General features: G+C 43.6%; 3 protein-coding genes across 7 annotated transcripts; all 3 read right to left on the bottom strand.

Annotated features, from left to right (window-relative positions):
• Positions 1–1,321: 1,321 nt before the first annotated feature.
• LOC129702076 (ras-related protein Rab-39B) lies at positions 1,322–16,449 on the bottom strand. Its single transcript, XM_055643620.1, has 2 exons — positions 14,783–16,449; positions 1,322–3,330 (listed from the first exon to the last, which is right to left on the bottom strand). Exons 1-2 carry the CDS (start codon positions 14,995–14,997, stop codon positions 2,904–2,906), a joined length of 642 nt encoding a protein of 213 aa, XP_055499595.1. The 5' UTR covers positions 14,998–16,449; the 3' UTR covers positions 1,322–2,903.
• An 8,608-nt stretch (positions 16,450–25,057) lies between these two features.
• LOC129702075 (synaptotagmin-like protein 2) lies at positions 25,058–54,305 on the bottom strand. Its single transcript, XM_055643619.1, has 10 exons — positions 54,157–54,305; positions 51,091–51,200; positions 49,856–49,957; positions 46,570–46,739; positions 44,615–44,717; positions 43,015–43,176; positions 39,362–39,440; positions 30,014–30,113; positions 28,220–28,425; positions 25,058–25,260 (listed from the first exon to the last, which is right to left on the bottom strand). Exons 2-10 carry the CDS (start codon positions 51,160–51,162, stop codon positions 25,115–25,117), a joined length of 1,140 nt encoding a protein of 379 aa, XP_055499594.1. The 5' UTR covers positions 51,163–51,200; positions 54,157–54,305; the 3' UTR covers positions 25,058–25,114.
• A 3,620-nt stretch (positions 54,306–57,925) lies between these two features.
• Positions 57,926–108,667, bottom strand: LOC129702074 (nucleolar protein dao-5-like). 5 transcript variants are annotated; one of them, XM_055643616.1, is made up of 11 exons: positions 108,359–108,667; positions 105,179–105,260; positions 88,046–88,502; positions 84,835–84,986; positions 74,477–74,564; positions 70,490–70,592; positions 68,762–68,843; positions 65,727–66,005; positions 64,213–64,431; positions 61,819–62,064; positions 57,926–59,818 (listed from the first exon to the last, which is right to left on the bottom strand). In XM_055643616.1, exons 3-11 carry the CDS (start codon positions 88,165–88,167, stop codon positions 58,146–58,148), a joined length of 2,964 nt encoding a protein of 987 aa, XP_055499591.1. In that variant the 5' UTR covers positions 88,168–88,502; positions 105,179–105,260; positions 108,359–108,667; the 3' UTR covers positions 57,926–58,145. The 5 variants fall into 5 exon arrangements, with proteins under 5 accessions (XP_055499591.1, XP_055499588.1, XP_055499589.1 ...); XM_055643613.1 differs by lacking the exon at positions 105,179–105,260; XM_055643614.1 differs by lacking the exon at positions 105,179–105,260 and having other exon boundaries at positions 108,371–108,667.
• Positions 108,668–109,188: the final 521 nt, after the last annotated feature.

Here is a 109,188-nt window from a genome sequence, read left to right as displayed (position 1 = left end):
CCAGCACACCAAAAGCTTTATTTACCACCCTATCTACATGAGATTCCACCTTCAGGGAACTATGCAGTTATTCCTAGACCCCTCTGTTCAACTGCATTCCTCACTTCGCTACCATTTACCATGTACGTCCTATTTTGATTTGTCCTGCCAATATGTAGAACCAAACACTTATCAGCATTAAACTTCATCTGCCATCTTTCAGCCCACTCTTCCACTCATAGCCCACTCATAGTTTACTGTACTACCATCTACACTTAGTGATGTGCACATTAATATAAACCTGTCACCATCCACAAGTAGTTATCATATGCCATATCACAAGCCAGCCCTGGCCTTGAAGCTTTAGGACAAAAGATTGGTGGGTATATGGAATGAACTGCCAGAGGATGTAGTTGAGACTGGTATTATAGCAATATTTAAATGACATTTGGATAGGAAAGGTTAATAGGGATATGGACAAACGTGGGTAGGTGGGACTAATATAGATGGAGCATTCAACCTTTTAGCTTCATCCTTCTGCCTTTCACTAAGTATTGAAGCTTGTAATTGGCAATTTTATTTCCCTGCATGTCAGAGGCTATGCTTCTAAATAACAGATTGATTGTTAAGTGTTTTGGTAGGTGTAGGAAGAAACTGCTGACGCTGGTTTACACCGTAAATAGATACAAAATGCTGGAGTAACTCAGCAGGGTCAGGCAGCATCTCTGGAGAGAAGGAATGGGTGACGTTTCAGGTCAAGTCCCTTCTTCAAACTGAGCTTCGGCTCACAGACTCCAAAATAGTGTTTTGGTATGTTCTGATATCCGACGAGGTGCTTTGTGAAATCAATTTGTTCTTTGAATAGATAAGGGAGACCTTTCTTTGTGTATATTTTGTGTTACTGATCCATCTAATGCATTTGGTGCAGTAAAACTAGGGCTGATTTTGATTTCTGGCACTTGTGTAAAATAAGCAACAGAAAGTCAAAAGTGCTGGAGCAATTCAGTGGGTCAGGCAGCATCTCTGAGGAAAGGGAACAGGCGATGTTTCGGGTCGGAACCCTTCTTCAGACCCAGGCATGAGTCTGCAGAAGTGATCTGACCCAAAATGAGACTGGTTCCTTTTCTCCAGAGAAACTGCCTGATCCACTGAGTTGCTACAGCACTGTGTCTATCTCCGGTATAAAACAACATCTGCAGTTCCTGAAAATCAAACATGCAAGAAACAGGAAACATATATTGTTAGGATCTCTGATTCAGTAAATTCAGAAACGTCTGTGGCAATAAATTATATTAAAACCGGCAATAGATTGAAAATAATCCAAAATCGTGGGAAATGTGATTTTCTCAGTGATATTTATATCAATTCCTAGAAGCATTACAGTCCAAGCACTTGCTGTGAAATTGCATTAAAGCCCTTGTTTGCCCAATGGATGAAGAATCGACATCTGAATCGTGCAGTTTGGGTAGAACTGCATTACATTTTTCTCATCCAGAATTATGCATACTTGCCTTGTTCAGCAATTACCCATTGGGTAGAATTCCTGTTTATTGACAAACCTAAAGGTTTTTGCAGCACCACTGTATAAAGCTCCTAGCTACTTTCCTAACATCAGAATGTACTTTCTAGTTCACCCCATTTCTTAGCCTGGGATCATCCTACAATGCAACTGTAATGATCCAAGATCAATTCACTCGGATGAAGGTTATTTTTTTTAGTTGTACTTGTGTGTTGCTTCTTAATGCACAACGGGATATGTCACTAACTAACTATTGAGTTCCTTTATTCATTAAGCTCACTTTTTGGTTATTTCAACGTAGGTCTGGTTTATTCACCAGAGTAATGACCAGATGGGTTAACCATTTATTCAGCAAGGTAATGAATCATTCAATAGCACTGATCTATCATATACAGCATATAGTCAACTTACTGATTTACAAATACCTCTTTATCTGTTTGTACACTCACTACACATAGGCTAGGAAAGGCCTTGTTAATTTTGCAGATCCAAAATGTTCACTATTCACTCACAGATGTTATTGATCTTAATTTTTTTTCCCCTTTGATGTTCTCTCTACCACTATTATAGAGAACTATTTGACGAAATTATAAGTAATGCTTCATGAGCCATATTGACCATGGAGGATTACCATTCTGTGTAAGATCAATGGCATTTAAGATAATTAAAGAGCGTTTGAGGTTTTAGTGTCTCCTGCCTATTCAGGAGAAAATGGCAGGGGTCCCCGTTCATCATTTACTGCCCAATGAATCTTGTTGGAGGAGCCCCTGGTAGAATTGGGGTCAATGGTGATGTCCAGACCCAAAGAACAAGTTCATGAAGCTGCAATCTAAGAACAACATTTTTCTACACATGACATAATCTCAATTTTAAATAGCTCTTGGGCAAAATAAATTCCTAAATTTTGTGACTTTACTACTGGGATCTTCTGTAATTAAGTCATGGGTAACTGATTGGGAACAGGTAGGTTACATAGAAGATCTTCACCTGCACCAGGAATATGCACAGGTTGATCAAATCAATGTAGTGATGCAGCTTCTTCAACTGCCTTCCTTTCCTCTTTTAGAGTAAGGTGTAGATATTGGTCTGATCCATACACAGGCACTTTATTGCAATTTTCAAACTTAAAATGGGGAACCCCATCCCAGTGGTACAAAGGGTCAGGGTTAGGTTGTCAGTTTGCGGGCAGGGGGATAATCATCCCTCTTGGAAATTCTTCATCATCATTTGCAGAAATAGGATAACTGACTGCTCAGGGCTGCCCCATAATTTATAGATCAAGATGGCCACCGTGTGGAAATAGTGAATTTTTTGCAATACAAACTTAAAAAGGCCAACAGTATTTATTTGGTACAGTCTCTACGTGCGAAGGAACTTATCCAATTTAAACGCTTCCACTCTTTAATTAGCAGAGGCATCTCCTGCCTGATTTGACAGCTTCCTCTGATGAGTGGACCACATTTGGAACAAAACCACTCTTCACTCCTTCCCAACCCTCTTGCATCACAATGTCGCCCCTCCTCACAAGTTCATAAATATCCCTCGTCAGGTCAGTGAAGGCCTGTTCAACGTTGATGGAATCTCTTGCGGATGTCTCAATGTATTTCATCCGGTAAGCGGCAGCGAGCTTTTCTGCCTCTTCCTTGGAGACTTGCCGCTGAGATGCTAGGTCACATTTATGCCCGACTAGCACAAAGACGATCTGGAATGGCTGGACGTGAACTTTGGCCTCTTCCAACCACTCGTGGACGTTTTGGAATGATCTACGGTTGGTAATATCAAATAACAGAAGTCCTCCCACTGAATTCCTGTAGTATGCACGAGTAATGGACCTGAAATGTTGGAGAGAAAACGTTTGAAAAGCTTAATCATCTCAAAATTCATGACATTTATTTAAAAATTCAATTTTATCTTACATTTTGAAAACCTTGTTGATTTTGCTTTTGGTGACAAAAGTCAAGAGAAAAGATTTTTTTTTATTCAAACAAAAATTAAAAATGAGAAAAAGCAATGTTTCTTAAACATTTTGTCCACTCCACTGCGAATCATCAAGATATGTCTACTTTGAGGAAGTTCTCCTCCTCTCTCCGACGAGAGATTAGCAACATCCTCTCTCACTGCTTCCCCTCTGTGATTCCTCCTGCTCTCTGTACAACCACGTCGTAACCCAGACCCGTTACCACAGCCACCTTTGGTTTCTCAGGACTTGCCTGCTCCTCCATCTTTCACCTCGTGGATTCCAGTTCCAGAGACAATTCCTTCTCTCCTTAGATGCTGCCTCACCCGCTGAGTTACTCCAACATTTTGTGTCTACCTCTGTTTAAAAAGACCTTATGTAATTTTCTTTCTTGTGAACTCTACTTCCTTATTTAGTCCCCAGTGAGAAAATCAGTGGCTAATTATTAGAACACATGATCAGAGTGATCTCCTCAAGTAATTCAATCATATTATCACACATGATCTTCCTTTAGCAAAACCATGGTAAGTCCCTGCTATTTCCAAGATACCTTCATGTCAATATCACTATTCCTGAATTGCTGTTAACAGTACGAGTACTAGAATTCTCTGCTAACAGTACTGTCGAAGTACTTCATCATAATTCTGTGGTGGTTCTAGAAGACAGCTTGTGACAAACATCTCAATGACAATTAAAGATGCACAATCCGTACTAACCTTGCCAGTGATACCCACACACCATAAATCAATGAAATAATCAGCTGTGGCCAGGCTTTCTGCAACTGATGGAACATTTGATGAACATTTACTGATCATGCAGGCCATGGAGAGAGTTGGCTTTGTGTTGTAAGGTGGCAGCAGTTGCCCATGTTACAACTGGCAGAGTCCTGGAGTATCGCAACGGGCCAGGCAGCATTTCTGGAGAAACGGAATAGCTGAAGTTTCGGGCCAAGGCCCATGTAAGTCTGAAGAAGGGTCTCAACCTGAAATGTCACCTATTCCTTTTTTCCAGCAATGCTGCCGGGCCCGCTGATTAACTACAGCATCTTGTATCTATCCAGCTATTTATGATTTACGGGGTAGTGCCGATAAACCAAGATGTTAACGTGCATCCTGGTACTTGCTGATCAGTTTTTATTCTTGGTTGAGGAAAATACAAGGACATTTTTTAGATACGTTAAAACTAATCTTAAATGTAGTAAAAATTAGAATCCTCGAATAAAACGCTGTTGAAAAACATTTCAAACTTTGATAATAAGTATGCGAAGTCTGACGAGTAACCATTTGGAGACAACTCTGGAAACCCCACTCTTGGAGATCTGAACACAACTTTCATCTTTCTGGGAAGTCAAAGCCCTGCTGTGCTTTGATTTTATAATGTAGCAAACAAGTGGCAATCAAATGGAACACTTACAGATTTCAAAATATTGTTAACACGCATTCACTTTATAACCTTGTATTATTATGCAAACAGAACTATAATGTAAGCTTAATATAGAAGTATTACTCTCGTTTTACCATTTTATCACTTACCAAAAGGCCACCATGTTCATGACATCGGTAACACCTCAAAAAAAAATTCCAGGCACACAGTTCTAACATTTCATGATAAAGGATCTACTAAATCACAACAAAGAACTTCAGGCAGACAACATCAGTCTGTAAGGGTTTAATATAGAAATATTAGGAGTAAGCTATTCGGCCCTTTGCACCGCCATTCAATATGATCACTGATCATCCAACTCAGTATCCCGTACCCATGTTCCATACCCCCTGATCCCTTTAGCCACAACACCTCAAAACTCCTCGTAAATATAGCCCAGGCACAACTACCAGCTGTGGCAGAGAATTCCAGAGATTTCACTCTGATGAAAAATGTTTCTCTCATCTCAACAAAGAACTTCATCCTTAAACAACTCTCAGTTCTGGAAGACATTGGGTCTTCCTGAAACATAGAAAATCCAGGTAAGAAGGAGTAAGTTTCTATAAGATCCCCCCTCAATCTTCTAAATTCCGAGTACAAGCCGAGTCTATCCAGTCTTTCTTCATATGAAAGTCCTGACATCCCAGGAATCAGTCTGGTGTACCTTCCCTGTACACCCTATATGGCAAGAATGTCTTTCCTCAGATTAGGAGACCAAAACTATACGCAATACTCCAGGTGTGGTCTCACCAAGACCCTGTACAACTGCAGTAGAACCTCCCTGCTCCTATACTCAAATCCTTTTGCTATGAATGCTAACATACCATTCGCTTTCTTCACTGCCTGCTGCACCTGCATGCCTACTTTCAATGACTGGTGTACCATGACACCCAGGTCTCATTGCATCTCCCCTTTTCCTAGTCGGCCACCATTCAGATAATAGTCTACTTTCCTGTTTTTGTCACCAAAGTGGATAACCTCACATTTATCCACATTATACTACATCTGCCATGCATTTGCCCACTCACCCAGCCTATACAAGTCACCTTGAAGCCTCCTAGCATCCTCCTCACAGCTAACACTGCCCCCAGCTTCGTGTCATCCGCAAACCTGTAGATGTTGCATTCAATTCCCTCGTCCTAATCATTAATATTTCATTTCGGCCCGAAACGTTGCCCATTTCCTTCGCTCCATAGATGTTGCCTCACCCGTTGAGTTTCTCCAGCACCTTTGTCTACCTTTGATTTTCCAGCATCTGCAGTTCCTTCTTAAACAAAGAACTTCAGGCAGTCTGCAGCGCCTGCAGATACTGAGGAAGAAAAGATACCAGAGACGGAAGGAGAAAATAATGAAACTCAGAAATTCATGTTGCAGCTTTGTAAGAATTTATTTTGGCCACATTTGGAGTACTTGTGCAGTTCTGGTCACCTCATTACAGGCAGGATGCGGAAGATTTGAGAGGTTGCAGAATAGGTTTAACAGAAAGTTGCCTGGAATAGAGGGTATTAGCAAAGAGGAGAGGTTGGATTGCTTTCACTGGAGAATCGGAGGCTGAGGGGAGACCTGAATGAAATACATAACATTATGAGAGGCACAGACAGGGTGGACAGTTTCCCAGGGTGGAAATGCCAAAGATTAAAAGAGCATGGCTTAAAGGTGAGAGGGGCAAAGTTAATTTTTTTTTAATAAACAGAACCGATGGTGCCTGGAATGCATTGTCAGGAATAGTGGTGGAGGCAGATATATAGTGGCATGTAAGAGGCTTCTAGGTAGGCACATGGAAATGCAGAGAATGGAAGGATATAGATCATATGCAGGCAGAGGAAATTTGTTCATGATCATGTTGGGCACATACGTTGTGGGCCAAAAGGCTTGTTCCTGAGCTGTACTCTTCTAGGACAAGTTTGAAAGGGTTCAGAAAAGATTTATGAGGATGTTGCCAGGACGAGAGGGTGTGAGCTATAGGGAGTGATTGAGTAGGTTGGGTCTCTATTCATGGAGCGCAGGAGGGTGATGGGAGATCTTATAGAGGTAAACAAAATCATTAGAGGAATAGATCAGGTAGATGCACAGTGTCTTGCCCAGAGAAGGGGAATCGAGGACCAGAGGACATAGGTTCAAGGTGAAGGGGAAAAGATTCCCCTTCACCTAGGAATCTGAGGGGTAACTTTTTCACACAAAGGGTATGGGTGTATGGAACAAGCTGCCAGAGGTGGTAGTTGAGGCTGGGATTATCCCACCGTTTAAGAAACAGTTAGCCAGATATATGGATAGGACAGGTTTGGAGGGATATGGACCAAGCACAGGCAAATGGGACTAGTGTAGCTGGGACATTGTTGGCCAGTGTGGGCAAGTTGTGCCGAAGGGCCTGTTTCCACACTGTATCACTCTATGACAGATAAATCCGCAGTAGAGTCATAGAATCATACAGCAAGGAAAACAGGCCCTTCGGCCCAACTCATTCAGACTGACCAAGATGTCCCATCTAAGCTATTCCCCTTTGCCTGCATTTGGACCACATCACTCTAAACCTTTCCCATCCTTGTACCTTTCCAAGTGACTTTTTACGTTCTACCTCAGAGATTAGAAGAAATAGATAGGAAAAGTACTTAGATGCTGGTCTAACATTCCAACTCAGTTTTTTATAATTATAGCATTGATGTAGAAATGTTCGAAAGTCAGTACATTTTTTGAGACGGGTGGGAGAGAAAAATCCGATAAGCTTTGGCCTGTCTGCTGTGGTAAAGCTACCAGAATGTGTTGTTTGAGGTGGCCTGACTGAGTACGTGAGCAAACATGAGCTGATCAGGAGAGCCAGTCCCACTTTGTATAGAATAAGTCATGTAGGACTAATCTGGCTAAATTCTGTTAGGCGGTTACTAATAGTGTCATGTCTATGGGCTTTACGTACAAGGTCTTCCAAAAGGCATCATGCAAGAGATTATTAGTAAAAATAACAACATGCAGAACTCTTTACATTTTAATATGGGAATTCATTTAGATTTAGGAGATAAAAGAGAGGGTTAAAAAGTACACACTCTGACTGGCAAAATCCCCAGAGATCTTATCTGGGGCTTCAGCTTCTCTCTTTTATTTATGACCAGGGGTGAGAGAATCAAGAGTAGTATATTCACATTTGGGGCATGTACTCCACCAGACTTCCTGAAGTCAATAACTATCTCCATTGAATTCTCCAATTTCTGGTAGCCCTTGCTGTCTCCTCCCCTTCTCAGCTCTCCCTCAGACCCTCGGGCTCCTCCTCTTCCTTTTTCCTTTCTTCTCCCCACCCCCACCCACCCTCCATCAGTCTGAAGAAGGGTTTCTGCCCGAAACATTGCCTATTTCCTTCGCTCCATAGATGCTGCTGTACCCGCTGAGTTTCCCCCAGCACTTTTGTCTAACTATCTCCTTCATCTTGTTGACACTGAGGGGGAGGTTGTTCTCCTGACACCAGTTTACTAAATTTGGTGTTTCCTTCCTGTACTCCATGTCATCTAAGACCCAAACCACCCTGGCCATGCTCTCATCATGCTACTACCATCAGAAGGCAGGTACAGGGACCCGAGACCCATTATGTCTGGGTTAGTGGACAACTTCTTTCCATCAGTCTCTTGAAACACTTTGCACTGAATCTGAAGAAGGGTCTCAATCTGAAACGTCACCCATTCCTTCCATCCAGAGATGCTGCCTGTCCCGCTGAGTCACTCCAGCATTTAGTATCTACCTTCGGTATAAACCAGCATCTGTAGTTTCTTCCGCCATTAGCCACAACCACAGTGGGTGCAGCTTGTAGAGTTGCTGCTTCACAGTGGTCTTGGTGGGCTGAGGGATATTTTTCCATGTTGTATCGTCCAATCCAAATAACCCAACCTCAGCACCAAATCACTAAAGGCTTAGTATTACCAAGTTTACACTATGTACTTTGACTTGCACTGTTATGATCTAATTTGCTTAATGCAACTGATCATTTACTGTTTATTATATATTTATTTTAAAATTTTAATCCATTAATGAGCCTATAAAGCGACATTGTTTCTGGTCCAGCTCCATATGACAATTAAATCCCCTCAACTTGATTCATTGAGTAATTTGGGAGATTATTGTGTACAAGGCCCAAGGCGTTGCATACATCCATATTTCTTCTGAGATGGAGAGTGGAGATGATTGAGCGGTGGTTTGTTCGGGGCGGCACAGTGGTGCAGCGGTAGAGTTGCTGCCTCACAGCACCAGAGACCCGGGTTCAATCCTGACTACGGGTGCTGTCTGTACGGAGTTTGTACATTCTCCCCGTGACCGCGTGGGTTATTTCCGGGTGCTCTGGTTTCCTCCCACACGCCAAAGATGTACATGTAGATTAATTAATTTTGGTACAAAAAAAATTGTAAGTTGTCCCTAGTGTGTAGGATAGTGCTAGTATTCGGTGTGATCGTTGGTCGGCTATGACCCGGTGGGCCGAAGGGCCTGTTACTGCACTGTATCTCTAAAGTCTAAAGACTGTTGGGTTACATTGGGGGGGGGGGGGGGGGGGGGGGGAGAGAGGTGAGGAGTGAGACCAGGATTGCTTAACCTCAACCTTTTCTCCCTTGAAATTTTCTTGTAGAAAAAAAAGCACCTACGTGAACATAAATACTCTCTGATTGTAACCCAACACCGAAGGCTGAATCCTCTAGTTAAGACCTTGTACATGCAGCATTTGTATGCTGTTTGCATCAGCAGTCAAATTGCGTGGAAGTGATTGCAAACAAAACTGTATGCTGTATGCTGTTTGACGTCATTTTTCATGCCTAACTGCCTCAATGGACGTGCGTCATGCATATAAAATCGCTGAGATTTGTCCAAGGTCCTGTGCTCTGACCTAGCACAAGCTTTCCTATACAAACATGAGGCATATCTCATTTTGACAATTATAGGGGGAATTCATCAGCGTTGGATTGGATAAACATGGCTTGTAAACCCCATATTTATACGCACTCTCTCCACTTTTGTTCCCGTAAGATTCGCTGCTGTATACAGTGGCCATTCCCTCCCTAACCTACTCCAGCCGGTGTGGGATGCTGACTATATTATTGATGCCCTGTGGGTAAATCTTTGTGTTATTTCCGTGAAAGAAGATGGAAAGAGTAGGTGCCGAGGTTTTAGTTCCACAGCCGGGAGAATGAAGAACAACAAAGACTAATTACAGCTGCACTATAGGGGAGGAAAAGCAGGTGGCACGTAGGCACATAAAGGATAGCAAGAATCAAAAGGAATACAAACGGTCAGGGTACCAAAGGGTACGTGCAGATCACCCTTGGTCTAATTGAAACTCGATTACCCCAAAGATATCTTTCCTGTATTTCATCAGCAAGTATCCTCTGGGAGGCAAAATCCAGAAAAACACAACTGGTTCTCCAGAGATGCTGATCTGACTTATTTCCCATCATGTCTCTTACCTCCTCAGCAAGGCATCACTGGAGCATGGCAACTCTTTGCATGATCTTCCCACAGAAGTATCTACTATCATCAGAAACAGTCGCTCTACTCTTTTAAATCTAGACTGTACTCGAGTTTGACGATTGTGATCATGTATGGCATATCTGATCTGTTTGGACAGCATGCATCTCAGTACACATGACGATAAGAACCCTAAACCCTCACCTGGGCTTCCAACTCGCCCCATATCCTGTTCAATATCTAGTTTTGAAAGAGCAAATATTTCTTCCTGTAAAACTTTCAGAAGACCACGGCCATCGTCTTTCACATGCGACATAAGGTCTATTCTCCATCCATTTGGTCCTTTCTCATCTCCAGCGAAGTCAACAAACTGGACCAGAATGTTTGCAAACATGGCCTCCTACCTCTCTGAACCCAGGTCCCTTCCCCGTAACCCTTCCATCACCAGAACTTCCCTTGCACCTGTCGCATGAGGGAGGACCTCATTGAAACGTACAGAATAGTGAAAGGCTTGGATAGTGGCTGTGGAGAGGATAGTTCCACTAGTGGGAGAGTCTTGGACTAGAGGTCATATCTTCAGAATTAAAGGAAGTTTTTGTAGGAAGGAGATGAGGAATTAATTAGATGGTGGTGAATCTGTGGAATTCTTTGGCACTGAAGGCTGTGGAGGCAAAATAAGTGGGTATATTTAAGGCAGAGATAGATTCTTGATTAGTACATGGGTCAGAGGTTATGGGGAGAAGGCAGGAGAATGGGGTTAGGAGGGAGATAGATCAGTCCTGATTGAATGGCAAAGCAGACTTGATGGGCCAAATGGCCTAATTCTGCTCCTATCACTTATGATCTTATGATATCATTGTCTTCACTAATGCTGCAGACCCTTTGTTGCTGACCTCTATCATGCCCTTGCTCTCTGTTTGATTATTCAAACACTCTCCCACTTAACCTCTCCTCTCTCACCTTTCACATCCTTTAGTTTACCCAAATCCTTGCTGCCTGTATAGTAAATTGTAGCAAGGTCTACTCACCATCAATCCCAGTTCCTAGTACATCAACAAGTTAGATTTCATAGAAACATAGAAAATAGCTGCAGGAGTAGGCCATTCGGACCTTCGAGCCTGCAGCGCCATTCAATATGATCATGGCTGATCATCCAACTCAGTGTCCTGTACCTGCCTTCTCTCCATACCCCCTGATCCCTTTAGCCACAAGGACCACATCTAACTCCCTCTTAAATATAGCCAATGAACTGGCCTCAACTACCTTCTGTGGCAGAGAATTCCAGAGATTCACCGCTCTCTGTGTGAAAAATGTTTTCTCGGTCCTAAAAGATTTCCCCCTTATCCTTAAACTGTGACCCCTTGTTCTGGACTTCCCCAACATCGGGAACAATCTTCATGCATCTAGCCTGTCCAACCCCTTAAGAATTTTGTACATTTCTATAAGATCCCCCCTTCAATCTTCTAAATTCTAGCGAGTACAAGCCGAGTCTATCCAGTCTTTCTTCATATGAAAGTCCTGACATCCCAGGAATCAGTCTGGTGAACCTTCTCTGTACTCCCTCGATGGCAAGAATTCCTTACGTTAAATCCCTCCACACGGTGATTGGGATCATCTAACAACATGCCCAGCAATTATTACCATGACAGCCAACAGCTTGAGAAACATATTTATTCAAACCTCCATGAGACATCAGGATATGAAAAAAAAAATTGTATTCAATTTAATACCAGAGTAACATTGCCTGCATTAAGATTTATGCAGTAGATCGCAAAATGGTCATAAATAGTGTAGAACTCTACGAGGAGATTTTTGTTCCTGCATTCTTTAGTAAGGAATTCAGATGTCAGCTTTGTCTTTCAGATTGAGAAATGGGTTTTTGGAGGTTGTGACTTTAACATGGGCATCTCCAGCATAAACAAGGCTGGAACAAGTCTCCCATGCATTTTGCCAAGAAGACCATGGCACCAAAGGGAGGATCGCTGGCCTCAATCCACAGTTAAGTGGGGTTGATAAGGCTGGTCCAAGTGACAGGCTTTAATGCCAGCAAATAGCAGGCCAACATCTCTGCAACTTGCAATTCTCTGAGTTTACTGCACTCTTCCAATTCAGACCTCTTGTGCATAAAGAATTTCCTTTCCCCCTTCATCAACAACCACGTCCAGGCTGTAGAATTCTACTCACAAGTCCCTCCGATTCACGACTCTCTTCTCCTTTAGGGTGCTCCTTCAGATCACCTTTACTAACCAAGACTTGCATTACAATCCAAAAATCTCCTCATGAGGTTCAGTTTGGCATGTTACCTGATCACTCTGGGACATTTTGCTTCATGCAGTCAATATGCTATGGTGTCCTTATCTCATCATATTCCATTCGATGATACCAGGTCTTTATGTAGAATTTAATCCATCATTTTAGAAACATAGAAAAAACTGGAACAAGTTTATGTGGATCTTCGAGTCTACTCTGCCATTCTATATATTCCTTTCTCAATCTCATACCCCATGATGTCTTTTTAGTTGAGAAATCTATCTATTAATTCATCTTCTTCTTATACTTTTCCTGTATTTTGAACTCTGTGGTAGAGAATTCCATAGGCTCACCTCTCTGAAATTTTTCCTCAACCTTGTTCAAAATGTCTTATCCCATGAGACCAGAACTGTGATTCCCTGTTTGTTGTCTCCAGAGCTCGGGAAAATATTATTTTAGCATCCAGCCTGATGCAAGGAGAATCAGGTTGGATGCAAGGAGATTATCTTGCATCCAGCCCTGTCAAAATGCCATGCATTTCATCTGGAACTCCCCTCATTCCTCAACACTCTGGTGCATACAGGCTGGTTGACCCAAACTCTCCTCATCTGACAGGTAGACCATCCAAAGAATAACTGTGTCAAACTTTCCTTTAGAGTCATATACAGTGTAGAAACAAGTCCTTCAGCCCAACCTGTCCATACCTACCAACCCTTCCCAGCTTGACAACATCTTTCCTATAACATGGTTCTCTGAACTAAACACAATATTCTAAATGCAGCCGCACCAACATCTTATATAACTGCAACTTGACTCCCAACCTCTACTCAATACTATGACTTATGAAGGCCAATGTGCCAAAAGCCTTTTTGGCACCCTATCTACCTGTGATGCCACTTTCAACGATCGATGTACCTGCACTCTTAGTTCCCTCTGCTCTACAACACTCCCCAGATCCTTCCCATTCACTCTGTAAAAGATTCTTGGGTACAAAGACCAAAATTGTTCAGAATACTCCAGGTGCAGTCTCACTAAGGTCCGGTACAAGTGTCATAAGGTCATAAGGAATAGGAGTAGAATTAGGCCATTCGGCCCATCAAGTCTACTCTGCCATTCAATGATGGCAGATCTAACTCTCCCTCCTAACCCCATTCTCCTGCCTTCTCTCCATAACCTCTGACACCTGTACTTATCAAGAATCTATCTCTGCCTTAAAATGTTGAACTTCATCTGTGCTCCTGTGCTCAAAACCTCTGACGGTGAAGTCGAGGGTGATTCTGTGAGTTTCAGGTTACCAGCAGGCCATTCACCTGCCATTGTATTCCACACGCTGCTTAATTATCTGCTTAGCCACAACCCATCAGCATTGTTTGTAATCCTTTAAAAAGGCACCCATTAAAACAGCTTTCTGTGTACATTTATTATAAAGCCTCAGTCACCTGCTTTTATATTCAGAGACAGCCAACAGCAGACATTTTGTGTGGAGTTCTCCCTTATGTAGGCTCCAGCAATACAAATGGTGGAGTGTAGATCCTACTTAACACCCACTGAAAAATATAACTTAGAATATCTAACACAGTTCACATAGTTTAAAAAAAATTGAATCCTTGAATCTTATGATCTCTGCAAGTTCACAGGTTCATCTTATCTGGTAAAGATATATCACAAGAGCATGAAAGCAAGAATTTTTATATTCTTTCCTTAACACTTTTGTTTGGGTTAAATTATTTCTGTCACTACATGCTAATATTGTCTTCTGCTATGTTAACAACAATTGCTTTTTGATAGCGTAGACGGAAGGCTGCAAATGTTGGCAATGAGATAACATTTGTAGAAGGTGCAGGGGATTCTAGGAACGTCTCCATGTTTGTACAAGGGGTGTTGCTATTTGCAGAGATGTGCTGATGTGTCAATATCTGCTGGGATCCGTCAAGAGAAAAAAGTTTGAAGCCCGCTGAAGTGTGACTTCAGTGAGCTGTGAATGGAAACTTTAATCTGCAGAGAGCTTTCTCCATTCATAGCATCATGGGAATGGAAACCATGATATCACACCAAAGAGACTTCTGAACCAAGTGTTTACTGACAGCAGTCCTTCAGCATAAAACAATGAAGCAAGGCACAACAATGACGTCTTTGCCAACCATTTTGATTCACTCAACACAGTATTACGGCCAAAGGTAGTGTGGACATTGTCAAGGTTTACTGCTGATGCTCAGACTTACCTGAATCTCTCCTGACCAGCCGTGTCCCAAATCTGGAGCTTAATCCGCTTCCCTGGCTCGATCTCCACCAATCTCGAGAAGAAATCTACCCCGACTGTGGGGTCGGAGACTTGGGCAAAGCGCCCCTCTGTGAAGCGGCGGATCAGGCACGACTTCCCCACCGTCGAGTCCCCAATGACTATCAGTCTGAACTGATACACCCAAATAGCCTCCATCTTCACTGATCTGAGGGTTTCTTTCCACTGGTCAAATTGGATAAATAATTCAAGTCAAGAAGATGCAAGCCTGTATGTAGACTCTAACCACAGGGAACCCACAAGTCACTGAAGTTGACCACACATCAACTACACAACTGTCAAACAACAACAAAAATCAGAGGTCTTCTGGCCTTGTGGTGAGGCTGCAGTGGTCGCAAGAATTCGGGCCAATTTATCTTCTTTACAAGCGGTTCATCGTGAGTAATGCAAAAAAAAAAAAACAGTACTTGCAAACACAAAAGGACGTTTCAGTCCAAGATTCAGTCCGTTCCTCCCTCTGAATGCCTCCTCACATCGCCTGATGAATATCCTTGATTGTTCCAGCGCTTTGGTCGAGCTCAGAACAGGATCGGCTGAGATGGATGTTGTTTGTTGGTGCGATGTATCGCTGCCCTCCCTCCCTCCCTCCTCTCTCTCGCTCTCTGTATCACACCAGTGGTGTTACTCCATCTTTAAACCTGGAGAAAGGCATTCAGGCAATGGCGAGCTGTCAGAACCATGCAGGTAGGTGGATGGGTGAAGAAGGGACGAGGTTGAGACAAAATAGGGGGCGGCTGGCACTGTGTGTAGCCCGGGGCGGCTGGCGTGACAGCGGGGGTTGGGGTGGGGGGGACGTGGGGCCGCTCACACCCGCCGGCTCCACTTAAACCCCGGACAAACTCACAGGATCCAGGTAATGGCTCCTTGCGCCGTCCAAGGTCGCTGCCATCGCTCCGGCACACACGGGGAAGGGAGGAGGGGGGGAGGACGCAGAGAGAGACACAGAGACAGAGACGCCTGCCGCAGGCGGCGAGGGTTTGTTGCAATCAACACTTTGCTCGATACACAGACGTCCCGGGCAATTCAACAAAAATAATCCCCAAAACAGATTGCAACACGAGTTCCCCTACAGAAAAAATAAAAATAATAATAACAATATCGCGTGTAAATGGGAAGAACACAATGAGATGCAGCGAAGAGCTTACTCCGGGTGTAGCGTCCTCACTACAGAAGGGAAGTCACAAGGTGCTGGGGGAGAGAAGCACAGACACAGAGATGCAATGGCGATGGCGACCGGGGACAAGCAGCTGTGTCCCCGCCGCTCCTCCCGCTCACACTCGCTGCCGCAGCGGCCCCTGAGCAGCTTTGGCTTGCAGCTCCGGGCGAAGGAAGGCTGATGAAATCACTGCAACATCAGCACCATGTACAAGGCAGGCAGCCTCATCATCATCATCATCATCATCATCTCACCCATGGCAAGCGGCACCTGCAGGACACTGCGCATGTTTGCGTTCACTTAGCCGCAGGCTCCCTTGCGAAGCTGCCTGCAAAACAAGCACAGTCTGGTCTGGCCAGCAGAACAAACGCGCCCCTTGTCATCGTTATCTTTTAATATGGGGTGAAAGAGCAAAAACAATGTGAGCTTTCAAAACCACCAGAGAATGGCACAGGTCTCAGTGTCTCTGTCCAAGGCGTGGGTTGAAAATATTTTTAAAAGAGTGAGGGTAATATTTCAGGTGAAACCAAATATGGGAAGTGTCTAATGAAAGACCATACCCACAAAGGTGGAGGCCAAGTCAATGGATATTTGAAAGGCAGAGATCGATAGATTCTTGGTTAGTATGGATGTTATGGGGGGAAGGCATGAGAATGGGGTTGAGAGGGAAAGATAGATCAGCCACGATTGAATAGCAGAGCAGATTTAGATAGATAGATACTTTATTGACATTTGTACCATGAAGGTGCGGTGAAATTATTTGTTTTTGCATACACAGTACACAAAGAGTCGCCACAAGACGCAGACAAAGTTGCAAAGTCCCCCGTCTCCCCGCCCCCCGCCATGCTGAGTCCCCTTTATTCTTCATGACCTCGGCCAATATTGTTAATGCTGTGGCTACAGGTATAAGCCTAAGGCTGGGATTCTGCAGAGAGCAACTTTCAGAACACCAAGACAATTGTGTGAAGGGATACACTTGCCGAGATAAATGTATCCTATTCCTTGCTGTATCTCTAAAGTCTACTGTCTAGTGGTGGGTGAATGAAAGAAGTACTGCAGAATTCTGGGGGTGGCTTGGAATATAAAGATATAAAACACTTTTTACAACGTGGTAAAGTTCTTGTCATCAGGCGTCTCAGATAACGTGACCAAAGGACAATATCCATAATATTCCAAAATACAACGGAACTAGAAAATATCTTGGATAAGACGGCATATTTTAAACATATTCAAAAATATTTCATGTATCAAGCACACAGCTGACAACCTGGTAAACTCACGTCACGTCAATAACATGAACATTAATAGAAACTATAAAGGATAATACTTGTGGGTTAATATTTATAAGGACAAATTGTAAGTTAATCCTCAAATTCCATGCCATTTATGTGATTTTGTCCTCTTAGAATAATCTGTTGTAAAACATTATAACCATCACCGTAAAGGATAGAAACAGTAGAAATTTGTAACCAATTCTCAAATTATTTTTTAGCACATCTGATGGCAATCTTAGTACTGGTGATTTTTCAAGCAGTGCGGGTTCTTCTTCTTCTTCTTGCATATGGCGTGCACAGCCTAAAGTTGTAGGACAACTTGTTCGATTTGATCTTACTTGATTTTGCACGCCGGGTTGATTGCATTCATTGAAACGGGGAGGTTGCAATCTTCCACCCCGCAGTGTGGGTTAAAGTATTGAGAGAATACAACTTATTTTTTGGGAAGTATTAAATAGAACCATTAAACCCTAAAATGAAGGTCATCCCCTCTACCCCGTACCTCCTGCTCCCACCCCCCCCCCAGGCTCCCCCCCCCCCAGCCCCATACAGCACTCATAAAGAACAAAACTTTAAACACAGTGTTACAGATGAGGGAAAAAAATAATTGGTTAAGCAGTTATACATAGAACATCGGGCAAATTAAACATGTTACAGTAATCCTGTTGAAGGTATTAGATGGGTTAAGGCATTTGGCCAGTTTTCAGGAAAATAATATCAGCCGCATTTGAAACGAACAATTAGGGTGATATCAAAACAAGGAAATAAAGTTAAAAATGCCACACTCTAACCTCTGGAGCAGAGATGGTTGTGGTTGAAATTTTGAATGGGTTTGAAAGGTTAAGAACTATCTTCATGGTTAATGTGAATTTGTTGCAGATTGTCACCGATCTAGGATTAATAGCACATAATAGAAGTTTACAAGAACTGTTCTCACCCACAAGGACATTAGAATTTGGAATGCAAATCTATTTTGCTAATCTATAGCCAGCAACGGAGAGAAAAAACAACTTTTTTTTTAGCTGAAATTTATGCCCAAGGAGAAGTAGTTTATGCAACTGAAATAGGCAACTGCAGATAACATGGGAATGTTGTATTCTGGGGAGGAACAGCAAACATATCTAAATTGCTTGCACTTTTAGAGAGGTCTTTGTTTCTTACTCTAATTTAAGTATTCTCAGCTGCAATAATTATCAGGATTCTTTAAACTTGTGTATTTTCTCTTCTGTAGTCTTCATTCATTTTACAGTTGTCTTAGTAAGAGAATTGGCTTAAGATTTCTCCTCTGACCTCCACCCGTAAAATTGTACAGCTTAAACTGTCACAGCATTTAAGTCCAGCACCAAACCATTTTGACACTGGTAAAGCCGGCCAAACTGTTTTGCAAAAACGTTTCCGTTATTTAAACAATCAGCATTTCCCTTGATATTCTGCTCAATAAGCATCTTGATGCTGACAAGGCCAAGAACTGAAGGCTCGTTGACGTGGTAGGGGTTTGCAGAGAGGAAATGAGTTTCAATTAACACTGACCCAAAACAAGGAGGTGATGTGCAGCTTTAAATGGCAACTAATCCTGCTACTGTTTGATTCACCCTCGCAGATGCAGATTCAGGCATGGATATGAATTTATCATTCCACACTTGTAGCCAGGAGAATTGGTAACCCAATCCATGACATCCAATCACTTGACGAGAAAACAGCCTTGGAAAACTATTTTCCATATGATAATCCCTAAATCTCTTCCTTACAGTCCCCGAGTCAAATCTCCAAGTTTAAGAAACATTTAGGCAGGTACATGGTTAGGACATGTTTAGAGGGATAAGGGCCAATCGCGCAGCGGGACTAATGTAGTGGGACTAATGTAGAAGGGACTTTGGTTGGTGTGGGCAAATTGGGCCGAAGGGCCTGTGTCCATACTGTATGACTCTATGACTCAATCGTTTTGGGGTATCGTGGAGGGAGAGGGGAGGCAAGGTCATTCATTTTGCTGTTTTATCGTAAACAGGTTAAATTTAGACAGCAAAGGAAATATTTTCTTTACGTTGTGACTGCAAAGACACAGAGAGATTTTCCCCATTGAAATGTATCCTGATATGCACTGTTGGGTAGAATTTGTACAACAATGAGGGTATTGGAAGTCACTGAGACCTCAGTTTGATGTGGGTTTTGAGCGAGCTCGGGAAGTGGAAAGGAATTATAGTCATAGAGTCTTACATCGTGCAAGCAGGCCCTTCGGCCCAACTTGTCTACACTGGCCAACATGTCCCATCTACACTAGTCCCATCCGCCTGCAGTTGGCCCATATCCCTCTAAACCCGTCCTATCTGTAACTGTCTGTGTTTCTTAAACATTGCAATAGTACCTCCCTCAACTACCTCCTCTGGAATTAGAGAGCAGAGGGCCAAGATACTTAAAGCCCAACAAACATTGGCATAACCAGAGGTAGAATCTGGGCTTTAAATCTGGAGAGATGGCTACTATAGTAGAATTCAACAATGGAGATGAGAACATTTAAAGCTAAGGCACTAGCTCAGTCACACACAAGTTGTGGATGATTGGATATATTAGTTACAGTGAGCTGAAGACTATAAAAGGGCAGGAGGGCACAGGAAAACTCTGACGCTGCAAGTACCATGTAAAACATTTTAGGCAGCAGATTAGCTGTTGCAGGGGGTGTGGTGAGAGAGTGAAATTATTTAGCTCTAGTGGATAGGACACGAGGATGATAGATCAGCTCTAAATAGACTTTAGACTTTTGAGATAAAGCACGGAAACAGGCCCTTTGGCCCACCAACTCCGCACTAACCAGGGATCACCCCGTACTAGCACTGTCCTACAAACTAGGGACAATTAACAATTTTACCAAAGCCAATTAACCTACAGACATGTACATCTTTGGTGTATGGATGGAAACTGGAGCACCCGGAGAAAACTCACAGTCACAGGGAGAACATACAAACTTTGTACAGTCCTAACTCGTGGTCAGGATCGAACCCAGGTCTCTGGCGCTGTCGAGCAGCCACTGTACCGCTGTGCAGCCAAGGATTGAGAGATTGTAAATGTTGCTTGGGTCAACTCAGCACATAACCCACATTTGAACTACTTTGGCCAATGTCAGTAAGTTTTTCTGAATATTTCGTTTAATTGGAAAAAGGGCAGTTCATTCAGGATTGAACACAGGCCAAGTGCCTGAGAAAAAAAACTGGCAGCAGAGGAACAGGAACTGGTACAGCATAGGAGCGGGCCTCTCAGCCCACAGTGTGTGTGGTGAGTATGTCACGTTAGACTGATATCATCTGCCTGTACATGATCCATATTTAGAAGATTGAGAGGGGATCTTATAGAAACTTACAACATTCTTAAGGGGTTGGACAGGCTAGATGCAGGAAGATTGTTCCCGATGTTGGGGGAGTCCAGAACAAGGGGTCGCAGTTTAAGGATAAGGGGGAAATCTTTTAGTAACGAGATGAGAAAAACATTTTTCACACAGTGGTGAATCTCTGGAATTCTCTGCCACAGAAGGTAGTTGAGGCCAGTTCATTGGCTATATTTAAGACGGAGTTAGATGTGGCCCTTGTGGCTAAAGGGATCAGGGGGTATGGAGAGAAGGCAGGTACAGGATACTGAGTTGGATGATCAACCATGATCATATTGAATGGCGGTGCAAGCTTGAAGGGCCGAATGGCCCACTCCTGCATCTAATTTCTATGTTTCTATCCCTCTATGCCTGCACTGCCATGCGCCAATCTACAAGCCTTGTAAATGCCACTATTGTGTCTGCCCCTATCATCAGTGGAAAGTTAAACAATAGAGCTTGATAGGAACAAATATGTACCTTGAAATTTATCCCAATGTCTATGGATGATGTCTTCAAGGAACCTCTGGGTGGGAGAGGCCAGGAGGTGCTGGCTGGCGATGACTAGTTAGATCTACTTACGAAATGCAAGAATTATACAAGAGACACAGCAATGTGGTCACAGCTGTAAGTCCAGCAACACTGTTGATCCGGTGAATGGGGCCAACAATCACCTGAAGACATCACCAAGACATTTCTAGCAATTTTGGAGCAGGGAAGGAGAGTATCTGAAGAACAGGATGATAACTCATGAACAGAGTGCAAGAAGACCAGTAATTCCTCCCACCCTGCCTAGTACCCATTTCTGCCACCATCTCTATCACACTGCCCCTTCCCCTACCTCTCCCTTTCATAAATTCATTAGTTTTAGAAGCAGAAATAGGCCATTCTGCCCATCAAGTCTACTCCACCATTCAATCATGGTTAATCTATCATATCCCACCCTCCGGTTTTATAAATCACTCCTCCTTTCCTCTCCTTATCTGACATCCTTTTGCCTCTTTCACCCCTAGCCTTACACTATATATCTGCCAATCCCCCACTCGCCTCTATCCATCTATCACTGGGCAGCTTGCCAGGCTTTGCCCCAACCCCCCACCCCTCTCCTCCAACTGTCTCTCCCCTACTCCGTCAGTCTGAAGAATAGTTCTAAACTGAAACACTGTTGGTCCATTTCCCTCCACAGATGCTGCCTGACCCACTTAGTTCCTCCAGCATTTTGTGTTTGAGGATCAGTAATGAGTCTGATATATGCTAGGACAATAGCTTCTAACCTTGGGGGATCACAAAGGGGAAGAAAATGGACTCATAAAGGCACTTGACACATTTTGATGCATATTTGTGGACAGGTTAGAGTAACATAAAAATTCCGGTGTTCAAATAGCGTCATGCTAAGGAAAAGGTTAGAAACTGCTGCACGAGACTCTTTTACGAATGTTTATTTATCCGGCATCAGCAAAAAATGTTGGTAGCACACTGTGGAATGTGGATGGTGGTCTAAAATAAAATAACAGAACTAATACCAAATGAGGCCAGGAATTATAACAAGGATGGCAACTAGAAGCAAGTTTGATTTATTATATCAGTGATAAATCCACATTTTATAATACAGGTACTTACATTACATGGAAATGTTTGATTTTATAGTTGCAAAATTTAGTTTGAAACAACTTTCAGAAAGTCAGCACACACAAAAACCGTGCCATTTAGTTCTTTCTTTGCATCCATACTGAAATAATATTGTAATCCAAAATTTCATTTTGCATGTTTTTAATTCGAAAGCAGCGCTATTCACGACAGCTGAGTTGCCTACTCGACTCTATTGATATGAAGTGATTTTGCATAATAAAGTTACCCTCAACCTAGGTCAGAGCCAATTAAACCGTCTTTTCCTTTCATGTCAGTAATAGCTAATAATTAAGTACCAGCTACCAGTCATAGAATATATTACAATATGTAAACATTTAAATGCAAACTATGCCAGAAAATAGCAGCAACAAAACCAAGTTGAACAGAATGTTTCAATGTTATTAATGAGGTGATGGTATAAAGTCTCAACTTATCTCTCCAGGGTCTCTCTACTTAGAATTTTTTTCTCTCCCCCCCCCCCCCCCCCCCCCCCTCCACCCACCCCAGGGGAGGGACAGATGTTTTTTTTCACCAGGAACATGTGGTCCATTTATAAATAGAACGATAAATAACTACTCGATCCATCAACCAGCATGTCATAGAGAACATTGTGACACAGGAGCTCGCTCCTATGATCACTTGTGGGTTGGTAATTCCTTGACCAAAGGTCCATATATAACAACTATTAGCAAGTTTGGGAGGTAGCGGGAGGAGTAAGGGGAGGAATTCATAAATATTGTCCTTGTGGGCAGTGCATGTTGCTTTGGCATTTCTCCCATTTCAGTTCGGATTTATAGTTTAAAGCCATTCCACGAGACGTTCCAACCACAGTGTTAAATTAGCCAAATTATACATAACAATTAGCCAGTATCAGTACATTTAAAGCGGTTTGTGGTTCTTAAAAAAGGAAGCATTTCATATTTAAATTCCTGTACTTGGCCAAAGGGTTGTCGCCAAAATGGAACAGAGAGAAAAAAATAATTAAATCCTGAATTGAACAATAATACAAGGCATACAGCAATACAGGGATAGTTTGGCAGCTACATTCCTCTCATAAGTGACAGCCTTGCCTGCCCCAAGGTGCAGCCAAATCTTTCTAACCCACTTTAGTCAGATGCATGTTATGACTTGAGAACTACCTGCACTGTGATCCTTTCCCATGGCAGTCTTTCACAAAGCACTTATTTTCTTCTAAACTACAAGTACAAGCGCGTCTCAAGAGGAAATAAGAAGAATGTTTGGACTTTGTGCAAAAGCCGATTTACTGAGAGTGCACCTCTGTTATTTACAAATCCCCTCACTTAAAAAGGAAGAATCAGCTCGTCTTCAGAAGCTGATTAAAAAAACCCATGTACAAATGGTAGAATCTTTTAGAACAAAGTAGATATAAACATTATCCTTAACTATACTAATGATTTACCTGGGTCAGCAAAACTGTATCCAGTCCAGTATCTACCTGCAGATCATCATTTTTCTATTTATTAACTCTGCTTAACATTTCATTAGTCTGTTCATAGCCCATTTAACTGCTTACTGTTGCCCGAGCTGTGATTTAGTGTTTCCGCTCTGGATTTGTGGTCTGGTCAGAAAATATTTTATCAAAAGGAAATAATGACTAAGTGCTTCATTGAGTTATTTGCTCTCCACTCTTATATTCTGGGTGACATATTTGAGACCAGGCACTCAGTGTGATGGGAGATTCTAGGCAAAGACACACGTTGATCATTCTTTGCTCCATAATGTTAGTGTTTACCTGAGAGTGCCCTTCAATAAGATAGAAGAAACAATGAACTGCAGATCCTGATTAATACACAAAAGGACACAAAGTACTAAAGTAACTCAGCTACTCAGGCAACATCTCTGGAGAACATGGATAGGTGATATGTATGAAGGAACTGCAGATGCTGGTTTAAACCGAAGATAGACACAAAAAGCTGGAGTTACTCAGCGGGACAGGCAGCATCTCTGGAGAGGAGGAATGGTAACATTTCGGGTCGAGACCCTTCTTCAGATGGATAGGTGATGTTTATTTTGGACTTTAGATACGGCACAGAAACAGGCTCTTCAGCCCACCGAGTCCGTACCGACCGGCGATCGACCCGTATACTATACATGGGGGACAATTTACAATTACAGAAGCCAAATTAATCTAAAAAACCTGCATGTCCTTGGAGTGTGTGATGAAACCGGAGCACCTGGAGAAAACCCATGTAGTCACAGGGAGAACGTACAAACTCCGTACAGACAGCAGCTGTAGTCAGGATTGAACCGGGATCTCTGTCGCTGTAAGGCAGCAACTCTACCGCTGCGCCACTGTGCTGCTGTGTATTCTGAAGAAGGTTCTCCACATGAAACGTCACCTATCCATGTTCCCCTGAGATGCTGCCTGACCTGCTGAGTTACTCCAGCACATTATGGCCTTCAGTAAGATTGCACGGGGAATCACAGAGAAATGTTTTAGGACAGCAGTAACTCAAACCAACAGCCTACATGCTACGATGCTTCCAGTGTGATTGTGAGATGGCTTTTCAGCAGAGAGAGGCCCAACTGGTGAAATGCATTAAATAATGAGTAAGGAGAAAGTTCCTGAGAAAATACCTATTGAAATATTGCAATAACAGGGAGAATGAAACGGAGCATTTTAATGGGTTTCCGTAAATAGAATTTAAGGTTCAAGTATAAACGGGGAATATATTCAGTCATATCAGAAGGAAAATATATTGCAAATTTCTCATGATTCATGTTATTGAACCCACTAAGTGCAACATCAGTATTTAATATGTGTTTTGTTTTGGCAATTAAGACCCTAAAATGTCTTTTTTTTTTGCACAAAGTGCTCTTTCATTTAAGCTTCTTGCCACCGAGTCGAGACCGAAGTGCCAACGAGCCTGGGATCCACTCGTTTGGGTTGGACATCATTTCTTGCCAGAGAGCCGCCTCTTCTTCGGTAGAGTCCATCCATTCCACTGGGATCCCATAACTATATCCTGCAAAACAGGAGCACGTGGTGAAGGTCTGCTCACCTCACTGGCCAGATACGTCCACTAAAACATCAACTTTTACAATGAATGCTTGTCCCATCACCAGGATCATATCAAGCAAGCTCACACACAGCACCATTCTTCATTTGATTAGTACGGGTGTCAGGGGTTATGGGGCAAAGACAGGAGAATGGGGTTGAGAGGGAAAAATAGGTAAGCCATGATTGAATGGCGAAGTACACATGATGGGGCGAATGGCCTAATTCTGCTCCTATCACTTATGAACTCCATTTGAGGTCACAATCTCATGACTAATGCGAGTAGTGAAAGTAGGGCCCACTTACAACTCTAAGCTGTGCTCTGAAGAATATCCCGAGAACATTTTTACCCAGGGTAGGGGAATCAAAAACTAGAGGGTAAAGGTTTAAGGTGAGAGGGGCAAGATTTAATAGGAACCCGAGGGGCAACTTTTTCACTCAGAGGGGGGGAGGTGTATGGAACGAGTTGCCAGAGGAGTAATTGAGGCAGGTACTATTGTAACATTTAAGAAACATTTAGACAGGTGCATGATAGGATATGTTGAGAGGCATATGGGCCAAATGCAGGCAGGTAGGACTACTGTAGTCAGGGCATGTTGGTATTGGTTGATGGCCAATAGTCCATCCATTATTGTCACCTATACTTCCCCTCTACTAAGCCTGCTCTTATTTCAAGAATGGCAAGTCTAGTTATCCAGGAGTAGCAAAAAAAAAAATGTTAGTTTAGTTTAGTGTAGAGATACAGCACAGAAACAAGCCCTTTGGCCCACAGAGTCTGCACCGACCAGTCATCCCCACACACTAATACTATCCTACATACACTAGCCACAATTTACAATTTTGTTTACAGCCAATTAGCCTACAAACCTGAACGTCTTTGGAGTGTGGGAGGAGACCTGAGCACCTGGAGAAAACCCACACAGGTCACGGGGAGAACGTACAAACTCCGTACAGAGAGCACCCATAGTCAGGATCGAACCCGGGTCTCTGCTGCTGTGAGGCAGCAACTCTACCGCTGCGCCACCGTGCCAACTGAATATAATTTAATATAATATAATTTTATAGATAATGGCTCAGGAGAGTCTTTTTGAAATGAATTGTTATTTGTGGAATGATCGACAAAATGGTAATGGTTTTTTCGAACAATATGGGATGGCAATGTGGAATTATTCTGGATTTCTGCAGTTCTGGCAAATCAGCATTCTGTGCATACCACCCACTGATGAAAGGAATCTGCAGCGGTCATGCTGCGATCCATCAATAGATGGCAGTGTAGTCACTAGATGGCATTAACACAGCGCAATAAATCTCGACTCCATTAGACAATTAAAATACAAAGGAGCTGCAGGACAAACATGAATACTTTTGTATAAAATGTGCATGTACAAGCCAAGAAATTATAAATGCACTTTTCTTGGGAAACATTGACATTAAAATTTGAAGGTTTACTATCATCAACCGCACATGATGAATTAGCAATACATGTTCAGAAATTCTAACAACAGGGCCATGCACATTTTCAAGATAGCAAACATGCCATCTGAATCTCTGTTCTATGGAAAGGCTTGTTGCCACCGTCATACTAGACCTGGACTGTGTCTGGGCTTGGGTGGGAAGATCCATCTGCCTATCAAACCCAACCCCTCTCCCCCGCCCCCCCCACCCCCCCGTGTTCACCTATTACCTGCCTTGCTTGGTCCTGCCCCTCCTCTCGGCTAAGTTTCTTCCCCACACCCCTCACTTCCCCAACAATCAGCCTGAAGAAGGGTCCCAAACAAAAACGTGACCTATCCACGTTCTCCAGAGATGCTGCCTGTCCCGCTGAGAGTCTTGCCATAGAGGGAGTACAGAGAAGGTTCACCAGACTGATTCCTGGGATGGCAGGACTTTCATATGAAGAAAGACTGGATAGACTCGGCTTGTACTCGCTAGAATTTAGAAGATTGAGGCGGGATCTTATAGAAACTTACAAAATTCTTACGGGGTTGGACAGGCTAGATGCAGGAAGATTATTTCCGATGTTGGGGAAATCCAGAACAAGGGGTCACAGTTTAAGGATAAGCGGGAAGTATTTTAGGACCGAGATGAGAAAATCATTTTTTACACAGAGAGTGGTGACTCTGTGGATTTCTCTGCCACAGAAGGCAGTTGAGGCCAGTTCATTGGCTATATTTAAGAGGGAGTTAAATGTGGCCCTTGTGGCTAAAGGGATCATGGGGTATGGAGCGAAGGCAGGTATGGGATACTGAGTTGGATGATCATCCATGATCATATTGAATGGCGGTGCAGGCTCGAAGGGCCGAATGGCCTACTCCTGCACCTATTTTCTATGTTTCTATGTTACTGCAGCATTTTGTCTTTTTTTTTTAAAACACTGAAGTGGGGTCCTGACCCAAAGTGTCACCTGTCAATTCTGTCAACAGATACTGCCTGACTGGTTGAGTTACTCCAACACTTCAACTTTTTTGACACTGTGGAAGGGTCCCGATCCGAAGTATCACCTGCCATTCCCTCCACAGATGCTGCCTGACCCGCTGAATTACTCTAGCACTTTGTGTCCTTGTTTTTGGTGGGAAGAGATGCTTTAAAGCCTGGCTTGGTACAAATGAGATGGTGGGACAGGTATAAAACTCAACACTGGTCCTTGTGAATGAATGCTGGAGAGTGGTGGCTGTGTGGAATGAGCTTCCACTGAAGGTGGTGGAGGCAGGTTCGTTTTTATCATTTAAAAATAAATTGGATAGTTATATGGACGGGAAAGGAATGGAGGGTTATGGTCTGAGCGCAGGTATATGGGACTAGGGGAGAATACGTGTTCGGCACGGACTAGAAAGGTCGAGATGGCCTGTTTCCGTGCTGTAATTGTTATATGGTTATATGCTGAGAGATAGGGATAGTGAATGGATGGTGGTGAAATCAATATTTACCTGTACCAAGACCCAGCCGGAGTCCACCGAGAAATTGATTGCTCAGTTTCTCATGGTCCCAGACGGTCAGCTCCACACAAGCTTCCTTGAGATCCTCCGTTCTGAAGCCATCGTATACAATGGTGTGGTTGTAAGTTGGATTGATGTCCTTCTTCACTATCCGGGTCTTCTGGTAGCTCTTCTTACTTGTGTCAGGCAGCACGTAACTAGGAGAGAGGCAATTGAATAACATTAACCAAATACCACCAGGCAGCATCGTGGGGCAGCGGTAGAGTTGCTGCCTTAAGGCATAGATAGACAGATTCTTGATTAGAACGAGTGTCAAGGGTTATGGGGAGAAGGCAGGAAAATGGGATTATGAGGCAGAGATCAGCCGTGATTGAATGGCAGAGTAGACTTGATGGGCCTAATTCTACTCCCATAACTTGTGAACTTGTGAACATACAGCACCAGAGACCCGGGTTTGTTTCTGACGATGGGGACTGCCTATATGGAGTTTGTACAGGTATAAACATGCATGCAGGTACAGCAGGCAGTGAAAAAAGCGAATATAACACGAGGAATCAAATATAGGTGCAAAGAGGTCCTTCTGCAGCTGTACTGAGCCCTAGTGAGACCACACCTGGAGTATTGTGTGCAGTTTTGGTCCCCTAATTTGAGGAAGGACATTCTTGCTATTGAGGGAGTGCAACGTAGGATTTACAAGGTTAATTCCCGGGATGGCGGGACTGTCGTATGTTGAGAGAATGGAGCAGCTGGGCTTGTACACTTTGGAGTTTAAAAGGATGAGAGGGTATCTCATTGAAACATATAAGATTGTAAAGGGCTTGGACATGCTAGAGGCAGGAAACATGTTCCCGATGTTGGGGGAGTCCAGAACCAGGGGCCACAGTTAAAAAATAAGGAGTAAGCCATTTAGAACAGAGACGAGGAAACACTTTTTCCTCACAGAGAGTGGTGAGTCTGTGGAATTCTCTGCCTCAGAGGGCGGTGGAGGCAGGTTCTCTGGATGCTTTCAAGAGAGAGCTAGATAGGGCTCTTAAAAATAGCGGAGTCAGGGGATAAGGGGAGAAGGCAGGAACGGGGTACTGATCGGGAATGATCAGCCATGATCACATTGAATGGCGGCGCTGGCTCGAAGGGCCGAATGACCTACTCCTGCACCTATTGTCTATTGTATGTTCACCCTGTGACCACTTGGGTTTTCTCCGGGTGCTCCGGTTTCCTCCCACATTCCAAAGACGTGCAGGTTTACACGTTAATTGGCTTCTGTAATTTGGCCCTAGTGTGTAGGATAGAACCAGTGTCCGGAGATCGCTGGTTGGCATGGTCTGTGGGCTGAAGGGCCTGTTTCCACGCTATATCTCTAAACTAACACACACAAATCACTCTGGAATTTGAAGACAGAACCTCACACTCTTTCCAATTGAACAAAGAATCAAAGGATAGCAGGGTACATTGAGTATATGTTACATGGATTAAAGCTTAAAATAGGTTAAAAAATTCCAACTAATCTATATTTGTAGGCATTTAAGTAGCAGCAACACAAGCAGCAAAATACAAAGTGCTAGAGTAACTCAACAGGTCAGGCAGCATCTGTGGAGGGCATGGACAGGCACGTTTATGTCGGGACCCTTCCTCGTTCAGGTCGTTTGAAGAAGGGTCCCAACCCTTCCATTCATGACCTGTCACTTATCCAATCCCTCCACAGATGCTGCCTGACCTGCTGAGTTGCTCCAGCACTTTGTCTTTCAAGTAGCACTGCGATGATAGTGGACATAACCGTTGAAATACCATTTCACAAATGAGTCCACTCCGGATGATCGCAGCTGCAACAGGTCCCTGGCATTTTTCATCCAGATATGAACCTCCCCAGTAGGTGGGTCACCAGTGCCTTAATAAACAACAACAAAAAAACTAAAACCAATCTCTTCAATGCAAATTCTAATTTGTTAAACATCCTGAAAATTAAAGCTACACGAGGAGGAAGTGAAAATGCATGCCAACGTATCCCTAGCCTTCTACCTTGATCAGTCCAAATTCCTCATCGATCAACCAGAACAGGATTCTGGACAAAATGTATGTTTTCCTAGATCACGGGTCACACCTTAACTGGAGGGGACCAACATTCTGGCAGGCAGGTTTGTCAGTGCTACACGTGTGGGATTAAACTAAATAGCAGGGGGAGCGGTTGACAAATTGGGAGTATAAGGATGGAGTTAACGGGGAAGTGAATACAGGAAAAGTTACAAAAGACACCCAAATTAGTGGGAAGAAAAGTTCGAAAAGGGATAAGGGAGTAAGGCCAAGGGCAATAGTGAGAGGGGAGGTGAATACCAAAGCTAAAGTGTTGTATATGAATGTGCGAAGTATAAGAAATAAAGTGGACGAGCTTGAGGCTCAGTTGGAGATTGGCAAGTATGATGTTGTGGGAATTACAGAGGCATGGCTGCAAGAGGACCAGGGCTGGGAACTGAATATTCAGGGATATATTCAGGGATATTCAGGGATCGAAAAGACAGACAGGTGGGCAGAAGGGTTGGGGTAGCTCCGTTAGTAAGGAATGAAATTCAGTCTCATGCAAGGGGTGACATTGAAACGGGAGATGTAGAGTCAGTATGGATAGATCTGAGGAATTGTAAGGGTAAAAAAAGACCATAATGGGGGTTATCTACAAGCCACCAAACGACAGCCTGGATATAGGGTGCAAGTTGAATCAAGAGTTAAAATTGTTATTTAATAAAGGTAATGCTACGGTGGTTATGGGAAATTTCAGCAGACTGGGAAAGGGAGTTTGTGGAGTGCCTCCGTGATGGATTGTTAGAGCAGCTTGTGCTGGAGTCTACCAGGGAGAAGGCAATTCTGGATTTAGTGCTGTGTAATGAACTGGATTTGATAAAGGGAACTCAAGGTAAAGGAACCATTAGGAGGTAGTGACCATAATATTATAAGATTTAATATACAATTAAAGAGGGAGAAGGGAAAATCGGAAGTGTCAGTATTACAGTTGAGCAAAGGGGACTATGGAGCTAAGGAGCTGGCCATAGTTGACTCGAAAGAGACTCTAGTAGGAATGGCAGTGGAACAACAATGGGGGGGATTTCTGGGAACAATACAGAAGGTACAGTATCAGTTCATTCCAAAGAGGAAGAAAGATTCTAAGGGGAGTAAGAGGTGACTGTGGCTGACAAGGGAAGTCAAGGACAGTATAAAAATAAAAGAGAAAAAGTATAACATAACAATAATGAGCAGGAAGCCAGAGGATTCATCGAGGGGATTTATCACAGTCGCTGCCTCAAAAAGGCTGGCAGTATCATCAAAGACCCACACCATCCTGGCCACACACTCATCTCCCTGCTACCTTCAGGTAGAAGGTACAGGAGCCTGAAGAGGCAACAACCAGGTTCAAGATAGCTACTTCCCCACAGCCATCAGGCTATTAAACCTGGCTCAGACAAAACTCTGATTATTAATAACCCTTTATCTGTTATTTGCACTTTATCATTTTTTTTATTCATGTGTGTATATATTTATATAATGGTATATGGACTACACTGATCTGTTTTGTAGTAAATGCCTATGTTATGTGTGCTGAAGCAAAGCAAGAATCTCATTGTCCTCTCAGGGACACATGACAATAAACTCACTTGAACTTGAGGATTGGGAAACTTTTAAAGAACAACAGAAGATAACTAAAAAGGCAATAGGGGAGGAAACAAAAGGTGCAAAGGTAAGTTAGCCAAGAATATAAAGGAGGATAGTAAAAGCTTATTTAGGTATGTGAAGAGGAAAAAAATAGTTAAGCCAAATGTGGGTTCCTCGAAGACAGAAACAGGTGAATTTATTATGGGGAACAAGGAAATGGCAGATGAGTTGAACAGGTACTTCGGATCTGTCTTCACTAAGGAGACACAAACAAACTCCCAGATGTACTAGTGGCCAGAGGACCTAGGGTGATGAAGGAACTGAAGGAAATTGACATTATGCAGGAAATGGTGTTGGGTAGACTGATAGGGCTGAAGGCTGATAAATCCCCAGGGCCTGGTGGTCTGCATTGCAGGGTAATTAAGGAGGTGGTTTTTGAAATCGTGGATGCATTGGTGATCATTTTCCAATGTTCTATAGATTCAGGATCAGTTCCTGTGGATTGGAGGGTAGCTAATGTTATCCTACTTTTTAAGAAAGGATGGAGAGAAAACGGAATTATGGACCAGTTAGCCTGACATCGGTGGTGGGGAAGATGCTGGAGTCATTTATAAAAGATGAAATGGGCTTGGAGACACTGGAATTCAGAAAACATTTGGATCGGTCCGAGTCAGCATGGATTTATCAAGGGGAAATCATGCTTGACTAATCTTCTGGAATTTTATTAGGATGTAACTAGGAAAATGGACAAGGGAGAGCCAGTGGATGCAGTGTACCTGGACTTTCAGCAAGCATTTGATAAGGTCCCACATAGGAGATTAGTGGGCAAAATTAGAACACATGGTATAGGGGGTAGAGTACTGGGATGGAGAGAAAATGGCCAGGAAACAAAGAGTAGGGATTAACGAGTCCCTTTCAGAATGGCAGGCAGTGACTAGTAGAGTACCACAAAGCTGGGTGGCAGTGTGAACTGTGAGGAGGATGCTATGAGGATGCAGGGTAACTTGGACAGGTTGGATGAGTGAGCAGATGCATTGCAGATGCAGTTTAATGTGGATAAATGTGAGGTTATCCAATTTGGTGGCAAGAACAGGAAGGCAGATTATTATCTGAATGGTGTCAAATTAGGAAAATGGGAAGTACGAGATCTGGGTGTCCTTGTACATCAGTCACTAAAAGTCAGCATGCAGGTACAGCGGCAGTGAAGAAAGCTAGTGGCATGTTGGTCTTCATAACAAGAGGAGTTGAGTATAGGAGCAAAGAGGTCCTTCTGCAGTTGTACATGGCCCTGGTGAGACCACACCTGGAGTATTGTGTGCAGTTTTGTCTCCAGATTTGAGGAAGGACATTCTTACTATTGAGGGAGTGCAGCGTAGGTTCACGAGGTTAATTCCAGGGATGGTTGGACTGTCATATGTTGAAAGAAAGGAGTGGCTGGGCTTGTATACACTGGAATTTAGAAGGATGAGTGGGATCTTATTGAAACATATAAGATTATTAAGGGATTGGACATGCTAGAGGAAGGAAACATGTTCCCGATGTTGGGGGAGTGCAGAACCAGTGGCCACAGTTTAAGTATAAGGGGTAGGACATTTAGAACGGAGATGAGGAAATACTTTTTCACCCCGAGAGTTGTGAATCTGTGGAATTCTCTGCCTCAGAAGGCAGTGGAGGCCGGTTCTCTGGATGCTTTCAAGGGAGAGTTAGTTAGAGCTCTTAAAGATAGCGGAGTCAAGGAATATGGTGAGAAGGAATATGGTGAGGGGGGGGGGGGGGGGGGGGGGGGGGGGGGGGGGGTACTGATTGTGGATGATCAGCCATGATCAAAGTGAATGGCGGTGCTGGCTCGAAGGGCCGAATGGCCTACTCCTGCACCTGTTGTCTATTAACACTGATACTGATACAATACAAAAAGTGCTGGAAGAATTCAGCAGGTCAGACACCATCAGTGGAGGAGAATGGACAGGTGACGGTTCGGGTTGGGACCCTTATTCACACTGATTGTAGCAGGGGTGGGAATAAAGCTGGAAAAGAGAAGTGGGGGCAGCACAACAGATAAGTGATAAATGGATGCATGTGAAGAGGATTGGATTGACAAATGGGTGGAATAAGTATCAAAGGCTAGAGGTGGAAAGGAGACAAAAGTCCTAACAAGTCTGTGCAGGTTCATGGAGCAATCCATTACACTACAGAGCTGCCAACTCTCACGCATTTCGCCCAATTCTCACGCTCTCACGCTGATCACAAATTTCTCACACTCTATCAAGTGCTTGTGTGTGCGTCTGTTGACAACACTGCAGCACTCTTATTCTCTGTTATTCTCACTTGACCTCTCACCTACAAACCATGTCCCCATGCAAATTCACATTGACAAACACAGCCCGGGCAGTGAATGAGTGTCACCCAGCACAGCAAGTAAGGCCATGTCTTGCTCCCGGCAGCAGTTGGAATTTAAGGATTTGTGGGAAGCAGCTGACATGAGCGGGGCCGGCGAGCGGCAGGAGAGGTACATGGGCCACGGAACCAGGGGGGCTGGGGTGGCTGCAGCACCCCCACTTTTTTGGTTAGACATGTTTCAATATATCCGGCTTTGGACGAGGCGCTGCTGTGTTCTGAGCAACCTGGTCGTGGGTGTGGAGAGCCGGGGCGGAGGGAGGGATGGAAGAAAAAGCAGCGGCATGGGCAGATGCGGACGGGGAGCGGGGCTGGCGAGTGTTTGCCGGGCTGGCGAGTCGCTCGCTGCAGCTCCGGCCATGGAGCAGCCTCAGTGCAAGAGTCCCAGGCTGTCAGAGGCGTCGGAAGCATTGCGCTGCTGCCGTGAGAGTCTCTGCGCTAAATTCGCCCTGGTGACCGGCGTGGACCAGGCTGCGGCTCGGTGCACCTTGGAGGACAACCAGTGGCTGCTGAAAGTAGGCACCAAGCGCTGGGTAGAAGCGGTGGGAGATAGTGGCCTTCAAATGGGGGTGGTTGGAGAAAGCATCCTGCTTGCCTGCTAGATTTTCACTTACTGTAACTGAAGGAAAATGTTCCCGATGTTGGGGGAGTTCAGAATCAGGGCTCACAGTTTAAGAATAAGGGGTAGGCCATTTCGGACTGAGATGAGGACAAATTTTCTTCATCCAGAGAGTTGTGAATCTGTGGAATTCTCTGCCACAGAAGGCAGTGGAGGCCAATTCACGATGTTTTCAAGAGAGAGTTACATTTTGCTCTTGGGGCTAGCGAAATCAGGGGAGATGTCTGGATCCCAATGCTCAGCTTTTCATTTCGGAGTTGGCTAATGTTATTGATTTGTAATTAGCCTGATTTGTAATTAGTTGACAAAACCTTAATTTATTAATCCAGTATATCCAGGGGAATGGGATAAGTGTAATATTAAAATGGCATGCAAGGTGCCAGGCTGCCTAGCACGTCACACAGCCCCGATAACCCATTATTTCCTTCAGTTAAATATTGGGAAGGTAGCACTATTGTCATTTGCCACTCAACTATTATGTTTGGTTACCTCACTGACTATTTCTAACCCCCTCAACCCCCAAATTCCTTTGACAGGTTGAATAGAAATGTCCCCAATCTCATTGTATTAATAATTGAACACGTAGATGAACATCCTCAAGGAGTGAAATCAGATGGAAACTGATTCAGATGTGATGTTTAAGAGCTTGTTCAAAGAAGGGGCATATTTTAAAGGAGTTACAGAGATACTTGCAGGGGAATGTGTGAGGAGGCTATTATTTGTCTTTAGTTTTAGCTTGAACCAGGACATCTGAAGATTCAAAGTTTAATATAGTAATTGTGCTAATACTGACTCCAACCAACCACATAATGAATATCATCCATTCCGGAGGTTTTATTTTTCTGATGCCATTTAAACTTCACATGGATTTCAAGCACTTCCATGTAAAACTAATTGGGAATGGGGAGCATTGGAACAAACATTTGTTCTCGGTACATATTAACTGTAATATAATAATGTATGCATGTTGGTAGGTGCAATCAAAACAAAGACATGTTTATCATTGATGGGTTATGAATACCACAGAAAATATTATGTATTGTCAAGATCACATTAAATAGAATATTATTGCGTAAATATATATTGATATTTGACTTTGCATTTCGGAAAAGTCCCAACTGAGAGGAAGACAGCAAAATACTGAAAATATTGGTGGTGAAAATGACTTCAGGACAGTTTGTTGAGAAAATGAAGGAAATGGTAACAGAATACATACAGCTGAGCAAGTATAATTTTATGGATGAGAAATTGTATTCAACCAATTGTTGACTTCTTTGACAAAGTAACTAGCATGTTAGATAACAAGGAACCTAATGGATGTAGCAAATTTTGTCTGTGAAGTGCCCCACAAAAGATTCCCGCATTAGATAAGTACCTGTGTACTTGAATGTAACAGGTTAAGTCCAGGGGGTCAGATATGGGGCTTTATGTGTGGGCCAGATATATTGTCAGTGGAGAGGGGCTAGGAGCAAGGCCAAGTGTGCATCCAGAGTCAAGGTCTGGAATAGTACTAGATGTGCAGTCAAAGCTGGGACAATGGGAGCGTCCAGCACAGGAAACCTAAGCAGGTAAGCAGCTATGATCAGGGTAGAATAGGGGGCCAGGTGCATGGCTGGACTCAGGATCAGGAATGAGAGAAGGTATGCAACTGGAGTCAGGGTCAGGACTAGTACCAGGTGCGCAGTGGGACCCAGGTTGGTCAACAAGGGCCAAGTGCTTGATTATAATCTGATTTCCATACATGAATACACTAAGATCATTCATGTGCTGCACCTGTTGATCAGAGCCTGGGCTCAACTGTGGAATGTAATTAGGAATGTAAATTAGCCAAACTTTATTCATAGCTAATCCAATTTAAAGCATAAATATTGCATTCAAATGTAAATTAAAAGACTCGCACCAAAAGTATGCACCAGATTGCACAATTTCAAGCTGAAAAATGCAAAAGCTCCGTACCATGGGAAGGCCATGGGAGGGGGGACAACATTAAATAGAATATTATTGCTTAAATATATATATTGATTGGTCTCTCGTAATTTCTCACTCCCAACTCTCACCCAATGTTGGCAGCCCTGACACTCAGGGCTCTCACTTAATTTTTTTCCCCTGTTGCCAGCCGGGCAACCTAGGCAGCTTTTTAGATTGCCAAATGACAGTTTAGGTGGTCATTTAAGACGGTTTGCATGACGCGTGCAATAATGTGCTCGGACGAAGTGCGTAGTTACCAGCCGGAATTATGCTCAATGAAGCATTCACATATTATTTTTGCTTCAAATAAAGTGACAAAATAAACATATTCACCAATCAAGACATGATTATATACCACAATGACATGCAGCAAAATTATAATACAGTATCTCAACTCTTTTTACACATTGTAATTAATACAATTTCTATTAGTTCTTTCCACTTCCAAACAAAAACGTGGTTGGATTATTCAGCGTATGATCAACCTGTGTCAATAAATCCTGGACCATGGTAACATATATGCTTAACCATGCACACTACAGATTGATGCAAGCAGGTTTCTGTGAAGGACTGAAAATTACCAAGACATGGCCATAGCATGGGTCGTTATTGCTATTGGCACAGAAACACTCTCGCTTACCACATAATTTATCCACAACAAAATATACAGGTTGCAAGGAAATTTCTAAAGGCATTTTATGATAATAGCTGTCGAGACAGACTATACCCATCTGACAGGTTAAACATTACACTAACTGACAAGAGATGGCCAAAGGACATAAATGCAGCAAATGTTCTTTTGGTAATATGTTTAAAGGTGTCAAAATGCCACATTACCGGACATTCAGATTCGATGTACGTGTTGTGAACAGCAATACGATACCCAGTTTGTACGCACCACATTTAAAAATAATTATTGATAAACGCTGTTTCCATCATTTCCACTTCAGAATTAACGTTATCGAGACCCTTCTTCAGACTGTTCCCCCCATTCTTTTTTAATGGGGGATCAGTACAGGATAGATGGGGGGGGTGGAGGGATCAGTACAGGATGAATGGGCAGGGGAGGGTCAGTACAGTGTGGATCGGAGGGTCTGTGCAGGATGAATGGGGGGTTCAGTACAGGGTGAATGGGAGGGATCAGTAAAAGATGAATGGGATATCAGTAAAAGACGAATGGGGGATCAGTAAAAGATGAAAGGGGGATCAGTATAGGATGAATGGGAGAATCAGTATAGGATGAATGGGGGAATCAGTATAGGATGAATGGGGGGTTCAGTATAGGATGATTGGGGGAATCAGTATAGGATGAATGGGGGGATCAGTATAGGATGAATGGGAAAAAAATCAGTATAGGATGAATGGGGGAATCAGTATAGGATGAATGGGGGAATCAGTATAGGATGAATGGAGGAATCAGTATAGGATGAATGGGGGAATCAGTATAGGATGAATGAGGGGATCAGTACATGATGGATGGTGAGGATCGGTGCAGGGTAAATGGAGGGTGGGTCAGTATGGGATGAATGGGCGGATCCGTGCAGGATGAATGGAGATGAAGTACAGGATGGATAGGAAGGGGGGTAAGTACAGGATGTGTAGAAGTTTTATGCAAGAACCAAGTTTTATGTTTCTATGAACCACATTTCTAATTCTAACTGGAACACGAGGGGTGAATTTCCCACGGGAAATTCTCGTACTAAGAGACTGGGAAAAGGGTGCAAAACTTGGGCAACCTAATCCGCGAGTTCTGGCGAGTTTTCCCTCGACTCACACTCGCAGCATGGTCGACACAAGGTCGTAGGAGGTCTTCGTAACTCTCCTTCATGCTTGATAGTGGTCCCCGTGTCGCTAGGTCGCGGCGTATTTTTCAACATGTTGAAAAATGCCCGCAAGTAAAAAAGGTGGCCATGGAAAAAATTGATACTTTTTTTACTCGTAGGTTTAGTTGTAGTAGGTAGGCATGTTAGTCGTAGGTAATCGAGGGTAGTCGAAGGTAGTCGTGGATAGTCTTCATCATGGTCAAAGGGAGGTCGAAGGAGGTCTCTTCACTCTCCACTATTCGGTGTCCGATTTTCCCGGAGTTAGTCGTAGCTAGTCGAAGCTAGTCTTCAACATAGTCGAAGGAGGTCAAAGGAGGTCTTCTACGTAGTTGATGGAGGTCTTCAGCATAACATTTTTTCAAACTCTCCTAAACTCTTCTAAACTTGCCAACTAGGTCACCCAAGTGGGACAGCCCCTTTAGCCTATGTTTAGCTACACTGTGCTGTTCTTTTCTGCATCTGCACACCTGGCCTGCAAGTCAAGAACAATCATTGGGTGTGAGTCATGTTTGCAGAAAAGGTGGGAAAGCTTCTTGTGGGCAATAGGAAGCCAGAACAGAGAGATTTCTTGGTAAAACGGGGATGAAAGATTACAGGTGGAAAATATGATAACAAAAGACAATAGTGAGTCAGCTGGATAATGTGGAATTGACGCGGTTGAGTAAAAGAAAATTCATTCAGGTTTATGTTTACCGAGGGTGCCAACTGGGATGTACTTGATAGCGAGGTTTATTTCTCCCCTGTGGTCCACTCCGTCTCCCACTGCCGGAATCTGCAAAAGACAGTTTGAAAAAATGGTCAATAATTAGCTCAGTCAAGTCGTTCCTCACTTGGGAAATGGAGGTAATATCCAAAAGTTAGAACACAATTAATTTTCATTTCATGTAACACAAGACATTATGGTATCTGTTGACAAAATCCCCAACCTCATCAACATTTTATTTAGTCTGCATAAGACCGTGCCACTGCCCGCAAATTCTCTCTTTTCATTTCCCCTTTCAATGCTACTATTGAGTCTTGCTTTACTACTCTGTTAGCAGTACATTCCAGAGCCTAGTCACTTGCTGTGCAAAAGTTTATCCTTATGTTGTTTTTTCTCTTGCCAATCACCTTTATTCTATGGTTAAGAAGGAACTGCAGATGCTGGAAAAATCGAAGGTAGAAAAAAATGCTGGAGGAACTCGGAGGGTGAGGCAGCATCTATGGAGCGAAGGAATGGTCTGAATGAGGGTCTCGACCCGAAACATCACCTATTCCTTCGCTCCATAGATGCTGTCTCACCCGCTGAGTTTCTCCAGCATTTTTGTCTCCCTTTTATTCTATGGTTCAAGTCAAGTCAAGTCAAGTTTATATGTCACATACACATACGAGATGTGTAGTGAAATGAAAGTGGCAATGCTCGCGGACTTTTGTGCAAAAGACAAACAACCAAACAAACTATAAACACAAACATAACACATATATTCTTTCACATAATAAATAATGGAAGGAAAAACGTTCAGTAGAGTTAGTCCCTGGTGAGATAGGCGTTTACAGTCCGAATGGCCTCTGGGAAGAAACTGCTTCTCAACCTCTCCGTTCTCACTGCATGGCATTTGCCTGACCGTAGCAGCTGGAACAGTCCATTGCAGGGGTGGACGGGGTCTCTCATGATATCGTTGGCTCTGGAGTTGCACCTCCTGATGTATAGTTCCTGCAGGGGGGCAAGTGAAGTTCCCATAGTGCGTTCGGCCGAACGCACTACTCTCTGCAGAGCCTTCTTGTCCTTGGCAGAGCAATTCCCAAACCAGATGGTAATGTTCCCGGACAAGATGCTTTCCACCGCCGCTGCGTAGAAGCACTGGAGGATCCTCGGAGACACTCTGAATTTCCTCAATTGCCTGAGGTGGTAAAGGCGCTGCCTTGCCTTACTCACGAGTGCTGAGGCGTGTGATGCCCATGTCATATCCTCGGAGATGTGGACTCCCAGATATTTTAAAACAGTTCACCCTATCCACGGGATCCCCATTTATCCTCAATGGAGTGTACGTCCTCTGATGATGTGCCCTCCTAAAGTCCATGATCAGCTCCTTCGTTTTTTGATGTTCAAGAGGAGGCTGTTATCCTGGCACCAGAGTGCTAGATCAGCCACCTCCTCCCGGTAGGCCTTCTCGTTGTTGTCTGAGATCAGGCCCACCACCACAGTGTCATCAGCAAACTTAATTATTGAGTTGGAGCTGAACCTAGCCACACAGTCATGTGTGTACAGGGAGTACAATAGGGGGCTGAGGACGCAACCCTGGGGCGATCCTGTGCTCAGGGTGAGGGAATTCGATGTATTCCCTCCCATCTTGACTACCTGGGGCCTGGCGGTGAGAAAGTCCAGGACCCAGGCACACAGGGAGGTGTTGAGCCCCAATTCCAGTAGCTTCCCGGCCAGTCTGGTGGGGACCATCGTGTTGAAGGCTGAACTGTAGTCTGTGAACAGCATCCTCACGTAACCCCCTTCTGGCTGTCCAGATGGGAGAGAGTGGTGTGCAAGACCTGGGAGACCGCATCGTCCGTGGACCTGTTCGGACGGTATGCGAACTGCAATGGGTCCATGTTCCGAGGGAGGAAGACGCAGATGTGTTTCTTCACCAGCCTCTCAAAGCATTTCATGACTACCGAGGTAAGGGCCACCGGACGGTAGTCATTCAGACAGGCTGGGGAGGCATTTTATGGTACCGGTACAATGATGGGTTTTTTGAAGCAGGCAGGGACCACGGACTTGTCCAGGGAGAGGTTGAATAATGTAGTGAGCACTGGAGCTAGCTGCGTAGCACAAGACTTGAGTACAGGACTTGAGTTTCACACAATAGGACACAGATAGTCTGTATCGTTGCTCACATGATTTTAAATATTTTATTGGATCCCGTCTCAAATTAAGTGCCAGAACAACTCAGCTGGTCAGGCAGGATCTCTGGAGGCCATGCATAAGCAATGTCTCATAAGTTCATAAGTTCTAGGAGCAGAATGAGGCCATTCGGCCCATCAAGTCTACTCTGCCGTTTGATCATGGCCGATCTATCTTCCCCTCTCAACCCCATTCTCCTGCCTTCAGCCCATAACCCCCGACACCCTTACTGATCAAGAATCTGTCAATCTCCGCATTAAAACTATCCATTGACTTGGCCTCCACAGCCGTCTGTGGCAATGAATTCCACTGATTTGCCAACCTGAGTTTCAGGTCTAGACATATTCTGAGACTCTGAAGAAGTGTCCAAGCCCAATGTGCCACCTATCCCATGTCCTCCAGAAATGCTGCCCAACTGGCTGAGTTACTCCAACACTTGTGTTTCACTCAAGATTCCAACATCTGCTGTTCCTTGTGTCTCATGTCTCACCTTACTTTGTTTCAGAATCAGAACCCCAGGTTCCCCAGTCTGTCCTCATAGCTAATGCCCCTCATCGTTCAAGTTCACCCCTTGCACAATCTCTTCAACGCCTTAGCATTTCTCTGATGTGGTAAGAATTTACAGTAAATCCAAGAGCTTTTATTGTCATTTGCACTGGGAAAAGAACATTTATATTCTTATTTGGTGCAGCATTACATGCACATTTAATGAAAACATTAAAGATTAAGTTTAGAAAAAGCTTTGCGGCTTTTATTCGTTGCTGCAATTATGCAATACATGGCAACTTCTCAGAAGTTCATATATTATAGGACAGAATTAGGCCATTCGGCCCATCAAGTCTACACCACCATTCAATCGTGGCTGATCTATATTTCCCTCTCAACCCCATTCTCTTGCCTTCTCCCCATAACCACTGACACCCCTACTAATCAATTTGGATTTACTAAATTTTATATGTAATCTATATTTTTGTGTGTTTGATAAGTCTATGTTGCTGTCAGGAACAGTTTCTTCCCAGGTGTTATCTGGCAACTAAACCATCTATCACTACCTAGTGAGTGGTCCTGAACTATCATCTACCTCATTGGAGACCCTCGGACTATCTTTAATCGGACTTTACCTTGCTCTAAAGTGACTCAACGTTATTCCCTTTATCCTGTACCTGTACATGGTGGATGGCTCATTTGTAATCATGTGTTGTTTTTCCGCTGACTGGATACGCAACAAAAAAGCTTTTCACTGTACCTCGGTACACGTGGCAAAAATATTAATTAAACCAAACAGCATCGTTGTGCATCGGCAACAAACTCAACTTGCCTTTGTTTGACTTAATCTCTATAATCTTTAAGCACATGGACCATATTGCTCTCACCATCGTTGTTGCTTGCACCCCCATTTTGACTAAACTGCAGCCGCACGCAGATGGACCATGAATTTACAGGTAGAATTGCAATATTTTATGTTACTTACCCTCGATTTTAGAAGATACCAGTTTAGATCCCGATTACTCCAGTCCCAGCTGGCTAAATCCAGATCCACCTCTCCCAGAAAACTATTCCGGCCCAATGTGTCGTTATGCCAGATGGACAAATTAAGTGTTTGGATCAGGAGAACGCTCTTCTCGATTTTATACTGTTGGGAAATAAATAAATTGTATAAAAACTTAATTATTCACCTAGTTGGTTACTATTGTGGTAAATTAAAGCATTTCCTCTTCATCTGTGAATTGGCCATTAGACGTCCCTTAAGTAGATAAGACCAGGCACCAAATTAACTAGATAGTAAGACAGGCACAAAAAGCTGGAGTTAAAGCCCTGTCCCATGGTACGAGTTCATTCCAAGAGCTCTCCCGAGTTAAAAAAAAATCAAACTCGTGGTAAGCACGGAGAATGAATGTAGCCGGTACGTCAGAGCTCGGGGACGTCTCTTAGCGCTAATGGCAGGTACTTGGGAAGACTCGCTAACGGCAGGTAAGCACGGGAAGACTCGTGAAGATTTTTCAACATGATGAAAAATGTCCACGAGAGTCCCGAGTATCGACGAGTGGCCATTACCGTAAATCTCCGAGTTCGAATCAGGGCAAACTCGGGAGAACTCTTGGAATGAAATCGTACCGTGGGACAGGGCTATAACTCAGGCCAGGCAGCATCTCTGGAGAGAAGGAATGGGTGATGTTTTGGGTAGAGACCCTTCTTCAGACAGATATTAATTCCAATGCTCTATGTAGAATCTGGAAGACAACACTTGCCTACAAACAGGGACCAGATATGAAAAGTGATTAATTGTGGAAACACTGGAACAACCCAAAGATGTGAAAAAAGACACAAACTGCTGGAGTAATTCAAAGGGACAGGCAGCATCTTTGAAAGACATGGATAGGCGATGATTCAAGTTGGGACCTTTCATCAGATTTATTGTAGTAGGGGGGAAGAAAGCTGAGAAAAGAGGTTGGTGCGGGATGTGGCATAGAAACATAGAAATGACTGTAGGTCCAGGAGTAGGCCATTCAGCCCTTTAAGCCAGTACCACCATTCAATATGATCATGGCTGATTATCCAGAATCCCTGTTCCCAGTACCCTGTTCCTGCTTTTTCCCCATATCCCTTGTTTTCTTTAGCCCTAAGAGCTATATCTAACTCTCTCATGAATACATCCAGTGAATTGGCCTCTACTGCCTTCTGTGGCAGATAATTCCACATATTCACAACTCTCTGGGTGAAAAAGATTTTCCCTCATCTCAGTCCTAAATGGCCTACCCCTCATTCTTAAAGTGTGACCCCTGGTTCTGGACTCCCCCAACATCGGGAACATTTTTCCTACATCTAGCCTGTCCAATCCCTTAAGAATCTTTTGCCTGGCAAGTGCAATCTGAAGGAGGCTCGAGACCTGAAACGTCACCTATCAATGTTCTCCAGGGATGCTGCCAGACCCGCTGGGTTACTCCAGCATTTTGTGTCCTCTCTTGGTAAACCAGTCCCCGCAATTGCTTGCTGGTACATTCTGCACTTCCAATACAAGGTTTCTAGCAAGTTGCTGTCTCAGTGTGGATAGAAATATCCCATCATTATACCTTCAATATTTCATTGTAGAAAGGACTAGTGTTTCTCTTCTTGACAGAAGTCTTCCTCTTGCCCATGCGTGCCTTATCTGGAAGCAAGTAGGTCTTTACATACCTGTAATTAGCCAAAAACAACATCCTTCAGTTGCAAAATCAATAATAAAGTCTAGCATTTCAAACAATTCGAATGCTATCACTTATCTTGCTATTTCCTCTACATCCTCTCAACATTAGTGGGAGTTTTTTTGTTTGCTTTAGAGATATAGCACTTCGGCCCACCGAGTCCACGCCAACCAGCGGTCCACCCACACCAACACTATCCTACACACACTGGGGACAATTTACAATTGTACCAAGCCAATTAGTCTCCAAACCTGTACGTCTTTGGAGTATGTCTTACTCGATAGCACAAACAAGCTGGAATGTTAACGTTCAATCTCAGTTTTGCAAGTAAAGTGGTCTTAGTCAGTAATAAGGAATGTTTGAGTGGCTAGAAGAGGGAATAGAGTCATAGAGTTATACAGCATGGAAACAGGCCCTTCAGCCCAACTTGTCCATGCCATCCACGAAACCCTATCTAAGCTGTATCTCTCTAAACCTTTCTTATCTATGTACCCGTCCAAATGTCTTTTAAATGCTGTTATAGTACTTGCCGCAACTATCTCCTCTGGCAACTCATTCCTTACACCCACCACCCCCTGAGTGAGAGTTGCCCCTCAAGTTCCTTTCACCTCTCATCTTAAACCCATGTCCTCTGGTTCTCGATTCCCCTACTCTGGGTAAAAGACACTGTGCATTCACCCTATCTATTCCCCACACAAGGTTAAATAATGCCTTAAGGAGCTCCAAATATCGATTCATATTCAGTGATTCTCGCATTTGTACAAGTTTTAACAAGGGTTCTGAAACATTATTTAGGCATTAAAAACTGCAATAGAGCTTTAAAATGAATCACAGATTCACTAGCACCTGTTTTGCATTACCAATCAGAGCAAGAATATAATTCCACATGAATAATAAGCAATCAGGTGCCTTTTATTGTACATTTTATCGTCACTATGTTGATACACGTGATTTTAGCTTCGGAAAGTAACCCCTCGTTGAAGAGAGGTGGTCAAACATCAAGAGGCACTGAACTGACACAGGATGCTTGCCTTGTCTCGCATAAGTTAAAGAACTAATGTGAATAATGTCAGTGAGGGAGGAACAGCAAGTGTAAATCTGGCGTAAGCACAAGTGTAAACTACAGACTATAGAGCCACTATATCCCCCACACAAAGAGGTAATGTTCAATCAGATATATTTATACCCCAATAATCAGCAATTCAGCAATACTTTTTCTTACAGCATTGTACAGCCTCTTGCCTGTTAGGATTGACAGATTCTTCCGAGAAAGGAAAGGTTAGCCCATATATGGTTATGCTGAAGAAGCTGTTTCTCTGCAGATCAAGCACTTGTTTTTTTTTACTTTGTTGACTCACATTATAATCTTATACAGTAAAGAGGCGTATCTGGTAGAGGTACCAGGGGCCAGAGTTCGATCCTGGTACCTCAGGTGCTGTCTGCGCGCAGTTTGAATTTTCTCAGTGGCCGCGTGGGTTTTCTTGGGGTTCTCCAGTTTCCTCCCTCATCCCAAAGACACACAAATTTGTAGGTTAATTGGCGTCTGTAAATTAACCCTAATGTGTAGGGAGTGGAAAAGTGGGATAACATAGGACTACTGTGAATGGGTGGTCGGTGTGGACTCGGTGGGCTTGTTTGCACACTGTATCTCTAAAACTAAACAAAATAATGCAATAATCCAGCATACATGCTGGACGGGTGCGTTAAATACAACACAGAGAGCAGGGAAGTTGAGCCATCAGAGATGGGATTGTTTCTCTATCGGTGTCACCTCTGCCACGATGCGGGCAGGAGAGTTTAAAAAAAGAAGAGGAGGAACAATGGAAAAGACAAAGTCTACTTACGCATCTGTCCGACCCTTCTTCTCATCCACCACGGCAAGATCCTTACACTGACTCACATAGATTTGGAACACTTTATTCTTCTCGTTGTAATCCAGAGCAAACCGAACAGAGCCCTGAGCATCAATGCTCCCAAAATCAGCACTGTAAACGCTCATGATGCTTCCACTCACCTGAAAATGACATTAAATGTACTGTTATATCTACAAACCCATCATATCACTGTACGGACCGGGCCATGTAAGGTTACAAGAGCTCGTTAATACAGGGAATTTGTACACAGAAATATCACATTGTTATATTCTAACTGTAGTTGACCCACGAAAAAGTGAAACTCCTCAAATAATCTACCATCGGGAAGCAAACTGCAAACTTAAATAACTTTATTTTTATCCAGAAATATTTAGACTGGTGCATGGGATTCCTGGGATGTCAGGACTTTCATATGAAGAAAGACTGGATAGACTCGGCTTGTACTCGCTAGAATTTAGGAAGATTGAGGGGGGATCTTATAGAAACTTACAAAATTCTTAGGGGGTTGGACAGGCTAGATGCAGGAAGATTGTTCCCGATGTTGGGGAAGTTCAGAACAAGGGATCACAGTTTAAGGATAAAGGGGAAATCCTTTAGGACCGAGATGAGGAAAACATTTTTCACACAGAGAGTGGTGAATCTCTGGAACTCTCTGCCACAGAAGGTAGTTGAGGCCAGTTCATTGGCTATATTTAAGAGGGAGTTAGATGTGGCCCTTGTGGCTAAAGGGATCAGGGGGTATGGAGAGGTGGCAGGTACAGGATACTGAGTTGGATGATCAGCCAAGATCATATTGAATGGCGGTGCAGGCTCAAAGGGCTGAATGGCCTACTCCTGCACCTATTTCCTATGTTTCTATGTTTCTATGGATAGGGCAGGTTTAGAGGGATATGAGCCTAAAGCAGCCAGGTTGGACTAGTGTAGATGGGGCATGTTGCTCAGCGTGGGCAAGTTGGCTGAGAGACTTGTTTCCACGTTGTATGACTGCATGATTCTATTATCTGGAAACAAAAATAATATTCTTTAGTAACTAACAGAATCTTTAACGAATAATCTAATTGTTTTTTCCAACAAAATAAAAGAGATACTGCTAATGTTTTTGAAATTATGACGACATTTTCTATCCATGTCAGCATTCTACACCCAATATCATTTACCTTAATTTCGCCCACTAATCTCGTATGTGGGACCTTATCAAATGCCTTCTGAAAGTCTAGGTACACTACATCCACTGGCTCTCCCTTGTCCATTTTCCTAGTTACATCCTCAAAAAATTCCAGAACTGACCATATTATGGTCACTACCTCCTAATGGTTCCTTAACCTCAAGTTATTTTATCAAATCCGGTTCATTACATAACATTAAATCCAGAATTGCCTTCTCCCTGGTAGGCTCCAAATACAAGCTGCTCTAAGAATCCATCATGGAGGCACTCCACAAACTCCATTTCTTGGGGTCCAGTACCAACTTGATTTTCCCAGTCTACCTGCATATTGAAATCTCCCATAACAACCGTAGCATTACCTTTACGGTATGCCAATGTTAACTCCTGATTCAACATGCACCCTATACCTAGGCTGGTGTTTGGGGGCCTGTAGATAACTCCCATTAGGGTCTTTTTACTCTTACAATTCCTTAGTTCTACACATGCTGACTCCACATCTCCTGTTTCAATGTTACCCCTTGCAAGGGACTGAATTTCATTCCTCACCAACAGAGCTATCCCACCCCCTTTGCCTACATGTCTGTCTTTTCGATAGGAGGTATGCCCTTGAATATTCAGTTCCCAGCCCTGACTCTCTTGCAGCCATGTCTGTCTAATTCCCACAACATCATACTTGCCAATTTCTAACTGAGCCTCAAGCTCGTCCACTTTATTTCTTATACTTCGCGCATTCATATACAACACTTTGTCCTCTGTATTCACCTCCCCTCTCGCACCGCTCGCAATTGGCCCTGACCTTACTCTCTTATCCCTTCTCGAACTTTCCTTCCCATTAAATCTACTCCAGCTTTTGATGTCGATCTCCATGTCTCTGTCGATGTGTGGTAGCAGCCCAAACGGCTGCGCCACTGTGCTGCCTAAATGAGGCATTACAATTGCACATTGCGGAGTAACAGACAAAACACAATTGGCGAGCTAAAGCTCTCCAACAGTCAACTAGAAGCTGATGGAAATACTTCACTTGGTTTACCATTCCATCTACACTTACAGCAGCCTCTGGCAGCACATTTTCTAACTCTTGCTCTTCATGGGGCTCGTGACTTTCAAAACAACAAGGTCTTTTACTAGAGTGCACATGGTCTCTTTATCCTTAAATTGAATTCACAGGTTGGAATTTGAAGCCTGGTTTGTACCTTTACTGTGCTAGTGCCATTCTGTGGCAGTTCAGGTAACCGAGGACTCTGGTTCAAATAAATCTGCTTACAAATAACTATTCTTCAGCCTGCGGTAACAACTGATACCAAGGTCTTTTCAAAACACTGTGTACTCACCTGTGAACGCATTCCAACACCAAAATCTGTAGCAAACCATATACGTCATAGACAGCTGAGAGGACAAACAGTAGGCCAGGCAGCCTCTGTGATGGAATGGACAGGTGACATTTCAGGTCAAGATGCTTCTTCAGATCGCAGAAGGATCCTGACCCAAAATGCTGCAAGTCCATTCCTCCACAGATGTGACCTGGCCTGCTTAGATCTTCCAGCACTTTTTGTTTTGCTCAAGTTTCCAGCACCTGCAGTTCCTTTAGACTTTAGAGATACCGCGTGGAAATCAGCCTTTCAGCTCACAGAGTCCGCGCCGAGCAGCGACCAATCACCCTGTATACTAACCTACACAAACTAGGGACAATTTTACAACTTACCAAAGCCAATTAACCTACAAATCTGGACGTCTTTGAATTGGGGGAGGAAACTGGAGCAACTAGAGATAGCCCACGTGGTCACAAGAAGAACGTGCAAACTCCGTACAGACAGCACCCATAGTCAGGATCGAACCCGGGTCTCTGGCACTGTAAGGGAGCAACTATATTGCGCCACTGCGCCACCCCTCTTCTTTGCGTCTCTATTTTACTGAAGATCATAGTCAGTAGAGTTAGCAGAATCATCAACAGGATACTCAACATGACAAAATAATTTGAATGTTTGTAGTACAGGGGAGCACATACAGCTTATGCTAGAATAATTAAAGCAGTTTCCAGCCAACAAATTTTCTTGCTAAGATTTTGTATGCTACTTGTGAATAAATTCATACCGAAGATACAGATGCCATATCTGAAGAGTGGCTGGCATCACTCGGAGTCTTCCTGTGCCATCCAACGTTGAAGCTGATCTCTGAAGCTGAATCAGATTCGCTCTGACAAAAAAAGACAAGCAAGTTGAATAAAGCTACTCAAAATCATTTCGAATAGAAATCGCACAGAATCCACAGATTTAGCTTGGTTTAGAGATACAGCGCGGAAACAGGCCCTTCGGCCCACCAATTCCGTGCCAGCCAGCAATCACCCCGTACACTTGTTCTATCCTACACTTTAAATTTTTACCACAGCCAATTAACCTACAAACCCAGTGCATCTTTGGAGTGTGGAAGGAAACCAGGGCTCCCGGAGAAAACCCACAGAGGTCACGGGGAGAATGTACAAACTCCATACAGACACCATCCGTAATCAGGATCAAACCCGGATCTCTGGCACTGTAATGACAGCAACTTTACTGCTGCAAAACAGTGCCGCCACAAGACCCTTTGTCATAATTGAGGTAGAGCAACATTTCAAACTTCGATTATTCATTTGTTTGTGCTATCAAGTAATTTAAAAGCAGTTATAAAATTCTTGGTCCTTGCACAGAACAGGAGATTTATGTTGGTTTTGCTGACTCCAGCTCATGATGGATCAGCCTGAATATAGTGGACTCACCAGGGATAGCCACAAAGTGGGTAATTCCAGGAGCTTGCCTTTCCCAGCTACACAAGGCTCACACTGGGAAAATACTCTGCCCCGCTGCTCCCCATGGTATAAAGGCTGCTCAAGGTTAGTTTATCAAAGAGAACATATTGTTCTCGAAATTGCCTCGGAAATGCAATTGTTTTATTCTCTTAAGAAATACAGCAGCAATCACTCAACACCAGCCATTTCCCACAAAATGCTCACAGGAGGAATTATCCTGTAATTGTTTGCAGTTGGTTATTTATTTGAATGCGGAATAATAGCCAGTGCATCAATGAAAACCCCACTGAATTAACAAGATGCGTTTGACATCCAAACAATCGTCTTAACACATAACTGGACACCTTGTTATATTGTGTCATGAGCAAATCAGTGTTGATTGAAAATGAGATCTGAAGCAGAATTGCTTCACAGCGGAAATAACATATGAATGTTGGGTTTAAAATAGTTCTCAAAATTAAAAATGTCCTTAATTCCATTCATTCAGTTATGCCCCAGCACGTACTTCAACTCATGTTATTCTATTCACGTTGATGTTTCATACCTCAGATATCAGCATTGGGACAGACTTGCTCAGTTCCTTCACTCTGAGGTTCTCCAATCCTGGAGACCTCATTACAGATGACTTATCATCAGCCGATGACTGGTCACTGCCTGGGGAAAAGAATTAATATTGGCATTAAAATACTAAATCTGTTTAGACATCAACCAAGGACACTTAGCATAATGATATGCTTTGCCTACATCTTGCACAAAACATTATAACGACAAAGAACCGGTTTGGACAAGGCCAAGACTTGGCTTAATACCCAATATTACCCACGCCTAGCAAATATTACCTGTAAGAATCACAATGCCAAGATTAAGAGAGCAGGGGGAGGGTTCAACTAACTTTCTGAGATCATAAATAATGGTGTAAGGGAGCTGAATCAAACAGGTCAGTCACTGTGTCGAAACGAGGAACTGCCGATGCTAGTTTAGAAACTAAAGTTTACAAAGTGTTGGAGTGACGCAACAGGTCAGGCAGCATCTCTGGAGAATGTGGATAGTTTAGTTTAGAGATACAGTGCGGAAACAGGCCCTTCAGGCCCACCACGCCCACCAGCGATCCCCGCACATTAACACCATCCTACACCCACTAGGGACAATGTTTACATTTATCAAGCCAATTAACCTACAACCCTGTACATCTTTGGAGTGTGGGATGAAACTGAAGATCTCGGAGAAAACCCACGCAGGTCACGGGGAGAACGTACAAACTCCGTACAGACAGAACCCGTGGTCGGGATCGAACCCGGGTCTCCAGCACTGCATTCGCTGTAAGGCAGCGACTCTACCGCTGCGCCACCGTGGCCGCCCGGTGTCGTTTCAGGACAGGACCTTTCTTCAGGGTCCCGACTCGAAACGTCACCTATCCATGTTCTCCAGGTCAGGTCATTGCCCATGTCACTGACCACCTACACTGATGCTAAATGCTTCTCTACTCTGAAGGCACAATAAAAACACCTAATTCTACAATCCATTTCCACTGCCAGATTCAGTGGTTTTCTTTGGACAATTGCCGAACTGGACATCACCAGCTAATATAAAACAATTTAAGCATTTAAAATGTGTTTGATAATTCGGCATCATTGCAAGTTAATTAATAAAGACTATTATGTACTTTAACTACATTCATACTGACTCCAAACATTGGAATATAGCAAAATGCAATAGGTAATACAGTATGCCGAAACTCACTCTGAATTTCTGAAGTAGACCTTCCAGCCCAGATGTAATATCAAATGTTCATTTCTCTCCACAGATGCTCTCTGACCCGCTGAGTTTAGTTTTAGTTTAGAGATGCAGCATGGAAACAGGCCCTTTGGCCCACCGAGTCCGTGCCGACCAACAATCCCTGCACAATAACACTATCCTACACACTATTGGGACAATTTACAATTTTACTGAAGCCAATTAATCTCCAAACCCACACGTCTTTGGAGTGTGGGAGGAAACCCGGAGAAAACCCGCGCAGTAGCCAAGAATGTACAAACTCCATAGACAGCACCCATAGTCAGGATCGAACCCGGGTCTCTGGCGCTGTATGGCTGCAAATCTACCTGCTGTGTCACCGTGTTCTTCCAGCTGTTCTCCATCCATGCTTTGCATAAAGTTAATGTTTCTTCAAAATGTTTAGCATCATAGAGTCAAGCAGCATGGAAACAGTTCCTACTGCCCAATCTGTCCAGGTCGACCAACATGCCCACACCGACCAACTTGCCCACACCGACCAACATGCCCCATCTATACTATTCCCACCTGTCCATGCTTGACCCATATATATCCTTCTAAACCTATCCTATCCATATAATAGCAATTAGCTCTCCTCTAATTCTCTTACCGCCTTTTACTCCAGGGAAAATTCACATTGCCAATTAACACACACACACACACACACACACACACACACACACACACACACACACACACACACACACACACACACACACACACACACACACACACACACACACACACACACACACACACACACACACACACACACACACACACACACACACACACACACACACACACACACACACACACACACACACACACACACACACACACACACACACACACACACACGGAGGTTTTTTTTTATTCAATGAGGAGTCAAAAGGGAGATACCATAGAAAACAGAGCACGCACTGTTAAAATTAACAGTCAAAGCTTGGACACGGTGAAATATTGTGATTGGATTACTGCCTGAGTTAGATTTTAAAGATTCATTACACAGTTGAATTAGGTCCCTTATGGGTGTAATTCTCACAACAAGGCCTGTTCTGGGATAGAGGGAACGTCCATTGTTTGCCTTACAATGCCGTTTGTACAAACATAATGTTGGGTTAAAGGTCATCAGGTCGAGAGTTTGGAAAAGGAAGTGGAAGAATGCTGACCATCCAGTCAGCAGCTGGTATTTCTAGATCTGGAGACTGAAAACTAAGTACAGCGTACAGAAACGTTGCCTTCATTTTGGCAGAGCTCAGTGCTAGTTAACAGGGTACATTGTTAAACGGGTCGTGCCCAAATGCAGTGAATTGGGCCTCAGACAATCCAGTCCACTTGAGATGCAGACAGACACAATCCCAAGTCTGAAACATGCTGGGAATGGTTCCAAATCTTTACAGACTCACCAATGATCTGTGAAATTGAGAATTATATCTTCATATGAACCCAGTTCAAATAAAACGCAAGCCCAGTAAAGATGAATCGAAGAGAGAAAAAAACCCCACCGGCTTTGGAATGCTGCCAAACCCGCAATGATTTACTGTTATGAAATTTATAACATTAGATTAAATAGACTGCAACCAAAATGTCTATTGTTCTGTTCATATCAGGAAAAAAAATAATTATTGTTTTGAGGTGTTATCTTGTATTATTCCTAAACATTATTTAGAGGGTGGTTCTGAACGACTTCCTGCAGTGAAGGAAACGGAGCACATCTCAGATGCCATTTTCAGGTTCAACCGAGAGAAAACCACTGCAGTGTGCAACAGAATTAGAAGTAAGACATACACAGAACTCTTGTACAGGTAAAGGTTTTCATACTCTAATCTCTCACCATCGCCTTTTGTTTCGTGCTCATGCACCGAGGAAGCGATCGTTTCCCCTGAAAGAGAATAATGAATTGAGTTCAGCCAGTTTGTGAGTACATTCACCGAGTTGGCAGATGCGTTAAGGCAAATGTAATACCCTCCTATTACAGGAATTGATTGAAAGATACAGCATCGATCAATAATCCATGCCGACCATCACATGAGTTCTATGTTATCCCACTATTGGTTCCATTCCCTACACATGCAGGACAGTTTACAGAGGCTAATCTACCTACAAACCCGCACGTCCTTGGAAGGAAACCGGAGCACCTGCAGGAAACCCACACGGCCACAGGGAGAACCCAAAGACGTCACCCAAGGTTAGATTTCCCTGGATGACATTTACAGGGCCCGATGCTTGCGCTGGGCCACAAACATCAAGCAGGACACATCCCACCCTGCCAACCACCTTTTCACTCTGCTACCCTCTGGGAGGCGATTCAGGTCTCTGAAGGCTAAAAAATAGTTTCTACCCATGTGCGATAAAAGAACTTAACTCAAACAGAGAACACTGGGGGAAGCACAATATAATTCGGGGTGCAAGATAATGCGAAATATTCTTTAAAATATTTTAATACCTATTTATTTTTTTCTTTACTGATCTTGTGTATATGTGAGTCAATGGCTGTTGTGTTGTGTTCTTTTTAAATCTTTTATCCTGTGTCTTCTATGTACACACCGAAGGAGATGCAATGGAATTTTGTTGTACAGCTGTTGTGCAATGACAATAAACGTATTTCATTTCATTTCATTTCATTTGAACGCTGGTCTCTGGTGCTTTGAGGCAGCCGTTCTACCAGCTGCGCCACTGTGTCGCCCGGGAAATTGGTTCAAAATACTCAGTTAGGCCAGGTAGTACTTGTACAGAGAGCATTTCATCTCCGCTTCTGCTTCAGAGTTCCATTGAGAGCACTGTCTTCAGGACTCCCTCGTCTACATTTCTGGCCCCATCGACTCTCCCCCCAATTGCATGGTACTTTCCAGTGCAGCCGCACAAGGTGCAACACCTTCCACTTTACCCCTTCCCTTCCCTTCCCACCAAATGGGTCCAAAACATACACTTTGCAGCTATTTGCAATTCGTTAGCATTTCTTCCTATCTAGCAGGTTGCATCCTGTGTTCACACTGTGGCCCTTGATACCTTGGAAAAACCCAGCGCAGATGGGTTGATCACTTAGTGAAGCACTTGCGCCCAGGCCCACTGGACCTGACATTTCAATTCAAAATCCCCATTGTCCACCCTTTTAAAAACTTCTCACACTTTGCATCTTCCACGGGTCAGTCCATCTCATTGATGGCATGGTCTCCACAGAAAGTATTTGTTGCACTTTTGAAGTTGAAATAGAATCAGAAAAACTGCACATATTTTTGTTTTTACATGGTTGCATTAGGGGCCACAACTGCAGGAAAGAAGAAAAAGGCAAGCAGAAACAAAGGGAATAGAATAAGTCTTTCCCAGGCAGGGTACACGAACAATAACTACTGTCCAGAAACTTTTTATCAAACACATGCACATTGTGCTGACAAAGGTGAAATACCAGAATAGATCTTCAAGCCAAATTAGGGAAATCTATGAATAATTCCTCTGTCCAAAACAATGGTCAACAATGCTTCAAAAGAGGAGAGTGGTTGCATTATCAACTCACCGACTCACCGCATTTCAGTTCAAAACATCTCATGAGACTTCAGAAGTTCATAATGGATAGGAGCAGAATTAGGCCATTCAACCCATCAAGTCTACTCCGCCATTAAATTGAGGCTTATCTATCTTTCTCTCCTAACCCCATTCTCCTGCCTTCTCCCCATAGCCGTTGACATCCATACTAATCAAGAATCTATCTATCTCTGCCTTAAATATATCCATTGACGGCCTCCACAGCCTTCTGTGGCAAAGAATTCCACAGCTTCACACCTTCTGACTAAAAAAAAATCCTCTTAATCTCCTTCCTAAAATAATGTCCTTTAATTCTGAGACTATGACCTAGATTCTCCCACTAGTAGAAACATCCTCTCCTCATCCACTCTATCCAGGCCCTTCACTATTTGGTAAGTTTCAAATAGGTCCACCCTCATCTTTCTAAACCCCGGCGTGTAGAGACCATGGTCGTCAAATGCTCATTATATGTTAATCCACATCCCCATCAACTTTAACTATTCGGATTTTCTGTGCTTATTTTTCCACCGATCATGGTTCCAAATTCACAGATCAACTGCACCAGAATCTACTTCTCTGTTTTCATAATTTACACTTAATTGCTCTCTCTTACCCACATCTGTAATAAACTATCCACATTTACATGATTTAGTCATTTCATTATTTTAAAAGGGTCGTAATCTTAGTTTGTGCTTCTCCAACTAAACCGGTTAAGTTGCGCAAGTCTGCTCGGAAAGCCACGGTGCATTAACATACACATCAACCAAACTGACATCTTAGAAACACTTTCAATGCCTTTATATCAATCCCCCTCCACTCCACCCCACACTGTGTGGGAAAATGAAAACTGGATGCAGAATCTTGAACTCAGCCTTGTACATGTATCAAGGAAAGGATGGTACTCCTGCCTTATGTAGCTATTCCAAGAATCCATGAGCTTTCTCAACCGCCTTGTGAACAAGAGTTTGGCGAGCCAAGCACTGTTTCTTTGTCCACCCAGTAGCCTTTAGCACACAAACATGAGTTACTATGCTTTCTATTTCGTTCCAGACATGTTGCACTGAGTTTAGTATATTGTCACATATACTGAGGTGCAGTAAAAGCTTTTATTGCATGATAACCAGTCAGCAGAAAGACAAAACATGCTTACAATCGAGCCATCCACAGTGTATAGAAACATGATAAAGGGAATAACGTTCAGTGCAAGATAAAGCAATATTATGACCGGCAATAGATTGTGAACTCATTTGAACTCATTAATAGTTTAAATCTAATAATTATTTTCACGTAGGTAAACACAGCTACCAACTTTACACTTTTGCATACCTTGATGCAAAATAAATGCTGCACTAACAGACGGATGGATCATTGTTCAGGTGAGATTTTAACCTTGTTCCCATTTTCCCCACTTGCGTTGAAGTTGAAGAATCAATTGCACTATTTAGAAATGGACCACAAAGATTTCCACTGCCTTGGCCAAAATCAATTGCACACCATTGCCACCAAGTCAGATTTTTAATCTTATCACCCACTGTGGGATTTTACAGCATGCAAATTAATTTGTCCTCTTAACCTTGGCTGTAAGCATAACTTATAGAGGGCCTTAAGAAAACCCTTAAAAGGAGCAGAAATTGGGAAGGGGAGAGTAAAATCCAACTCCAAATCACTCACATTTCTTGCTAATTCCTACGTTTGTTTACAGCATGTTAGCAAAAGCACATTTTGTTCTAGGTATTTGTACATCACAGTCCTGATTTGTTCAAAACTTGAACAGGGAATTCTTTAAGCCGAATAAACCTCAAAAACAAAAATCTGATGCATCAAGAATCCAACCAAATCACTCAAAAAGTATCATTGATTTGAATCATTGAAGTTTTAAAACTGACGTGCTTTGCCTTGGTGGACAATCTGTTTTTGCTAACTCGATTCAAATTTAAAGTTAAGAAATATCTTCCCCCAAAAGAAAAACATTTCTTAACATTTTCTGTCAATTCTTTATACCGAGACTAATGTTTCTTTGCTCCTTCCTCACTCCTTCCCAATTTACAGGTTAGGTTTTGTTTAATCAAATCGGTTTTCACATAATTAAATATGAACTTTTTTTTACAATTCAGAGCTGATATGGACAAGCAAGCAGGAAAAACAATTAGTATTGGTTTGCAAATGGCAACAAAGCACACTTTTTGTTTGAGAATGCATACACGAATTTTAGAGCATTATGTTAAATTTCATAGTGTGTTAATTAGTAGCAATTATGCAGCAGGATTTTTTTATATTAAACCTTTGAGGAGAAATAGGCAACTAAATATGAAAAATCAAACCTGATTCTATCGTCTGAAAATCATTGTTACTCTCCGAATCATCCACACAATGAACGACATTTGAAGAGTCCTTCTCCTGATTTCTGTTTGCTGCGTTGAATGCTGGGTCATCATCGTTGTGTGTATCACTGAGGCCGAGAGGCTTCTTATTCACAATGGGGAGAAAATTGGCTGGGCATTGGAGTTCTTCCGTAGGCAATGCTTGCACTTCCACATCTCCAGAACGCGCTTTCTTACAGTGTGTTGTTGATTCTTCATTTACAAGTCCCGGCATCATGCGCTTATCAAAGTTCCTGACAGCCTCACATTCAGTTATCTCTATATCTGCTGAGCGATTCACCAGGTCTTCCACCTGGCTTGTTGGAGAACTGCTGACCCATTCATCCCCTACCGGGACCGTGTCTGGTTCTAACATGGGCGTGCTGGACACAACGTTTGTTGTGGCTTCCTCGACTTTTTCCTTTGGAGAAGCAGGGCATTCTTCTTGGAGGTTTATTGTGCCACCTTCCAAGGAGGTCCTGATCTCGTGCTTGTGACTACTGTCAGAAGGTCCCGGGCTCTCCTTGCAAATGTCCACATCGGCATGTATCGCAGTGGGCAGCATCATGGGTGCTGGGTCACACAAGGCTGCCTCAGCTGCCAACTTCATTAGCTTTTCGTGCATCTCCTTTCTTGCGTTCTCTTTCACTGGGAGAAACTCCTCTTCCACGGGTTTCTCCATCACATCAAGAGAAGCGCTTTGATTATTTTTCGCGATGGGCAAAGATTCGTCCAAACTGGAGTTGCTGGACAACCTTGTGGCTGTGGGTCTTGCCTGTCCTGTGGATTCCAGGACAACGGAATCTTTTGACTGATCATCACTGCTGTGAGTTCTTTGGACAATTGTTTCGGATGCTTTAGCAACCACGGGCACATTTGCTTCTGGGTCTTTATCCCAGTTAGTCCCCGAGGCATCATTCTTCTTCAGTTTGATCGCTGTACTGATTCTCGGAGTGGGAATTGGAGCCAACTTGCTGGTCCTAGCCAACGGCACAATTGTTTCATCTTCCTCAGAGGTAGAAGGACCTGACAGGTTTCCCCCTCGCTCCAACTTAGAAGGGATGCCAGTTGGGGGACTTTCCCTGCTAGGCACATCGGACTCTGATTCAACCTCTGTGGAGAGTTTCATTTTGGTCGGGCTGCTCCTGTGATCTGGTGATCTAACCTTTCTGAACGGAATTTTGGAAGTATCATTGTTTCCGTTACTGGAGTCAACTCCTTTTTCCCAAAAATGCTTCAGGTTTTTAAAATGGCTGGGATCAGTGAGTGCTTCCTCTTCAGGATGCTTATTGCTTAAGGCACTTATGGTGAACATGGTACCTGGACTAAGACCTTTCTCTCCCTCGTCATCTGAGGACGTTGACTGATATTTAGCTATTCTGGTAGCAGGTTGGAAGGCAGCCTTTCCTTGGTCAGTTATTCTATCAGGTCTGTTCTTACCTGGGAACTCTTTACTTGATTGCTTCAGTTCTTCACTAGATGCTTTTGAATTTTCACCTGCTGTTTCTGAAGTATTTTTAAGTCTTGGAATCCGCGATGTTGGTGATAGATCCAGTCTTTCAAGTGGCTGGAGGTCTTCGCTAGCAATGGCTTCAGGGAGTCGTTGCAAACCAACTGCATAAGAAAACAAGGTTCAATTAATGACAAATCCAATCACTGGGGGGGGGGGGGGGGGGGGGGAGGGGCAAGGTTATACTAAAGTGAACTGAGCTAATGATAAAGCCAACATATTATAGTAGCTATTGGTTTATTTCAACACTCGACTGTTGTAGAATTCCCAGAAATCTGGCCCTGCTTCAAATCAAAGCAAAGTTTCACATTCTATCTTTGGGTATTTCCCTAGAGGAAGACGTCGGGCTGTGTGAAAGAAATGATGTTGACATATGTATTTTCTGTATAATCAGATAAAGAATGGTCAGCTATTTCTCAAAAGACATTTGCGTTTTTTAAACCCTTACCCATGCAGGTTAGAGACCAATAGTCCTGCAGCAATGCCTCAGGATCGGTCACTATAAAGCCTTTCCACCCACCTACTCCACTTAGTGCAGCTCCGACAGCACTCGAGAAGCTTAACATCACCCAGAACTACGTACTTCACCAACTATCCAAAGCATTAATTCCCTCCCCCCCACTGGCGTACAGAAGTTGCAGTGCAAGCCTTCATCAGCTAGAGTGCGATCCTGACCTCTCATCCATCTCAAAGGAGACCTTTGGACTATCTTTAATCAGACTTTATCTAGCAGTAAATGTTGTATCCTTTATCCTTTATCTATGCACGATGGACAGCTTGATTGTAATCATGTCATCATTCTTTGACTGGATAGCACACAAACAAAAGCTTTGCTTTAGACTTTAGCAATACAGCTCCTTTGGTCCACTGAGTTTGTGTCCACCATTGATCACCCCATACACTAGCACCATCCTACACCCCAGGGACAATTTTACAATTTACCAAAGCCAATTAACCTACAAACCTGTACACCTTTGGAGTGTGGGAAGAAACCGCAGCCCCCAGAGAAAACCCACATGGTCACTAGGAGAACATACAAACTCCGTACAGATAGCACCCATAATCAGGATCGAACCCGGCTCTCTGGCACTGCAAGGCAGCAACCATACCCCTACACCACCCCTATGTCACTCTACTGTGCCACCCAAACAAGCTTTTCACTGTGCCTCGTAATACATGACAATATAATCAAAACTATCTACAACATGCACTGCAGTTACTATACCAGCCAACACCACCTCCTAAACCTGGGATCTATCTCTACCACCAAAGTTACTCCACCACATTACTCCAACATCATCCAACAAACCTGTGACCTTTATCATCAATGAAGAGGATCGTAGACCCATGGGGGCACTATCGATTGCAGAGTTTAGTTTAGAGATACTGTGGAAACAGGCCCTTCAGCCCACCGGGTGCCTTTTGCACTTTGAGGCAAAAAAAACGTCTTAGTTGGAATGTATCACCCTTTTTTCATCATTAGTGTTTCTAAATCCCAGGATACTATGACTAAAAGACATAGGAGCAGAATTAGGCCATTTGGCCCATCAAGTCTGTATTCTAATTTTCCCTCTCAACCCAATTCTCCTGCCTTCTCCCTGGAACCTTTGATGCCCTTACTAATGAAGAGCATTATCTCTGCTTTAAAAATACCCAATGACTTGGTCTCTTCATCCGTCTGTGGCAATGAATTCCACAGATTCACCACCCTCTGGCTAAAGAAATTCCTCCTCATCTCCATTCTGGTACGCCTATTTATTCTATACCCATCCACTAGCACTATGGATGGATCTTCATTAAGAGAATGGCATCAGTTCAAGATGGTGGCTCATCACTAACATCCCAAAGCCAATTAAAGATGGGGGATAAAGGTTATCCTTGCCACTGATGGCCGCACAGCAAAAGATAAATACATCTTAAATAGTTACAAGCATTCTTGATTAGTACAGGTGTCAGAGGTTATGGGGTTATCAGAGGTTATGAAGGCATGAGAATGGGGTTAGGAGAGAGATAGATCATCCATGATTGAATGGCGGAGTAGACTTGATGGGCTGAATGGCCTAATTCGACTCCTATCACGTATGGCCTTATGATCACACATTACCTGGCTCAGGAGCAAGATCTTCCAGTTTCTCAGCAGATACATTTTCACTTTCCTTCCATCGGTTTTTCCGTTTTGGAATGTGGGTAGCATTCGAGGAACCCATTTTCTTTTTGTCAGCAGTTGCTGAGATCTGGTAGGTTGGTGCGCCTTTATAACGGACCGCCACAGGCTTCTTTGGTTTCTGATTGTCCAGGACATTCTCCAGCACTGGAGACGGTACAGTGGTGGCGGCAAAATGTCCTAGCCCTGCAACAAAAATATGATATTCCATTAGCTTCCACCAAAACCTTCTCAGTTCACAGAATGTGCAATATATTCAATGCAATTTAACTTTCAGTACTGAACCACGGATCTGATTGATTCGACAGTTGAATTGTATCCAGCTTAGAATGGAAACGTCTCCTCTCAACTTCAACTGAAAAGATCTACCTCAATACTAGTTGGTGAATCATACCAGTCTTAGCAGGAACGCAAGATGGCAAACGCATAAGGTCATAAGAGATAGGAGCAGAATCAGGTCATTCGGCCCATCAAGTCTACTGTTCCATTCAATCATGACTGATCTATCTCTCCCTCCTAATCCCATTCTCCTGCCATCTCCCCATAACCCCCGACACCCGTGCTAATCAAGAATCTATCTCTGCTTTACGAATATCTATTGACAGTCTCTCCAGCCGTCTGTGGCAATGAATTCCAGCGATTCACCATCCTCTAACTAAAGAGATTCCTTCTCATCTGCTTCAATTCACTCAATGACGTGGCACGAGTCTCAGAAGAAGTGAAAACCAGAGAGTCAGAAGCAGTCAAGAGGGGGGATAGAAGAACCATGGGGCAGCTCAACTGTGGCCTTTCCAAAACACGGGGTCTGGGGATTAGACAGACCAAACCTTTGCTGTAGAGGGCTGATTTATAGATTTTCAGGTAAGAACACGTGATTCCACTGCATCACCTTTTTTGGTTTAGAGATAGAACGTGGAAACAGGCCCTTCGGCCCATCGAGTCCGAGCGGACCAACAATCCCAGCACACTAAAGCTACCCTACACACTGGGGACAATTTACAATTTTACCAAGCCAATTAGCCTGCAAACCTGTATGTCTTTGGAGTGTGGAAGGAAACCGTAGTACCCGGAGAAAACCCACGCAGGTCGCGGGGAGAACGTCCAAACTCCCTATACACAGCACCCGTAGTCAGGATCGAACGCAGTCTCTAAAGCTGTAATGCATCAGCTCTACCGCTGTGCCACCGTGCTACCCACTGTTTGAGTAAAGCAATGGATGGACAATAAACGCATATCGAAATGGTGAGAGGTGAGGTGAGGCCACACTTGGATTATAGTCTTCAGTGTTGGTCATCATGCTACAGGAAATTAAGCTGGAAAGGGCACAGAAAAGATTTACAGGGATGTTGCCAGGCAGGGTTGCAAACTTTCTCACTCCCAAATAAGGTCAAAATACGGGACAAATTCCCTATGGCAATTCGTTGACCGACTCGGCCGTGGTTGGGTGAATGATGAGTTGGCCCGGGTGCTGGACCGCACACAAAGCCCAGTCGGTTGGCCAGCTGAGGGGTTTTGGCCCAGGCACGCGACATTGTGCGCAAAGTCCGGCACCCCATCCAACTCACGAACCGATGATCGGCCATGAGAAGGAGGGGTGGTGGTGTCAGCGGTAAGCAAGGTCAGACAGCTGGCCGGTTGATGACTGACGGGGCCACGGGTGAGGCGCTGCTGCTGCACTCCATGGGCTGCACTACGTCGGGACGGGTGAGACGGGGCCGGGCGCTGCGCTCCAACCCGACAGTCCCCTCGACCCTAGTAGTGGCAGTCAAATACGGGACAAGGGCAGTCCCGTACAGGATGTCCCGGCTAATACGGGACAGATGGCAACCATATTGCCAGAACTCAAGGCCCTGGCTATAGGGTTGAGCAGGCTGGGACTTTATTCCTTGGAGTGCAACAGTCTGAGAGCTGATCAAATAGAGGAATATCAAACAAAGAGGGGAATAAATAGGGTGAATTCATACAGTCTTTTTTCCCAGGGTAATGGAATCAAGAAGTTGGGGGTATAGATTTAAGGGGAAAGATTTAATAGGAACTTGAGGGGAAACTTTCTCACACAGAGGATGAGCTGCCAGAGGAAGTAGTTGAGGCAGGTACAATACATTTAAAAGATACTTGGACAGGTGCATGAATAGGAATGGTAGAGGAATATGGGCCAAAAGCGGGTAAATGGAACTAGCTTAGATGGGACATCTTGGTCGGCATGGGCCGAAGGGCCTGTTTCCATGCTGTATGACTCAATGATTCAAGTCTCCTGCCTCAAAAATTGGCAATAAAACACATGCTCGGGAACTTCGAGTGCTAGAAAGATATCAGAACTAGAAAGACACTCACCGTTCAGGTCACTGTGTTCCGATTCTTCTGGAACCTTCCGCGCTTCTTCTGTGAACTCTAAATGGTTCTGCGCTCTGGGAATCCGGGTGTTGCTACCTACTGAAGCGGAGGCCGGGCCCCTGCTCTCATTAGTACGCAGGTTGGCTTGGGTCACGCCAGGCTGGGTGTGAACTCTGACTGGTTTGGCTGGCCTGGAATCTGTAGGAGTCCCGTCATGACCTGTGATAGGGAAATCAGTAACTCAATCCAACCAGCAGTCCACTTGTAAAACAGTCTCAGATTCCCAGAACATACATTCTAATTTTAAATAATTTTTTTTCAAGAGGCAATAAATCCCCCAGATATTTTGGAAAAATATCAGAAGTAGTTCGAATGCAAAATTTCGGACTCAGTTTTATTTTCTCCATATTATAGGAGTGGAGCACTACCAAGATATGCAGTTGCTTTTCATTTCTATAATTTCCACGTTCTCTCCCCGACCCCTTGCACTAAGCTCCTGGGAAGATGTGCTGAGAGAGTTGTAAAGTGCCTTGGGCCATTTAGTGTGCTTGGTCATTTTAGTACCACTCTGGTTCCAGTTTCATCCTGAGGTATCGGGAGCACGTGTGTGCCAAATGGCATTGTGTGGTGCACTAACCCCAGACTTGATCGTGGGACTGTTTCTGCAAAATTTATTGACACAACTGAAAGGCATTCTCAAAGACTGTAGCTGGATCTTGGGCAATGGTTAGAGATCAGAGGGGTGAGCTGTCAGAGAACTGGAACCAGAGTTAATAGAGACCAACTATTGGGGTGGCTGTGAATTAGATACGAGAATTTATACAGCGAAAAAACTTTTACCAAAAGCAGTAAAGTTTTTAAGAAAGAAGGAAAGGGGGGGGGGGGGGGGGGGGGTGAATTGGATATAGATGCAATGAAGATGAGGAGATGTTCTGTGCAATGGAGGACTTTGGACAAGAAATTAGATAACATTTTGCCGTTTATTTCAGTGCTGTGAGGCATTCGCCACTTGGTGGTGCAGCAGTAGAGTTGCTGCCATACAGCGTTTGCGGCACCAGAGACCCAGGTTCGAACCCGACTACGGGTGCTGTCTGTACAGAATTTGACGTTCTTCCCGTGACTGCGCCTCCAGTAAAGGTGCATCCATCTTGGTCGGTCTCTCTAGTGTGGGCCCCATCCTTGCTCACTCAAGTTCAAGGTGTCCACTTTTAAAAACATTCTGGTCAGAAATGGTTTTACTATCCATCAATAAATCCATAACAGCAAAGTTTCAGTATCTGAACTGGAGCTATAACTAATTCTACATCAGAAAGGCACCAAGATACACATGCAGATTAAGCCCACTCAAAATTAATGATAATTTATAGCATATTATTTGGATTGATTAGTGTTGCTTAATTTATTTTGTGAAGTAATTCAATTTATTAAAGTTTGAAGCAATGGATACATCAGTAGACTGTGCTATGGATTCAGTAATTATGGAGTAGCTCAAAGTAACACTTATAGCTACTCACCACTTAAGTGGGCCTGCTCTAAGGTATTGCCATTTGGAGATGCTGGTTCCCCAGTTCTGCACAACTCTTCTGAAGTACCCACAGAATTGATTCTCCTTGGTATTCGAGAAACATTGGAAGTGGATTTTATCGGTAATTGGGTGGAGATGTCCGAACTGCTGCGTGACCGGTAGATTTGTGGATGCTGAACACTTATAGTCTTGTTTTGCCTCTGCCTTTCAGAAATAGGCTCAGATATCGTAGCGGAGACATTAGGTTCTGCGAAATCTCTTTGCTGGCCTGCAACATTTCGAAAAGTTATCAAAACTTAAAAGATTTATCCCAAGATGAGGTGACGTGACCTTGATTTAAAATAGGTCACGTTCAGATTGCCAAAAAGGCTCTTCATTGTCTTAATCAATCCACATTTAAAGAGTTACCCAATATGATTATAATGGAACAATATTCATGTAAGGTGGAACACCTTGCCCCTATACACTATTCTGTTTAAGAAGGAACTGCAGATGCTGGAGAATCGAAGGTACACAAACAAGCTGGAGAAACTCAGCGGGTGCAGCAGCATCTATGGAGCGAAGGAAATAGGCAACGTTTCGGAAGAAGGGTTTCGGCCCGAAACGTTGCCTATTTCCTTACACTATTCTGTTAGTGTTTTCTCAATTCCATTCAATTTTCCTTGATTCCTACCTCTTTAAACTCACATCTAACAAGATTCAATTGATCCCAAGGGACAAATCAGATGGCAAAACCAAACACATGTGGATCAATTCTGAAGGGGAGTTCAGGCTAGGTTGATTGCATTTGGTGAGGAAGCAAAAGGAACGCAGAACAGGGAGGAGGAAGAATCACTGAATCACATAATTTACTAGTTAAAAAAACACTGGCAGAATGAGGGGTAGAGAATGAATCCTTCAATAATGAATCCATACATTAACCATAGAGCCCATTTTGATGGAGCAGTAACCTATAACATGATCTCAATCTCCCTCTGTATAGATGCTGCCTGATTTGTTGGGCTTCTTGCTTTCTTTCTGGCAGGCAGTCAATTGTGACAGTTGTTGCGATTGGCCACCCAGCCTGTTTGGTGGCATCACAACTGCAAGGGTTAAGCAACGACTGGCTCCAACAGACGTTAAAAAGAGGAAGGCCTCACCGCAGACATTCCTCGATCTTTGTGGGGAGTTTATTTAACATCAGTGGGAAGCACGATCACTTCCCCGCTGACCACAAATCACCTTTGGCACCTCGCGTAAATCAAAAAGCGCGCAGGTCAAACGTGTGCCAGGCATCGGATGCGGCGATGATCCCAGTAGAAATAAATCATATCAGACAACATTGTAAAGCTCACCCTTCCATCTGTGCAATCCTTTAACTGAAATGCCTGATGCTAACTCTAACTATCTGAGCATAAAACTGAGAAAATTACCCATTTGTGCCCCGTAATTGGATAGATCTATCCCAGCTAATCCTCAGAAACTTTCGTAAGGATCTTCTAATGGTATTGTTCCAGGACTCTCAGGTGCCAGCTGTAGGTGGTCCATAAGTCGGCTCCATACAACATGGTGGAGAGGACAACGGCTCTTTTGTTTGAGCCTTTAGGTCTCGGTCTTCAAAGACTCTTTTCCTGAGTCTGGCGTAGGCTCCACTGGCACAACTGAGGCGATGGTTGACCTTAGAGTCTATGTCAGCTTTGAGCAATTGAGGGAAGAATGCTGCCAAGGTTGGGGGAAGTGTGGTTTCGTCCACTTTCATAGTGGGCTGGGTAGACGGCTGGTTGGGTAAAGGTTGATGTAGGACCTGGGTCTTCTTGATATTTAAGGCTAGAAACATAAAAACATAGAAAATAGGTGCAGGAGTAGGCCATTCAGCCCTTCTAGCCTGCACCGCCATTCAATATGTTCATGGCTGATCATCCAACTCAAGGCCCATGGCTCTGTATGCCTTGGCAAAGGCATTCAGGATGCCCTGGAGGTCTTCTGCAGAATGTGTTACAATGGTGCAGTCGTCCGCGTACTGAAGCACCATGATGGCGGTGTTACTGACTTTGCTCTTGGCCTTCAACCTGTTAAGTTTGAAGAGCCCACCATCAGTTCTGTAGAGGATTGAGATTCCCTGTGGCAGCTCTTCACCAATAAGGTGAAGTATGGCAGCAATGAAGATGACAAACAGGGTGGGTGTGATGATGCCTCCCCATTTGACCCCCGTTTCCACAGTGAAGGGCTCGGACTCAGAGCCGCAGTTGCTGAGCACTGTGACTGACATGCCTTCATGTAGAAGCCTCAATATTCTGATGTATATATGGCCTTATTAGTTACCTTATATATTGCCTTATTAGTTACCATTATACAGCCGTCAGTGAAGCAGCAACTATATAGTTTCAACCTTGATGTATCCCAAAGCAACATGAATCTATAGGAAATCTGATAGCAGAATGAACGGATAAGCAATTAATCTGCATCTGTAAAGACTGCTCTGACGCTTCTATTATACAATGCCAAACAAAGTTGTCCAACCATTAGATTTGAATTCTTTCTGCATGAATAGGCATTTAATGGAAAGCAAGATACTATTGGCCAGAGTAGGTGAATTGAGGACCGGAGAACATAGGATTAAGGTGAAGGGTAAAAGATTTAATAGGAATCTGGGGGGCAACGTTTTCACACAAAGGGCGGTGGGTGTATGGAACAAGCTGCCAGAGGAGGTGGTTGAAGCAGGGACTATTCCAGCATTCAAGAAACAGTTAGACAGGTACGTGGATAGGAAAAGTTTAGAGGGATATGGACCAGACGCGGGCAGGTGGGACTAGTTTAGCTTGGACATGTTGGCCGGTGTGGGTAATATGGCTGGATGAAGGGGAGAAAGTGGAGCCTTGTTGGATGGCATAAGTGGTGTGGTAGAACAGTTGGACTCAATGACCAATTTCTCTGCTATAAATTATACGTAACTGCACACATCATGGGTAATGCGACTGGCAGGACTCTCTGGTGTGAATTAACCTACACATACAATATACTGTCCTTCACAATATACATATCTACCCTTTTTGAGTGTTTCGGGGGTAACTTGTATAGTACTTGAATCATCGCTGCTGCTTTCCGAAGTATTGCTTTGTGACGTGCTCTATGGAACAAAGAGAAAACAAGCGTCAAATTCAGGCTCCACGTTACAGTATACATAGAAATTAGGTGCAGGATTAGGCCATTCGGCCCTTCGAGCCTGCACCGCCATTCAATATGATCATGGCTGATTATCCAACTCAGTATCCCGTACCTGCCTTCTCTCCATACCCTCTGATCCCCTTAGCCACAAGGGCCACATCTAACTCCCTCTTAAATATGAAATATCTCAATGAACTGGCCTCGACTACCCTCTGTGGCAGAGAGTTCCAGAGATTCACCACTCTCTGTGTGAAAAAAGTTCCTCATCTCAGTTTTAAAGGATTTCCCCCTTATCCTTAAGCTGTGACCCCTTGTCCTGGACTTCCCCAACATCGGGAGCAATCTTCCAACCCCTTAAGAATTTTGTAAGTTTCTATAAGATCCCCTCTCAATCTCCTAAATTCTAGAGCGTATATAAACCAAGTCTATCCAGTCTTTCTTCATAAGACAGTCCTGACATCCCAGGAATCAGTCTGGTGAACCGTCTCTGCACTCCCTCTATGGCAATAATGTCCTTCCTCAGATTTGGAGACCAAAACTGTACGCAATACTCCAGGTGTGGTCTCACCAAGACCCTGTACAACTGCAGTAGAACCTCCCTGCTCCTATACTCAAATCATTTTGCTATGATGCACACATAACCCACATGACAAGGAAGAGGAGTTGTGTATTTGGAAACAGGACTGTATGACTATTTTTGTAATGCAAAGCTGCATCATCTGTGCAGAAATGAATGTTGACATTTCTTTTTTAATTTGCTTTTTTTTCACGTAAATTCCATAAGAGGTCATTTTATTCCATATCCATGGTTTCTCCTTGGATTCTGAAAATTCTGAACTATTGATATAAGGAGCAGCCATTTGAATTACTACAAAAGTAACAGACTGAAAGAGTTACGTCCCTGGGTGATGAAGCAATGGTCTGGGTACCACAATTGATCCATTTCCCTGGCAAATGCAAGGAACTGCAGATTTCCAAAAAACAACACAATGTGTTGCAGTAACTCAGTGGGTTAGGCAGCAGCCCCGGGGAACATGAATAGATGATATTTTGGGTCAGGAACCTGCTTCAGACTGATCATCAGGTAGAGGGAAGAAAGCTGGAATTAGAGGAGGGGCAGATAACATGGTGAACACAGGCAGGGGAGGGGTTTGATAAGCAGATGGTCAGACAAAACCTAGAGATGAAAAAAGGATTGAAGAGTTCAGAATTGTGAAGTCAAAGTTAGGAATTAAGGTGAAGGGGAGGGGAGATATAGGTGCGAGTCCGGATGGGGAACAGGGAAGATAGATAGATAGATAGATAGATAGATAGATAGATAGATAGATCCTTTATTGTCATTCAGACCTTTCGGTCTGAACGAAATTATGTTGCCTGCAGTCATACACAGAATCAATAATAACAAAACATACAATAAACACAAATTAAACACCCACCACAGTGAGTTCACCAAGCACATCCTCACTGTGATGGAGGCAAAGTCTTAGTCTTTGGGAGGAGAAAGGGAAAATCAAAAATAGTGATATCTATGCAAGTTTGCTATTAGAATGGAAGATCATTTGCAAATTACACTGCTGAATCATTACACACCAGCAACATCATATTTACCTGAGCTTCTTGGTGGAATGTTGACCATGGTTTAATTTGTTGTTTTGCTGTGATTTTTTCTCCCTCCCCTGGAGATTCTTCAGTTGTTTCCTCAGTTGAAACGCTAATAAAAAATAAACAAACGCATATATTTATCCCTTATGTGGTGATGTGGTATATACAATTATGAGAGACATAGATTGGGTAAATAGGGGGGGAGAGAGAGGGGGGGAGAGGGAGAGGGGGGTGAGAGGGATGGGGGGGAGGGGGGGGGGAGAGAGAGAGGAGGAGGGAGGGGAGAGGACGGGGAGAGAGGGGGAGAGAGAGGGGAGGGGGAGAGAGGGGGAGAGGGAGGGGGAGGAGGGAGGGGAGAGAGGGGGGGGGGGGGGGAGAGAGGGGGAGGGAGAGATGGGGGAGAGAGGGGGCGAGAGAGGGGGAGAGAGGAGAGGGGAGGGGAGGGAGAGAGAGAGGGGGAGAGAGGGGGTGGGAGGGAGAGAGGGGGGGAGAGAGAGGGGGGGAGAGAGAGGGGGGGAGAGAGAGGGGGGGGAGAGAGGGAGGGGGGGTGAGAGGAGGGGGGGGGGAGGGGAGAGGGGGGGGAGAGAGGGGGGGGGGGGAGAGGGGGGGAGGGAGAGGGGGGGGGAGAGAGGGGGGAGGGAGAGAGAGGGGGGGAGAGAGGAGGGGGGGAGAGGGGGGGGGGAGAGAGAGGAGGGGCAGGGTGACTTTTGAACAATGGGGGGAGGAAGGAGGGGTGGGAGGTGACGTCAGTCGCAGCGCGAGCAGACGGCAGGAAGATCCATTGTCACGTCATCAGAAAAAAAAAAAAAAAAAACAACAAAAACAGGCGTTTTGAATAGAAAGTTGGATCGGATTTGTGAACATTTGTATTAATTACTCAAGAAATAAAGCAGGACATTTTCAGGTAAACCGATTTTTGACTCCAGGGGGTAAGTCTCTACCGGAATTTGTAAAAATGTTCCCGTCAGCGCGCCGTTTGTTCAAATAGATGTGATCACACACACACACACACACACACACACGCACACACACACACACACACACACACACACAGAGACACACACACACAGACAGACAGACACACACACACACACACACACAAACACACACACACACACACAGACAGACAGACACACACACACACACACACACAGACACACAGACAGACAGACAGACACACACACACACGATCAGAGTGTTATAGTTATATAAGGATGTGCAGGGTAAAACAAGGTGCTGTGGGTGCCTGGAACGCGCTGCCAGGGGTGGTGGTGGAAGCAGATACGAGAATGACATTGACGAGGCTTTTAGATAGGCACGCAGACATGCTGGAGATGGAGGGTTGGGGATCACGTGCAGGCAAAGGAGATTAATTTAACGGCATCATGTTTGGCATGGTTATTGTGGGCCGAAGGTCCTGTTCCTGTGCTGTAATGGCACTTACTGTTACTCAATGCTCGCTTCCCCTACAACCAGGAACCTCCTGAAGCATTAAATCACCTTATTGTAGAAGCGTAGAAAGAGGTCTTATTTTGTTCTCAAGCTCCCCAGTATTTCTTAAATTGACAATTCTTTAAAACCAAATTAGGTTCCAAAAATATTCCTGCAAAGGAACACATCCTTTCCCAGGTTTTGACAAAAGAGTGCCGACACCCAAAGTTTCTTCCCCTTTAAATTCCTTTCTAAACGTAAAGAGCACAAAATAAAAAATAGCTACTTAAAAAAAAAAAAACTTGAAAGTTCCCCATTATTAAGGGAAACCTAACAAAGGAGCTCTGGGTTCTGCAGAAGGTCAACATGTAGGTAGAAAACTGGGCGAAACCAAATAACTGGTAATTGACTCAAGGAAAACAAGCTTATTGGCTTTTAAATTGCGTCACGAGAAGCTAGCTGTGATAATTGCCCTTAAATATTGACAGAGGCCGTGTTATCAAGGCTGTGCATGTGTACCAAGGAGTGCTATGATCCGGGGTTATGTCCGCGCCCGGCTGGTGTTAGAGAGGGACTATACGCTGTCCACGGGCGCCTTGGGGGATTTCCAGGACCGCTGGGGGAGGGGGTTGACTGTATCCTTGACAAGGAGTGTAAGACCGTTGATTAAGAGTTAATCTTTTATTGTGTATAAAGGTAGTGGGTTCTGTTTTGTTTTTGACTGTACCGTATATATTATTTTAATATTTGAATTTTTGATTTTCAAGAAAGGAGTGCTATGAACAGCCTGTGTTGGTAAAATTACCTTCGCTCCCTTTAGCTCAGCAGGAATTGTCCATCAATGGAACAGCACATGACACAAATGTTAGCGATCAACAGAAATTTATCAGGATCCTCAAAAAAGGTACATATTTAATAGAAGCTATAAAATGGACTATGATAACCGCTGGTGCTTGCTAGTACAATGGAAGATCATTTACTAATGAATCATTATACTCCAGCACTATCTTGTCTGCCTGAGTCATAGTTACACAGCATGGAAACAGGCCCTTTGGTCTAACTTGTCCACACTGACCAACTCTTCACTAGTCCCGTTTGGCCCATGTCCTTCTAAACCTATCCTATCCAGGTATCTGTCTAAATGTTTCGATAGCAACTTCTTGTCCCAATATTGACTTTAGTTCAATTTGTTGCATTGCTGTGACTTTTTTCTACCTCGTCCTTAGATTCTTCAATTGCTTGATCTGGGAAAGCGGAAGTAAGCCAGCGCTCGATATTTTGATTGCTTCTTTTTCCATGAAAGGCATAAAGTAGCACTCTCTCCTCTACTACGGGGTTCGGCGTCGGCGTTCCACCAGCCCGGCGTGAGGGCCTGAACATCGGGCCACCCGGGGCGGCGACTGCGGGTGCTCGGAAGGCCCCGACCACGGATGAACACGGAGGGGAGGCTGGCTGGACTATGGTGCCATCCTCACCTTGGTGCCATTTATGTTATGTTGTGTCGTGGACTTTCTGTGTTTGTGCTTTTTTTTAATTCAATTTCAATTTTCATTTTTAATATGTTTTATTATTTATTTATTATTTATTTTTTATTTTTTATCTTTTTTTTATGATACTGCCTTTAAGGGAAATTCATTTCGTTGTCTCAAATTGAGACAATGACAATAAATTTGAATACAATACAATACAATACTAAGTAGCACGTTGCTGGGTTCACTTCACACACAAACAACTACATAGCAGGCAGATGTTCATCTACATACAACTCAGCAAAATCGCCTACCATTGCCACCTCAAACGTGCCATTCCACAAATAATAATGTCTAACACTGACAGAATATGGAGAGGTTTACAGCATTGCTCAACAGCATGATATAAAGGATGGCGTGGGTGCGGCAGTATGTCAGTGGAAAGAGAGAGAATAAATTATGACTATTTTTATGATCAATAAACAATGTGGGTGTGGGAAATGAGAGAAAGCCTAGCAAAAATTACTATACCCATAAAATAACATCACAGTTTTTTTTCCCCATAGATTGTCTGTTGTACTCAATAATATTGAGGTACAATCGTATCGACAGGGACCAAATAGTGCCTCTTGGAACCTGCGCAGCACAGTGGCAGAGTTGCTGCCTAACAGCACCAGAGACACGGGTTCAACCCAGACTACTGGTGCTGTCTGCACAGAGTGTGTACATTCTCCCGGTGACCACATGGCTTTTCTTCGGGTGCCCCGGTTTCCTCCCACACTCCAAAGATGTACAGGTTTGTAGGTTAATTGGCTTTGATGAGAATTGCAAATTGTCCCTAGTGTGTAGGATAGTGCCAGTATTGGCCGATCGCTAGTTGGCGCGGACTCCGTGGGCCGATGGGCCTGTTTCCATGCTCTAACTCTAAACTAAAAAAGTCTCAATTGTTTTCAGCCCACTTCATGGACAGCAAATTAACAGGTTAAACTGTGTTAAACCTATGAATGAATCATCTTCCCCTATTGCATATTTACCAGTGGAAGTCACAGGAAGTGATTGGGCAACACTGGTTAAATGACTTGAGAAAACTAACCTTGTACTTCGGTATTTTGACCCCTGAGACAATATTCGACTCGATGGAGCTTGATGAACTTGCTGTAGTTCAGTCTTTACAGTAGTCTCTGGATAGAGAAAAAAATAAAGCATTTAAAGGGAAAGATGACAATTTGTTCAATAAAAACCCATTCCAAGTAACGTTTTATACCTTCTTCCTCTTTACATTTCACAATTTCAGGATTAATACTGATTCCAAAGTATTGGTTTAAACAATTCACAAGATTTGCATGATTCACAAAGTGAAGGTTTGCAACTATAATTATATTGAGAGCTCTCCTATGTAAGGCCCTCATTGGAACTCATTGTGCTAGGAGGTGAACTGAAACTATCCTGGTCTGTTGACTGAAGCCACCCTGCTCCTAAAGAGCATAAACAAATTATAAAAACACATTAAAAACTAATATGTTTCCAGGTTTGTTTAAGCACTGGTCAGACCACATTTGGAGCATTGCGAGCAGCTCTGAGGAAGGATGTCCCAGTGTTGGAGAGGGTCCAGAAGAGGTTCACCAGAATGATCCCAGGAATGATTGGGTTAACATATGATGAGCGTTTGATGGCACTGGACCTGCACTCGCTGAAGTTTAGAAGGATGAGGGGGAACCTCATTGTAATTTACTGAATAGTGAAAGGCCTGGATAAAGTGGACAGTATGTTTCCACTAGTGGGAGAGTCCAGGACTAGAGGTTATAGCCTCAGAATGAAAGGACGTAAAATGCAAGGCCATGCAAGGAAATTACTTCGGCATTTTACTGAATGAGCAGAAGATGACAATGAGGAAGCAAGGGAGAAGACAGCACATGAAAGAAACAATTTTGTTCAATGCATTTGGAAGAACTGCAGTGCAGAATGATAACAAGGCAAAAGCCTGAGAAAAATTGTACTGAGATTTTATAAAATTTTACAGACAATTATATATACGCAGCAATCATCTTACTGTTGTACAGCAGTTTGGCCAGGCATTACCAAACAAACTTCAACCTCAAGGCACGAGAGGCGATGGACAAATGCAGGTGGACAAATGCTTGGTTGCAAGATTAAATTTAATGAGGATATAAAGGCCTTGGGAGAGGTGGAAGAATTTGGATAGGGAATTCCATGGCATACAGCCAAGGTCATCTGGGCAACAGTTGCCATCGGTGGAACAAGAATGTGCATGAGATTAGATGTTTGGAGGAGATTATGCAGCGATATGGGGACAGACAGGGCCATGGAAGTATTTGAAAACAAGCAGGAGAGGGTATTTGAAGTACAAACCAGAGACATTGCCGAATCGGGGATCAATATGGATCAATGAGCACAGAATGATGGGTGAACGTGAAGCATTGAGTCAGGACAGAGACTAACATTAAATGACAATGCTAGGTATATATAGGGTACGAGATGGGGATATCAGACAAGAATGTTGGTAGGGTAAACTAAAAGATTGCCGGTTGGGTCACTGTAAATTGTGCCAACTGTAGGTGGGTGGGTGATGGAGTCTGAGGGCAATTACTGGGAGCAGGGTGAGAATTAAATGGGATTGGTGTAAAATGGGTGCTTGATGGTCAAGAAGAACTCAGTAGGCCAGCGGGCTTGTTTTCATGTTGTATACGCTATGATTCTAAGACCAGTGGAAAATATTTAAGCCAAGATAAACAGAAGAAATACTCGGCAATGTTTGTTGCACAAGCATAATTGAATGAACCGCTGTAATATACACACGGCCAAAACAAATTCCTGGCACTGGGGCCCCAGGATCACTGATTTTCCCTTAACCACCACTACATCAAGACATCAGGTCTGAAGAAGGGTTTCGGCCCGAAACGTCACCTATTTCCTTCGCTCCATAGATGCTGCTGCACCCGCTGAGTTTCTCCAGCATTTTTGTGTACCTTCAGGTATCATATTCTGTCTCACTCACCCTGCACTTTAGGAATTAGCTTAAACTTATTTTCAGCTTATTATTAGATAACTAAAACTTCCTCACTTTAGTACAATGCGCAAACAGGCCCATTCGACCCACCGAGTCCGCGCCTACCAGCAATCACCCCGTACGCCAGCACGATCCTACACACGAGGGCCAATTTACAATTTCACCAAAGTTTAATTAACATGCAAACCTGTACATCGTTCGAGTGTGGGAGGAAACCAGTGCACCCTGAGAAAACCCACGTGGTCACAGGGGAAAATAGAATCATAGATTAATACAGCGTGCAAACAGGCCCTTCGGCGCAACTTGCCCACACCAGCCAACAATGTCCCAGCTACCTTAGTCCCACTTGCCTGCGCTTGGTTCATAACCCTCCAAACCTGTCCTATCCATGTACCTGTCCAACTGTTTCTTAAACAATGGGATAGTCCCAGCCTCAACTACCTCCTCTGGCAGCTTGTTCCAACCACCCACCACTCTCTGTGTAAAAAAGTTACCTCTCCGGATTCCTATTAAATCTTTTCCCCTTCACCTTGAACCTATGTCCTCTGGTCCTCGATTTCCCTACTCTGGGTAAAAGACTCCATCCACTACAGACAGCACCCGTAGTCAGGATCGAACCCGGGTCTCCGGTATTGTAAGGCAGCAACTCTACCGCTGCACGACTGCGCCACCCTTTAGGAATCATTTTGGCAACAGATATTTTCAGGAGTCTCAGTACTAGAAAGAAAAATAACTCCAACATGGGTTATATATTATTAATTTATAAAAATAAAATACACCATCCTCAGCAAGTCAGGCAGTCTGTGAACATGTGAACACCAACAGTTTGGGATCCTGCTTGCCATCCTGTACGTATATGAATTCCCTCCACCACTGATGCACCTTGACTGTCATGTGTACCAACTACACACAATGTTGTAAGAAAAACTAGCCACGACATCACAAACAAACAACCTGCACTGATTTAACCTGTTCACTGCCAAGTTTTTTTTCCCACTATTGGGCATGACCCGAGTACATTTGCGAATGGCACTGAACAGATTAAAGAATGTAAAAACCACCATTTACAATTTTCCAAAGGGCCTGTCCCAATGTACGAGGTAATTCAAGAGCTCTACCGAGTTTAAAAAAAAATCAAACTCGTGGTAAACACGTAGAATGTACGTAGCGGGTACGTCGGAGCTCGGGACGTCTCTTAGCGGCTCGTAACGCTAACGGCTGGTACGCGGGAAACGCGGTGAGCTCGTGAAGACTCGTGAAGATTTTTCAACATGTTTTCAATAAACGCCATCAACATGATGAAAATTGTCCACGAGAGCCCCGAGTACCTACGAGCGGCTATTACCGTAATTCACCGAGTTCGAATCAGGGGAAACTCGGGAGAATTCTTGAATTAGCTCGTACAGTGGGACAGGCCCTTTAGTCTCATATCATCCTGACTTGGAAATGTGATTACCGGTCCTTCATTGTCACTGGGTTCCAAATCCTGGCATTCCCTACCCAATAACATCCTTGCCATAGCTCCATCAAAGTTGCTTTGAGAACGCAGGTCACCAGAGCCTAGTTAAGGGCCATAAATGCCATAAATGCCCTTATTCTATCTTGAACCTAATTTTAAAAAGTTATCAATGTCACACTAGATCGAATCAGAGAGCGAGGGAACGGTCGAGAGCTAACCAGTGGGGGGCGCTGAGAACGATGGGGGACCCAGCGGGTGGCCACATGCTGCCACGTGCGACGACGGGCAGAAGATTGATCTAGCCGGTCGATGAACATTACATTTGGAAAAAATTAAATTTGACATAATTGACAAACCAGAATTATTTTCAAGAATATGGTCTCCATTTATAGATTATTTGAAGGGGTAGATTGGGCCGGCGTGGAAGCCTGACTGAAACTTGAATCCAGGACTAGATGAATAATTATATTCTCTGACATACGGACCTATCTCCTAAGTTGTATTGTTGACAGTTTATTCTACTTTTCTAATTTATTTCTTTATTTATTTTTCCTATCTATAAATATAAATAAATAATTAGTTAAGAACCCTTGTAACGTTGTCGGTGCCACAAACATGGCGACTCTTGTGTACTGCCTAGGTGAGGTCTGCTACATAATTCTAACGGGTTGTGTGCAAAACAAAGCATTTCACAGTACATAGGTACACATGACAATAAAGTATCCTTGAATCATTGCCTCCTGAGCCCGAGGCATTCCTGTGCAGAAAATCCATCTCAGGATTTCATTTCCTCCATTTCAGCTTCGGAGAAGTCATCTGATTCCCACAAAAGCATAGACCAATCAAATTATAGGGAATTAGTTCATATTTGCATTGGCATGACTACAAACTAACATAACCTTTCCATTGTATGATTTTCAAGCAGGGAAAAAAAAATCTTAAAACTAAGCTCTCTAACCTAAATGTAAATTTTTGAGCTAATGGAAAGATTCTTCCCAAGTGTCCATTCATGTAATAGGTATTTCAATTGCTGGGCAGAAATGCATGAGAGAGTTTTGTGCTGGGGAACTAAGTATTATTCCACTGTGGTCATGAAGGATGCATCTGGCTGTGTTGTCATAGATTATTCCTTTCAACAGGACCATGTCATGTCAGATTCAGATTCAGATTCAATTTTAATTGTCATTGTCAGTGTACAGTACAGAGACAACGAAATGCATTTAGCATCTCCCTGGAAGAGCGACATAGCAAATGATTTGAATAAATAATAATAAGTGTCCGGGGGGGGGTGGTGATTGGCAGTCACCGAGGTACGTTGTTGAGTAGAGTGACAGCCGCCGGGAAGAAGCTGTTCCTCGACCTGCTGGTTCGGCAACGGAGAGACCTGTAGCGCCTCCCGGATGGTAGGAGGGTAAACAGTCCATGGTTGGGGTGAGAGCAGTCCTTGGCGATGCTGAGCGCCCTCCGCAGACAACGCTTGCTTTGGACAGACTCAATGGAGGGGAGCGAGGAACCGGTGATGCGTTGGGCAATTTTCACCACCCTCTGCAATGCCTTCCGGTCGGAGACAGAGCAGTTGCCATACCATACTGTGATGCAGTTGGTAAGGATGCTCTCGATGGTGCAGCGGTAGAAGTTCACCAGGATCTGAGGAGACAGATGGACCTTCTTCAGTCTCCTCAGGAAGAAGAGACACTGGTGAGCCTTCTTGACCAGAGTTGAGGTATTGTGGGTCCAAGAGAGGTCATCGGAGATGTTGACTCCCAGGAACCTGAAGCTAGAAAAACGTTCCACCTCCGTCCCGTTAATGTGGATGGGGGTGTGCGTGCCGCCTCTGGACTTGCTGAAGTCTACAATGAGCTCCTTGGTCTTCTTGGAGTTAAGGGCCAGGTTGTTGTCAGCGCACCATGTTGCTAAGTGCTGGACCTCCTCCCTGTAGGCCAACTCATCGTTGTTGCTGATGAGGCCAATCACTGTTGTATCATCTGCATACTTGATGATGGTGTTAGTACCATGTACAGGTGTGCAGTCATAGGTGAAGAAGGAGTAGAGGAGGGGGCTCAGCACACAGCCCTGTGGAACGCCGGTGTTCAGGGTGAGGGTTGAAGAGGTGTGCTTGTCTAACCTAACAGACTGGGGTCTATCACAGGACCCAAATGGAAACATTTGTGTAGAACAAAGAGATCGACACAAAATGCTGGAGTAACTCAGTGGGTCAGGCAGCATCTCTGGAGAAAAGAGTGGCCCGGTGGCGCAGCGGTAGTGTTGCTGCCTTACAGCGCTTGCAGCGACGGAGACTCAAGCTCGATCTTCACTACAATTGCTGTCTGTACAGAGTTTGTACATTCTCCCCGTGACCACGTGGGTTTTCTCTGAGATCTTTTGTTTCCTCCCACACTCCAAAGACGTACAGGTATGTAAGTAAATTGGCTTGGAATAAGTGTACGTTGTCCCTAGTGTGTGTAGGAGAGTGTTAATGTGCAGAGATCTCCAGTCGGTGTGGACTCGGTGGGCCGAAGAGCCCGTTTTCGCACTGTATCTCTAAACTAAACTGAAAGGAATTGGTGGTGTCTCAGGCAGAGACCCTTCTTCAGACTCAGTGTCAGAGGAGAGGGAAAGGAAAGATATGAAGAGGTATAAAAGACAAATGAATGAAAGGTATGCAAAAGGACAAATCAAAGTCAGCAACGTATTGTAAAACAATATGATGGAGGGTCTCGACCAAAATGTCACCTATTTATTTTCCCCACAGATGCTGAGTATAGAAGGACTTTGAGTATAGAAGTTGGGATGTAATGTTAAAATTGTACAAGGCATTGGTGAGGCCAATTCTGGAGTATGGTGTACAGTTTTGGTCGCCAAATTATAGGAAGGATGTCAACAAAATGGAGAGAGTACAGAGGAGATTTACTAGAATGTTGCCTGGGTTTCAGCAACTAAGTTACAGAGAAAGGTTGAACAAGTTAGGGCTTTATTCTTTGGAGCGCAGAAGGTTAAGGGGGGACTTGATAGAGGTTTTTAAAATGATGAGAGGGATAGACAGAGTTGACTTGGAAAAGCTTTTCCCACTGAGAGTAGGGAAGATTCAAACAAGGGGACATGACATGAGAATTAAGGGACTGAAGTTTAGGGGTAACATGAGGGGGAACTTCTTTACTCAGAGAGTGGTAGCTGTGTGGAATGAGCTTCCAGTGAAGATGGTGGAGGCAGGTTCGTTTTTATCATTTAAAAATAAATTGGATAGTTATATGGATGGGAAGGGAATGGAGGGTTATGGTCTGAGCGCAGGTATATGGGACTAGGGGAGATTATGTGTTCGGCACGGACTAGAAGGGTCGAGATGGCCTGTTTCCGTGCTGTAATTGTTATATGGTTATATGGTTATATGCTGCCTGACCCGTTGACTTACTCCAGCATCTTGTGTCAATCTATTGTAGAACAATATGTCTGGACAGGAGTCAATCAGTGAATGTCCTCAGGGCTTTCAAGAAAGTAACACAATGGATCGTAGTCTCAGCAGTGTCTCCGTCTTGAACTGACGCAGCCTGGGTGAAGGTCCCCATCACAGTGTTGGGAAGAGTGTTCCGAGATTTAGACCCGGCAATGCAGAGGGACTGCCAGCGAGCAGGATAGTCTGGGACTTGAATGGGAACCTGCAACAGGTGGTGTTCCCTTGTGTCCGCTACCCTAGTCCTTCTTAGTTATAGAGGTTTATACCTCCACAATACCAAGATGGCGGCGCGCACAGTCGCAGCGGCCCCTCGGGAGATAGTTTCATGTGCGAGGCTCCGCTATTCACTGGGAAACGTCTTTTCATTTTGCACTGTACTTGTTGCTTGCAAGATGACAATAAAGGTTGATTGATTGATTGATTGATTGCTGCCTTGGTGGGTCAGTATGGTGTTTCACTGATGGGTAACTGCAGTGCTATTGATAGATGTTACACTCTGGAGGATATGCAGGAGTGGGGAACATTTGGTATGTGGAGTGAAATAACCTTTAAGTTTGTAGTTGGAGTACCAAGCAAGTGTGCTACTTTGCCATGGGTTGCATTAATCGTCTTGAGTCTTGTCGAAGCAGCACATATCCAGGCAACCAAAGGATATTCCATCGCGCTCCTCGGTGGAGCCTAGTGGAAGGTGGAAAGGCTTTGGGAGATCTGGAGGTGACCCGTGATCTGCTCTTGAAGCCACAGTTGTTGTGTGGCTGTTCCAGTTACGTTTCTAGCCAATGGCAGTCCCCAAGCACAGATCGAGGGTTCAGTAACGCTAATGGTGTTGAATATCAAGGATAGACACAAGAAACTGCAGATGCTGGAATCTTGTGTAGAACACAAAAAGTGCTGAAGTAACTCCTTTCAGGTGGTGCAGTAGTGCAGCAGTAGAGCTGCCTTACAGCGCCAGGGACCCAGGTTCAATCCTTACTACGGGTGCTCTCTGTACGGAGTTTGTACTCTCTCCCTGTGACCTGCATGGGTTTTCTCTGGGTGCTCCAGTTTCCTCCCACAATCCAAAGACAAGTTCAAGTTCAAGTGCGTTTATTGTCATGTGTCCCTGTATAGGACAATGAAATTCTTGCTTTGCTTCAGCACACAGAACATAGTAGGCATTTACTACAAAACAGATAAGTGTGTCCATGTACCATAATATAAATATATACACACATGAATAAATAAACTGATAAAGTGCAAATAACAGAAAATGGGTTCATAATAATCAGAGTTTTGTTCAAGCCAGGTTTAATAGCCTGATGGCTGTGGGGAAGTAGCTATTCCTGAACCTGGTTGTTGCAGTCTTCAGGTTCCTGTACCTTCTACCTGAAGGTAGCAGGGAGATGAGTGTGTGGCCAGGATGGTGTGGGTCTTTGATGATACTGCCAGACTTTTTGAGGCAGCGACTGTGATAAATCCCCTCGATGGAAGGAAGGTCAGAGTCGATGATGGACTGGGCAGTGTTTACTATTTTTTGTAGTCTTTTCAGGTTTGCAGGTTTGTAGGTCGAAAGTGTAAGTCCCTAGTGTGTATAGGATAGTGCTAGTGTATGAGGTGATCGCTGGACGGCACAGACTCAGTGGGCTGAAGGGCCTGTTTCGATGAAGTATCTTTAAAATCTAAAGTCAAGTCTAAAGTAAGTGTGCTGAATTGCAAACAGTAGACAAAGGGGCAGAATTGAGTACAATGTCACTCTATTCCAAGCTGGGCATTTTTTCAAGTGCATTCATTTTTTTTTCAGAACTGTGGGAACAAATGTCAAAGTCAGTAATAACTTCTAGAACACTGGCTGAGACCCAATCTACACCGCCTATGTTAAAGAACAAAAATTTGTTTTCCAAAACTTTGTTTCACCGAAGCTAGTCGATATCCATTCATTCGTATGTTTGAGTAATAAGCAAGGAGAATTATTGTAATGACACATGGGTTTAATTGCTTTAATCTCTGACTGGCTCGAGAAAGTTTTAAAGCCATAACAGTTAGGATGAAAGCCACAGGAAACAGCAAATGAATTGATGCTTCACTGTTTTTAAAATGCTGCCCAACTGGTTTGTCCTGCCGTGGTGTCGTGCACTCTGACAGAGACGGATTGGACACTTCTGTGAAAGCCTGATTCAAAGTTTCCAGAACACTGGAACTTAGAAGGGAAACTTGTTCCGGATTATCAAGGATCTTGGAGTTAAATGTCATGCCACGCCACGTCTGACCTTTCACCCTTTTTGTTGTTTTTAGTCTGTCTTAAAAAGTATGCTTTTGAAGATTCCTGAGTCCTTTTTATGTGGGGGGGGGGAACCGTTTCCCAGTCACTACCTGGTCGAGGACGCGCCCTCTCCGTGTCGCGTCTATTCTCCGAGTCGCATCTTCGCCCCCCCCCCCCCCCCCGTCATCTGGATTGGCGCGGCCTTTCCTGCCGGAGACCGGCCAGAGCTTCAGCAGCGGCGCAGCATTGGATTCCATCGTGAAGCGGGGCGATGCCTTACCAGGGATCGCCGTGTTGGAGCTCCGGAGTGTTGGGCCTGCCAATTAACACCGTGGAGCTGTGGTTGCGGAGCTTCCAGCCGCGGGCGGCGCTGACTTTAACAGCGCGGAGTCCTGGGATCTTTCGCCGAGGGTCGCCCGCTTTGAATCTCCGTCCAGCTCAGCCTGTGGACTTCGGGAGCCGCGGTCTCCGGTAGGAAGTGGCCGATTCGGAAACTCCAAGCCGCTGAGAATGTTCTTCCGTTCCGACATCGGAGTTCCATCTCCCGGCGAGAGGGCCTGAACATCGGGCCACCGTAGCGGTGACTGGGGAGGGTTCAAAGTTCCCGACCACGAGTGAACAAAGAGGAAGATGACTGAACCTTATTGCCTTCCCTCACAGTGGGAAACGTTGATTCCGCTGTTGGGGGATGTTTAGGTTAAACTCTATCGGGTATTATGTTCTTTTTTATTCGTATGGCTATATGGCAACTCAAATCTCACTGTACCAATTGAACTTGAAGCTGTTAGTGCCTAGTAGATCCCATCCTCAAAGCGGATGCTTCAATTATAAAAATTGAGTGTACAACTTTATAAACAATATTGCAATGTAAACATCATGATGTCAGTGAGCTAAAGTCAAAGGAGGTTTCATTTTTTCACTTTGTAAACAGCCTTGACATTTAAGCAGAAATATACTTAATCCCAACACTCGCACTGAGCACACAGCTGAGGGGCTAGTTCATTTTGTGAAGAAACCACAAAAATTCAACTAATGTAGCAAATCCTTCACCACCCACCTTCTGAGGAACTAGAAAGGCACGGATTTTCATATGAAAGATGCAACTTGATATTGCCTCTTGATCTCTTGCTGGGGATGGTAAGTTAATGTCATTCAAAAGCCTTTGACAATTTGGGATGCGCTGTGATCATTTACGACCATCATGAATCGATCCACGATACGCAAAATAAGATTGTCGTGGTAATCAACCACTTAATGAACGAGCAACAATTTACCATGTGTTACAGCTTTCCCCCTTCTCATCGAGGCCTTGATCAGATCCACTCCAATGACAGCATTCCTGTATCGTTTTGCTTTAACCTCGTCAAACCACTGTCCGGTGACCAGCTTCCTTTGCTTCTCATCTTGAATGGATTTCTGTACAGTCCTGGAGAAAATGCAGAGAGAGTTTGCAACTGGGCTCCATAGAGTCAATTACCTCACATCATAAACTATATTCAGTCATGCTCACAAGTTCTAGGAGCAGAATGAGGCTATTCAGCCCATTAAGTCTGGCCTCTGCCACTCAATCATGGCTGATCTATCTTTCCCATTCAACCCCACTCTGCTGCCTTTGCCCTGTAACTGGAGTCTTTCAGCAAAGGATAGTTGTTTATTTCATGGCTAGTAATGTTCAGTGAGGTGCAATGGAATGGGGATAGAGAAGGAAGCTTCATGCAAATAAAAACATTACAATTTAGTGCAATTATGAATTAAACATTTAGTGGCGGCACAGTGGCATCGCGATAGAGTTGCTGCCTTACAGCGCCAGAGACCCGCATTCAATCCTGTCTACGGGTGCTGTCTGTACGGAGTTTGTATCTTCTCCCTGTGACTGCGTGGGTTTTCTCCGGGAGCTCCGGTTTTCTCCCACATTCCAATGACGTGCGGGTTTATAGGTTCACTGGCTTCTGTGAATTGTCTCTAGTGTGTAGGATGGAACTAGTGTATGGGTGATTGTTGGTCGGCATGGACTCAATGGGCCAAAGGGCCTGTTTCCACACTGTATCTCTAAACTAAACATCAAAATTCACAAAGTATACACTGGTTACTTTGATCATACTGTATATTTGAGATTTTGCAAGATATGAATCTATAGCCGACAGGGCTTTGATCTTGACTGAGTTTCCCATTACAGTAATCAGAGCCAAATCTGAATTACTTAAAGCTCAAAGCAGAGCATTGTAATTGACCAACACTGGGAAATAACATGTGCAGACATCGTAATTTCTTTAATGCTAAATGTTATAACACCAGATAACGTCAAATGCCCTTTGTTACAAACCTGAGGACAAAAATACAAATCTATCAGCTGATTAACATTTGGACTGGGATGGACAGCGTTTGAAATGAGAATATTTTTGGAAGGGACCCTTATAGGAGAAACTGGCAATGTTAACAATATACTAAATTTACCTCTCCCTGTGGGAAAATGGCTTGTTGACAATGCAATAATTCATCAGTCATAAACAACATGATGTAGTACTGAGCCACACAGACTAACATGAATAAATAAAGATTGAGTGTTAAGAGCCACGTACGCATGCACACATTTTACTTCAGCAAATTGTTGCTGTAATATGCTACCTATGAAGACCACTTCCATGCATCCAAAGTTAGTTTAATTAGGGAAGTCCAGGACAAGGGGTCACAGCTTAAGGATAAAGGGGAAATCCTTTAAAACCGAGATGAGAAGAACTTTTTTCACACAGAGAGTGGTGAATCTCTGGAACTCTCTGCCACAGAGGGTAGTTGAGGCCAGTTCATTGGCTATATTTAAGAGGGAGTTAGATGTGGTCCTTGTGGCTAAGGGGATCAGGGGGTATGGAGAGAAGGCAGGTACGGGATACTGAGTTGGATGATCAGCCATGATCATATTGAATGGCGGTGCAGGCTCGAAGGGCCGAATGGCCTACTCCTGCACCTAATTTCTATGTTTCTATGTTAATTTAGTTTATTGTCACGTGTGCCGAGGTACAGTGTAAAGCTTTTAGAAACATAGAAACATAGAAAATAGGTGCAGGAGTAGTCCATTCGGCCCTTCTAGCCTGCACCGCCAATCAATATGATCATGGCTGATCATCCAACTCAGTATCCTGTACCTGCCTTCTCTCCATACCCCCTGACCCCTTTAGCCACAAGGGCCACATCTAACTCCCTCTTAAATATAGCCAATGAACTGGCCTCAACTACCTTCTGCGGCAGAGAATTCCAGAGATTCACCACTCTGTGTGAAAAATGTTTTTCACAACTCGGTCCTAAAAGATTTCCCCTTTATCCTTAAACTGTGACCCCTTGTTCTGGACTTCCCCAACATCGGGAACAATCTTCCTGCATCTAGCCTGTCCAACCCCTTAAGAAATTTGTACGTTTCTATAAGATTCCCCCCTCAATCTTCTAAATTCTAGCGAGTACAAACCGAGTCTATCCAGTCTTTCTTCATATGAAAGTCCTGACATCCCAGGAATCAGTCTGGTGAGCCTTCTCTATACTCCCTCTATGGCAAGAATGTCTTTCTGCATGCTAGCCAGTTAGTGGCAAGACAATGCATGATTACAATCGAGCCTTCCACAGTGTACAGATATGTGTCGGAAGAAACTGCAGATGCTGCTTTAAACTGAAGATAGACTGGAGTAAAGGGTCAGACAGCATCTCTGGAGAAAAGGAATAGGTGACGTTTCGGGTCGAGACACTTCTTCAGACTAAGAGTCAGTGTACAGATACATGATAAAGGATTGGAGAGGAGTTGATCATGGTTAAAAAGTAAGAAATGCTGCTGTAGGAGTAGAGTTTTAATAGTGTGGAGCGTTTGTAAGAATAAATTAGGCTGAGAAGATTGAGCATGAGCAGCTAAAGAATATCATACAACAGTTTAAAAAGATGATGGAAATAAGAAGATAAGACACAAAAAGCTGGAGTAACTCAGCGGGACAGGCAGCATCTTGGTTCTTGGTTTCCTGGTCCTCCAAAATATTCCAAATGGAATTTAAACTGGAGGTGATGAAGGGAGGGCTTAAGCCAGAAAGGGTTATTGGGAAGAAAGAGCTACTTTAAATTTAGTTGCATCTGGTTGGGTAACTATAGTTGGGTGGAGATTATTCCATGCTTTAATTGTGAAGAAGAGACACCCATCTCTTCTCTCGAAAGATGCCGTCTGTCCCGTTGAGTTACTGAAGCTGTTTGTGTCTATCTTTTGTTTAAACCAGCATCTGCAGTTCCTTCCTACACATGGGAACAAGGAGATTTGCATCTGCAGGGCTTCCAACCGCTACATTTGAAAGGAATTTCAGACACACAAACACTTGACGTCAGCAGTAATTTGAAGCCAGGGATGGCAAGCCTACACTTGCCGTGTAGGTGTGGGAACTACACTACAGCATGAAGTAGTCATCAGCAGATTGCATTACGGCGGCTCAGTAAATGAAAGCCGAGAGGCAAGTATCTCACCTAATCCGTTCACCGTCCTTGTGCTTGAGATCCAAATCCCTCTGAATGACCTTCAGCACCGCCTGATACTCGGCGTCAGTCAGAAAACTGAGGTCCAGATTATTAGCCATCGCGTCCTTCATTCCGTTATTGCATCTCGCGGGGGCAAAGGCTGGGTGTGACGATGTTGCAGGAAACACAATCCAGTGCACCACTCCTTCCAACGTTACTGGATTCACAGAGAATGCTCAAACCAATTCAGCCGTTCAAAGATCACAATTGGGTCACAAATTCCAGCAATATATATCCCCCCCACCTCCCCCCAACCCAAAGAGATTCACGTTCATTTATTACGTTCAGTCTTCTGCTTTGAAGATTGAAGATGACTTGTCTGTATCCAAGAATAACGAGGATTTGCTTCAGATGAAAGCAACTTCAGTGACAACTTTGGTAGATTTCTTCGTGGGTATTCACAGGTCTGTAAATTGAATATAAAAACATTAGCTGCAGGAAGTAAATGATTACGTGCAGCTACAGGAAGAGAGAGAGTACCTTCAAGATTAGAAACGACTAACGATTATTGCAAAAGGAATATAATTAACACATGGCAATTTACATATAGGTAACATTGGGCAGCACAGTGGCGCAGCGCTAGAGTTGCTGCCCTACAGCACCGGAGACCCGGGTTCGATTCTCACTACAGATGGTGTTTTGTACGGAGTTTGTACATTCTCCCCGTGACCTGCGCGGGTTTTCTCCGTGCGCTCCGGTTACCTCCCACACTCCAAAGATGTACACGTTTGTAGGCTAATTGGGTTCTGTAAAATTGTAAATTGCAAATTATCCCTAGTGTGTGTAGGATAGTGTTAGCGTGAGGATAGTTGGTCTGCACGGACTCGGTGGGCCGAAGGGCCTGTTTCCACGCTGCATCTTTACATCTAACTAAACATGCACCTAAGGGATGCACACAACATTTCATTTTAACTCCAACTCAGTGACATAAAACACTGCAAGAGGACAATCGCTACTAGTTCCTAAGCTACTTATTTCAACACATTCATAAGGGTTCGTCAAAACTCACATGAATGAGACGGTGAAGGCAAAGTTGCTACAATTACAGATGCAGCGTTTTGACAGGGACATGACCAATGAGATTTGTCCAATTCCCTTCAAGTGCAAGATTCACCAGATACAGGAATCACAATGAATAACAGATAATCTGCTGGAGGAACTCAGAGGGGTGGGGTGAGGGGAACCAAAGAAACTGTTGATGTTAAGGTCGAAATGATGCATCAGAACAGAGAAAGTCGAACAGTACAACACAGGAACAGGCCCTTCAGCACACAGCATTGGTGTGAAAAATTATGTCAAATGGATGTGATACCTGCCCATCTCACCTAAATCTCACCTGCATCCTGTAAAGTGGTGACCAGGCGTGAATGCAGCATTAAAGCTGTGAACTAACTTACTTGGTTCGAGCAAACCCCCCCTGTTCTCTCTTCAATAGAGTTCCTTTTGCAGCCTTGTGTGTTGTTTTCCTAACACAGGCATTGATTGTCCAATGATTCAAATCTATCCCACCTTGACAGCAAGAGATGAGGGAGGGTTGAAAATAGAAACAATATCAGTGAAACATTGCTTCCCTCTTCCCACTCTCTTTTTACATATTTATCAAGCTGGGAAGGGTGCAGAGAAGATTTACGAGGATGTAGCCAGGACAAAGAGTCTGAGCTACGGGGAGGGTATGAGCAGGCTATGACTTTATTCCTTGGAGCGCAGGAGAATGAGGGATGATTTTATCGAGGTGTACAAAATCATGAGAGGAATAGATCGGGTAAACACACATTTTTTTTGCCCAGAATTGGGAAATCGAGAACCAGCGGACATTGGTTTAAAATGAGAGGTGGAAAGATTTAATAGGAACCTGAGGGATAACTTTTTTTAAACAAGGATGGTGGGTGTTTGGAACGAGCTGCTGGAGGAGGTAGTTGAGGCAGGTACTATCGCAACATTTAAGAAGTATTTGGGCAGGTACATGGATAGGATGGGTTTAGAGGGATGTGGGCCAAACGCAGGCAGGTGGGACCAGTGTAGATGGGGCATGTTGCTCAGCATGGGCAAGTTGGGTCGAAGGGCCTGTTTCCATGCTGTATGACTCGATATTTCGAACAAAGGAAATTTTGGAAAAAACTGAAGCAAGCTGACTGAAGCAAACTTCCACTTTCATTTCACTGCACATCTCGTATGTGTATGTGACAAATAAACTTGACTTGACTTGAAGTCCATCAGGGACCTTAATTTACTTTTGAGAGACTCGTGGATCCATACTTGGTACTTGAAAACCTAATACAAACTTCCACTTTAATACTGTATCAGAAAGCAAGCAGTACTTAAAGTGTTGGGAAAAGTTCCACATAATGTTATAATAAGGTCATAAGTGATAGGAGTAGAATTGGGCCATTCGGCCCATCAAGTCTACTCCGCCATTCAATCATAGCTGATCTATCTCTCTCTCTCCTAATTCTCCCTCCCATTCTCCTCCCTCTTAAAAATATCCACTGACTTGGGCTCCTCAGCCTTCTGTGGCAAAGAATTCCACAGATTCACCACCTTCTGACAAGAAATTTCTCCTCATCTCCTTCCTAAAATGTCGCATTCAGCAGCCAATGTGACACCACACTCTGCAACAATTCAAATCGAAAAAAAAAGAAAATATCCCCCCCCACCCCCCTTTCTCTTTTGCTGAGTAAATCACAAGCAGTAATTTCAGATTACAAGCACAGGCACGAATGCCAAACACAAGGGTGTACAGATGAAGGTATCTTAAATTCAGAAATGAAATCACTCTGAATATGTTCCGGCAATGTGGCTGTGTACACCCTTCCTTCCTAACACTTTCCCAGAACAGGCTGTCGTCCAAAATACACAACTATACCAGCAACACTTGGAGACTGAATTGCCTTCTTATTTTCTGATATTGTGGCGTGCAACGTTTGAACTCAGGGAGGAGACCTCGTTAAAAATTTGTTCAAAGAGCACTAACAGCTGGCTGATGTTGCTGATTTAGTCCCACAGTGGAACCAGATGTGGGAGGCCAATGCAACTGGTAATGATCCTGTGTCTGAAGAAGGGTTTCGGCCTATTTCCTTCGCTCCATAGATGCTGCCACACCCGCTGAGTTTCTCCAGCACTTTTGTCTACCTTCGACTTTCCAGCATCTGCAGTTCCTTCTTGAACATGATCCAACATGTATTTGGTCGAAGGAACCAAAGGCAAATCTGTTCCCCCCAGGATGTTGATTTCATTCAGAATCGGAATCCAAGAGAAGTGCAAATCTATAGTCACAGTGTGAAGCCGCCTCTTTACATAGCCACAGTGTGAAGATGCCCCTTTAAATAGTCACAGTGTAAAGATGTGTCTTGATACAATCAGAGTGTGAAGATGCTCGTTTACATAGTCACAGTGTGAAGATGCCCCTTAACACAGTCACAGTGTGAATCTGCCCCTTTATACAGAGTCTATTTGCACCACTTCAGCACCCAGCGTTACCTTTAAAGTGCCCAGCTAAAAGAAAAAATGAGTGTAAGAAGGAGTGTAAGAAGAAGAACAGCTGGTGCTGGTTTATACCAAAGGTGGACACAAAGTGCTGGAGTCACTCAGAGGGTCAAGCAGCCTCTCCGGAGAAAAAGGATGGGTGACATTTCGCGTCGGGACCCTTCTTCAGACCGGTGACATTTCGGGTAGGGACTCTCCTTCAGACAAGTGGAAGGGTGAATGAAGAAGGGTCCAGACCTGAAACATCATCCATCCTTTTTCCACAGCGATGCTGCCTGACCTGCTGAGTTCCTCCAGCACTTTGCGTCTATCTTCAAATGAAAAGTTGTTTTACCTGTATCAAAACACCGCAGAGGAGACTGGAATTGATTATACGTGCTGAATTAAATCATGAAATATTTTTCACTTACATTAAGAGTTACTTTTTCTCCTCAAAAATGACTTCTGCACCTTGTTCTGCTTGTTGTTTCAGTAAGGCATTTGATAAAGTTCCCCATAGTTGACTGATCTAGAAGAGTAAGATGCGTGGGATTCACTGTGACTTTGTTGTATGGATTCAGAAGTGGCTTACTGATAGAAGACAAGAGGGCTGTGGTGGAGGGTGTTGTTCAGGCTGGAGGTTGGTGACCAGTGGAGTTATGCAGAGATCTGTGCTGGGATCTCTATTGCTTGTGATATAGATAAATGACTCGGACATAAATGTGGACGGTTTGGTTAGTAAGTTTGCAGATGACACCAAGATTTGTAGATTTGCGGACTGTGAGAAAGAATGTCAAACTATGCGGTGGGATATAGATCAGCTACAGAAATGAGCGGAGAAATGGCAGACGGAGTTTAATCCGAGCAAGTGCGAGGTTTGGCACTTTGGGTGGTCAAATACGAAAGGGAAAATATACGAATAATAGCAAGATTTTTGACAGCATTAATATATAAGGGATCTTAGGTTCAAAGTCCATAGTGGTAAAGAAGATGTATGGTATGCTTGCCTTAATTGGTCGAGGTAATGAGTATACAAAATTCTTAAGGAGTTGGACAGACTAGATGCAGGAAGATTGTTCCCGATGTTGGGGAAGTCCAGGACAAGGGGTCACAGTTTGAGGATAAAGGGGAAATCCTTTAGGACTGAGATGAGAAAAAACATTTTTCACACAGAGAGTGGTGAATCTCTGGAACTCTCTGCCACGGAGGGCAGTTGAGGCCAGTTCATTGGCTATATTTAAGAGGGAGTTAGATGTGGCCCTTGTGGCTATAGGGCACAGGGGGTATGGAGAGAAGGCAGGTACAGGATACTGAGTTGGATGATCAGCCATGATCATATTGAATGGCGGTGCAGGCTCGAAGGGCCGAATGGCCTACTCCTGCACCTAATTTCTATGTTTCTATAAGAGTCAGGAGGTCATGATGCAGCTTTATATAACTCTAGTTATGCGGCATTTGGAGAATTGCTAACAGTTATGTCACCCCATTACAGAAAGGCATTGAGGCTTTGAAGTGAGTGCAGAGGAGGTTTACCAGCATTTTCTCTGGGGTATCAGAGGCTGAGAAGAGACTTGATAGAAGCATATAGAACTATGAGAGGCACAGACAGGGAAGACAGTTAGAACTTTTCCTTCTTCCCAATGTGGAAATGTCAAAAAGTGAAAGGGATAAAGTTTAAAGGAGAATGTGATGGTGCCTGGTATACACTGCCAAGGGTGGTGGAGGAGACAGGTATGAGAGTGAAGATAGATACAAAATTCTGGAGTAACTCAGCAGGACAGGCAGCATCTCTGGAGAAAAGGAATGGGTAATGTTTCGGGTCGAGACAATAGACAATAGACAATAGGTGCAGGAGTAGGCCATTTGGCCCTTCGACCGCCATTCAATGTGATCATCCCCAATCAGTACCCCGTTCCTGCCTTCTCCCCATATCCCCTGACTCCGCTATTTTTAAGAGCCCTATCTAGCTCTCTCTTGAAAGCATCCAGAGAACCTGCTTCCACCGCCCTCTGAGGCAGAGAATTCCACAGACTCACCACTCACTGTGAGAAAAAGTGTTTCCTCGTCTCCATTCTAAATGGCTTACCCCTTATTCTTAAGGAGTAAGCCATTCTTCAGACTTTTGTCAGGGGAGAGGGAGATACATAGATAAGGAAGTGTAAGGTGTAAAAACAGGACAAGGGGAATGGAGATCAAGGAAAATGTAGATTAGGTTATTGTTAGCTGGGAGAAGGTAACAAAGCAAACAGAGATAAAATGTAGTCAGAGACAGTAAGACTGTCGGAGGAGGAAGCGGAGAAACAAGGGTTTGGATATGAGAGTGACATTTATGAGACTTTCAGATAGGCACAGAGAGTATGGACAATGGGCAGGCAGATGAGATTAGTTTAACCTGACATCATGTTCTGCACAGACATTATTGGCTGAAGGGCCTGTTTGGTTGCTATACTAGTCTATACATGTGCTATACTTGCGTTTTCAGCCACAGGTGCTGAGATCATTGGAACACGAGACCTAATCGTGCAGGCTCTGTTCCGTTTAATTGTCTGAAACGGATTGTATTAAAGCCAATGTCACATTCAAGGCACACATTTCAGAGGAACTTTGCTACTTTTGATGACATGCACCAATATTTATATACAAAGTGCAGACAGGAAATAGAGAATCATACAACAGTCCTCCTGTAAATTCCCAATGGAATATTGCATGAAATATTTTTCCTCATGCAGCATCTAAATCTTTTATAAAAAGCCTGGAGGAGTTGCAGCCTCAAAATCCTTCCTTAGTTTAGTTTAGTTTCGAGATATGGCACGGAAACAGGCCCTTCGGCCCACCGAGTCCGTGCCGACCAGCGATCCCCGTACACTAGCACTATCCTACACACTCGAGACAATTACTCGGTTATAACAGGCAATTGGCAATAAGGGATGCCATTCCCCCCCCACCCCCCACCCCCCCCCCCCCCCCCCCAAGAAACATTATAATGAGGGTTTACTGTGTAGGTTGGGATAGCAGGCAACAAAAAAGCTTTTCACTGTAACTCAGTATAGGCGACGATAATAAACTAAACAAAAAGGTTTGATTATATTCAACTCTCCTAAATGATTGGTTTCTTCTTTGATTATTAACTAGCATCTTGCCAACAATAGAGTGTTACACCAACTGCCCTACAGCTCTCTGCCTTCTCTCTCTCTCTTCGTGTAGTTTTAACCAGGTAACCATGATGATGATTGTTTTCCAATGTAGTGGTACCCTCCTGGAATTTAACAACTTTGAAAACTTCAACCAAATGGGTCCACTATCACAACAGACAATAGACAATAGGTGCAAGAGGAGGCCATTCGGCCCTTCAAGCCAGCCCCACCATTCAATGTGATCATGGCTGATCATCCACAATCAGTACCCGTTCCTGCCTTCTCCCCATATCCCCTGACTCCGCTCTCTTTAAGAACTCTATCTAGCTCTCTATTGAAGGTATCAAGAGAACCCGCCTCCACCGCCCTCTGAGGCAGAGAATTCCACAGAATCGCCACTCTCTGTGAGAAAAAGTGTTTCCTCGTCTCCGTTCTAAATGGCTTACTCCTTATTCTTAAACTGTGGCCCCTGGTTCTGGACTCCCCCAACATCGGGAACATGTTTCCTGCCTCTAGCGTGTCCAAACCCTGACAATCTTATATGTTTCAATAAGATCCCCTCTCATCCATCTAAACTCCAGAGTGTACAAGCCCAACCTTGTATACTCTTATATGTTCCAATAAGATCCCCTCTCATCCTTCTAAACTCCAGAGTATACAAGCTCCATTCTCTCAGCACATATAGCCACTTCCTTTAAATCCCTTAAGTGTAGGCCATCTTCTCTTCTCTTAGACCCCCTTCAGTCGTGGCTGACCATGGGTGTCTCCAGGGTGCTATTCCCTATATGGAGGACACCTATGCGTGACTTTGTTTAACATGGGGAGACTGGTGCACAGACAGCCACCCCACGGTCCTTGACAGATCTGGGCCAGGATCCAGTGGCATGGAGTCCAAGACGACTGGAGACCAGTTTTCTGCTGCAGCCTTCATCCGCCTTCCCAGCCGTTGTGACGCTCCACTAAGGTCAGCCATCGTCCTCCGCCTGTTCCACCATTGACGTCTTGGTTGGATTGCTTTTTGTCAGAGACTTCCCCCTTGACCTTGCCACCATTGGTGGCCCTACCAGGAGCATCGCTCCAGGTGGCATTGCTCTCAGTATCTCAGGTCCACACAAGCTTCTCCACCACGACAAGGTGACAATCCGCGGACAACTCCGAGCTATTCATTAGCCCTGCGAGTTTCTCTAATATGTTATCCCATGTATTTCTTAGAAGCTTTTCCCCATTATGTGAAATTATTCTCCACAGCGAAGATTGATACTTGATTTAACATATCTGTCGTATCGTTAATTGCACGAGCCTTGTTCGCTAGAAGTCCCACACCTACATTAGCTGCTGTTTTGCTATCTATAGATCAACACAAACAATCATTGTTTGGTTTGACATTGTTAGGGACTGCTCAAGGGTTACAAATCATGTGGATAAAGCAGGCATTAATTTAAACAAGAACCAGACTTCACAACATTTGGTTTAATGCACATTATTATCAGCAATCAGTTTGAAATTAAAAGGACAGCTTTGTAAACAAACCGTGCTGTCTACTGACGTAACCGTGGCCCGTTCTCCGATGAATCGCCCAATCGTAAGAGAATGGGAGATGTTAATCGGCGTATATTTCAACCACGCACCTTCATCTTAAGTTATTTCACACCACAGTGATGAAAATGGGGGAAACCTCCAGACCAGATTTACTTTGTCACCTGGCACATGGCCATAGGCGTCTTTCTGTTCATCAATATTTGGGGTAGTTGTGTACTCAATGGAGGTACTATTTTCGGTGGAAACAAGGAACTGCAGATGCTGGTTTACAAAAAAAGACACAAAGTGCTGGAGTAACACTGCGGGTCAGGCAGCATCCCTGGAGAACATGGATAAGTGACGTTTTGGGTCGGGACCCTTCTTCAGCGTCTGAAGAAGAGTCCCAACCCGAAACACCACCCATCCAGACAAGGGGTCACAGTTTAAGGATAAGGGGGGAAGTCTTTTAGGACCGAGATGAGAAAAACATTTTTCACACAGAGAGTGGTGAATCTCTGGAATTCTCTGCCACAGAAGGTAGTTGAGGCCAGTTCATTGGCTATATTTAAGAGGGAGTTAGATGTGACCCTTGTGGCTAAAGGTATCAGGGGGTATGGAGAGAAGGCAGGTACAGGATATCAAGTAGGATGATCAGCCATGATCATATTGAATGGCGGTGCAGACTCGAAGGGCCGAATGGCCTACCCCTGCACCTATGTTTCTATGTTTCTATCCCTGTCCTCCAGATATTCTGATGACCTGCAGAGTTACTCCAGCATTTTGTGTCTAATTAAGGGTGACTGGGAAACTTTTTCAGTCCTCGGAAAATTGTCTTCAGAAGAAAATATAGAAAGTCTAATATCAAAGAAAGTTAACCTTCACATCTGAAATTTTATCAAAAGTTGACTTTCTGTTGTTTGGAGTCCCGTTGAATCACCTGATCTGTGAAACTAGCAGTTCTGTGCACTCCAAAAAAAAAACATACGTGAAATAATTATTTCAATAATTAAAATGTTTCTCAATTTGAGAAGCAACACCACATGAGGTAAAACTGCACTGAATTTCTGGACCTTTGCAAATTAAGGTGCGTGGAGTAATGCTGAAGAACATTGTTACTTGATTTTATCACGATTCATTCTTGGAAGAGTTTGCATAAACAAATACTGTACTTTAGATAAACTAATTGACTGGGCCAATTTTCCCAAATGTGTACAATGTTTGGATTGCAGAAGTGGAAAATTACCACCATGGTTTTAGGGTCCGTCGACTTTCAACTCAGTTCTGAATTTAGATATTGACAAGTTGCAAATGCAACAACACATCATGTTAATCTGCAAACCTCTTGAGCTCACTGGTGATTCTACCCAACCTAATCTTGGCAAGATTTTACAAACCACCTGACTAAAACTGCACAATTAAATCACATTTGCAATCCAACAACCGCGCTGGTCTCAGGGAGAGAGAGAGCAGAAAAATTCCGTTGCATAATACAATGATTTTGTATTATGCAACACTATGAAATAATATTTAAATATTTAAATATTTAGTGACTACTTATCGAACACTTCCAGAACAAATTTCTTCCTAATTCTGCATGGCAGGTTTACCCATGCAGCGATCATCAAAGGTATAGGCAAATCATATCCAAATATGCCTTCACAGTGATCACAAGACCGGCTTCAATAGGACTTAACTGGACCTGACTTACTATGCCAAGGCCAGCAAGTCCAGTTTTTAATATATTCTCTCATGCCAGTTGTACTTTAGGCATCAGTGTACAACATATTCCTTTCCCAACTACCCAAATCTTCCCATCCATCCAACAACCAAAGCTTGTTTGCAGATCTACCGAACAAACCTCTTATCATTCTAACTATCCTTGTATAACTTTTACACTGCAAGGTGTCAGCCAACTAATTCGCCACTACTAACAGTTTCTTGCCCTCTCTTCATATTTCACCAATGTCGACCATTCAGAGTTTCTATTGTCTTTTTATCTTTGTGTTTTTTTTTAGATTTATAAGTTTCCTTTTATATATCTCAGTCCTTGCTGAAGAATCATCATGGGTAATGTTTAATTTAAATAAAAGATATCATTGCATTGCAAGTTTCCACATAAGCACAATATAGATAGGATTTATTGTACGGCCTTTGCGGAATATGTGCGTAGGATGCGGCTGCAGTTAAGTTTTTTTTTACTGTATCTGTACCTCACCATACTTGTGCAGATGACAAGAAACTCAACGTGATTTGATCTGATCAATTACATTTCTCCAATTAAGCCTGTAATCAAAGCTACTGGTTTGAGTTTTGACAGAATATTTGACAGTGCCTAAAAATTGCAATCCTGTAATCAGGGGGTAATTAAAGAAAATCCCAGCCCTCCTTTCCCAGATATCCAGTGCGAGACCACTGCTTCATGGAATGGATAGTAACCTCACCAGCATCACAACCAGTGGCACCAAATTAAGGAGATGAATGCAAGTGAATGAATAGAACAAAAGAAGAATCTGAGTAGAACTGAAGAAGGTTGTCCACCCGAAACGTCACCCATCCATGTTCTCCAGAGGTGTTGCCTGACCCACTGAGTTACCCCAGCACTTTGTGTCCTTTTGTGTGTTAACCAGCATTTGCAGCTTTTCATTTCTACTGCGTGAGGTTTAATATCAAAGTTCAGTCGTATTTCTACACGAAATAAGAGATTACAATGAAAGTCTTGATTAAAACATGCAACTTTAGGACTGATATCAGAGATTTCTTCATTTAGAATTGTGAATTTTTTTATCAGTGTGATGTCCAAATTTCTCCAAAGTTGATTAGGTCCTTATGCCTTAATTTAATTATGCTTCATACAGTACCTGTAATTTCTGTAATAAACAGATACGTTTCCCTGATATCCCCGAGTTATATCATACACTGTGGTACAACCATAAGGATCTCTACATCACATTGACTTGACTCCTACTGTAAGGGTCGCATTTGCTAAACTTTAAACAGGTGCCATGAAACATTGATACAAATACATCGATAGATGTTCCTGAACACATCATCAGTGATGTAACCTGGGGTCATTGGGTGTTTCGGGTCTTTCAACATCAGACACCCTCACCCAGGCGACCCAGCCGTGGTTGACAGACCACGACTTGTGTTCAGGTGGCATTCGCTCCTCCCCATGGACCTCCTCTCCTGATACAGAGCCATCTCGAGGCCTTCTCCGCTGCCTCTGTGGTGTTCTTGATGGCCCTTCTCCTCGCCACTCCGTTTATGCCCAGTGCACCCAAGGTTTTGTAAAGCGATTGCCCTGCGAAACCTCAGCAGCCAACCTCGATGGGCATACACCTTCCCTTCCAGCCCTGCTTGCGCCAGTCTATGACCAGCTCTTCATACTTGGCCATCTTCCTCTCGTGGGCCTCCTCCAGACGGTCCTCCCACGGCACAGGACGATGTTTTTGGTCGCCTCTGAGACCAGGAGGATCAGAAAGACAAAACTCTCAAAACACCCTATTGTGTTTGAACATCAAAAGCCAACTACAGGATCTTGAAATGGGAAAACTCCAATCAATGGAAATCTGAATGCGACATCGTCGGCTTACATGGAGGCTGCGACATCAGTTAAATTATTTCACAATTATGAACAACGCTGCTGCGAGTCAACCATATTTATTGGGAAAATACCGTTCCCTTCCCGCCAGCAATCGTGGACTTACTCAAGTATGTTGAAATGGAATGGGTGATATTACCAAACCTAGTGACTAAGAGACGCATCCTGAGATGTGCAGCAATGCATCTGTTGTGACTCCAGTGACACCTACCTAATGAAAGAGTGTGGTAGAAAGCTTTATGTTGCTTGCTATGCAGTCGGCAGAAAGACTACACATGATCACAAAGGGTGGTGGTTGTGTGGAACAAGCTGTCAGAGGAGGTCGTTGAGGCAGGGACTATCCCAACATTTAATAACAGTTAGGTACATGGATAGGACAGGTTTGGAGGGATATAGGTCAAACGCAGGCAGGTGGTTCCAGTATAGTTGGGACATGTTGGCCGGTGTGGCCAGGTTGGGCCAAAGGGGCTGTTTTAAGACTCTATGACTCTAAGATTACAATTGATCCATCCACAGTGTACAGATATAGGCACAGTTCGATGTCCGTCAATGAATCTGTCCAAATGGCATTTGCCGTTGACCAGTACTGAATTGCCCAAATTACAGATGCTGGAAATATCCCAAGTGATCCACATTATTGGGAACAAGGAAAGAGTACAAACAGAAATTTGGAAAAAAAAACAATTCTAACTCCTCTGCACCTGACCAACTCACTACTGGAATAAAGGCTGCGTAATTACTGGGCACAGATAAAATTAAAGCTCAGCTCAAAAGTTTAGTTTAGTTTTTTGTCATGTGTACAGTGAAAAGCTTTTTGGTGCATGCTAACCAGTCACCAGTCCCCTCTCCCATCAGGCAAGAGGTACAGAAGTGTGAAAATGCACATCTCCAGAATCAGGGACAGTTTCTTTCCTAGCTGAACCATGCTACCAACAACTAGAGAACAGTCCTGACTTACCATCTACACTCATTGGAGACCCTCGGACTATCTTTAATCGCACTTAACTGAACTTTATCTTGCATTAAATGTTATTCAAGTAACATTATCGTGTCCCTTTTAATCCCTACACTGTGGATGACTCAATTGGAATCTTACTGCTGAATAGTTAACACACAAAAGCTTTTCACTGTACCTCAGTACACGTGACAATAAACTATAAATAAATATTATACACGATTACAATTGAACCAGCCACAATGTACATTATAAAAGGAACAGTGTTTCGAGCAAGATTAATTCAGATTATAGATTAAGGGACAGAAGTTTAGGGGTAATATGAGGGGGAACATCTTTACGCAGAGAGTGGTGGCGGTGTGGAATGAGCTCCCAGTGGAAGTGGTGGAGGCAGGTTCATTGGTATCATTTAAAAATAAATTGGATAGGCATATGGATGACAAGGGTATGGAGGGTTATGGTACGAGTGCAGGCAGGTGGGACTAAGGGGAAAAAAATTTGTTCGGCATGGACTTGTAGGGCCGAGATGGCCTGTTTCCGTGCTGTAATTGTTATATGGTTATATGGTTAGATAGTGCAAGGGTCTCCAATGTAGTACATAGCAGCTCAGGATTGCTCTCTACTTGTTGGTAAGCATTGGTTGATGGTAGAAAGCTGCAATAAGTCATTGCATGATCTCAGAATTGAGGAGAGGCATTTTGGAAAAGTGTTGGAAACTGCTCCTGTGCAAGACTGCACATGTAGGGGTGCTGTTAAAAAGGAGAGAGAACAGAAAGTAAACATAGCAAAAAGTGTTGGAACAAATGTAAGGTCTATTGTTATTTTTACAGCAAACAACCAAAACCCATGTTTCTGTAAATCGATGTCACATGAATCTTACAAAATAACTTCATCTTTTTAGATGCAGAAATTTATATCACTGTTGCATGAAAAAATAAATAGGTTCCAGCTTTTTAAAAATACACCAAAATCCTACAAGACTGGCAAATCAGTGATTAGGTAACTCATGTTAATCCAATTCTGTCACAAAGTAATTCTTCTTGATTCATTGTGCAGTGTCTCCTGGTAGCATCCACGTTCCAAACACTATCCCCTCATCGACTACATCATCGTTCGATCCTGTGACCAACAAGATGTACTGAAAACAAGAGCTGTTACTGGTGCCGACAACTGCTGGACAGACCATCGTCTCATCTCGTCCACCATGAGAATGAAGATTCGGGCCAAAAGGAAACATCAAAACCAGAACACCATCAAGATATTCAATGTTAACGTCCTTCAAGACAACAACCATGTACAGAAGTTTCAGCAGAAACTTCCAGAACAACTGCCTCAACAAATTCCACCGTCTGTCGAAGAACACTGGAATATATTGAAGAATGCTATCATCGCCTCCTGCAAGCAAACAATTGGGATCAAGTAAAAAAAACATCAGGATTTGTTCGACGATAATGACAAACAACTCCAATAACTCATCGATGAAAAGAGAAAAGCTTTCATCACCTTACAAAATGACCAAAAGGAAATGCTATCAGGAATGCAAGTCCAGAAGAGCACCCGAAATCTGAAAAACCAATGGTGGAGGGAGAAAGCTCAGGAAATCCAACAACTAGCAGACGCCAATGACACTCGAGGCTTTTTCAACGCCACCAAAGCCATTTTTGGTCCATCCACTCACGGTCAAGCCCCTCTCAAAAGCAAAGATGGGTCAACCATCCTGAAGAGCAATGCTGACATCAATTCTAGATGGAGGGAGCATTTTGAAATCTTCTAAATCAAACCGCCTCATTTGTCAGGAATGTGATCAACAACATTCCAAAGCAGCCTGTTGGCGACTCCCTAAGCAGATTACCATCGCTTGAAGAAATCAAGGAAGCCTTGGAAAAACCTGGAAAAACAACGGCAGCTAGACTCGATGGAATACCAGCCGAGGTCTATAAAATTGGTGGTAACCTGCTCCATCACCAACTGCATCAACTTCTCATCAAGATCTAGATAAATGAAAACATACCAGGAGACTTTAGAGACTCAGCAATCGTTACCATCTACAAAAGGAAAAACGATCGATCTGACTGCGGAAACTATCGTGGAATTTCCCTATTAGCAACTGCAGGCAAGGTCCTCGCCCGCATCATGAACAACCGACTCAAGCCTTTAGCCGAGAAGATCCTTCCAGAGACACAAGTCGGTTTTAGACCATCACGTGGAACAGCCGGCATGATCTTCACAATGCGTCAACTACAAGAAAAATTTTGTGAACAACTTCAACCTTTGTACATGGCACTCATCGACCTCACTAAGGCCTTCGACTCGGTATCAAGGGAACTCTTATGGGACATCCTATCCACCTTTGGATGTCCTGAAAAGCACATTTGAATCCTGAGACTCCTCCATGATGACAGGCTTGCCACAGTCATGGCCAGCAACAGCAACTGTGAGCCATTTCAAGTCAGATCAGGAGTGAAACAGGGATGCATGATTGCCCCAACACTGTTCACCATCTTCATTGCGACAACTATCCACATCATCCAGAACGACCTACCCCAGGAATCAAAACCGTTTTTAGAACAGATGGCAGACTTTTCAATCTTGCCTGTCTCAAGTCCAAAACGAAGACACCTATGAGCTCCCTCATGGAGTTCCAATAGGCAGACGACAACTGTGTTGCAGCTCTCTCAGAAAATCATCTGCAACAGATCCTGACTGCCTTCAACAGTGCATACACGAAACTTGGACTTACCATCAACTCCAAGAAGACTCAGGTTATCTACCCAATCACCAACTGAGACAAATTGGAAAGAACCATCAATTCAACTTGGTGAAACAACCCTGGAAAATGTGGATCACTTTCCATACCTTGGAAGCCACCTCTCCTCCAATGTCGACCTTGATGATGGGATCCAACATCATCTTAAGTGTGCTGGAACAGCTTTTGGACATCTTCAAAGAGAGTCTTTCAAAATCGTGACATCCGAACAGACACCAAAATGTTAGTGGTGATTCCAACGCTCCTGTATGCATCAGAAACTTGGACACCATACCAACGCCATCTGAAAACACTTGAAAAGTTCCATCAACGATGTCTTCAAAGCAGCTTAAATATCAGTTGGTAAGACAGAAGAACCAACGTCAGCATGCTGAATGAAGCAAAAACATCTGGCATTGAATCCTTCGTCATCAAGAACCAACTAAGATGGGTCGGTCATGTTGTTCGGATGGAAGACGAGCATCTACCAAAGCAAACCTTCTACTCCCAGCTTATAGAAGGCAAACGGAAAAGAGGCGGACAAAAGAAGAGATTCAAAGACGCCTTAAAAGCCAGCATGAAGAAATGTGTAATCAACATCGACAATTGGGAAACCAATGCCAAGTTCAGGAAACTCTGGCGAACCATCATCCAAGAAGGAACAGCAACCTCCGAAGCCAAGAGATGCGCAGAATTAGAGGAAAAGAGAAGAAAATGGAAAGAGAGGCAGCAACAACCAAAGCCCGATCTGCCATCTGGAATTACCTGTCCTGAATGTCGATGAACTTTTAAAGCCAGGATTGACTCATAGGCCACCTGAGAGTCCATAAAAACAACGGAACGTAGACCATCATCCTCGACCTCGAGGTATAGCCTCGACGACGACAGTGAACCGATAGCACCAAAATACATAAAGAATATTTAACAACATATTTTAATTTTGGAAAGTGGCACCAATAAAAAAATTACTCTCCTCTTCCACTATCAACCATAACAAGTTTAAAATGAGGTAGAATACAACAAATACAGGCAACAGAGATTTATGATGATGTCTAAATCGAGGGCAGAGTAAGAATTATAGCATTTGTCACTGAGCTACTGTATGTAGACGTACTGTATGAAGACATGAGGGCGTAATGGAAATGAGAAGATGCAAATAACAAATGCATGGTTCAATAGTTAAATACAATGTCATGTGTGTGACTTCAGGCCAAACAGGCTAGGAAAGTTTCAATCATTTATTTGTAATTGTGCAATTGATCAATGTCTTAGGAATACAGAGGATTTCAAAAAAAGGAATTAGCAAAGTTTCCCACACTGCTGTCCAGAAATAAGTCAGTATGTGATATAACAGATGAGAGTTTTATTGCGCTCAACAATTGATAGTTCACCTCCTCCCCTTATCCCCTCAGCTCAGAGACACCACTTCTGCAAGTCAATTGCCAATACTTCCAATTTACCTAGCATTTGTTTGGATGAGACATCAGAGGGTAGGCTGCCAGAATCCAAGAATCAAACCAGCTTTACATCTCCCACTATCTCAACATTAAGAACATAACTTTAATTTATCTGTGAGCACGTTAACTAATCGTAAATACTGGAAGTGGTGTGGGAATTATTCACAGGCATTAAACATAAGAGGGAGTATTTTGTACTGATGATTTACTTCTGGACGGTCAGTTCCACTGAGTTCAAATGGAACAAATGGACAGAAGGTGCCCTTAATGCTGATCAATCCTCTCATACACCTTTAGAGTGGTGAATTTCAGAAAGAGGGAAGAAAAGGTAGCTTTGGTCTCTTTTTAAAATGAACGAAAAAACATCTACCTCTCCAAATGCCTACAATAAAATCACATATCACCTGGAATTGGTACCCAGGGAGAAACACCATTTATATTGGAAAATTGTAGTGTATATATACAAACACACACATTGTCATACATACACATACATATATTATATATAGATTATATATATTTTAGTGCTATTAAATGTCTTTTAATTTTTACTGTTTTTATAGTCCTGTCGTCTTAATGGTTTTAGTAGTTTGTAATAACTTTTTGTTGACTTCCCATGTACAGCACTTTGTGGTAACTGATGTTGTCTAAAAGCGCTTTATAAATAAAGTTATTATTATTAAAGTTATTATTATTATTATATGCACACATGTCACATGTACATATGTGCGCAGATACACACACACACATGAGCATATACACACATGTGACCTAAAACATTATCTATCCATGTTCCCCAGAGATGCTGCCTGACCTGCTGAGTTACTCCAGCAGTTGTGTCTTTTTTTGAATAGCTGCATCTGCAGTTAGTATGTTGTCAGAAAAGTAGAATGCCTAAATATACATTGAGATTTTTATGTTTACCAAATACTCCTTTTCTCCTTGTGAAAATTGGATTATGCGATTGCTGGGAAAAAGGTAGACAATACCATATGTTTGATACAATAAATTACTCGGGTCAAATTGAAATAATTGTCTTAATACTGAGAATCAAGAAGCTGCTGTGAAGCAAAGAAATTGCAAAACAAAATCAGGATGAATTGTCCAGAATTGAGCAAAGCACCCACTTTATAAAAATATCTATTTTTGTATTAAATACAGTGTGTAAGAAGCCAAATAACAAACGTGCCCACTCAACCATCACCCTAGCTTTTCATTGTACCTTGGTACACGTGGCATTAAAGTAAACTCAACTAAACTCAACCCGTTACCCTTGGCACTTTCCAAAGGATCAGCAATGTGTAATTCCAGAATCCTTTCTATTTGCATCTTCCTCTGATACTGAAAATATACATTTCACTCTTATCTCTCCATGCTGTTGCTTTCAAAGTATTTTACTGCACTAGTGTGCTGAAATGTCCTTCTGACACACTTCTGTCTCTGCTTTCTGACAATTTTAACCCTTAATCATAATTTAGTCCAAAGAAAATCCAAAAGGCATTCTGAGCTTCTAAAGCTTCTAACACCTTGTTCTTACATTCTGCTGTAACTGGATCTCTTTACAAATGTTGTACTGACCTGTTAATCTCACTACAATCTTTTTTCTTAAATACATTTTGAATCTATCCTAATGCTGTAAGATTCCTGACATTTTCTATAAATCTTCTTTTTATTGTTATGTCAGCCTCTTGTTTGCTTTGGCGTGCAGGGAGTTCTGATATTGAAATCCCCAACTTTCTTCCTCATGAGCTTCTATGGTCTTTGCTCATGAGAGCCTGCTTGCTGTGTGCCTGCGTTTATATACCCTCATTGTTGCTGCCCCGCCCGGTCTGCCCCCTCCACCGTCCAGTTGCCCCACCACTTCACTCGGCCAGTTTGGGTGTGAAACCGCTGAGGGAGATATAATGGTCTTGGAAAAGTAGCAAAGGCCTGATTTGTCAGGGTTTGCACAGTTAAAGTGTATGTAAATTGAGCTTCTACTCCCTTGAGATTAGACAGTCAAATGGAGATATATTCAAGGCAATTACAATTATTCAAGGCAATTAAAATTATTCAGGAAGTAGGCTGAATAGAAACAGTCGCCTCTGGTGGTGTGAATCCAAACAATTGGGCATAATGGTAACATTAGAACTGGGTCATTCATACGTGGAATCAGGAAGCACCTTTTCACATGGAGGATCTCACTTTCTGAACCTCTCTCACCGTCAAATAAAAGCTAGAGAGATCGTGTCACAGCCGCTGGCCATATGCCTAAAGTTGGGAAGAGGTGCTGACGTCCTTCTAACTGACTGAAGGAGAAGGAAAGATTGAGCTCATTTCCCCACTCCCCACACGTTACGAGGACGTCGTTGAGGGCCTGAGCTATAGGGAGAGGTTGCAAAGGCTAGGATGTTATTCCTTGGGAGCGCAGGATGAGGGGTGATCTTAGAGAGGTGTACAGAATCATGAGAGGAATAGATCAGGTCTATTGGTCAGCTGGGCTGGTGTTTGGTTTAGTTTAGAGATACAGGGCGGACACTGGCCCTTCGGCCCGCCGACCAGCGGATCCCCGCACACTAGCACATACCAGGGACATTTAACATTTATATCAAGGGAGGAAAGCGAAGATCTCGGAGAAAACCCACGCGGCCACGGGGACAAGGTCCGTACAGACAGCACCAGTAGTCAGATGGAAGCCGGGTCTCCGGCGCTTTAGCGCTGTGAGACAACAACTCTACCGCTGGTGCTTAAAATACAGTCTTTTGCCCAGTGTAGGAGAATCGAGAAGATAACATGGGTTTAAGGTGAGGGGAAAAACATTTAATAGGAACCCGAGGGGCAACTTTTCTTTACACGAAGGAGCTGTCGAGGAGGTAGTTGAGGCAGAGACTTTCACAACGTTTAAGAGAGATTCGGATAGGTACATGGACAGGACAGGGTTAAAGGGTTATGGGCCATGCGCGGGCAGGTGGGACTGGGGCATGTTGGTCGGTCGGCGTGGGCAAGTTGGGCTGAGGGGGCCTGTTTCCACACTGTACGAGTCTATTGCTAAGATATTTCAAACACAAACAGCGACATTTCCAAAGAAATCCACAAGCTTCGGTGAAAAGAGCGGGGATGGGGAGAGACTGATACTTTGCAAGGGGGGTCAATAAACTAATCACTGTGGTCAGACTGACAACATATTGAAGAAGTGAAGGTAACCAGATACGGCGAGTCCAGTCAAGTCCGTGAACTAAAGCAATTCGCTCTCAGTCTCCACATTCTTTCCCTTTTGGACACGGGAGGACATTCATCAACTTCCCCTTTCGCGAAAGGCAAAACTTTCCAAACACGGATTCACAAAAAAAGTTAAACATTCATCAAAAGAACAGGAACCACGAAAGTTAAAGAACTTTTGTTTTTTTTACCGTCTGCGATACCTTTGGTCAGGTGGCAGGAGGAAGTCGCCGCACAAAACAACTTGGCTGCAAGCTGGATAAATGTACAGCTACACCTCAAACCCTCCCTGAAACAGGATCGCTCACACCCAGCTCAATGATCAGCCAGCAGCAGCAGCAGCAGCAGCAGCAAAACCTGACATGGATCTTGGCGACAGGGAGGAATTCTTAAAATCACCGCAAGATCTATCTGAGAGATAATCAAATTGGTAATGTTTCCAGCAGTATATGTAGAAACCAAGAACTGCAGACGATAGGCACAGAATGCTGGAGTAACTCAGCGGGACAGGCAACATCTCTGGATAGGAGGAATTCCTTATACCAACAGATGCTGCCAATCCCGTTGAGTTACTCCAGCATTTTGTGTCTATCTTCGTTGTCTCTGTACTGTACACTGACAATGACAATTAAAATTGAATCTGAATCTGAATCTGTAAACCTGCATCTGCAGTTCCTTCCTACACAAAGATCTGCAGATGCTGGTTTGTACCAATGATGGGCACAAACTGCTGGAGTAACTCAGCGGGCCAGGCAGCATCTCTGGCGAAAAAGGATGGGTGATGTTTTTGGGTTCTTCAGACTGAAAGAATGGGGAGGGGAGGGGAGGCGGTGAATAGCTGGAGGTGAGAAAAGACGAATAGAAATCAGGGTCGGCCACAAATGATTTCAGGCAGGGTGGAACCTGGAGCCAAAGTTGCCTCAGCAAGGTGTGAACCCGGTGTATGAACATTGAATTCTTTAATTTTAAGTAACTTCATCTTACACCCCGCCCCCCACCCCACACACACACACACACACAC

The sequence above is a fragment of the Leucoraja erinacea genome, chromosome 12 (assembly GCF_028641065.1).
Source record: "Leucoraja erinacea ecotype New England chromosome 12, Leri_hhj_1, whole genome shotgun sequence".
Classification (NCBI taxonomy): Eukaryota; Metazoa; Chordata; class Chondrichthyes; order Rajiformes; family Rajidae; genus Leucoraja; species Leucoraja erinaceus.
The sequence above is the reverse complement of the archived record's forward strand: the minus strand, read 5'-3'. Positions and strand labels throughout refer to the sequence as shown.

Excerpts from the sequence above, each read along its gene's own strand:
- LOC129702075 (XM_055643619.1), bottom strand. The coding sequence starts at position 51,162 with ATGAGGTCTCCAGGATTGGAGAACCTCAGAGTGAAGGAACTGAGCAAG. Across the intron at positions 46,740-49,855 it reads ATATGGCATCTGTATCTTCG|GTGAGTGGAAGCATCATGAG; the intron begins GTATGAATTTAT and ends TGTCATTTTCAG. Across the intron at positions 39,441-43,014 it reads GGTATCTTCTAAAATCGAGG|ATTCCGGCAGTGGGAGACGG; the intron begins GTAAGTAACATA and ends TGTCTTTTGCAG.
- LOC129702076 (XM_055643620.1), bottom strand. The coding sequence starts at position 14,997 with ATGGAGGCTATTTGGGTGTATCAGTTCAGACTGATAGTCATTGGGGAC. Across the intron at positions 3,331-14,782 it reads GCTGGTCAGGAGAGATTCAG|GTCCATTACTCGTGCATACT; the intron begins GTAAGTCTGAGC and ends CCAACATTTCAG.
- LOC129702074 (XM_055643616.1), bottom strand. The coding sequence starts at position 88,167 with ATGAAGGACGCGATGGCTAATAATCTGGACCTCAGTTTTCTGACTGAC. Across the intron at positions 74,565-84,834 it reads GGGGAAAGCTGTAACACATG|AGACTACTGTAAAGACTGAA; the intron begins GTAAATTGTTGC and ends TTCTCTATCCAG. Across the intron at positions 68,844-70,489 it reads CATTCCACCAAGAAGCTCAG|AGCACGTCACAAAGCAATAC; the intron begins GTAAATATGATG and ends TTTGTTCCATAG.